Raw genomic sequence first — 144,179 nt, forward strand, 5'->3', positions numbered from 1 at the left:
TGATAGTACCATCCATTTTTATGAAGTTGTATCTGTAATGTTAGGAGAGTTGACATGGTGTCAACTGTGACTCTGACCTGTGTGATTGATCAGTCATTCTTCTGGCTCTGTGTGATTTGAAATCTACCAGCCTTGGGATGTATTATCTAGAGCTGTCATAAACTCTAGTATCTTGATATGTCCTGCCAACTCAGAGTTATATCTGTATGCTCTTTCCTTGGAGTGAGGTGTAGGAGGAGGAGAGACAAAGATTTGGCATGAGGGTGCTTCCTCAGGGAGGGATAGAGGGGCAGATGGCCTTGCTAGTAGGGGAGAGGAAATGTAAGCCCAGGCAGAAATGATGACTGACAATGGATTATGGATTTCCTTCAGAAAACATTTATAAAGCAAGAGCAGATGGGAGGTTATATAGCTACGTTGATGAAAAGGAAGACAAAGTTGAACTTACACAAAACTTCATAAACCCTCCCTACCCCCTTTTTTTGCCCTTCTTTCTCTGTTTCCCTTCTCTCTCTTTAAAAAAGTATATCCATTTCTTAAGGTCATATTTCCAGGCCAATGGGAAGCTGGAATTTGGCAATTTAGCTTTTTTGTTTCTTGCAGTTTCTTTATATTTTAACAGCTCCCACAATTGCTACAACCTAGCAGCCAAGAGTAGAATGCTGCATAGAAACAGAACAAATAACACAATAAAAATAATACTGATGGATTTTTTGAGAGGAAAACTATATGGAAGGCATAATGGCTAGAATGCCTTTCTTTCCCCCATAACAATGTAAATATTGTAAGCAACCCAGAAGCCAGAATGGGTGACTCTGTGTGGCCTGTGGCACAGGCCCTTTATTTCCTTCCCTTTCTCAATCATATTTATCTCTCTTTGTCTTGTTTTCTCAGTTTCTACTCTGTTGAATGTCAGTTAACTTGATGGACGATTCTTTACTAATAGTTTGAATGTTAATTCGTTAACTAAAGCATTCAACGAATGCTTCCTGATGTCAGAAAGTATGTTAAAAGTGGTCACATACATGATCTCCAACCAAGTTAACATTTCCATTTCTAAGAAATCTCATAATTGATTCTGAGAGAGGAGATGGTCAAGATGGTAGACCTTTGGATTCCTGGCAGGAGAGGGAATGTATGTCTATGGTCTGCCAAATGTGATTGAACTCCATAAATCACAGTGATGATGGTGAGCCATCTATTCAACTGTGGCAGCCTGTTAGAAAATAAAATTCAGGTTACAAGCCTCAGGTTAGACAACAGCATCTTTTATATCCGACGATTGTCTGCCACCATTTGAAGTCCTTGAGTCTAAGTTTCCTGTCGATAACAAAAGAAATACAGTCAGTAAGTCTTTCACGGATAGCTGCAGAAATTAGGCATTATTGGCCTATTTGTAATTTGAAATGATCCATGAGCAGTTTCATTGCCCCAGTGCTTGTTACTAATGAGGCTTAAGTTAGTTTTCTTTTTCTCTTTTAGTGGTGGTGTATTGACATCAGGGTTTGCAATACTAGGAAGATGTCTCTGGAGCTGTAGGGCCATCCCTTGATCAGGCTCTCAGAAACAAAATCTCCAAGGCCAGTTTTGTCACTTCCATGGACATTTATTTGGGATGATGTCTTGAAACTCTTTAATCTAGCAAAAACTCTACCCTGATGCAATATAGCTATACTAACATATGCTAGGCTTGTTATGGATTCTGATTTAGTTGGGGGAATAGAACATATGAGCTAAAAAAATACATGAGGAAAGCCATTTTCAATGAATTCTAATTATCTTTAGGGACTGGCATTAAAATTTTATGTTTGGTTAATATGTTGATCACATATATTAATGAATTTCAGGAGATAATCCATCCCAGACATATGGCTATGTTAATAAATAATAAATTTTAGGCTCCCTGCCAAACCCTTCTCAACATTCTGGAATCTCTATTCTGTATTCTGTTTTTTTTTTCAATAGTTTCCACATATAAGAGAGAATATGTTTTTCTGAGTTTGGCTTATTTAACATAATGTATTCTGGTTCTATCAATTTTCCTGAATATGGTAAGATTCTTTTCTTCGTGGTGAGCAATATTCCAAATATGTATTTGGAATCTGATTTTTTTTCTTTATCCATTAACCCATTGGAATCATAAGAGGATTCTGTATCCTTGGTATTGTCAATGATGACATAAGAACAACGAGCGTGCAGGGATCCATTTGGATGTTAATACTATATCTTTTGGATACATTCCTAGGAGTGGGGCTTTCTTATCATACATAGATCAATTATAAGTCTTTCTGAAGAAGTTTTATGGCATTAATTGTAATGATTGTAGTGGTTTAGAATCGCATTAATAGTGCTTGAAATATCTATTGTCCCCACATTCCTTTCAGAAATTTTTATAATCACACACTAAATGGGGGAGATGATATCACACTGTAATTACACATTATATTTCTCTAAAACTTGTGTTTCTGTTTGAGATGTGTCTATTCACTGCACTTGTTCATTTTTAAATCACATGAAATTATTTTTGTTCTTTGTTGAGTTTCTTACATATTCTGCTTATCGCTTCTTAGGGTGGGCATCATTATTTTTTCTAGTCTGCAGATTGTTTCTTTATTGTTTACTTCACAATCATATCTTTGTACTTTCAGTTTCACTTCCTGTGGCTTTTCTTTTCTTTTGACTTCTGTGCTTCTGACCCATATTTAAACATCATTGCATTTACTTTTTAATGTCTTGAGCTATTTCTGTTATATTTTCTTGTAGTAGTTTGTAATGTCAGACCTTATGTTTTCTTTGATTTATTTTTCATTGAATTTTGTGCTTCATGAGAGAAAACAGAATTGAGGGAAAAAGTCTTAATCGCTTGACTGTTTACCAGCATGTGTTATACTTGGCTAAAAATCATTAAACTACAGGGATGGCTAAAAACATCAGCAATTAAAGTCAATTTGCTACCAAACCTGGTTACCTATGTTTGATGCTTGGGCCCCTATATGGTAGAAGGAGAGAACTGACAACTCCTGCAATTTGTCTTCTGATCTCTACATGGACAGTGGCACCCCCCACATGCATACAATCAACTGGTTATATTCAATATCTATTATCATGTGCCTTCCTTATGTGCATCTGTCTATTACCATGTATTTTTCTTAGTATATCTCCACAGAGTGTCTTGAAATCAATTATATGTATATGTAGCATTATCTTTTCTGTTTAACAATTTTTAGGTATTTGGTAGTTCATTGTACTTCTAGGAGAATTTCAAGGATGTTTCTTCTACTTCTGTGAAGAATGCATTTGGAATTTTGATGGAACTTACATGGAATCTATGAATCGATTTTCATAGTGTGGACATTTAAAATAATCCTTCCAATTAAAAAATGGAATTTTCTTCAGTGAAGGAGAGAGGGAGGGAGGAAAGAAGGTAGAGAGAGAGAAAGAGAGTTCTAAAGATTCTGTCATTGGTTCTTTGTAATTTTTATTCTAGGGGTTCTTTTACTCTTGGTTAAATTGGTTTCTGAGGACTTAATTTTCATGACCATTGTAAACAGGATAGGATAAGCTTCATGGTTCATTTGTTTGTTTGTTTCATTTTCTCAGTTAGGTCATTGTTGAGGATTGAAAATGCCCTGGTTTTTGTGTGCTGATTTTAGATTCTCAAACAATTCATGTGAAACTTATAGATTTTCCAAGATACAGAATCATATCTCTAAATAGGGATACTTAATTTTTATTCTTACTGTTTGTGGATTCTGTACCTCTTTTGGTTGCCTGATTGCCTTGGCTAAAATTTGCAGTATTATAGTGGATATGAGGTCAGTAGAAATCCTTATCTTATTTTAGATCTAAAGGGATAGGCTTATTACTAAAGTTGGAAGTAGCTAATAAACTCAAAATTATTTGAAAACTTAAATAGTAGTATACAATGAACTCTTGTATTCTTGGGCAGTACAATGAGTTTGTAGGCATGCTTTTGGATACATATTGGTTTTTCAAGACAAGGTTTCTCTGTGTAGCTTTGGAGACTGTCCTGGAACTTTCTCTGTAGACCAGTCTGGACTTGAACTCACAGAGATCCACCTGCCTCTGCCTCTGCATGCTGTTATTAAAGGCGTGTGCCTCCACTTAAAGTTTGATGAGAAGTATTTGACATCTGTCATCTAAATGAACTATGAACAGAAAGTGATTCACACTCTCAATAGTAGACCTCTCTGTATTCTTTCCCTAGATGCCATATTTTCTGAAGATGCTTCTTTGAGAACTATATACTTGTGTTAGAGTAAAATGGTATTAAAAAAATGAAGGTACATGTCCAGATTGATCCAAGTGTTTGAGAATCTAAGCAATGCCCCACAGATATATACACCTCATTAGTCAATAACAATATAAAAATGTCACTTTTTTCAATTTTTATGTATGAAATTTTCCAAGTGGTTATGTTATGATGTAAGTATTTAATAAACTGGTTGGATCTCCCTAGTTAATAAATGAGTCTGTTTGGTGTTTCTCTTCACAAAGCGAGGGTACAGAAATAGAAACTGTAAGGAACTGCTGAGGATACCGTGGACCTTTGGTATGCTGGGTGATGCAGGTAACTTGCAGTAAGCCCAGTCTCCCTTATTATATTCAATAGATGCTTTCTTCCTTGAAATACCTATGCCCAAAGTCCTGGTAATGAGTTTATATTAGCATGATTTTATTTCCCTTGAATTCCTAAAGTACATAGCAGATCATTAAAAGGGGAAATCACAAGCAGGAGACACCGAGATTCGCATGGGGGTGGGTGATGTGAGATGCTTCATTCGTAGGTGTAGTGAAAACTTTTCCCCTTGGTTTGAAAGCTATAGGTCATTCATAAATTATATTTTCCAGTCACTCTCCTTAGAAAGATTTTTCTATGTCTCTGGAATCTTCTGTGTCTGAGGCAAAAGAAAAGAAAAGGTATTTGACATCTTGTCAGACGTCTGGACTAGCGAAAACATTGTCAATGAAGGTGCCTGGCAGCGTTAGGTTGAACGCCAGCAGTTTATAAGGGTTATAATAGTGAGACTGCTCACAGGTTCGGATTTTTAGAAGTCACCTTATCCATGACCCCTTACCATCAGATGCCGGTATACACACACACACACACACACACACACACACACACACACACACACACACACACACACACACACACACGTACGCACGCACGCACGCACGCACGCACGCGCGCGCGCACACACACACACACACACACACACACACTTCCTCTACATTCTATAATTATTTTAGACAAGTCAGCACTGAACAGTTTCTTATATTTTGCAGAAGACATTTCAGGAGATTTTTATTCCCACAGATGGAAATGTTCCCATATATGAAACATTTTCTTAAAAGGGCAGATCAGAGTGGAGCACCATGGGAAGGTAAAGCACAAAGCCTGAATCAGTGAGTGTTGGCAAGGACAGATGGATAGAAGAAAGTAGAGAGGACCGAGGGAGAGCACTGCAGAGCAGAGAATTCATGCTTGGAAGATTTTATAGTTTTGCCTCAGGCCAGCCCTGGAGCGACCAGGCAGTCTGTCACCAAAAACCTGGATCTGTGGCTTATTTAAGCAGATATGAGCCTTACAACTACACTTCATCGTTACTTGCAACATCAGTGGGCACATGATACTAGTTTTCCTGCACATAACTTTGAGGGCCATCTAGCACCAACGATAGTGAAGAAGTTCAGTAATGTCTGTTAATGTTTCAAAGAACTTGTTACACAGACCATTTTGTTTATAGTCAAATTTGAAATTATGACCAGGAAATAAAAGCAAAGTGAAAAGAGGGATTGTGGCAATCCTTAAAAAATGGTTTGAGCATTAAATACGATGTTTGCAATATAAAAGTATATCAATTCATTTCTAATGTGGGAATAGTGATGTGTACAGTTAATATTTTCTAAAAATATTAAGATGCTAGTTACCTAATATATTTATGTGCCATAGGCAGTTGGGAAGGGAATTACTCTAATTAGGAAAAGAAAAGAAACCTGAAGCACAGGAATAGTTTTTATTTTGTTTTTTAAAAAAGATTGTACCATGTCCTTATACTGTCAAACTAAAGTGTCTTTTACCTGACTATGAAACCTAAATACCCAGAACACACTTAGAGAGTAACCATGGTAAATCTTTTCTAAGGAATTATTTTTCTTTATTTAAAAATGAGAATTTCTGATATGTTTTTTCATGTTCTATTCCCTCATCCTTACTTTTTCCAGACCCACAACCCCCTTTCTCTCCTGCACAATAGCTGTACCCCCTTTCCCCCATAAGGCCAATTTGTGCTGTCCAAATACTCGTGGCTATGTGGGCTTCCACTGGCGTATGGTTGATTCATTAGGAGGTACATGTCTAGAGAAAGCTGACTCTTCCCTTTCTCAGCAGGTTAGAATTGCAAATAGCTTCTGACTAGGAATCACCTTCTTACCTGACTCTCCTAGAACACACTTTTGTTGATTTTTGCCTTTTCTATTTAAAGCCCAGCTATAAGAAGTTACATATTAACCAGTAGATGTCTCTTTAATGAAACACACAAAAATACATAAATAATAAAAGGTTAATTGTGTCACTGCTCGATGTGACCATTGATTTTGCAGTTCCTGTCATATTAATTTTGGCATCCTTTTGATTAAATATATTTAGACATATCATTTTCCCTATGATGTCTTAAAGTGCATCCATTTTCTTAATTAAACATTTGAATAAAGCATTAAATATATGGGTAGCCTTTATATAGGAACCATACTTTTAGTTTTGAAAATAATATTGAGATAAGAATCAGACAGACAATCATTGCAACATTCCTTAACCTACTTCTTGAAAACCCACCAGATTACTCCATTAATTGCTTAGAACTCCAGACAGGCATGCAGCATAATTTAGATGAGGAAGAAGTACTCATTAGGAAACTGCTTGTATAATTCAAGTTATTTCTTGAGGCCTATATGTTATCTGGCCAGAAATTATGCTATAGAGCTGGTGTATACATTGTATCCCTTAAGCGGCAATCATATCGTCTTGGCAACTAAATGAAGGATGCCTGAGAGATGGAAGTGGCAGGCCATGAAAACGATAATTGTCGAATGCCTTCCATATGTGAAGCAGCTGTTAATTATGTTTTAGTTGAGCTTTTATGATGACCCTGTGTAGGAAGATTATCCTCATCTTAAAGGTGAGAAATCAAAATTCAAATAGACAAACTCCACACCCCAAATCCCATCTTTCTTATCTGCTGTACTGGCTGGGCATCATTAGTATTTCCAAGCCAGATGCTGTTAGATTAATGAGAACACTCACTGATTCACCAGAATTATCACGTCTGTCCTTTTACAGACATCAGAAATTGTGTTCAAGAATTCTTAATGAGATTCCTGTCGTGGTGATTCTATTAACTCGGAGTTTAGAATGCATCAAGTGAGGATGGAGGGAGGGAGGGAGCGCATGACAAGACATTCAGAGAACAACTTAAAAGCAAGAACTCTGTAATGATGTCTTTTAGAGCAGACATCAGATTCCCTATAGAAACTCTTTCCTCCGGACTCCCAATTTGATCATTGTCTGCTAGGTAGGTGCTGATGCTGGTCCTCATGATGGAATTGGCAGATGCGATGACCCTTTCTTCTTGCACCAGTGAGTGTGTGGGTGGGCACTCTTCGAGAGACACTCTTTTCTGTGATTCTGAAACTTCAGTGGACTCCATAGACCTCTAAGGACAGGAACAAGGATTTTGCTGGATTTACCTTCTTAGGTACCCTTTTGGGGTTCTCTTGATATAGCTGAGACAGCTGGTATTTTCAGAATTCCCATTTTTTATGTCCTTACTCATTTCTGTGAATACATATCAAGACAAATGTTGATGATTTCCATGAAGCATGATTTCCATGAAGATTATCATTCTTCCCTGCACTAAAGTTCAGGCAGATAACTATATTTTGGACATTAGTAAATAAGCAGACCTTATGAAGAACTCCACTGCCTTTTCCTTGTCATACTGAACTTTTATTTCTCCTTTCATACATCATCTTTTTAAAAGTTTATTTATTTATTTATTTATTCATTTTTGATAGATTTTAGCATTGTAGCCCAGACTGGCCATAAACATTCAGGCTTCTTCTCACTTCCAGATTGCTGAGATTAAAAGTGTACATGAAAATATCTCATGTAAGTTACTATCATGATGAAATAAAAACCAAGGGGCCAATTTTCAGTAGATATTCTTTTAATTTACTTTTCATTTTGGAGATTAGAATTTCCATATACCCTTCCCATCTCTCCTTCCAATTCATGGCCTCTTTTTTTCTTTAATTCTTATTGCATTCATATATGTGTTTGTATACACACATATATTTCTAAATATAACTTGTTAAGTCCATAGATATCATACAGTTTTGAATGAGATCTTTATAACAAGGAAGCTTTACTTGGGACAAAGGCAATTTTAGTGGATGAAAGAACAGGAGGGAAGAGAACAGAGCCTCCTGGATAGGACTCACTACATCTCTAGACTGGTATTGACTCTCTGTGTTCAAAATCTTCAATAATGTGGCCTCCTTATTTACTACAGTGGCTTTGTTGTAGTCTAATTCATGATGTAGCTTTTCCCATTTGTTTATGCTTCACCCTGCAGACTTTGCCAACTCTGTATATTGCTGGAGTTACCCCAGTAAAATACTTTATAAAAGCATTATTTATTATTATTGTTGTTGTTGTTGTTGTTTGTGTTTGTGTGAATGCCTGATGCAGCTCACTGCACAAGCTCGTGTGTGTGTGTGTGTGTGTGTGTGTGTGTGTGTGTGTGTGTGTATAGTTAAGAGAACAATTTTGTGGAGTCAGTTCTCTTCCTTCACATTTATGTGGTTTTGGGGGTACTAAACTGAGGTCACCAGGCTTGAGTAGTAAGTGATATCACTTTACAGAGGTCATCTTGGTGGCTCCTAATTCTTTTTTTTTTTTTTGATTAACAATCTAATGTGGTTTCTTTTGCTTGCTACCAGAAATCTGCTAAGATTCCTATTACAGTGTGACTTAGACTAGCTTTGGCTTCTCCCAAGAAGTCTACATCAACAGTTTGGTCTGCTTTTTGCTGATTATTTCCCATATATCATTGGCAGATACTAACTTTTGTCTCAAAGGGCCTGGAATGAACAATGGATGAGTTTAGTAAACATGTGGACAGCTGCCACCATCATGCTTCATCTCTTTGGTTGAAAGCTATGGAAGGGATGGTATAAACCACTAAGGACATCTTGAATGAAAATGCTGGCAAAGATTTAAACAAAAAGCAAAACAAAACAAAACAAAAACAACTGTACCTAATCTAGCTGTTCCCCAGTAATCAGTTCTGCAATAAGAATCCAGTCACAAGGCTGCACATTTAACTTGAGACACTGTGTATGTCTGAGGGCTCTTCCTTTCATTGTTCACTGGCTTAGTCATTGCACACTCAGCCACTGGAGGAAACAGTTTTTACTAATCTAGGCTGCTTGAAACCCACACTTACATCTAGAAGAGGCAAAGAATGTAGAACTTAGTGCTGTTTTCACTGTACCTGCATTTTCCTCATTTAGTTATCAGAGTTGACCTTTCAGTGAAGCTTCCATGTGTTCATTCCATGTCTGTCTTCTGGCTACTTCTGCCCATGGAAGCTGTAGGATACATGTGCTGGCTAGTTTTGGGTCATCCTGACATAGTTCAATCATTTGGAGAGAACAAAAACAATGAGAAAATAGTCTCACCAGAGTGGCTTGTGGACATGACTGGGGGACATTTGTGTGATTAGTGATTTATGTGAGAGGGCCCAGCCCATTTTCCATGGACAAAAGGTCCTGGGTGATTTAAGAAAGCAAGCTGAGCAAGCCACAAGGAGCAAGCCAGTAAGCAGCACTCTTCCGTGGCCACCTGCCTCCAGCAGCCATCAGCTTCTGCTTCCAAGTTCCTTCCCTATTTTATTTCCTACCCTGACATTGCTCAGTGATGGAGTATGCTCCGGTAGTGTAAGCAAAATAAGCCCTTTTCTCCCTAAATAGCTTTTGGTAATTTTCCGTCACAACAGTAGAAACTTTAAGAAAATATATTAGTAGTTTGCTGCAGTGTTCGGCTTCCTATTGATTTCCTAGGGAAGAGTCCTAGGGACAGAGAGAACTGACAGCAGGTCAGATGTTGCTTTCCATTGTGAGGTGTCTGGTACGGGGACATCTTACCTGAAGAACACCATTTCTTTTACGGATTCTGACTCTTTAATTCATTTGTCCCTCAAGTGTGAATAAGTGCTACCTGAACTCAGTTCTGGGCACAGAATGCCAATAATTCAGAAACTGTCAGTCTGGAGGCACTGTCCTTTTTTCTTGTATCTACTGTAGTTTTATCGGTTTAGCCATCAGTGTATAAACAGCCTTCCCTGATCTACTCTACTTTGTATATATTTCATTTGTCTCCTGATTATCCTTAACTGATGCTATTTCCATGTATAGTTTGGAGTTTCGTGTTGTAAGATGACTGATAAACTAACAGGGAGATCCAATCTAAAGCAAATTAAAAAGAGCTAGGATTTATCTTCCCTTCACATGGCCATCAGAAGACTGAGCAGTACAGAGTCAATAAGCAGCTATGCCCTCTTTACCCAGACAGAGAAGTCAAGTTGGCTGTTGCTGCTGTCAACATCTCCCATCATCCAATACTAAGGAAAACAAAACAAACAGTGGAGTTCATGTTCAATGCCTTCAAGTCCAAGACCCCAGAATAGCAATCGTCCCATATACTCACAGGGCAAGGGCATTGACTCAGTCTCAAGCCTGCAGTTATGTGGAAAAAAGGCTGGGAAATTCAATCTGTCTTAGGGCAGCAATGTCTTCTACTGACATTTTATTACTATGAAGGGAAGGGAAAATTGTTATTGGGGGCAAATAATAGAAGGCTAGAGGCTGATTTTAAAGTTCCAGAGGAGCCTGGCAGGCACTGAACATATCCCGAGGATATTGAATTTAATATGATATTCCCACCTTTCGATGTACTGATGGCTTCTAGGAGAGATATGCTTCTGGACAGATATTTTCAATACTGTGCCTGGGACCTGTCAGAAGTTTGATAGCAGTGCTTGAGAAACTCGAGGGAGGGACAATATCTGGCTCTACCTCCATTAAGTCATAATACAAGGAAGGTTAAGTTGTAGTCTGAGATGGTGATCGAAGATGATGGTCACCAGAATAATCACCATAAAGAACTTGTCCCTACATGAAGAGCTGTCCATAGCAAGCTAAGAGGAGGCTACCCCACTCCTGTCTGATGAATACTGACCCAAGTATATCTTCCCATTTGAGGGTGCTGCAGCATTTGACACAGCACTAGTAAAACTGCTTGCTTTGCCCAGAGTCTTTGACCAAGTTATGATAAATCAAAAATGCCTTGGGGAGAAAAAGAAGTATCTTACATTTGTCCTAGTCACTGTGTGATGGGTATATAAGATGAGAACATCTTAATCCGTTGCTTCCCTTGAACAAAGTTAGGAGCTCTTGGGCCCAACCTGAATACCAAGGCCAGCCATATGTTCTAATGTGACAATATCTGAAGTCCGGAACATACCTTAGAAATGATAGTGCCAAAAAGAGTAATGGCATCGTAGAGGATGGCTACAGACATGATCCAATTCCTAGACTCTCAGAAGCCCAGTGAGATGACCCAGCCTCTGGAATATGCTCAGTAATTCAGCCTTGCTTCTGTTTTCCCTCCACTCTATAGCTGCAGCCATTTAATATTATCTGTTTAGAATAATTATAGTGGTTTCAGTTTTCCTATTTGGATCCTAACAGATCCAGACAAGGTTTGGACTAGTGTGAGCTGTTTAAACAACTGCAAACAAAGAATAAAATGAAAACAACCTCTATAACATAGTATTTTTAGTCAGGTTTGTATTTTTATCTTTGAACTCTGCTGAATTTTAATATATTAGAAGAAATGTTTAATGTAAATTGAAGATATTTTCTTCTTATGAAAGCTCAAATTCTGGCAGTAGTTTTTTCTTTGATGGCTCGTTATCCCTTTGTGGGACCCATGTATTAAAACCCACATGCCTGTAATTTTAAGAATTTTCCCAGACAAGAAATGGTCATTTTTTTGAACAACTTCTATTTATCATTGAGATACAATGAAAGTAGGTATGGAAATGGGTTTCCTGAGTGACCAGTGTATTTTTTTTTTTTGCAATAGGAAGACAGTATGGACTTATACAATATGTGCCTGGGGAAGTTTTATGTTTGTTCCTTTTTTTAAAGTCATAGACATACCACACCATACCCACAATGACTTATGATTTGCCTGACCTACTTGCAGATACCATACATGGCAAAATCTGATGATTGTCTTCTGTTCCAGAATGTTCAGGATGCTATGAGCATATCCACCCAAATTAAAGCAACTCTCAGAAATAAAATTGAACCCAATTAGGATCAGGTGTAATAACCACAAACTCAGTCAAAAGCAGACTGTGTATAAAAGTGAAGAGATGTGGGGTGTGACCATTTTAAAGCCTGCTTTAAAAGCTGAGGTAATTGAAGTGCAATTGATCACAAAATAATGGAGTTTATCAACCTAAGAATGGAAAAGGGAAGAGCCAGAAATAAAAGGATAAAATAACCATGAATAGCAGAGTTAGACCAACACGAGGGATCAGTGAATAAGCTCTAATGGACTCAGAAATGAGGGCTAACAGGAGTTCAGCTTCCCTGAAGCCTTCTGAAGGGTGTATTAATTCAAAACCAAGATGAAAGAGCAACCCATAATCCTGAAGTGTGGAGAAAATAACAAAATATCAATATGTGTGTGGCAGGTGGATTTAAGAGCATGATAATGGAAAGGCCATCGAGCTACAATGGGGAAAATTATAGGGGAACAAATGGCATCTGAGGAGCAGGAGGGAAGTGAGGGGGGTGTGCTTGAGACTTTCATCAAGGAGAACAAAGTAAGTCATACCAGAAAGGAGGCAAGATCCAGAAAAGAATGCTTTCTTTTTCTTTCTCACCTTATGGTGTCACAAACGATAGTTAGCAAGGAAGGTACTACATCCTGGAGCTCTCATAGGGACAGAGCTCTCATGGCTAATGGGAGCAGTGAACACAGGACGTCTTCCTCACACAAGGATGCTCTGAAGAGGGAAAGTGCTGCTTATAATGTCATGCAAAAATATGGATGGTAATTTTTAATACATGGCCATTTCACCCATGGGAAGGGGTATACACCACAGTGTTATCCTGGAATGTAGACAGGACCACACAAATGTGAATCAAAGCAATTAGGAAGGAGGAAGAAGATGGTTTGGCTTGATAACATCTGCGTCTGTTGTGCTAGAAGCAAAAGCAGATGTTATCAAGCTAAAATCTCATTCTCTCAGATGGTGAAAAGGGATCTGACTCCTTCTTTAATGCCCAAATGACACATTAGCCCAGGAAATGCCAATGTTGCAGTGACTCGAAACAGTGCAGGAGGAGGTGAAAGAAAGATATGTAGCCAAACGCGATACTTAATGAAAATAATTACGGGTTGATAGCTCAGTTGATAAAATCAATTGCCTAGGAAAAGAACCTGAGTCTGCTCACCCAGAACTCACATAAAAAATACCTGGAAGTTGTGGCACAAACATGTTTTCATAGCACCGGGAGGCAGAGGCAGGCAGCTTCCTGGGTCTCAGTGGCCATGCAACCTAGGCTATGTTGCCAGCTTCCAGACCAAGGGGAGACTTATTTCAATAACTCCATGTAAATGATACTTTCTGAAGCATTACTCATGAGGCACAACTCTAGCTCCCACATGTCCACATATGTATGTCCCTGCACAAATAACATGCACACTTGTTAGTATTAATGACAGTATTAAATAATAATGATAAGAATAATAAAGAACTAATGAGGAAACAAAGCTGGCATAAGCCTCTTTGAACTGCTAATTGATATAAAGCCAACCCAGGAAGTTGAACAGTTAGTGGGAAGCTGTAGCCACACTGTGCCTGACCACGCCCTCAGGGATGGAAGGCTAAAAATAGGAATCCAGATACCCCTTATACTCAGTTGTGCCTGAGTAGCTGATGGGTTTATATTCCTAGAGGAGGCAAAGTGTATGGCTAGAGAAATAAATGCAGATGCTTATAAGGGTCTGGTATATAGCAAGACAAGTGGAAATCTCACTGCTCTGAGGAATAAGAATTTGGGGGAATGTGACACATTGGTCAATTAGGTCAAAGTAAATCAAAACAAAATTATTGCTAAATACACATCTATAAATCTTCAAGTCCCTGTCTGCTACCCTTAGTTTTTATTTGAATTCTCACAAGTTATCTCCTTATAACAAAGTAAAGGGACACTTGTAACTTCTTGACCTACAGAGCAAGGAAGGCCAACACAGTGTGATTTTTTTGAGAGGACTCCTTGTTATGTTTAGTTCAAGCTGTTTATAAAAAATGATTTCATAATAGACACTTATTTCTCAAAGTTCTGGAGGCTGAGAAATCCACAGTTAAGATATTCCCAGATCCCTATCTGGTGAGGGAGGGCCTGCTTCTCAGTTTTCAGATAGGCATCTTCTCACTTCATCCTCACACAGTGGGGACCAGAGACACAGGAATAAACTTTCCCCATCTCTTGATCCAAACACAATTCCATCACCACGGTTTCATCCTCCCAATGTAATTGCCTCTATACATCTATTGTATTGAAGATTGGAAATTCAACAATGAACAGGGAGGAGGCGAAAGTGACAGCCGTTGTGGCTTCTAACAGCACAGGTTCATTCTTGACAGTTTAGTTGTTGCAGACAACCTTTTATAGTTTTAGCTGTCCTTGGTATGGAAGACAGAAGGTGATTCAAGGAATTCAAGTAAAAACTGAGTCATCCTGTTGGAGATTTTCTGTGCGACTTTTGCTTCAGAAACACATTCATTTAAGCAAATATTTGCTGAGTGTTGACTATACGGGAGACTACAAACTATGAATACAAGAGCAAATGAGAAAGATAAATATCAAACACTCCTTACGTAAGTGGAGAAGGTGCATAGCTAACCACTACGGAAGTGTCACAATAGTGAATGTGTAAAGTATTATGGAACACAAAGACGCCTTCCCTACCGTCCAGGAGAAGTGGATGGAGATTTAGGGAAAAATATCCTCTTCCTCTCCTTGTGATCCATGCTGCCTCCCTCTCTCTGTCTTAATATTTGACTACTGATTATTTGCTCTTTTATAATTAACTTACACTAGAATATTGACTGAACACTAATCAATTTCCATTATAATCTACATCCTTCAGAAAAACCTCATAGAACAGTTGTAAGGGCTGTGCTAGGGACAACATTGTATGGCTGAATTTCTTCACAACATTCTTTTGCTTTTCTTTGGTCTCATCTAAACTATATTTTTACAATTTTAAAAATTAAAAATATAATTGCATCATCCCCATCTTCTTCCTCAACCTCTTCCTGTATCTCCTACAACTCTCTCTCCAATTCATAGGCTCTTTTTCTCTAATATTGTTACATGTATACATAGGCTTAAATTTATAAACACAACCTTCTAAGTTCATTTAGTGTTACTTGTATTTGCATGATATCAGGGCCAACTGCTTGGCATTAGATAACCAATTTGGAAGTACCTCTCTGGGAAGATTAATTCTTTCTCTCCTAGAAGTCCTTAGCTGCCCAGTTGGTTCTTTGTCTAGGGGTGAGGTCATGTACTATTCCACCCTTCCACATTAGCTTGTCAGTTGGTGTTGTATTGTGCAGGTCATTTTAAGCAGCCATATTGCTGATATATCATGAGTGTAGCTTCCTTTAATTTTTAGAAGACACAATCTCACAGTAGGCTTCCTGGTCCTCTGGCTTTTCCAGTCTGCCATCTCTATTTCCAAGATGGTCCCTCAGACTTAGGTGTGGGAGTTGTATTGTAGAGGTATCAATTGGTCATGGAATATCCATGACCAATTGCTCTCTGCATTTTTACCGGTTGTGGATTTCTGTAGTGGGTTCTATCTGCTGCTGAGAGAAGCTTTTTTGATGAGGAGTGGGAGCTATACTTACCTGTGGGTACAAGGATAAGTATTTAGAATGAAGTTATGAATTACACTAGGTTAGATAGTAGCAATAGTAGGCTCTCCTTTAAGATCCATGGTCCCACTAGTCATGGGTAGTTGGCTAGGTTTCCATTGCCAGGCATGATTTCCTCACTTTTGAACCATACCTTTCTTTTGGTCCTTAAGTCCAATTAGATAGCTGTTGATCACCACCAAGATAAAAGTGCTACTATGTTTGATATCAATTTGATGAAAATACCCTGCTTATGTCTGATGTCTGGGTGGGAAGGACTCATTCAATTCACTGCTATCTTTAAACTCTGCTTCAGAAGTGCCTATATCTTCTCAGCTCCCAGATTCTACTCATCGATCTGACACTTCCCATTTCCTTAGGGCATCTCTCATCCTTCCTCCTCATTTAATTAATATCAGTTTTGTCCTATCTTATTTACCAGACTGCCATATGTGTACCCACATAAACTCTCCTGGATTTATTCTGCAGAATATTTGTTTTATGCTGACATCAGGCAGCAGTATCAGAGGAGCTAATATATACTGACAGTTTTCAAAGCAAGAGTGTGGTAGGCAGAATTTAAAATGTGTCCTTTAAAAATGCCCACATCTTCACTGTACAGTGGAACATCCATTGAAGGCATTTTCTAGATAGAATTATGGGTGGTAATCAAAACAGGGTTATCCTGGATTATCTAGGCCAGTCCAGTGTAACTACCCATTGATAGAGAAGACAGGAGGACAGGGAGGGGAGGAAAGATGAAGCATATGGTAGAGGCTCCTGCTAAGATGGTATAGGCTCACTGTCATTGGTTTTGAAGATGAATGGAGGGGTCTATGAGACATGGAAAGTGGTAGGCATATATAGTAGCTCTGCAAACCTCTGACCATCGAGGAAATGGGGATCTTAACCTTCACCCAAGGAACTGAATCCTATCAGCAGTTTGAAGTGCTTGGAATCATATTCTTCCCAGAGTCTTTTGATAAGAAGCCAGTCTTAGGCTATTCAGACAGAGTTGGAGCTTAACATCAGTCCATACAACTGGACTCCTCATCTGTAAAACTGTAGAGCAACACACCCGTGTTGCTTTCAGCTTCACACTGTAAAAATTTATACAGAATCAGTAGAAAATGAATTCAGAGTCAAGACAGTAGATCCAATAGACCCGAGAGAGAAAGTTCAGTACTTTGTGATTTCTGAGCATCTACACCCAGCATGCTTCCATGGATCTGTGTCGAAATGAACAGTTATCGCCACAGAAACTCCAAAGCTTAATTATGTAAGTCAAATCCAATTTTTGCCACTTACTAGCTGTGTGACTCTATAAAATTTGCTTAACCTCCCTCCTTCAGAATATTAATATGTAAAATGAGGATAATAATAGCATTGAGATTGTGAAGTTCCTGCATAGGTTAAATTACCTATGCATGAGTATTAGCATGTATATAATGGGTCTTTAAAATGTAGTAAATAAAGTATGCATTAGCTATTGTTTCAATAGTTATTGAGAAAATTCTCGTAGATTTTGTTTGTGCCATGACTTCTGGTCCACCAGACATCTGTTGTTTTTTCATTACTGTCTTTCCCAAGCTCCTAATTTACATAATTGCTTTCCGTAAGTTTCTTTTTTCATGGTTAAATGAATATATAAGTAAATATACAATTTCTAACTCCACAGACAGGAAAAACCAGTATAGGCTGTGAGGTATTGAAGGAAGAGAAATTGGCCTGAATGAATTTTCCTGGAGATATGTCTTTATGTGTGAAAAACCATGTGATAGGAGCATTTTAATTCATTTTCTCTGTTCTGATAACTATTCATTATAGTAAACAAATTGACACCAAGTTAAGTTGGCGAAGTAAGTATCCTAGTTTGATGACGACTATCCCATTCAGAGAGCCAGTAGGGAGCTACTAGAGGCATGTGAGGAATCTTGAAAAACGTTTTCTTGGGGACAGATACAGAGCTGAATATAAAGTGGCTAGAGGCACGGGCAAGCTGCTTTCTGTACTGGTGACAGGTAATGGTGACAGAGGACCAGTTGCTGTCAATTGAAGGGAATTTAAAATATCTGCTCTTGACTTGAAGGCAAAATCAAGTTTGCCACTCCATCACAAAGATGGTAGGTGGCATGCTCCCTCTGCCCATAAAGTTATTGAACAAAGGAGGTGCTGGAGCCATTGTTTGGGCTACAGTGCTACAGGAAGCTGCACAATACAGTTACTGAACAAAGGAGGTACACCAGCCATTTCTTGGGTTACAGCTTTATAGGAAGCTTCAATCTGAGATGTGGAGAAGAAAAAGGCATTGTCATGGTGGGTGGGCTCATGGTGTGACTACAGCACCTTAAATGCTCCCAGTATTTGTGAGGGTCAGGGCTCTGTGAACCATATCTTCTGAAAGCTAGGTCTAGAACAGGGGATATTATAAGAAGAGAAGATAAATAAAATGAATAGTAAAAAGCCAATAAAACACAAGAACCCAGCAATGGTTAGAGCAGAATGAATAGCAAATCAATAAGAGAACAAGAGAATTTGATCATTGCTGATGAGATTAAATTCATACCGGAACCCAACCGATCCTTATTTAGGATCATCAGGAAGACAAATACAAAAATGATAACTTTTAAGGCATGAAATTAGGCATCTAATTCATGTATATGTATGAGTAGAGAAACGGTTGTGATGAACCAATATGAATATTGGAAAATCTATTGTTATTTGAATTAAAGAGAATTAATACTGTATAAATGCCCACCTTCATAGTGTTGGTGACATAAAGAATTGGGATGTATTTAGAAATAATTCACCCACCGTATAAACAGGAGGCTGTGAAAATCTATCTGGAGAGACACAGGGATGGAGGTGGCAGACTGAGCAACTTCGAGTCACACCTTCCTGTGGCTTGGAAGAATGACAGACTTGGTGGGAGAGAAGCAGAAATTGACAATGTGACTCAGCTCCTGGGTGTCTAATGTCCGACTTCACACTCTGAACTCTCTTTGATAATCATTTTACCCCATTCTCACCTGACTCTGTAATTTCAGAGCCCTTTCCTCACATGCAGCTAATTAACTTGCTTCATTTCACTGAGAACATATAATTCATTAGCAGAGACTTCACACACACATCATCATCAATTCTCTCACCATATCCGGATCAGGACCCATGGCTTCTCCTCCCCTCCTCCCTTCACAGAAAGCACAAACTCCAGTTGGTGTTTGCTTCTGCTTTTAACTCCACTCCCATCTTTCCTCATCTCTCTCTTGAAGTGGCCATCTGCATCACTGAACCCTTCTATCTGGCTTCAGCATGCAATGTTCCTACTCTTCCTAAAAATGCCACCACTGCAAATCAAATTAAAAGGACAATTGAGTTTAACTACACATTCAAGAAACAGTTAAAAGACCTAAGGCCTCAGATGAAACTTCTGCCTCAGGACCTTGATGCTTGATATTTCTTCTGACTAGAACACTCTCCTTAGACCTCAGCATGGTTTTCTCTTCGGCTTCCTTGAGCCTCCATCAACCCTTCTGTTTTAGACATTCCTTAATTACAAATATGAAAAACTTTGTTCCTCACCCCCCTCCCCTTGTAGATGCTTTTCTTAACATGGCACTACTTAAAATTTTAATTACCTTTTTATTTGCTTATGCTTATCTTTCTATGCAAGCATCCAAGCTTTGTATGAACAGACTTTTAATATGTTCTGCTCACTGCTACAACCTCACAGTCTAGACACTGGAAATTAATTCAAGTTCACAGCAAACATTTACTAATATATACACACATATATGGATGTATAGTCAAACTGCATAACTCTCAAAATAAGAGATGACTTTGAACTCTAATGTGTACTTCATCTGCAAAAGAATTATAAAGCAGAATCAGATTTCTCATCAATCGTTATAGACATATGAAGACAATGGGAGCAATATCTTCAAGACACTAACAACCTAGAAAGAAATCTGTGTGTGGTGAATTCCCAATGTAAGCATTGGCAATAATGCAAACACATGCAATGGCTTGTTTAGCTGCATGAATAAATGAAGTCATGTCAGGTTTTGGAGATGGAATAACTAAAGTATTAGACTGAGAAAAAAAAAACTACATGCAGAATGATATGCAACACATTTTTCTTCATGTTTGTGGAGATGAATAAAAATAACTTGAAAGAATAGGATGAGAGGGTCTCTTAGGGACTGGGAATTAGGCCAGGAGGAACAAATAAGGAAAGGGCAAGAGAGGGCAGAAAGGAAAGTGGACATCAACAAGGCCCCAAATAAGCATGTGTTAAACTGCCTTAGTTAAATCTGTTTATTCTTACAATTGCTGTTACTAAATTAAGGCAGAATCAACCCTCCTCCAGAGTATCATGTCCGTATCACACCCTGGTGACTCCCAGCCTTAGCTGTTCCAGAGATGACTGGGAGGGTCACCTCCACTGAAATCTATCCCTTGCCAAAATGACAGAGCCTCTGTTGACATCTCCTTGAATGGCATCCATCAAAGAATGTCACCCACATCTATAAGCAGCCTCAAGACTGTATGGTTCTCCTTTTGGGTAACTGAAATTATCACTAAGATGATTATAGTCAAACAGTATGAGTTTCCATTTTAAAATCCTCTAAGAAAATGTCAAGTCATGTTACACAAATCTGCATTTGCTTCCTTTTCCATTATACTGAAAATTTGTAATGTGTGAAGGTTAGCTTAAGGAGTCATCATGTACAACAGACTCCAAAGAATGAGAACTCACCTTTCTTCTAGAATTAGTTTTGAACCAAGACTTGGCAAATTTTAGAATGCATTTCTGAGAAACACCTGCTCTTTATTGACAAGAAAATGTGGCTTATATAGTATATAGTTTAGAAAATAAATTGACATGGTTTTAAAGTAATTTTATAAAATTCACTTTAATACAACATTTAAAAGGTCATCTTTTATAAAATACTTCCTTGTTTTCTTCATTTGAGTCTAGCATAATTGAATAATCTTAAATCTGCAAAAGAAAGCGTTATTTTAACACATGTGTTTTTTAAAATTCATTTTAAATTAAGTTTAGGATTTTAGCCAAAATTATTTAAATATCCAAGTTGTAAGGTGACTTCTTATTATAGCACTAGTTAATGATAAGTATAACCAATATGTTTTATATACATGTTTGAAACTATTATAATGAAATCCTTTAGTTTGCATAATTAATGCATGCCAATTTATAAGAATAAAATCTGATTGTGTTATTCTTTAAACTTGGAAAATTAGAGAGAAGGGCCTCTGTTTTACAGGAATATTATCTAGTTTATTTCAGACCTAGCTAGTCTTTCAAAATGCTAAATGTTCACTACTTTCCTTTCCAAACAAAAATGAGAAACACCCTGTTCCACTAGATAAGAGCACCAGTCCTCAGATTGAAGATTCTATGAAGGTCATCTTACAGAACATTTCTAAAAACATTTTCCTTTAATAGTTTTTAATAACTTTCTGTTTCCCCATTGCTGTTTCTCATACTTCTTTGACTGTAATCTATAATTGAAACACACAAGATGACTTTGAACTATAACATTTATGGTAACACAGTTCTGGGAGTCACCTTTGTGACTGGTAGTTAAGGTTAATCACAGGCACAGGAGTGGGACTTAGATGGCTTTGAGGCATGTGCTCTGTGATGTGTGCATCTCAAAGCATGAGACCTGGGGCAGGGATTTTGTTTGCTGCATAGGTGGCATTTGTGATATGGGTGCTAATCAAGGAAACTTACTTTGAAGTAGAACATTATAATTTAATTTAGCATAATGTTAGCAAATTGATAAATGTATTCAATAAATATCAATGACTATTACATGCCTAGGAGTGTAGCAATTCTTTTTAAGGATTAAGCATAAGTCTCTTGGCTTAGTTGGTGTTTCTATTGCTGTGAAGAGACACTATGACCATGGCAACTCTTATAAAGAACAACATTTAATTGGGGCTGGCTTATCATTTCAGAAGTTTAATCCATTGTCATCATGGCAGGACATTATGGTATACAGACAGACATAATTCTGGAGAAGTTCTACATCTTGATCTACAGACAGTAGAAGAAAAGTGTGTAGCTTGAGCATATACTCAGATCCCACCCACACAGTGACACACTTCCTCCAAGAAGGCCACACCCCCTAATAGTGTCACTGTCTATGGGCCAAGCATTCAAACACATGAGTTCATGCAGGTGATTCCTATTCAAACCACCACATCTCTCCTTTAGGCCTCTATCTCCCATTCTCTCTATAGCAGTTATCTCTAGAATGACATGGGAGTAAATGCACCATGTAAATTATCATTGAGACCAAAGAATCTATAATGAGTTGAGCCCACCATCTAGCTAAACCTGACCTATCACATTCTCAATTTCCTCATGTGAAAACCAAACGTTATAACCCAGCAAAGTTTTCCAAATAATATTATGCTTATGGCATTTATGGTAATTGTCTAATATACAAAAGATGGTCTCAAATTAAAATTCCATATTGCTTTGTTGCTACTGTAGCATCTGCAGTAGCTGGTTCACTTCCCCTTAATCCAAAATCTACTTATATTAACTGATCCTAGAGTGAAACAAATAATACAACCAGTGTGAAACTATTTATACTAATTATTAGTCTGATCTAAAGAGCATATGTAAGCATAAGACTACAGAAAAAATAATGCCCTGTTTCATGGGGTTTTGCTTCATCCTTTTGTATTATGCAATATGCTATATAGGCAATATATCTTTAAAAAATTCTATAATGACAAAAACCAAGTGTGCAGACACTAACAACACAAAATGGCTATAATTAGTGTTTGTTTGTTTGTTTGTTTTTTAAATACTACTGACCCCAAACATTCTCCCCTATGCCATATACTGTGTGAAGGCAGGTATATACACACTCTGGCATTGTATGCTTCAGCAAAGGTGGGTTAATTTAGATGTTTTGTTCCTTGGCAAATGAGTGATTTCTTATCAACACATACTCTGAGTTGCTTAAACTATGGGCAGCAATTACCTTTTCCAGAATCTAATTCCTTAGTAAAAGTGTGGTCTCTATAGGTTACATTTACAATTTTCTGAGTTGTAATTGCCAAATAAAAAATTAAAAAGGGAATCTTAGCAAGTTGTTATCTTCTGTTAATGTTTTGTTTACTGGGACACCATTTCCCATGTTCTAACGTGTGTGGTAGATTAAATAGTCCCTTTCTTTTTAGTCATTACTCCAGTGATGGCAGAAATCAGAATCAAGCAAATAAAGGTAGAGAAAAAATTCAAAGACCCAATGCTACTGAAACTCACATTTTGTCCGAATCAGAAAAAAGAGCAGTTGTTCCAGTTCTTCAGATTGAGGCTATCTCTTTGCCTCTGAGTTAAAAAGAGATGCATAGACTCATTCACACCAGCCTACTTCATCATGATACTTTAGTGTTCTAGAAATGGCTGCAACTATCATGAGCTGTAGGTCAAGGCCATAAATAGAAAATAGAAACCAGGGCTCCTGCTCCTAGGCAGCCAGAGCTATGTTTCCTTCTTTGCTATCTATGCCTGAGTCTCTTATTCTGTGTCAGAAGCAGCAGCAGAATCAATACGCAGATATTTTGACTCCCTAAAAGAATTGGAGTGCATTCTGCTGCTTGGTATAACTTTATGTCTAGAATCTCAAGGGAGAGATAGGATATTTGTGATAAAGTATACCTAGGGCTTCATATGAAGTTCCTAACATAGGCTCAGGTGCTGAGGCTAAGTTCTCAAGTTGGTATAAGTGGTTCATCACACAAGTCAGGCAGAATTGGACAATGGCAGTCATGGAAACATGTCGTAAAAAAGCTTGACACAGTATCAGGATAGGAATCCTAGAGCAAAACCCCACATAAAAACATGAAAGACTTCATAAGATTAGATAATATTTTACACTAGGTACTCCGTCGACATTGGACCTCTTCTCATGAAAATTAGCATGCCAAGAGGTGATGTCTTAGGAGACATATCCTTATTTTGTAGCATTCTCATCACATCAAGGAGAAGACAATTAATCTTAGGAATTTAACTTTTCTCCTTCATGAGAAATTGTACTCAAGTAAACCTAGATGATTGCTCAACACCTGCTGAGGGTTCATTTGTTTTTAAACAACATGTTTTTTTTCTAATTACATCCCACATTGAATTTTTTTAAAAACAGATGTGTGAAACTCATACATTAGTTTCAAGTGACATCTAATTAATTAAATGTTTGCAAGCTGATTCCACATAGAACTTTACCCAATGTATTAACAATACAAGTTGACTTTCTCTTGAATCTTCTGCTTAAAACTCAAATGCTTCCAAAGCACTGTATATTGAGAACAGATTTCTGGGTAATCTTCAGGTAATTTGAGAAACAGTTTGTAATGAAAGACCTTTCTAAATCACTCTTTTAAAAATACAGCAATAGAATTATTTTCCTTTTGAAATTGATGTCTAATCTGTCTATGGGATGATATTAGATATTATCCACCTGAGGCTAAACATTTTTTGGAATAGAAAATGTCATTCCTTTAAATGTTTGTCTCTGATCTAGCCATGTATGTGTGGGGGGGGCATGGGGGTTGGTCAATAGCTTCTCAAAAAGGTTGAGTAGTGAAACCATTGAAGCCCCATTTCCCTTTCTTTATGACTGGCACTGTGAGGTCATTCTTAAACATCTTAGAAAGAAAACTGCTATACACCAAGTGTAATTTAACAATAAACTCCTAGAATAGCATCAGTGTATTCCCCTCCAAACTTAGATCCTCTGTAGTTACTTCAGTGCCTTTCAGTCATAACAGGACTGATGTACACAAAAACTCTCAGAGACTATAGCAGCATGCACAGGGCCAGAACAGGTCTAAGCCAGATAGGATCCCAGTGCTGAGAGGGGAATTGGGTACAAAACCTAATCCCTATCCTGGAAGTTGTCTCCAATTGACCACTCCTTGCAAAGGAAAAATTACTTTTGTTCACTGGAGTCTCATGGATATAGAAAAGGGTGGCACCATGTCCTGCAGTAGCAGTAGATGGCCAACACAAAATGAACTCAGTGATAGTTTTGAAAATGTCTCGTCTCATAATGCTTTGCTTGGGCATTTTTTTAACCCTTACTTGTTTTGGGGTTATCTATTATGGTTTGTGATTTTGTGTTTCTATGGGTTTCGTGTGTGTGTGTGTGTGTGTGTGTGTGTGTGTGTGTGTGTGTGTGTGTGTTTCTCATGATTTTTTGTTTTTTCTTTATTTGCCTGTTTGTTTTATTTTATTTTTCTGTTTTCTAAAGAGAGAGTAAGAAGGTCTGGATTGAGTGGGTGGGGAGGTGGGGAGCATCAGGAAGGAGACAAGGATGGGAAACCATATTCAAAATCTACCTTGAAAAAAATTACCTGTAAAAACTATTTTCAATTCCACCAGAGAGCTACAAAGCATTCTAAAATGAGGCAAGGTAGGTTTAGAACAAGGGCAAAAAGAACTGGCATCTGTGATGAAGATGTTTTCAAATATTTTCTTCTGTGATATTTTGGGCTTTGGAGTATTGAATAGTTTCTTCTTGTATTATAAAAACTTAGTTTAATATTATTTGTTGTCTAGCACAAAAGCAAATCAATCATGTTACCCATTCAAAATCTTCATCTTTATGATATGGGATTGTGCTGTCTATTTTTATGTCAGCTATTGTGATCAGAGAGGAGGGAATATCAACAGAGAAAATGTTTCCATAAGAATGGGCTGTAGGCAGGTCAGTAGGACATTTTCTTAATTTGTGATAGATGGAGGAGGGCCCAGCCTATTGTGGTTAGAGACACTCTGGGCTGGTGGTTCTGGGTATATGAAAGCAGATGGAGCCAGATGGAGCAAACCATTTAAAGCAAGCTAGTAAGCAACGCTCCTCCATGGCTTCTGCACCAGCTCCTGCCTCCCGGTTCCTGTCATGCTTGAGTTCCTGCCCTCAATGGTTTTTATTTATTTGTTTTTTGATTTTGATTTTGTTGTTGTTTTTATAATGAACTGATATATGGAACCATGAGTGAAATAAACCCTTTCCTCCCAAAGGTGCATTTGGTCATGATGTTTCATCACAGTAGTAACTAACTAGAACAGAAATTAATACCAAGATTGTGGGGGAATTCTTGTGAAATACCCAACCATGTGTTTTGGCGAAGATTGTAGGGATTTTGTACTTTGCTCTGGAAAAGCCATTGATTTCTCAGCCCTTAGTGAGCTGTTCTGTGGAAGAGAGGACTATAAGAATATTTACAGGAATGCAAAAGATGGAGATCTGGCTCTCAAAGTTCCAGAGGGATGTTTGAGAGTCACTTAAGGACCCTACCAGGGCCATTGCCTATTTTGAATTAAGAGCCTGTGATTCTGATCAGCTAGGGATGAATAGTCAGCTGTGATTAATAGAAGACCAGCATCATTGAAGTGAAGCCTTTCCATTACTAGTTATTGGAACAACTGATTCTGGTTAGCCTGAACTGAGAAATTGGCATCGACTAAGAAGAGAAGAGCATCACAGAGGCACAATCTTATGGAAAGAGTTTCCTCAGAGTCACAACAAACATAGGCTGTGTTCTGGAGGTGGCCAACATTGTACCTCATGCTAGCAATTGAACTTGATAGTATAAGAGTCATCCAGATGGTACTGGGTTTGGACACATGAAAGGTTCATGAAGACTAGCTGAGCCTTGGCACTGTGAGAGACCAGGAGAGGCCATTGGTGAAAATTCAGTCTCAGTGGCAGCTGACGTCCCAGGATTGAAGGGGTCATATAGAGAAGTTTCATTTATTTGTTGATTTTATAGGAGCCTACAGTTGAGAGACATTAGACTTTAAAAGACTTTGAATATTTTAAAGACTGAATTTTCAGTGTTGAAATTTTAAAGGCTGTGGGACTTTTAGGTTTGGTAAAATGTTGTCTATTGTGATGTCTTTATTAGTGTGTAATCTTGGGAATGAACAATAAAGGAAAGGTTATGGCTTAATGGTGATGTGTTTGTGTGCCAGTTGATAAGGGATAAATTGTATTGGATAGTTTTATATCAATTTGACCCAAGTTAGAGTCATTGGAGAGGAGGAAGTTTCAGTTGAGAAATTACCTCTGTCACACTGGTCTCTAGGCAAGCCTGTAGAAAATTAAGCCATTTTTTGAATTATGATTGATAGGGGAAGATCCAGCACATTGTCACTCCTGAGCTGGTGGTCCTGGGTTCTATAAGAAAATAGTCTGAGCAATCCAAATATAACAAGCCAGTAAATAGCATCTCCGTTTGGCCTTTGCATTGGCTACTGCCTCCATGTTCCTGCCCTGTTTGAGTTTCTGTCCTGACTTCCTTCAGTAATGAGCAGTGATGTGAAAGTGTAAGTCAAATAAACCCTTTCCTCTCTCAGTTGTTTTTTGTCAAGATGTTTTATCTCATCAATAGAAACTGTAGGACAGGTATTTATGCAGCATTAAGCACCACAAAATGAGCAACTATTGTTATAAAATAAAATATTATTGAACACTCTGTCTTTAAAACATAGGTTCAATCCCTCATCTATAGCTCTGGCCACTACTCCTCAGGCAACCCATTTTGACCTAGTATTCTTCCTTCTTATCTCCCCAGGAGAATGAATTGATTTTTGTTCCTTTTTCTGCCTAGTAAAGTTGAAAGGGGCTCTACACAGAGAAATGAGCCGATGACATTTCTTGACAGTTGGTGACATCAGGTTCAGTCTGGCTTTTGTTAGAAAACAGTACTCTCAAGACGAGATTGAAGAATATTTGATCAAAGAATGATTTATAATGCTCTGAACAGGGCAATGGAACCAACTAGGGATGGTAAAGCACCCAGAATCTACCCTATCCCAAGAAGTCTTCACTTATTAGAAAGGAAGAGTGAGGCCTGGTGGATACCAGCTGGGATTCCCAGGTTCATGTGCCCTGGAACATGATATTGGACAGAGATATGTGGATAGTGCTAGAAGTGGGGCCAGTTTATTAGGAAACAAAACATTGACTAGAACTGGGAGAAAGGTTGGCAGCTCAACCCTGCCTATGCCATAGGGACTGGGATCTTTGTTATAGATCATTTGCATAAGGGTATTTTACTGAGCATGCTCTGCCTGGGACATGGTGGCCATGCTGAGCAAGCTTTCCAGTCTTTTTCTCTGCAAAACATTTTCATATGCTAATTTTGCCCTCACTCTCTGTTCTACCCACCAGCTAGCTATAGCCCAGTTGGAATTGGACCTCTTATGAGTTTTAAAAGTCTCAAGAAGTTGTGACTCACTTCAGGTCCAGCAGAATGGAAGGTTGAGGAGTTACTGCTCCAGCTGACCTTTGCTTTTAGCATTCTGTGGACCTGCTGATGCCTCCCATCATTTAAACCCCAGGGGGAACTAGGATAAGAACTTAGCTTTCTGATAATACAGCGTATAGAATTCAGATTCAGCTGCACACACTGAATGGGTGGGAAATGGAAAACAAAATGCCCTATTCTGAAAGTTAGTACAACACAGGAGAATGAAGCCTCAGTTGATGGACTGTCCAGACAAATAAATACAGGTTTGAATTTAGGGTTTGACAAAAACAATAGGGTGATACTAGGCAAGGAATTTAGCCCCTAAAACTTACTTTTGTTTCCCCTGAGCATTGTGAAAATGTTGTCACCTATTATAACTACACCTCACCCCCAAATTCAACCATCCCCCATGACCTCAGTGACTCCCTGAGACACAGACATCTACTGCACCTGAGAGTGACCACTTTCCCATCTGGGCCAAACAGCCTGTAGGCCCTAGGTCCCTAGGCAAAACCCTAGGCACCACCCCCACCCATTGTAACCTCACTAGCAGGTCAGTAGGAAAGACTCCTGCAGGCGGGCTATATCAACACACCCCACTGGACCCTGTAACCTACAAGTCCCACTACACCTCCAAATCTACCTATCTGCCATGACCTCAGTGGCTTCCTGAGACACAGACATCTACTGCACAAAAGGGACTGAAAGGATCTGATCAAGAGGCAAAGACACTGCCTGCCCTGGCAGGAGGAAGAGATGGGTAGATGCCAATGAAAGAATATATTTAACAATCTAAAGAGCAGTATGGAAACACCAGAACCTAGTGGTCCTACAACAGGAAAACCTGAATATCTGAATGCAGAATAACCAGAAGAAAACAACCTTACCAATTACTTTATGAAGATGATAAGGGCCCTTATAGAAGAAATGGAAAATTCTTTTAGAGAAATGAAGGAAAAGACAAACAAAAAATTGGAAGAAATCAATAAATCCTTTAAATAAAGCCAAAAAAACATGAAAAAACAATTATGCGCAAGACTATTATAGTGTTTTAAGAAGGTAGGAACTTATCATCAAGTTTCATTAACCCTAAGATATGTCATACTGTTTTATAGAGTGAGTTTTTCACCAAAAGTTTGTTTTCAGCTACAAGATCAGATTCTTTCTGTGAATTGAGTTCTCAAAACATTTCTTTTGTAAAGATGGGATCATTCCTAATGAGCTTAGGCCTTCCATCTAATGACTAGTGTTTCCATAAGGAGGACTGCAGAAAAAAATATTATGAGACATGGGAGGAGAATTCTGTGTGATGATGGGGTCAGAGATGGTTGCAATGGGTCCGTAAGCAGTAAGTGACTAAAGCTGCAAGCAGCCATCAGAACACAGCAGAAAACAAGTCTGTGTTCTTTCCCAGAGTCTTCAGGGGAGCATGTCAGCCTCCAGAACCATGTTAATCAAGTTCTCCAGTCTTGGTACTTTATCAGGTCAGAACTAGGAATGCAACATAAGCTACATCCCACACCCCACCTTTGACATATCAGAGATCAATACATGTCTGGAAAGAGACAACATTTGAGATTGGCTGTCAACCAGGCAAATCAACCTGGCTGAGTAAATGTCAACAATGTAAGACACTTCTGAGTTGGGGTCACAGAGGTCCTTGTACTCACAGAGAAGCCCTAAGCGAATGCTAATTGTACAGGGGTATCTCCTCAATAAAGGAGATAAATAGCAAATACCCAGATTCCATACAGAAAGCTGAGAGTGGATTTCACTAGTGACCTGGTGACCTTTTTGCTATCTGTGGAGGCAGACCTCACCCAAATCCCCCAGAGTGGTTTTTCTAGACTCTTCCCTCCCTAGACCATAAGCCATCCTTTCTGAACATGTCGAACGTAGTTTACACCCTGCTGACCTCTATGCTGTCAGTCAGGGACTTCACTAGATCCTAGGCCTTTTAGCTACAGAACCCACCCTCATGGTCATATGCACTCTGTAAAAGAGTCTCAGTGTAGTCACATCTTCAACTTAATTGTACACCTAGAATTGGACTAATTGTTGCCTGGAAATCTTTTACCAAATTGTACTATGTTGTAAATATGCTGAAAATGGACCTCCTGGCATTAGACTCCTTAGACTCCTGGAATTAGACTCCCTGAAATTTGATCCAGGTTGACAAAGTCAGTGTGCACCAGGCTTTCCTTCTTATCTCTTTGCTATGTTTGATGCCCTGTGTGACATCTGCAGAGACCTCCTCACTTGCGAGATAGTGTTCCTGCTTTGTTTTGTTTTGTTTTGTTTTTTAATCTTGGGAAGCAAACTTTGGGAGAAGGTGTGACAAATTCAGGACATGCCTAAAACAAGAGTCAAGATGAATGCAAATTCTATACAACTCCATACTAGCTTGAACTCAGCACTACGGATTTAGCTATTTTTTAATGGTTCCTTGAAGAAAACTATTAACAATGTTCCTGATGGCACTGTCAGTAACATTTTGTAGCAAAACCTAGGCTGATTTGAAGATGGGAATGTTAAATGTGAAGAAATTTGTAGAAATTTATCTTATTTCATTTTAAGTATTCAGGCTGCATGATTGGAATTCACTTCTCCCATTTCTAAATAAGTTTGAAATATGTATGAAACAAATATTTTAAATAATAAATATTTATGACACAGTTTAACTAAAAGTTTTTTATAGTACCTCAGAGGATTTATTTATTTTTTTAATTCATAGACTCGGGTGAATGCGTCACTACTAATTATTACTATTTTAGCTCAAATGACTCAAATATAATTTACTTTCTATGTTCAAGTTTTTCCTTAGAAATTAACTCCTATAGTTCAACTTTTAGAAAGTGGCATTTGAAAAGGCTTAAGAATAAAAGTTGTTGGCCCCCAGTCTGCTGTCTGGGAGGCCATCATGGGACTGATCCAGACCCCTGAAACTGGATGTCAAGGAGGAGGCCTCGGCACCCTATGGGGCCTCTGGTAATGGATCAGTATTTTTCCTTGGTATAAGAAGGGACTTTGGGAGCCCATCCCACATGAAGGGATGCTCTCTCTCTGGCAGTGGGCCTAGGCACTGCACAGCATGATGTTGTGGAATTTGGGAAGCCCCTGTGGAGGGCCCTACCCTCTGTGGGGAGCGGAGGGGGGAGGGGGCTAATTTGGGGCTGGGAGGAGAGGGAGAAGGGATTGACATGTGAAATTATAATTTTGTAAAAATAAAAAATAATAATATTAAATTTTTTTTCAAATTGAAAAAAAAAAAAGAATAAAAGTTGCTTCACCATAGCAGCCATGTGAAAGTTCTTTGAAAAGATAGTTATTAAGCAGGGTACAGTGGCCCTTACCTGCGATCCAGCACTCAGAAGGGTGGGGCCAGGAAGGTCAGGAGTTCAACTGAGTTTGAGCACAATCTGGGCTATATTAGACCCTGTCTCAAACATAAACAAATAAAGAGATGGTATTGGTTAGTGATGTCTTTAAAAGATAAGGTGATGTACACAGAAAACAGAAAATCTGTTGCTAGGATGAGATTTACTACACTGTTGTAGGGGAAGCTGTAGCCCCTAAGTAGGTGTGGCTACAGCTTCCCCTACACACTGTCATTTCCATACAGGAAACATCCTGCTCTCTGTATGTACCCCATTGGACCCCAACACCACTTTCTTTCTAGCAGCATCTAAAACTACCATTTGACAATTCCATGACATCACCCTTTCTTTAGTGTCTCCTCTCCTGGACACAAGAGAGTGGTCGAAAGAAACTTTCCACTTATAACTAAAATTGAGATGCACACATTAGTCAAATTTATCATGTTAAAGCAAAAATAAAGCAGACCAAAAATATTGTGCATATTCTTTGCATTTCAGACCCATAAATTTGTCTCATGATGTTGGCAAGGCAATATAAATGCTTTATGATGTTGTAAAAGGAAGATGGTATGTATTTAAGATCACATTTTAATAATTCTTAAAAACCTACTCCATTAAATTTCCTTTTCACATATAAAATTGTAGAAATTTAAAGCTAGAAAAAGCCTGAGGTAATCAAGTCCACATTGTATTTTTCTGTGTAACCTATTACCTTGAATTTTGAACTGTCTTTATTTCTGTCATTGTATAAAATCTTTAAAGAAATGTGGCTCTTGTCTCTGCCACTTAAATTCCTGTCATAATGCATGATGATTTCAGAATCTGGGGTCTCAGTCTCAGGCATCAAGAACCAGCATTCAGGTAAGAGTATGACTAACTCCAGCCAAGAAACAAGAATGTAAACCTTCCTAAGCAAGGAGTAGCCGGGAGACAGTGAGGATAGGAACTCCATCCTGAATGCACTTCCTCCTCCAAGGAGGACAGAAATCCAAGTGCTTAGCATGCAGTATTCAGATTGAAGTGTGTGTGTGTGTGTGTGTGTGTGTGTGTGTGTGTGTGTTGTTTCTCTATGTGTCAATATCTGTGGGCATAGTGATGCATTTCTGTGATCCCAAGACTCAGAAAGCTAAGTCAAGAGGATTGCTAGTTTCAGTTCATCCAGCCTTGGTTGCACAGTGAGACACTCTTTCAAGACAGGTTGTTTCAGATCATCTCTTAAAGGTTTCAGGTCAGTGATGAGTTGAGTTAATTGCTTGCTGATGTTTATGATAAAAATGACAATATACATTGTTTCAAATACACTGTCATGAGCATCTTATTGTTGCTAACATTTGGTGCACAAATTTGAGAGTAACAAACTATTGTCTAATTGTCATACCTATTATTTATATTTCACAGGTGAAGAAGCTGTGATGTAGGGGGCACAGCTGCCTCCACAAAGACCCCAGTTTGTAGTAGGATAGCTGATTCCATTGTTAATGTGATTTTATTTCCTCCATTTTTATTTAAATTAGACACAAGATTGTTTTACATGTCAATCCTAGTTCCCTCTCCCTCCCATCCTCCTCTGCCCCCCACTAACAACCTACCTATTCCATACCAAATCTGCTCCCCAGGAAGAGTAGGGTCTTCCATGGGGGGGTCTTCAATGTCATATCCTTTGGAATAGGGTCTAGGCCCTACCCCGTGTGTCTAGGCTGAGGGAGTATCCCTCTAAGTGAAATGGGATCCCAAAATCCATTCCTTTGCTAGGGATAAGTACTGATCTACTACATAGATTTCCGAGGCCTATCTGCTGACACCCACATTCATGGGATGTGGATCAGTTCCATGCTGGTTTCCCAGTGATCAGTCTGGGGGCCAAGAGCTCCCACTTGTTCAGGTCAACTGCTTCTGTGTGTTTCACCAGCCTGGTCTTGTTCACTTTGCTCATCACTCCTTCTCTGCAACTGGATTCCAGTTCAGTTCAGTTCACTGTGGATATCTGCTTCTACTTCCATCAGCTGCTGGATGAAGGCTCTAGTATGGCATATAAGTTAGTCACTAATCCCATTATCAGGACAGGGCTTTTAAGGTAGCCTCTCCACTGTTGCTTATATGGTTAGTTGGTGTCATCTTTGTAGATCTCTGGACATTACCCTGCTACATGATTTCTCTTTAAAGCTAATGTGATATTTTTAACCAACATGCACACTACGGATAGGGAATGGCTGCTGTGTTGGCCTGGATGTTAGAACCTTTCTTTCCTGGACTTAGCAGAGCAGGTTGATTAACCCCAGGCACCTCACATCAAAACTAATATGGAAACAGTTCAGATGTTTCTTGTTTTCTACAAGAAAACTGTTTAGGTTTTTGTGTTTTAAAAAAAAACCCACTTACCTAGTTACTTAACAAAAATATTGTTGGTAATATTACAAGATGTTCAAGGAAATATGCATATTTTATGGACCTCAATACTGTTAAGAAAGAAATAAAATATAATTGATATTAATGAAAATACAGAAAGTCTAGAAATTCCCCATCTTAACATGACTTCTACCTCCTTCACTTCACCAGAGTGAGCATTTGCTGTTAATATATGGGCAAAGCATCAGCTCCCTTTATAGACATGTTTTAAAACATCATTTTGTTTGTTGTTAAGGGTTTTTATCATATGGGTGAGCAGACGACTCATCACACTGGTGGATTCTATTTCGGTAACTGTGGTCATTATACAGACCTCTAAATCAGATGTGTGAACAATTTCTGTTCCTCGGCCATCCGTTTGCAATGCATCAGATGATCTGCCAGTCATGTCATGTAACATATTCTCAAGGCACCCAATTGCTTTCCATGATATTGGAAAGTGATTGTTTTCTGTAATCATTTTTGTTGTTTTCATGCACACCGTCAGGACTGCGCTGAGCTATTGCAATGAACTCCTAAATTGTGTTCTATAATCAAATGCACTCCTCCTACATCTAAAGTGGCTTCTGCATTATAATAAAACAGACTCTTCAGAATGCAAGTATAGAAGAATTGGCCTTGGGAAATGGCTCAGTGGTTAAAGTACCTGCTTGCCATATGTGTAAGGACTAAAATTAAGAGCTCTAGATCCTGTAATAGGTGGATGTGGTGACCTGTCTGTTATTCCAGTGCTTGGATCCAACAGGATCCCTAAAACAAGCTGTCTAGCACATGAGCTGTATCTTCAAGACACAGGTTCAATGAAGAGACCCTGGCTTAGTGAAGAAGGTGGGGAGAGATCCAGGATTCTAACATCAACTTTGGACTTGCACAATCACAAGTGCATACACACCACATGCATGCACACATGCAGGCATGATGTCATACAACTGCACATGCATATGCCCCCCCCCAAGTGTACAAACACATACATACAGAAGAAAGAAAAAAAGATTCAAATCTAGACAATTTACATTTTAAAGCACCCTTGGGTTGTGCTGGAAGCAACAACTTGCTCTACAATGAGTGAGTCTTCAGTGTAGACACAGGATGTGATGCATCAGCTTTGACCCTTCTCTAGCCACATAGCCTTTGTAAGTAAGTGTTGGTCTTTTTAATTGCATTGTTCACTTCTTTGTACCTACTCTCCTTCTATCTATGTGTCCATCTGGCCTGGCTCACCTTGAAAGCCCCTCCTGGGGATCCCACAATGAAAGAATCCCTCCTTATTATGCCAGACCACATCTTAGCTTTTGAAATCCTTATCCTACTTATAATTGTACATATACCTGTATGAATCTTTATTGATACATCTCTATTTGTATACTGCAAGGTTCATCAGGTTGTATGCTATTTACATTTAATAATATCAAATAATAATTATGAATAAATATGAGCCAATGTGCATGCTGGTTTATTAGCTCCTGTAATTAATGAAATATATCCTGGTAATGTGAACATAGAAGTTACTCATCAGAATGTGTTCTCTTCATTCTGATGGTGTCTATTTTTGTAGATCATAGGTTTGATTCTGAAAAAAGTTAGAGTCTTTGGATTAGCAGAGTTTTACATTTAGGGCCATAAGGACAAATAGAGTTCATTATGAATCAGTCTGAGGTCAGACTAACTTTTTGTAGTACCTGCTATTTGAGTCTGTCTAATCCCTATTAGAGAGTAGACTAGTATTGTTCCATTCAGAAAGGAGTGGATGGAGACTTATGTATCCCTAGACAAAAGAATGCATTATTCATGTGCTCACAAGTTCATGCAAAGCAAACTTAATGAAGATTTATATCAGGATCTACTTCCTGGCTTTAAAATACATTATTTCTTGGGCTTATCATGCTATGGAAGTGGTAGAAACCCCATCCTCCAAGCTATTAAGATTCCATGAACACTGGATTAGAAAACACTCCAGGGACTTGTCTTTCATGAATCTGGGCGGGTGGTGGTTGTGGATTTTATGACACAATCAGTCATTTGTACCCTCCACCATTCTTTGGAAGAAGACATTGAGAAGAACTTTAATCATCATTGAATGGTGCTATTAAGTACACAGTTTTGTGGGATGGAAGAGGGATTAGTGTTTTACTTTAATCAAGATGTTTTATGTGAACTGACATAACATTCCAGACTTGCAGAAGCACATGCCTCTCAACCATGAGTTCATAAGCCTGGTGCATTCTCCCAGTCTGGGACACATGTCTCCTATGCTCTCACCCAGCCCTAAAGCCATTCTTAGTTGTCCTGTATTTCCACATATTAAACATACTGCCTGTGACAAAGACAACATTGGTCATTTGTTGGTGTCATGCATCAGTGGGGAGATGGATGGATGAGGGATAAGCCAAATTATTCATTACTATTCCTGGAATTACACCAACTAACTTTGAACTTTGAATAATGAATCCTGAACTTTGCTACCAGGGTCAGTTCTTTTTAACTTTGTTTATGACTCTTTTTCACTCAGTTGGATCTTTTTTCCCATGTTTTTTGTTTCTTTCTCTCCTCAAGAAGTTTCCAGTGCTGCCGAATCAAAGGCAAATATCAGTGCTCCTTAACGGTGACATTGGAACCCTACTCTGACTGACAAAATCCAGCTGGCTTTTGTATTCTACTTCTTAAAACCTTTGACATGGGTTGTGTTAGCAAGTTTTGCTACACAAGTTTTCCAATTTGAAAATCGGTAGAAAAGAGATAACTTTTAATTACCTTTGAATTGGGCAGCTTAATAGTTAAACCTAGTTCTCAGAGGCTGGCATATAGAAAATCCATTTGGGGCTCGTGTTTGAAAAGCCAGCCAGCCATTCTTTGAGCCAGTATAAAACCTTTTTCATCTGTATTCTCCTTTCAACTTCAGTAGTGTATAAAGAAAAGCACCTTCAGAGACAGACCACAAGCTGAAGTTTAAGACATCTAAGACATTTGTTTGAATGTTTGTGGTAATATATTGCAATAGTTACTTGAAACCCCAACATAATTTATCCCTTTTGGGTACAATAGTAATTATTACATCCACTGTATTTAAAAGCAGTCATTGAAGATTATTTCCATGCTATAACATGTAGAAATATTTAAAATGTGCCCAGCATAATAGATAACACAGTTGGTCATCAGAGCTAATGCTATGAGCCTATAATGTATGTGTTATTGTCCCCCTCTGTAGACTACAAAATTAAGGATCTGTGAAGGCATGAAATTTGCTCACTGTCACATATCAGGACTCAGATCTTTATAACTCCACACCATGTTTTATACTGATCCATAAGCTGCCCATGAGATGTAATTTTATAGTGTCAGATATTCTCAGGGGAAGCAGTGTCTGCCTAGACCCTGACTCCAGTTTCATCTACTTGATAGTAGCTAAAGTTACATAATAAATAACTTAAAATTTTCATTACATAGTTGATAATGAATTATAATGGAAGTATAGAAAGAGAGAGAGAGAGAAAGAAAGAAAGAAAGAAAGAAAGAAAGAAAGAAAGAAAGAAAGGAAGGAAGGAAGGAAGGACACTGATGTTCATGTCTATCAGGAATGCCAAGCTCCCATGAAATTCCTGGATGAAGGCTCCCCTAGGTTTTAGAAAGAAAAAGTGTTTGTGGTGGTTTGAAAGAAAATGGCCCCCAAAGGGACTGGCACTTTTAGGAGCTGTGGCTTTGTTGGAATAGATTCGGCTTTGCTGGAGTAAGTGTATCACTGTGGACGAAGACTTTGAGGTCTCATATCTACACAAGTTATACCCAGTGTTTGAGACCACTTCCTTGCTGGTGAGTCAAGATACAAGAACTCTTAGCTCCTTCTCTAGAACCATGTCTGCCTGCATGCTGTCTTTCTTCCTGCCATGACAAGAATGGACTAAACCTCTAAACTATACGCCACCCCAATTAAATGTTTTCCTTTGTAAGAGTTGCTGTGATCCTGGTGTCTAATTACAGCAATAGAAACCCCAAGACAGTGGTGGTGGTACTTGCTTTATGGTACCCTTGAAGCAAACTTGGTGCTATCTTTCCTGTGGCAGGGAGGTTATGAGAAGTCACTAATTGTGTCCACCTATATACAAGGTACAGAACAGACTTTAATAATAGCCTTTTCTTATTGTGACTCTTATTTTCCTTTATTAGGCTAAAAAGGTGTGAACAAATGGTTAGGGCCTTAATCATTCTTTTTTTTTTAATCTGGTAAAATATATAATGTACTGTGCTTCATTCAACAGTTTCCCAATATGTTTTTTAGTGCAAGTAGATATTTATATTGAAATAAATATTTTAGCTTTTCTGGATGTGGCAAAAAATTCTAAAGAACATTGTATCATTGCGTATGGATTTTGTACTAGTTTTGAATTCTGACTCAACAATATGTCACAAGTGGCACCTTAACTAAGTGAATACTCTTAACTTAAACTATACGGAAAAGGTAGACTGCTTGGCCCAACAAAGAGCATTTCCTTTTTTGTCATCAGGGAAGAAATATTGGCAAAAGGAAGTTGATAGATATTTTCTCACATTTCCAAGCAGTCATGTTAAAATTCACATAGAATCAGCTTAAGATTTCCAATGTGTTCTGTCTGAAACATACTTTATAAAATGTAAAATACATTTAACAGTGGATGTGGTTGTGGAGGGCTTTGGACTTATGTAAAGAATACACCCTGGGGAAATCTTTAAACTTTGTCAATTTCGTAATTTCCTGTAAATTTCATGATAAAATGTGGGAATGCCAGCAGCTGGTTTATTTAAGGGCACTGAGGCAGGGCTGTTATCTTGTTTTCTGAAGTCCTTCCTTGGCCAAGTGAACCATCCACACTTCAGCTTAGAAGTCGGACCCCATCAATGCTACCTTACCATATCACATCTCAGATTTTTTTCTCTCTATATATATATATTAGATCAAATTAGGGACAAACTTGTTTCACATGCCAATCCCTTTTCCCTCTCCCTCCCCCCCAATCCTCCACTAGCCTCCCACTCCCTCCCCCCTCTGCTCTCCATGGAGGGTAGGGCCTCCACAATGGCTCCCCAAAATGCACAACACCATGCTGGGCCACGCCTAGGCCCTCCCCCATGTGTCCAGGCTGAGAGAACATCCCTTCAAGTGGGATGAGCTCTCAAAGTCCCTTCTTACACCAGGGAAAAATACTGATCCACTTCCAGGGGCCCCATAGAGTGTCAGAAGTCTCAGATTTTTATATATAGTTGGTAGATAGCTTAAATGACATTTTTAAATAGGTGAAGGCCAAAAAGTTTATTATTTTATCCTATACTAGATGCAGGGTATTGTGCAATGGAGTTATAGGAGATGCGGAGATTTGTAATACACTCATTTCCCAGGACTCCAATAGCATAAAATACCATGTGAGTAGGGTATTCTGAGGAAGGAAAATAGACCTGATCTGACAGGATAAAAAAATTCATCATAAAAAAGAATGAGCTCAGTTTGGTCACCAAAGTTGAACAGAGTTTTTAAAAGGGATGACTGAAAGATGGAGAGAAAACTGGTGTGGGTCCTTCAGATTCTTCTAGTAGCTTGTGTGCTGAATCTTCTTTCATTCCATTCACTGTAACATCCTCCTCTTTTCTCTGACTACACACCATCTCCAGAAGTCCCTCAACATGTCTTTGGATTGCTTTTGTAAATCTATGTATCCTTGCAGTTTTGAGGTGTTGGGGTTTCAAAACATCAAACTCCAAGATGTATATAATCCCATTGGAAATCACATCAATCTTTAATTTCTTTAATTTCATTCTTTTGTGTGTAGGTGTGTATGGTGTGCAGTTTTTGTGTATGTACACTTTTATGTGTGTGGGTGCATCTGTATTGTGTTACAGTTTTCCCTGAGATTAAAATATCATTCAGGAAACTCCTTAAGCAAGAAGTGGGTGAGGCAACTGGTCAGGTGGCATTCACACAGAGAGAAGAGCATTGCTATTCTCTGTGCTTTCTCTATTTGATTCAGTCCAAGACTTCTACTTATAGCAGGGTGCCATTTTTAGGCTGGGTCTACTTATTCTAGTTAATCGAATCCCCATCAGAGACTTGCCCAGAGATTGGTCTCCAAGGTGATACTAGAACTGTCAAGTTGACAGTCATTATAAACCATACCTCCTTGGTGTATTTGGACTAACTTAGGACTCATCTATACATTGTAGAGAATCATACATCCACATATATTTATAGTTACTTTCAAATACTGGTGATTTATTTTGAAACTATGTAGTAAGTTATCATAAACTAATACAAATTCAAATGGCAATTGACCCATTACACTGATATATGTATATCAAATTACTTTGGACATTTTTAGCATCAAGGTTAAATTTTATAAAGTCTGAAATTCTATATGAACATTTCTATGTTTCAGTTAGGAAAATACATTTCAGTTAGCCAAATAAATCTCTTTCTCTCCTCCTCTCTCATTACAGGGAGATAAAAATAAGCAAAAAGTTAATTAAAACTTGACAATATGATTTTATTTTAAAAGGAAAATGTAATGAACTCTTTTAATAGGTAACTTTGCAATTTTGAAAAATTAGAAATGTAATTTCAATACAATATCATAATAGCACATTTGGTTAAAGTATAAGATACCTTTTAAATGAATATTGAAAATTATAATTTTAGTAATAGGTGTTTTTTCAGATCTTTTACTTTTTTTTTACTTTCTTAGAGAATGTTTACTTAGCAGAAAATGAGAAGGAAGAAAGAGTTTGACACCATGAGAATATTCTAAAGGTGGAGTTGAGTCTCTTTCTCAAACATGAAACACAATCTCCAGGCACTTGTAGGCATGTGGCATTTACTGTGCTTACCCAAACAGACTCAGGGAAATCTGCACAGGCAAGGGCTTAGACAGTGAGATGATTTCAAGTGCTCTGAGGGGAGGGCTTCCATAGAACGAAAAAGAGCAGAACAATAATTTCATGTTTTTAATAAGGAGGGGGGCCTTCTTCCTTTCCTATTTGTTTCTCACTGATTGGCCAAGCTAAGCAGGGTAGTTTCTCTTCACTGTAATTCACAAATCTGGCCTCAGTTCAGATTGCTGTTGGCTCCAGAAGGAGGCATATTTATTGTGTCAGCAAGAATTGAGTAGGCTCTGAAGTGTGACCTGCTAGCTGAGAAGTGTAGCTTAGCCTTTCCTCACAGAGCTGGGACCAGCATGGGTCAAAGCTGTGCTCAGCATGACCATCCATTTATAGAGAATTATCGGGTATTTGTGGCTTGTCTATTTAAGTTCCAGCTCAAAACATTTTCTCCTTAAGCATTGGCCCTGTAATTAGAAAGCAAAATTCAACTTGATTTTTTTTTCTACGTTGACATACCTGCTCCTTCTTGTGTTTAAAATTTTTTAATCTACTTGTCTTTATCAGCTGATAAAGGAGATCATTATTTTATGTACATTAAAAGATGCATTGGACACATTTCTTTCTTAAACAATGAAAATTGCTTGAGAGCTTACAAAATGGTGCACCCACATTTTAAATGGTTGCATTTTGGGAGGTAATAGCAACATGTAACATATGCTGTCTCTTGAGTCTAAGGGAAAATTTCAGTAAAAATTGTTTTTGCCTAAATTCCTTTCCTTGTTTATTTATGACAGAAGTAAAAAATCTCATATAAAAACCATATTGACATTTTGAAGTTTCTTCACCCATATTATTTACACTTTTCAGTTTATTGAGTTTTATCAAACCTAATCTTTCGATCTTTTGTTTAGCATCTTAAAGTTATTGGGCTGAAAACATGTAACCTTCACAATCCCAAATTAACTGTTACATGATTTTGTTAACTAGAGGAGCAGTATGTGCTGTGGAAAAGAGATTTATTAAAGTTTAATAAATGATTCATGGCTGCATTTCCTATTGAGAAATGGAAGTTTTATGACCCCTGAGGTGAAGCATACCATTTTTCTCTTGGACCTAAGGTGTGACGACATTTGTAAGGAAACAGAGAAATTATAATAAAAATACTGAGGTTGGGGACATGTCACATCTACAAATTCTGAAATTATTTACGATCCCAGTTACAATTTCTTTTGGGTCTTTGTCAATGTCTAGGCATACCAACATCTGCCAACCAAAGAAATCAGATAGGATTAAGCTGCTTATTTTCTGAATTAATAGAGGGAAAAATTATATGAATAATATAAAAATGCACAGTAATTTAAAACTCACTTATAATTTGCCCTTGAATTCACTCTGCTTTTGTAGACAAAGCAATATATTTACTGTAGTGAGGCAATTGCAGTGTGGGCGTACCTGAGACTAATCTGTTGCCAACTGTGCAGACAGATTTTATTATCCATGTGGCTAGCAGTATTGCAAGATTTAACACATAAAAATACAGGTTGCCAAGCTAAGTTATATTTCAGAAAAAAAAACAACCTCCCCTTTAATGTAGTGTATTTCCAATAAGACAAAATTCTGCTCAAAATTCAATCTTGTTTATCTAACATCCACACTTAGTGACCCATCCTGTATTTAATGTTATAACCTTAGAAAGTAACATTTTACTTGCCTTCATTTGCTTGGTATCCACACAAATTCTGAAATTTGTTTGGAGATGCAGAGTAGAGAAAATGATAAAATGGGTTCCATTGAAAAGCTGGGGAAGGGTGGACACGGTGGTGCATGCCTGTTAACACACCATAAGAAGCAGAGGCAGGAGAGTTGACATAAGTTTGAAGCGATTATAGTGTAAGCGCAAGCCCTAGGCCAGCTGGAGCTATCTAGCAAGATGCTGGCTCAAAATAGAAAACAAGTATTAATTCAAGTAAATGTTACCGTGAGATCACCTTGGGTTGGAAAGGACTCCTTCGAACTTTTCAGAATGAAGCTAAGGACAGTTTTATACAAAGGTCAGAAATAGTGTCTATTTATTAATTTATATATCTGTGGTATGCATGTGTGTATGCATGGCACATACGGTATATGCACGTGATGATTGCAATTGCAGAGTCCAGAACATGATGTTGAACAACTTCTTCTGTTGCTTGCTCCCCACCATGTTTCATGAAGACCATTCTCTCACTGAATAGGAAGCTTTACATTCTAGCTATGCCTGCTGGACAGCAAGCTCTTAGGCTCTTTCTGTCCATTAATGTTGGAGTTATAGGCATGCACAGTCAGTTAGGCCTGTCTTTTTATATGGGTGCTAGGAATTTGAACTCATGTCCATAGGTTGCAGAGTGAGCTCTCTTACCCACTGAGGCTTCTCATTAGCTCCATGCTCCATGTTTGCCCTGTTAGGAAATCAATCAAAACAGGTAGAAGGCAGCACGAAAATAAAATGCAAGAACAAAACTATGCATTGAGAATTTCTTCTCCTTCCCTTGATGGTGAAATCGTCGGAGAAGTAAATAAAATTCTACCATAAAATTTGCTGTAACATTGCAAATGACTGAGTCAACAAGGACCAGTCTGTTCAAGCAACAGTTCCATATCTGGTCCTAATATTAAAAGTCAAGTTTTTTACTGTAGATGGGGTAAGTTACATTATTAGGAGTTAAATGATTTCATCCTAATTTTACTTTCAACTGCTGGTTACAGACTCCTTACAAGATTTAGGTACCACAGCTCATCGCCGAGCTGATGTATTATATTCTCTCCCCATGTATTATAAATGTTGCATTAATCAGAGGAACCAAAAAAGGGAAGAATAGATGTCAGTTTTGGAAAGGAACAAGGTAATATGGGTCACTGTTAAATTTAATGATTTAATTTATTGGTGACTATTTTTAGAGTCCTTTCTTTACTCTTTGAATTAATTTTTACAATACAGACATGTTTGACACCCACTCTTCACAGGTGTACTGTGCTCTTCCCTACCCATCCTTGCTTGATAGTATTCTTTATTTAGTTGTGTTAATGGATAAGTGCTTTAATTACAATAGTTTACTTTTTTCTAGCCCTTCTGTTAAATAAATGCATGAAAGGTAAAAATTATTTCAAAATTGTTTCAATTTTCTATGAAAGATAGTTTATATTTCTACATTCAGGTAAGTCTTTTTCTAGTGTTATACCAACAATTCTGGTCATAGACATCCCATGAGATTTGTAACCTTATTTATTTCTTTGACTATGTGTTAGAAGATTTCCATAGATCAAACATATTATCAGCAAATCTAAAAGTGATGCTATTTGTCACTGTTATTTCTAGTATTAATGTGTAAGTACTATGATTAGTAAGGACGATTGTATACAGTAACTAATATTGTTAGCATTTGGGTCATTGGCTCTGCATTCATATAAAGGGCTTTAAGGATAGTTGTGAAAATATTATCAATAAAGTGATTGAGTGCTTTGATTCACTTGCTACACACTTGTGTCTTCTCTCAGAAGGATTTGCTGAGGAAAGATATAGAGAACCCTTTAGAAACCTAGAACCTCATTCAAAAGAAGAGTGTTCTTTATAAATACAACAAGAGACAATAACACCACCAACCAGCCACACATGTGTTAGGACATAGAGAGTGAAAGAAAGGTAAAAAGCCCCAAGGCAAAACATAGATGAAGAGAAATAGGCTAAAATAATTAGGAAACCTAGTGGGGCAAGTATAAAATAAGGCAGAGCATTCATAACTAATAATAGTTATCTGCCCATGATTTTGGAGTTGGTTGGTGTCCCAAGAGAAAGCCTGCTACACTCCATGATTGACTGCCTTTATGTGTCACTGAGATCAAAGTCTGGATATCATTCCTTACATTTTTTCTTTGTATGTAATCCATTTCTTAGTAATACAGTTTTATAACAGTAAAATGTTGTATCTAACTTTTATATTTATTCCTGAGCTTAGGACTACAAATCAGTCTTATTTAGAACAAATATGAATTTTTCATACCTTATAAGGATATTGCTAATTAATAATTTAACTTCTGAGTTCACTCAACTGATATATTCTTCATCCAGTTATCACTACATCTCAAGTCAAACTCTGTTTTGTCAGATAAACCTCTCCACCTCACTCCATACCACCTGATCTCAGCTCATCAGGCTAATTTGGACCCTTCCTATCTAACCTCAGGAAGTCAGGGCCAGACTGACATTTTTGTTTTCTTAGAACTTAACATAAGGCCTGGCACAAAGCATATATCAAAACATAAAACAACACCCCCCCCCAAAAAAAAACAAAGAAGGGATCTGTATTAAATATGTAGTTTTAATGTGATGTTTCAAATATAAAGATTGCTCTGTGCTATGGGGGAGTCCACACAAGGGAAAGACGAACATCTAAACACATCAGTGGGATACAACAGCATAGGAAACAGAATGGATTCAGGGGGAGCAGAGAAAGGGGAGCTTCTGTATGCAGGGTTCAGGACCAACCACAGAGGAACGGTAAAGTATGTGCAGGAAAAAGATCACATTCCAGGCACTTGAGACAATACTGGATTTCACCAGGTCTGGGACACATTGTAAACTACATAATAAAAATAAAATACACACCTAGGGAAATATGTATGAAGGAAAAAATTCTATACCTATGGTATTTTAAATATTTGGAGACAATTTAGCCTGATGTAATATAGCTGATTAAATCTTGGAATGGGATACTCAATTTAGACTTGTTTTGAAACCAGGCATTACTTTGAAAGGCTATTATAATATCTTTGTTTTACATTTATTTATTTATTTATTTATTTATTTATTGTGTATATGAGTGTGGTTGTTTATTCAATGACAAGTGTGTTTCTATCAAGGGGTAGAGGTTTAAAGGACAACTTGCAGAAGTTTGTTCTCTGCTTTTACCACTACATCTTACAGAAATCAAGCCCATGTCATTAGACCTGTTGACAAGTAGCCTTATCAGCTGAACCATCTTTCAGGCTCTCTTCATGTGTCTTAGAGCAGCATTACACATTAATTTTGTGCTCCTTTGTTCTATGTCTTTCTAAATATCAAACAGTATCTTATTTGTAATATTGATAAAATTAAAGAATATACATAACAAAAGCTACTAATTGAACCAATAAAGTATTAGCAGCAAAATAATAGCTAGTGCTATTATTTAGTGCTAGATATTATTTTATTTGACATTTTATATATTTTCCAGTTCTTAAAGATTTTTTTTTCAGATGTGTGTGAGTGTTTGCCGGCATGTATGTAGGTGAACCACTTGTGTTCCTGATACTCTTGGAGTTCAGAAAGGGTATGAGATTCCCTGGAGTCACAGGTGGTTTTGAGTTGTCTGATGTATGTGCTAGGAGCAGATCCCAGGACCTCTGCAAGTGCAGTAAGTGCTCTTAATCACTGACCCATTTTTCCAGTGTGCCCATCCGCATTATATTGCTGATAAGCGCAATAACACTACACTTGATAGCTAATCTGATATGACCACTTTTACAAATACAACATTCTTTTTTTGGTGGGGCAGTTTTGAGACAGGGTTCCTCTGTGGCTTTGGAAGTTGTCCTGGAACTAGCTGTATAGACCAGGCTGGTCTTGAACTCATAGAGATCCACCTGCCTCTGCCTCCCAAGTTCTGGGATTAAAGGCATGCACCACCACCAGTTGGCTACAAATACAACATTCTTAAACTCTGTATGTAATTTCCTTTATTGAATCATTTAACAATTCTAGCAAAAATGCTCTATTATTATTGATATTTTAGAAGTGAGAAAGCTATACTATAGAGTCATGGTTTACCTAAGATATAAAGTTTACAAGACCATAATGGGAATTCAAGTCCAAGTGGCCTAGTATGGCAATAAAAGGGTCAGGTTAGATCTCTCGGGAATACGAATAGATTTCCAGGCTAATTTTTAAATGAAATTTTTGGAGACAATGGAGTATCCTTGTAGTCCAACCTTCTTTCTGTTTACACCTGCTACTATAGACTACACTGTGTTGCTAGGTATGATGGGTCACACTTGTAATCATCCCACTTCTGAGGTGGAAGCAGGGGTGTCTGTCAGTTTATGGTTAACGTAGTTTACAGAGTGACTCTCTCTCTCTCTCTCGAAACAAGGACAAAAATATCACATTGCATGCACCAATTGGGTGTTAATTTTCCTTATTAGCCAGTGTGACTAATGTCACATTTGGAAATATTAGAAGTGATAAACTTAAAGACTATATTAGAAATAATGTATGAATAGAATCTAGACTTGTGAATTCCCTTCATTGCAAATTTCACACCTAAGCTACTTTTCAACTTAGAGCTCATTACAGGAAGGAGAAGCCATGGTCCGTTCTCCCACAAAATAGCAGGTCTACATGTGGATAATATCCAAGGTTCTCATCAGGGACAACTGTGACAACTTATATCAGTGTACTCAGACAAAGGGAAAAAACAAGTCATTTTGAAATTGTTATTTTTTATCTTTTTATTTTTATATACCAATAAGTGGTTTCATATATCTTTCCATACTCTCAGTTACCGACTATACTGTAGTAGTAAAATATCTCTTTAAATCTCTTACATATTTTCTGTTTGGATCATTTTCTTAGTATCTTGTGGATGCAAGTCCTTTTTTGGCTATACACTTTTCAGTATTCATTTTGTTGTACTTTTTGAGAGAGGGTCTTTCTTTAAAGCCCTGGCTGTCCTGGAGCTCACTATATAGGCCAGACTAGCTTTGAAGTTTGGAGTTGATGGATATTCACCTACCTCTGCCTCCAATCTGCTAATACTAAAGGTGTGTGCCATGCCTGTTTTGATTTTCAGTTTTTAAATTTTACTTTGTGAGTTTGTTTTCACCCCAGTAACAGAATCCCACAAAAGTTTTCATGGCTAAGTATTTGTTTTCCCTTCTTGTGTCATAATGTTGGTAAAAATTTCCAGAACTCAGCATAGCAATAGATCACAAGGATTGTATCTACTTTATCCTTGAAAAGCTTCATTTTCAGAACACTTCTGTTTGTCATATAACAGCTTTATTGAGATGCAGTTCAGTTGCTGCCAACACTATGATGTGGCTACTCTTGCAGAGGACCAGGGTTTGATTCCCAGCACCTATATGGTGACTCACAATGGGTTTCCCTTGATGGAGATAGACAGAGACCCAAAGCATCTTCAAGACATGGTGTGAGAGTGAAGATGTGTATGACTACAGAGAAGAACATTGTTTTGTTCCAGTACTGACTCAGAGTACATGTACTGTAGTGGTAGAGGTTAGCCCATTGACTGTGGAGAAGGCCAAGGAACATTGTTGAAAGTCCTGATGAAAAGATCATAGTTGTGTCAAACCACCTATTTATCACTGAGAAGAGTCTATAGAAAAAAAGAGTGACCAGAAATGTGGGTGGAAAGTTAAAAGAGAACTAATATCTAAAGGCCTTATGCTTTATGTGTTGATGCAGGCAGCTGGAGTCATGGAAGGATTTCTAAAGAGAGGATGAGAGTGGGCATGAATGACCACTCTGGCAGGATTAGGAGGGAAAGATCATGAGAGCCACTGTTGGAAAGTGTACAAAATAAGGAGCCTGTGAAGCAAGGGTTCTAGACAGAAGTAAAGTTATTGAGGAGATAATATTAAAACAGATTGGTGACTAGACATATAAAAGAGGAAGAAGTAAGAGATAATTCTTGGATTTATGGTTTGAGAAACTTCTCTGTCCTCCCCCATATAGATAGATAGATACATATATATATATATATATTATATATATATATATATATATATGTTATACATATATTTCATATATATACTAGCAGGAAACATATAATATATATATATATATATATATATATAGTGTGTGTGTGTGTGTGTGTGTGTGTGTGTGTGTGTATGTCTGATGTAGAAACTGGAGATGCCATCAATTTGAACTGAAGTAGAAAGTCTAGCAAAGGATGATATAAGCCAGGTTTGGACATAATTGAGGTACATATATTAAATATGTCCCTATTCCCTGGGGAGCTTATATTCAATGCAGAAATCAAACTGCCTGTACACAATGTGTGTGTTACCAGGAAGATATAGTGATGGTGAAGTAGTGATAGAATTATGTGTCATGATATACAAACACTAAGGAAAAAAGGGGAAAGTCAACTCATACAGGGTAGGGAGCAGGTGTGGTTCCAAGCCAACCTCACACCTGGAAAGAGCACTAACAAGATTAGTGAGGACACAGCGTGAGTGGTCCATGGAACTATGTATTGCAAAAAAAAAAAAAAGTGAGGAGATATTCAAGGTGACCCACACAGAGAGACAGGTCCTTGGACCATAGGGTCCCATGTGAAGTTTTTCTCACATTCCCCCCATCCAATGTTTTGTTTAATATGAACTGACTGAAGAGTGCAAAGGTCCTTCCTAAGACCTTCTGGTGTGCAAGTCTTCCTTCTGCCTCCAGGACCTTTGCACAAATTTCCACTTATACAGATGGCTTTCACCCCAACTTTCTCTTTATCACTCCTGGGTTCTCGGATTAGTTTTGAGAGTTGTGATCTCATGCTTGCTCAAATGAGTTGTCCTGTGACATACTGTAACAATGCATTGCATTGCTTCACATTACCTGATTCACAAGAGTCGGGGAGTAACATCTGAAATATCACTTTAAGCAACTGTAGCTCTAAGGCTTTGTCTTACACGTTTCGTCTCTTTTGCTCAGTTCTGCATTTCCAATACCTTACAAAGTGTCTACAATTCAATCAACATCTAAAATACATAAAACATATTTATTTATTGGTAAAATGTAGATGCCCTGTAACTTCTTTAAGGAACATTTAAGGAACACAAGTGGTTCACCTACATACATGCCGGCAAACACTCACACACATCTGAAAAAAAAACTTTAAGAACTGGAAAAATATATAAAATGTCAAATAAAATAATATCTAGCACTAAACAATAGCACTAGCTATTATTTTGCTGCTAATATTTTATTGGTTCAATTAGTAGATTTTGTTATGTATATTCCTTTAATTTTATCAATATTACAAATAAGATACTGTTTGATATTTAGAAAGACATAGAACAAAAATAAGGGGATGGTTGGAAAATCGTGGGCCAATGTTATAGAGAGATGAGGACAAATAGGGCTTAGGAGAGACCTGACCACAAGGAATGGTGACAGAATGCATGCGGTGAAATGTCACCTCTGTCTGGCACTGATGTGTGTTTAGAGTGATCACATAACTGTTCTGATTACCTAACCATGTCTGTAATTTATCTATGTCACAGGGATGACACCAGATTTGTCAATACGGATGTTCTGTGATTTAGTACACACACACACACACACACACACACACACACACACACACACACACACACAAACACTCAGGACAGTGTCTGGTGTGGTATTGACCTGTACATATTTAACTTCCACCTTTTATAATCTGTCACTTCTCTGTCCATCCCTTCCTCAAGGTTTTCTTCTATTAAATATATGACTAACTTAGAAATGGGCCATTTCTTGGCCATAACACATAGTCTAAAATAAACTTTACCTCTAAGCGTGTCTCTAATTACAGGTCTCAGTTAATCTTCCAATGACCTGGGTGGGTTACAGACCTCTAGGTTTCCATCAGTTCATTTTGGGATATTCTGGTTGCAATCACCCAGCCACTGCCTATATGTCGGGTACAATTATTTCAGCTGGCATTTGCACATGGCTATACAATTCCCTAGTTAAAACTGCATGACCCTTTCAACAGTTACATGAACATTTCTTTTTTAAAAAGCAACCATAAAGAGCATATTGGACTTGGAGCACAATAGTAAATGCTGGCATCTTTGTGACCCCTTTCATAGCATAGAATCTACCATTTATGTTAATGGGATGTGTTCCAGGATCTTGAAGCAAATTCTGTATCATGACATGGAAGCCCAGAATACTGGCTTTTAAATGAAAGTAAATTAATTGCTTATTTTAATAGAGCATCCACAAGCTATAAATGGCTGTATAAGGATTTATATAGAGAAGATCTTTATAGACTGAATACAATGGTGAAGTACTGAGTGGAATATATATATATTGAGAAACTTCTCTGTCCTTCCCCATATAGATACATACCCCCCTTACGCCACTAGACAGGACCACCAGACAGAAACTTAATAAAGAAACAAAGGACCTGAAAGAAGTTATGACCCAACTGGGGTTAACGGATATCTATAGAGCATTCCATCCAAACTCAAAAGAATATACCTTCTTCTCAGCACCACATGACACATTCTCTAAAATTGACCACATAGTAGGCAACAAAGCAAACCTCCATAGTTACAAAAGAATTGAAATAACCCCCTGTATCTTATCAGACCACAATGCATTAAAGCTAGAATTCAGCAACAATACAAATGGCAGAAAACCTGCAAACTTTTGGAAAATAAATAATACCCAATTGCACCATTCCTGGGTTGAGGAAGAAATAAAAAAACAAATTAAAGACTTCCTAGAATCTAATGAGAATGCAGACACAACATACCCAAACTTATGGGACACTCTGAAAGCAGTGCTAAGAGGGAAGTTCATAGCACTAAGTGCCCACATGAAGAAACTAGAGAAAAGTCACATTAGAGAACTGACAGAACAACTGAAAGCACTAGAGCAAAAAGAAGCAAACTCACCAAGGAGGAGTAGACGCCAGGAAATAATCAACCTGAGAGCTGAAATCAATAAAGTAGAAACTAGGAAAACATTACAAAGAATCAATGAAACAAAGAGTTGGTTCTTTGAGAAGATCAACAAGATAGACAAACCTCTAGCCAAACTAACCAAAAGGCAGAGAGAGAGAGCACACTAATTAACAAAATCAGAAACGAAAAAGGGGATATAACAACGGACACTGTGGAAATCCAGAGAATCTTTAGGTCTTACTTTGAAAATCTGAACTCCACAAAATTTGAAAATCAAATGGAAATGGACAGTTTCCTGGATAAATATCACTTACCAAAATTAAATCAAGATCAGATAAATCGACCCATAACCCCTAATGAAATAGAAGCAGTCATCAAAAGCCTCCCAACCAAAAAAAGCCCAGGACCAGATGGCTTCACTGCAGAATTCTACCAGAAATTCAAACAAGAGCTGATACCAATACTCCTCAAACTGTTCCGCACAATAGAAGCAGATGGGATATTGCCAAACTCTTTCTACGAGGCTATAATCACTTTGATACCCAAGCCACACAAAGATAAGACTAAGAAAGAGAACTACAGACCAATATCCCTCATGAACATTGATGCTAAAATACTCAATAAAATATTGGCTAATCGAATCCAAGAACATATCAGAAAAATCATCCACCACGATAAAGTAGGCTTCATCCCAGGGATGCAAGGATGGTTCAACATACGAAAAACCATTAATGTAATTCACCATATAAACAAACTGAAAAAGAAAAACCACATGATCATCTCACTAGATGCTGAAAAAGCCTTTGACAAAATCCAATATCCCTTCATGATAAAGATCTTGGAGAGAACAGGAATAACAGGAACATATCTAAACATGATAAACGCGATATACACCAAACCAATAGCCAACATCAAACTAAATGGAGAGAAACTCGAAGCTTTTCCTCTAAAATCAGGAACAAGACAAGGATGTCCACTCTCTCCATACCTCTTCAATATTGTACTTGAAGTTCTAGCTAGAGCAATAAGACAAGAACAGGGATCAAAGGGATACAAATTGGAAAGGACAAAGTCAAACTTTCACTATTTGCAGATGACATGATAGTCTACATAAGTGACCCGAAAAACTCTACCAGGAAACTCCTACAGCTGATAAACACCTTCAGCAAGGTAGCAGGATACAAAATTAACTCAAAAAAATCTGTAGCCCTACTGTATACAGATGATAAACTCAATGAGAAAGAAATCATGGAAACATCACCTTTCACAATATCCACAAGCAACATAAAATATCTGGGGATAACACTAACCAAAAAAGTGAAAGACCTGTACAATAAGAACTTTGAGACTTTAAAGAAAGAAATTAAAGAAGATACCAGAAAATGGAACGATCTCCCATGCTCTTGGATAGGTAGAATTAAATAGTAAAAATGGCAATCCTACCAAAAGCAATCTACAGATTCAACCCAATCCCCATCAAAATCCCAACATAGTTTTTCACAGACATTGAAAGAATAATACTCAACTTTATATGGAAAAATAAAAAACCCAGGATAGCCAAAACAACTCTTTACAATAAAAGATCTTCTGGAGGCATCACCATCCCTGACTTCAAGCTCTACTATAGAGCCATAGTTCTGAAAACAGCTTGGTATTGGCACAAAAATAGACAGATAGACCAATGGAATCGAATTGAAGACCCAGATATTAACCCACGCACCTACGAACACCTTATTTTTGACAAAGGTGCTAAATCCATACAATGGAAAAAAGATAGCATCTTCAACAAATGGTGATGGCACATTGGATTCGGACATGCAGAAAATTGCAGATTGATCCATACCTGTCACCATGCACGAAACTTAAGTGCAAATGGATCAAAGATCTCTCTATAAATCCAGCCACACTGAATCTTCTAGAAGAGAAAGTGGGAATAACCCTTGAACAAATTGGCACAGGAGAACGATTCCTGAACATCACACCAGAAGCACAGAGACTGAGGTCTGCAATCAATAAATGGGACTTCCTGAAACTGAGAAGCTTCTGTAAGGCAAACGACACAGTCAGTAAGACAAAACGACCACCCACAGAATGGGAAAAGATCTTCACCAGCCCCACATCTGACAGAGGACTGATTTCCAAAATATACAAGGATCTCAAGAAGCTAGCCAACAAAACACCATACAATCAAATTAAAAAGTGGGGTGCAGAACTAAACAGAGATTTTTCAACAGAGGAATCTGAAATGGCTGAAAGAAACTTAAGAAAGTGCTCAAAATCCTTGGCCATCAGAGAAATGCAACTCTGAGATACCATCTCACACCTGTCAGAATGGCTAAAATCAAAAATACCAATGACAACCTATTCTGGAGAGGTTGCGGAGAAGAAGGAACACTCTTCCATTGCTGGTGGGAGTGTGAACTTGTAAGACCACTTTGGAAATCAGTATGGTGGTTGCTCAGAAAAATGGGAATCAATCTACCTCAAGATCCAGCCATTCCTCTTTTGGGTATATACCCAAATACTGCATGTCCATACAACAAGGACATATGTTCAACCATGTTCATAGCAGCATTGTTTGTAATAGCCAGAACCTGGAAGCAACCTAGATGCCCCTCAACTGAAGAATGGAAAGAGAAAATGTGGTACATTTATACAATGAGTACTACTCAGCAGAAAAATGCAATGGAATCTTGAAATTCGCAGGCAAATGGATGGAACTAGAAGAACCATCCTGAGTGAGGTAACCCAATCACAAAAAGACAAACATGGTATGTACTCACTCATATATTATTTTTAGACATAGAGCAAAGGTTTACCAGCCTATAATCCTCTTCCCCAAAGAAACTAGAAATCATGAATGACTCTAAGGGATAAATGGACCCCAGGAATGGGAAGTGGCATGAACTCCCGAGCTAATTGAGAGCATGAGGGTAGGGGAGTGGGTGCTGCCACAATAAGAGCACAAGAAGAAGAGTAGAGGAGAAGAAATGGAGGAGCAGATATATTGAGTTGGGGGAAGAATAGAGGAGAGAGAGCAGGATGAGAGATACCATATCAGAGGGAGCCACTATAGGTCTGAGAAGAGATCTGGAACTAGGAAGATCTCCAGAGACCTACAAGGATGACACGATCTGACAGTCCGGGCAGTGGAGGAGAGGATGGCCTAGAAGCCCTTCCCCTAGAATGAGAGTGATGACTACTCTCTATGCTATCCTAGAGTCCTCATCCAGTGGCTGATGGAAGCAGAGACAGACATTCACAGAAATACACTGAGCTGAAATCTGGAACCTAGTTGTGGAGAGGGAGGAATAAAGAACGAAGGAGTCTGTACCAGGTTGGAGAAACCCACAGAAACAGTTGGCCTGAAAAAGGGAAAGCATATCGACCCCAGATGCTCTTTGGGAGGCCAGTACGGGACTAATACTGATCATGGATGCCAATGGGGAGGCCCCTGCACTCCTGGGAGCCTCTGGAGGTGGACTGGCATTTTGCCCTGGTGTGTGTGGGGGACTTCGAGAGCCCATCCCACTTGAAGGGATGCACTCTGTCTCTGAACACATGGGGAGGGGCCTAGGCCCAGCACAGGAAGATTTGGTGGACTTGGTGGAGCCCCGGTTGGGGGCCCTACCCTGCCTGGGGAGTGGTGGGTGGATGGGGTGGGGGGTAGGTTGGAGGTGGGGGAGAAGGAATGGGGGTGAGGGGAGGGAGAGGGAGAGGGGAATTACATGTGAAACAAGCCTGTTCCCTAACTTGAAATAATAATAATAATAATAATAATAATAATAATAATAATAATAATAATAATAGAAAAAAATCTTATTAAAATAAAAGATACAGCTAATAACTAATTTTTTTAAAAAAAAGTTATATATGGTAGCACATCCCTAATACATCTGAACTAAGAAGGTTGACTGGGAGGATCGGTTGTTTGAAGCCAGACCTGGCAACATAGCAAGAAAAAATCTGTATGTACCAGTAATAAGGATTTAGTATCTACACAACAGAAGTCATATGCCTAACACTCTTGAACACAGTCTATTGCCAACTTATTTGTTGCTTTTTGAATATAATTTTAAAGTGGTTTTAAAGATTTCTTTTCTACGTTTTATGAGTATAAGTGTCTTGTTTGCTCAAATGTATGTGTGCTGTGTGTGTGGCTGGTATCTGCCAAGTAGAGGGCATTGGAACCCTTGGAGCTGGAGTCACAGGTTGTTATAAGCTGTCATGTGGGTCCTGGGAATAGGTCCTTTGCAAGGACAGCCAGATTAATTGCTGAGGAACCTCACGAGCCCCTATTATTCTTTTAAGAATATTTTAAAAATAATCTACCACACACTTAAAATTCTCATGATAAAGAAATGTCTAAATTATGCACATGTATATAAATCATTTGTAGTTTAAAATATGATGTATTATTAAAAATCACTTAAGAAGATTTGCTGATGTAGAAGGAAAACATATTGAGAACAGATCAGATGAAAAAAATAATTCTTCCTTTATTATAACAAAAACACAGACACACAACATACATGTTGGTATTGGTATATTATTATATATGCATATATTAATATACAGACATATTTCCATAGAAAATTATTGGATAAATAAATCCTTAAGAAATTTTTGACAGTGAGTGGAGTTTGAATATCAAATGAGTAGGAGGTTCACCAATTTATGTTTTCTATTAGACAGAATTAACATGTTGCTTATTTATACAGAAATAATTTTAAGGAAATAAATTTTGTTTTGCACATAAAAAACGTTCAAAGTCTCCCGCTACACACTAAGTCAATGGTTCTCAATCTGTGGCGTGTGACCCTTTCACAGTTGTATATCAGATATCCTGCCTACCAGATATCTACAATTCATAATATGACAAAGATTACAGATATGATACAGCAACAAAAGTATTTTTATGGTTGGGGTTCACCACAACAGGAGAAACTGTATTAAAGGGACGCAGCATTAGGAAGGTTGAGAACCACTTAGTGACTAAGTAATTACATTGGGTGATTTGATTCTATATACCAAAACCTTGAAGTATTAAGTCAACACAACATCTTCAGGATATTTTGTTTTGATAAGATCTCAGTTTTGTACTCTAAGGAACTGAGGTATGAGGGTCACAGGTCAAGGTCAGCCTGAGCAACTCAGCAAGACCTTGTATCAAAAAGTAAAATGTAACAGCAATTGGAGACAGAGCTCAGCAGAAGAGTTCTTCCCTAGCATGCAGGAGGACCTCCAAAAAGGCAAGGCTTCCTTTTTTCTATTCCTAGATTCTTACATTGAAAAGTTAGAATGGGAAGGCTGTATGTGATGACTCCATCCTGTAAACTCAGTGCTTGGAAAATTAAGGCAGAAGGATTGCTGTGGGTTTGAGACAAATTTGGACTATATCGTGAGGCCAGTGTAGGTTACCATGAGGACATGTATCAAAATAACCAACCTTCTAAACAAAGAAACAATAAAACAAGAAGCAAAAATGTTACAAAAACATGTATTTTAACAAAAGTTTATTTATCATATCTTTTAGCTAGGTTAGGAAGCATGGACCTTGTTTTTTTCTTTTTATCTTTATCTTTTTTTTTAAGACAGGGTTTCTCTGTGTAGCCCTTAGGGTCCTGAAACTTAGTCTGTAGTACAAGGCTGGCCTTGTACTGAGAGATCTGCCTACCTCTGCCTATTGAGTGCTGGGATTAAAGGAGTGTGCCACCATTGCTCGAAGCACTACAGTTTCAACAGTTTGTTCAATCAGATATTATCAAAGTAAATATTATGCTCAGTGTGTTAGAATTTTAATTATGTTAACATGTATCTGCTTTAAAATACAAAGACAGTCTAATTTTAAAGAACAGGCTACATTTTATCATTAAAATAATATTTTATTATACAACAAAATGTAATTTTTAAAATGCCTAAAAGTATACCAGGAAAAAAATTCAGTGACTTTTAGATGCTAAGTATTAAAATACTACTACCCCAAAATATCTATAGCTGAGTCTCTCTCAAAAAATTAGTTATAAAGTGAAAATTCCCTGAGTAGGGTTGATATTTTAAAGAATGTGTGGAAATAGAATTTTGTTTCATATTGACACAAAGAGTCTAAAGGTTTATAGAAATTTACAAATGCACACATTAGTTTTTTGTCTTTATCAAGCATGTTATTCATAATACAGAGAACAAAAAATAATTGTATTTTCTTAGTGTTTAACCAGAGATCAATTCTAAGAGAGTTCTTCTTCCATGCCAGTGCTAGCTATTTCATTAATACTTACATGTTAAATGGATGTAATATGGAGTTTCACAGATGAATACAATATCACCATCTCTTCTCAAAAAGACCATACTCTTCTATGGATACAGAGAAACAAAAACACCCCATTTAATGGTATATAATGGCATGGAATAATATACTCCCCTAGAATCTGATTGATTGCTATTTAAGTAAATAGAATTTTCATCTTGACCCCTTGTTTACCAAAAGAACCATAGAATAAACCAACAGATACATGGACTGCGACTTCACATACTAAAAACATTATTATATTAATGTACTTTTAATACATGCTTTATGTGATAAGAGCCACATAGAAAAGTAAGAGCGAAGCAGGGAAGATGATTTAGTGGGTACAGTGCTTGCTGTGCAAGCATGAGACTGAGTTTGATCCACAGAACAAAAGTAAACAAAGTTGGGTAAAATTAAATTACTTACAATCATAGCACAAGGGAGGGAGAGAGACATAGATCCTGGGTTTGGTTGTCCAACCCACCTGGACAGTTCTAGGCTAGTGAGAGATGCAAAGTAAACAAAATAAACAAACAAAAGTATTTGGAGTCTGAGCTAAAGGCATGTGCCACCATACCCAGCATGCCTACATTATTTGTATACTGTGGTCTTGAAAATTATTATTCATTATTGTATAGTTCCCACTACCAAAGAATGAAGTTTACAGAGATAAATGGAATAGGGCCCTGTCCCTCCTGGAACCACCTCATGGCCCAGTGAATGAGGCAAAGGTGGAACACTCACATGATCTCAATATAGTTAATGCTGTGATATATCAGATGATCAACACATGCTAATGTATTTTTTTATTGATTTAGTCATTATCCATGCAACATATGTTTATTGAGTTCTTGCTAGGTACTGGGATCAATGTTAATGTAATGTTGAATAAAAATATCCATACTGTCATGGATAAAATGGTGATAATATCAAAGGATATCATTTTAGCAGCTTCATTATTTATTTTTAATAATACCATTTTGAAGGTATTCTTATAAATTTAACAAATACATATATCTATGGTGGTTTGAAAGAAACCCCCCCCCCAAAGGAGTGGCACTACTAGGAAGTGAGGCCTTATTGAGGGAAGCATGTCACTGTGGGGGAGGGCTTTGAGGTCTTTTTTAGCTCAGGCTTCCTTCAGTGTGACAGTTAGTCGACTTTTGCTGCTTTCTGGTCAAGATGCAGTCAGCATCACATCTGCCTGCATGCAGCCATACTCCCTGTCATGATTATAATGGACTGGACCTCTGAAACTGCAAGCTGCCACCTCAATTAAATATTTTTTTTAAGAGTTGCTGTGGTCATGTTGTCTCTTCACAGCAATAAAAAATCATTTAAGACAATATCTTAATATATTTGTCTGTAAGTAAGGGCGCTTGATACCTGCTATGCAGAGAGGCCATTTCAAATAGTAGCATGAAAGATACTTATTAATAAATGAATCTGTAAATGGTATTTTAAGTGAAATGACAGAAATAGAATCAGCAGGATCATTTTTACTTTTGCTTAGTCTGGTGATATAAAGCAAAGCTTCAACTCCCCGCCCCCCAGTGTAAGATTGTAAAGGAAGCTAATATCTTTAAAATTACATAGATTCTCTCTCTCTCTCTCTCTCTCTCTCTCTCTCTCTCTCTCTCTCTCTCTGTGTGTGTGTGTGTGTGTGTGTGTGTGTGTATTTTCCTTTATATGTATGGATGTTTTGCCTGCAGGTATGTTTGTGTACCATGTGAATATAGTGCCCATGGAGTCAGAGAAATGGGAGATCAGAGAAAGCTAATACCTTTAAAATTACATAGATCTCTCTCTCTCTCTCTCTCTCTCTCTCTCTCTCTCTCTCTCTCTCTCTCTCTCTCTCTCTCTCTCTCTCTCTCTCTCTCTCTCTCTCTCTCTCTCTCTCTCTCTCTCTCTCTCTCTCTCTCTCTCTCTCTCTCTCTCTCTCTCTCTCTCTGTGTGTGTGTGTGTGTGTTTATTTTTCTTTATATGTATGGATGTTTTGTCTGCAGGTATGTTTGTGTATCATGTGAATACAGTGCCCATGGAGGCCAGAATGGGAGATCAGAGTCCCTGAAATTGGAGTTGTAGGTGGTTGTGAGTGGTCATGTGGGAGCTAGGAATTAAATCTTGGTCTCCTGAAAAAATAGACAGTGCTCTTAACTGATCTGCCATTTTTCAGCCCCATGTATATGTATTCTTAAAAGCATCTAGCATAACTTATGCTAGACGTTACTTTTTAATTGCATAATTTTGGAGCTTTCATCATTATAAGAAAACATCTGAAGCTGGGTTACATTATAAGGAACAGAGACTTAATTCAGTCTATAATGTTAGAAGTTGAAATGGTCGTGTCAACCAGTCATATTCGTTCTGATACTAGGGTGAGGAGGGGCTCATAGGCATAGCTTTGTTATGGGAATATATATAAGAAGAGCCTAGGGCAGGGCACAAAGCCAAAAAGCAATGCAGAGTTTGGGATTAATCTTATATCAGGCCATATCACAAGAACTCAGGGTCCCAGAATAGCCACAACAACCCCTTCATAGGGCCAAGTTCCAAATGATCTAATGACCTCCCTCTAGGCCCACCTCTTAAATGTCTGGGACACTTCTGTTTTTCATCACACTGGCTACCAATTTTCTATTATACGAACACTGGGGGAACAAACCATATCCTAATTACAAAATGAGGAGAGAAAGACAGGCAGGCAGACAGACAGAAGACAATGAGATAGGGTGTGGGAAGATCTTAAAAGAATGTGACATTATCTCATTAAAAGGATAATCATTCCACATATCTCTTTAGCATGTCTTGAAATGAGCATGCCTGAAGGTGTGGTCCCTTGGTCAGGTGATTGACTGGCACAGCTGGATTACCTTGCTGGTTTATATTTTGAGTATTTTGGAATGTTAGGTTTCTAATTAAGACCCACTATCAAGGATTGTGCCCTTAAAAACAGCTAAGTCTAAACTATTTTCAACAGAAGCCACCGCTGTTTGTCACATGTTATAAAGATGTCTATTATGGAAACAGCTAATGGGATGTTAATCCATGGATAGGTCAAAGACGATTCTGTGAGTCGAAAATCTCTGACTGTTAACTCCAGCATGATATTTTGAGTAGATCCCCATTAGTTGATTTCTAATGGATGTTGTGAACATCAGTTTTCTGATGTGTTACCGTATAAAGCAATTTAAAAATATATAACATTGAGAAAAGTCATCATGTGTCTTTTTTGTAGCTTATTGAATTTTAATTAATTAAAAATTCTGTATAGCATATATATTCCTTATATAGTGTGCCTATATTTTATTAATATAGAAATTAAGTAGATTCACAATGTTTCTGCTTGTAAAAAGTTAACTAGAATTAACGGAGTTTTGTATGTGTGTATGTGTGTGTGAAAGTTACATGAATTAATTGGTGTTAGGAATGAAATCAGAAAATTGACCAATAATTAAATCAAAGAGAAAAATACCTCTGATAATCAATTGATCAACAGCATTAATGAAATTGTCCATATAAATATCTGAAATTCTGCAAAGCATTTAGTTTGGATTTTCAGTTTGTTATTTTTAATACACTGCATTTTGGCAATGGTACTGCAGAATAATACTCTAAACATAATTTATTTTATGTTTCATTTGTGGGAGAGTTAATGATGTTGCTAAGTAAGTAGTGTTAAGAAATTATAAAAGATAGATTTCCTTCTTTAATGGAGTCATTAAAGATCATTTTGCTTTTGATGCTTATCTTAGAAAAATTAGTTTCTGGGATCAAGGAATTTGAGCATTGTTTATAAGCCATTATATCCCATCCATAATAATTATAACCTCATAAGAAGAAGTGAAAGAGGTGGAGGGGAAGGAGAAAAAATACGACTTCTGTTGATGAGCTGACTGAAAACTTTTAAAACATTTTAGGAGTGCTAGGAATAATATCAGTCTTCTAATCTGCCTCTGCCATTCATGTCACTAGCTGCAAACTTGGGCAAAAAGTATCAAACAAGCTCATTTGGACCATGTTACCCAGCACTGTTGGAGAAAGACAAGTCATTTATCTTGGGAGAGGCAGATAGGACCTAAGCTAAGAAGGCCAAAGGTTTTGAAAGTGTTACCTTTCTACTTAGGCAACCCAATACTGATTGCAACCCAATACTAATTAGAATCAAAGTGAAGTACTGAGGAGTACACAGGACATATAGGACAGGGGACAGAAGGACAGGTGAAGTACACACAGTGCTTTACTCCTGGGTTTCCAACAACAAAACCATCTCCAGGTACTAGCACAGCAGAGTTGGCAACCTTCTTGGGATGAAGTGACGGTTCTGGTACTGAGTGCATGAAGAAATGAAGATTGAAAATGAAACATTTCAAATACTTGTTTTGAGTGATTATTTTAATGTGATGCGTGTCTGTGTGTGTATTTGTAAGTGTGTATGCATGTAGATGTGTGTGCATGTGTATATTTATAATTGCAATGGGCACAGAAAAATGAAGTTTTGTTCAAATCTGCTATTTCAATAAACACTTTCTAATGCTTAGTGTCATCCCCTGATAAAGTTTTAATTCTTTCCTATATGCTGAGGGTCTGTGAGTTGGTTATCACCTCCTTCCACATGTCCCATTTATTCTTAGATTCAAGTTGAATACTATCTATCAGAACGTTGATGATCAAGGGCAAAAACCCACTGAAGTGACGACATGGTATCATAGATTTGGTAGCTCAGCACAAACTCTGAGGGTTGCAAGTATAGGCTTGACTTAAGTTTTGAGTTCCAGGAGACTAAAACCAAGGTGTTTGCTGTCAACTCTACCTGAGAGAGGGTTCTTAGGAGAACCTACTTCTCAGTTCATTCAAGTTCACAGTAGAGTACAGTTCCTTGAAAGTAGGATTTGGGTCTCCTTTTCTTTCCTGTCTCTTTGTGGAGGGATATTCTAGTCCCTAGTGTCTCACTGAAGTCTGGTTACATATACTCCCTAGATCTTAAGACAAACAATGGGGGACACTGTTCTTTTTCATGTTTAGTAAATCTCTAAAGTTCTTTCTGCTATATAGCATGCTTCTTGCTTTCTCTTCAACCACTTCTTCATAGCTGAATCTTAATTCTTAATCTTCTGCTTTTTAGAACTGGTGTGAACACATTGGACCTGAGGTTGGCTGTGTAAGGAGTTAGATGTGGGGTATCCAAGGAAACAACAGTTGACCCTCATATCAGTTATAATTGCTCCCTTTGTGGTTAAACATACTTGAAGATTCTGATAAGTTCTTCCTGCTGAAGCAGTGGGCATGGGGTGGGAGGTCTCCTTATCCATGACACATACATATAAGGGTACCAGCTTCATTATAATATCATTTGCATTGCTCTTTTTAGCTTCCTTATGGACTTTTTGGTAAGATCTCAGGAAAGAAAAATATAAAAGGAAGATCTGGTCCATCATGCTGTGGGAGATAGAAACAGTCACTTTAACACAAGAAATATGCAACCCATCTCAGAAATATTCATAAGCTACCATAGGAATAACAAACCCAGAATCTGTAAGCACCTATCTACTTCTCTGGTTAGCTCACACCTGTGTCTTTGCAGTATGTGTTTGCTTTCTGTCACTGCAATAAATCTTATCTAGAGTGTGAGTTTGCTATCTCTCATTTCAATAAATCTGATTCTTTGTTGTCCACTCTTGAATTCCATCCTCAGCAGGCCACATCTTTCCCAGACTCCCAGTTCTGATGGTAGATTCACCAGATATTACAAGGACAATGTCCTATTTTTAAAGTTAGTGATTAATGACCTTAATTATATCCACAATTCCCTTCACTGTAGCTCTTAGAATAGTGTTTGGCTGAATAAGTGGGAGACAAGAGTCTCTGGGGACATCTTTAAAGTTTGGTCTTTAGAACTTTAAGACTGTGATAAATCTCCTAATACCCACATGTATTGAAGGGACCATTGAAAAGCAAGATCAATAGAAATAAAAAAATTACCTCTTGAGTTGGTAAGAGATACACTTGAGGAGAATGGTGTCCTGGGCTTAAAGGAATTGTGTATCCATCTTATAAAACTGCTTCATAAAAGAAACAAAGGCATTTGTTGCTGGGGCACAGAGTCCCCTCTACAGGAACTTGGACTCATAGTAAAGGCATTTGAACTGTACACAGGAGGGGATTCAGCTCTAGGATAGTATATTGGGGTCAGAAAGAATCAAGGTAGGCAAGCTTACAACCTCGGTAGTAGCCAGGTGGAAGATGGAGAGGGTAGAGTGGAAAGTTAGTTTCTGAGTAGGAGCTGAAAAGCAGGAAAGCCCAGCAGATAGTCTGCAGATGTTGAGGGGCAGACTTCCAAGGTACACAAACACTTATCTTTTGAGGACAGTGTTCCTCCCATGCCCATATCTTGCCCTTGATAGTGTCATTTTTCTTTATACTAGTTGGTTTAGGTTGATTCATTTTAGACTCTTAAACACTATTTCATCTGCAGCATGAAGGGACACATCACAAAGGTCTCCTCACCTAGTCTACACATGGGAGACATTGCCTGTGTACCTCCAAGTGTATGTTGCTGCAATGATTAATATTGACTGTAAATTTAATGTGAGTTGGGATCAACTAAGAGACATGCTTCTAGGAATGTCTCAGAGGGAATTTCTGTAATGAAATAACTGGAGGAAATAGACCCACTTCCTTAGTGACCAATATTCTCCTGTGACAGCCCAGATATAAAGAGGTCCAAAGGAAACAAAACAAAACAAAAACAAGAAAACAAAAAGCCACTTATCCATGTGTAATATCAAATTTATCTTTAGTTCTCATAGTGGAATTTCAAAGAAAGTGTTTTCTTTTGAAGCTCAGTTCTACAATTTTCCTCAACTTCTATACTTTGAAATTTTTACTCTCTCTCTCTCTCTCTCTCTCTCTCTCTATATATATAATATATATATATATATATATATATATATGCGTGTGTGTGTGTGTGTGTGTGTGTGTGTGTGTGTGTGTGTGTGTGTCTATGTATGTCTGTGAGTGTATGTCACATGTGTGTGGGTACCTGTGGAGGCCAGAAGATGGTGTCAGATTCCTTGGAGCTGGGGTTAGTTGCTAAGCCATCTCTCCAGGCTCTCTGTACTTTTAAAAATAGGCAGCTAAAATGGTCAGACAAAAATGGTCCTTCAAAACTTCAAGGGGGCAAAGAGAATGAATCCAAAGTTACAGGAATTAGCTCTTGTGCCTCTGCAAGAAGGAAGTGGGTGCCATCTGGGAGGAGATTTCATTTGCTGCCTAATTAATTCTCCATGTTCCCTGATATGCTAGTGCATAGCTCTTAGATACAACTGGAAAAGGGAACAGATGGTGTTGTGCAGTTACCTATTGCCTACTGTGATCTTCTCCCTAATTAATCTAAATACAGCGCCCATTATTTTATCTTAATCAAAACTTCAACTAGCTATGTTTTTTCTGGGTATCGTTATGAAGTTATTTGCCTTTGTTCCCATTTGCTTAATGCATCCTGATGTTTGCCTTGAGTTGTAAGGCCTTAAAAAGGTTGCAGAAGTATCCACATCAGGCATGATCATTCCTTCTATATCTGTTCAATAAGCATGTCCTCCAGTTGTTAATGTCAGATCTAATCCAGGGACAATGGGCATGGACTATCTGAATTATTTTAAGTTAATGAGTCACATAAGCAAAATAAAGCTCATATTTTTTGAAGATTTCATTTTGTTTTAATATGTCTCCCTGTGTGTATGCCATGTGAATGCAGCTACTAGAATAGGACAGAAGAGGTGTCAGATCCTGGGAGCTGGTTTTGCAGAAAGTTGTGAAACACCTGACAGGGAGGGACACTGGGAACCAAATTCAGCTCTTGTGAAAGAGCAACATATGCTCTTAACATCTGAGCCATCATTCCAGTCCTTCATGCTCTTTATTAAAAATAATAATAATAAAAAGATTCTATAGCTATGCCTAAGATTATATGTATAGGACTAAGGACTGTGAGACATGAACTATCTAATTTTCTTTGTTGACATTAATAAATATTAAATTTCCACTTTAATAGTACTGAATCTGTGGCTTTCAAAGGTATATTAACAAAATTCAGCATTACATTTATTTCTTTTCTCATATTGATTGATAATGTCATCTAGTCATCTTCTTCCTTGTCCCTCCTTATAACTTTCTGGAGAAAGCTGAAAATTAGAGAACCTGTGATTTCCCATTGAAAATGATTTCATAGTATTTTTAGCAAGCTAATGGAAGAAATATATCCAAAGTAGACTAGCTATGAATCACATGACAGTTACTTTCATTTCTTTATCTTTTTTTTTAAATTCCCTTTTGTTGAAAACATATTCTTGTCTCATACAATATATCCTGGTTATAAGTCCCCTACCTCCACTCTGCACAGTCCCTCCCAAATCCCCTTAGCTCTGGATCCACTCCCTTTCTCTGTCTCTCTCATTAGGAAACAACAGGCTTCCAAGAGACAACAACCAAAATATAATAGGAAGAAGTAAAAACTATGATATTGTTGTTGGACATTAGCAACATAACAGGATGAAAAGAGACCCAGGAGCAGGCACAAGAGTCAGACAGAGACCCACTTGTTCTCACAGTCAGGAGTCCCATAAGAATACTAAACTAATAGCTATCATTTATGCAAAGGTTCTGTTGCAGACCCATGCAGGCCCTCAGCTGTCTGTGAGCTCATATGCCAATAGCATAGTTGATTCTGGGGTTGTTATTCTCCTGGTTTCCTACACCCACTCTGGCTGTTGCAATCTTTTTGCCTCCTCTTCCATGGGCTCCCTGAGCTCTTAGGGGAGGAGAGAGACCTGCCATTTAGACTCTTTCCTGCCTGTGGGTCTCTGCTTCTGTTCCTATAGACTTCCAGGGCAAGCCTCTCTGATGATGACTGGATCTATTAGTACAGCAGAAAATCATTAGGAGTATCATTTTATTGATACATTTTTGTGTGTTCAGACTAGTAGTGTTTGGTTTTAACCTAGGTCTCTGGGATATATAGTTTTTGGTTCTGGGTAAGCCAAATAGTGTCAGATATATGTTCCTTCTAGGGGAGTGGGCCTCATGTCAACTCAGGCATTATTTGGCTACTCCCACAAGTTCTGTGCCTGGTTGCACCATTGCTGTATCAGGCTTTTTTTTCAGGGGTAGGGAGCACCAACCAGCTCCAAAATCATGACATGGAGACATATTAGTTATGAATTCTTAACCTTATCTCTTATTTTAATCTGTTTCTCTTTATTTATGCTTTGCCTCAGAGCTTCTTACATTTCTCTACATCTTACTCTCCTGCTGTCTCTTTGTGACTAGCTTCTAGCCCCAGACATGGTCTGCTTTTTCTTCTCTTCTCTTCTCTTCTCTTCTCTTCTCTTCTCTTCTCTTCTCTTCTCTTCTCTTCTCTTCTCTTCCCTTCCCTTCCCTTCCCTTCCCTTCTCTTCTCTTCTCTTCTTCCTTTCTTGAGCCTAGATTTCTCCTCCTATTTATTCTCTCAGCCCACCAGTTGTTCCTATCCTCCTCTCTGCCTAGCTATTGGTTGTTCAGCTTTTTATTAGACCAACCAGGTGCCTTAGAAGGCAAGGTGGAAAAGGAACAAATCTTTTGGTAATTAAACAAATGCATCATAAACAAATGTAACACATCTTTACAGAGTTAAAGTAATGTCCCATAGCATAAACAACCATAATACATCTTTGCCCAATTAAAATAACGCATCAAGCCGGGCATTGGTGGCGCATGCCTTTAATCCCAGCACTTAAGGCAGAGACAGGCAGATCTCTGTGAATTCGAGGCCAGCCTGGTCTACAGAGTGAGTGCCAGGATAGGCTCCAAAGCTACACAGAGAAACCCTGTGTTGAAAAACAAAAATAAAAAAATAAAAATAAAATAACATACCAAAACACATTGGTCTAGCATTTGTTTTCTGGCAGGACATATTGTAGGTCAAAGGTTTGTGGCTGAGTTGGATTCCATGTTTCTCTTTTGATAGCCTGCAGAGTACCTTCTCTCTGCAAAGAGACTGGATGTGTGGGTGAAAGTCCCATGTAGTCATCAGCTCAACTTCTCCTTATTCAATGAGCTGTGTGGGTATTGTCCTCAAAAATAGGGTCCAGCTATCAGATTATGAAGAGCAACTGTTTGTCTTAACAACAGACAAGATTGTTTCAGATTTCCATGTGGCCTCCTTGGCCAACAACTCAATTGAATGCAACCCAGTACTGCCACTGAAGTTCTTACCTAGTGACAACAGATGGCCTGTTGAGACTCTATATCCTCCATTACTAGGAGTCTTCATTGCCATTGCAATCACCTTTACATATTTTAGAAAGTTTCTACTGAACCAGGAGAAGATCTACGTGCCCTTTTGGAAATAGGGTCAGAGAAGGAAGGAAGACCACAGGACATTTCCTGAGACAGTGCTAATGATGAGACTTGGGGCAGCATGCTGGATTTCAGGAGCTGTAGGAGAGACATGAGTCAGCTTTCAGCCCACTTGTTACCTTGGGAAAAGTGGCCCTTGGGTAATCAAGAGGTGCTTGCTTTGATTGAGTGAGGACAGTTGGAAAGGGAAGATGTTTAAGATCCACAGGAGATGGGGGTGCCAGGAAGATTGCCAGTCCTGTTCTGCAAAGCTGGGGATGAGACTGGGGAATTGGATCTGGGGGAACAAAGAGCTACTTGCATTTATTAGAACTAGAAAAATAATAACTAATTATGAATTAGTTCATAAAACAACCTCAATTAAGTAAACATCCATTTTATTTTAATAAAGTAATTAGCCTAATGGTACAGTGATAATATATAGCATATGTTTATTTATATATATTATATGAATTTTTACAGTAAATGGAGTGTGTTACATCAGTCAAGGTAGTATAATTTGTATTTCCTGACCCTAGGACTTCTTTACAAATTGGGGCAATTTAAGTATCTGTTCAGAGTAACATTTTTCTTTGGAAAGTAGCTAGTTGGAGAATTGATTCATTATGCATTCCATTTTTTTGTTACTGTTCACATACACACTTATCATTCTGCATTGCTATTCAACTTTGGCTTTTTTACATGACTCTTTCACAAATCTGAGAGGTTGGTTCCAGGAATCAGAGCTCATATCTAATTTACTTTTTATCCCCAGAATCTAGAAATGTGCTTGGCACTTTGTTTGGGATCAATAGATATTACAAAATGAATGAGTGCCCAGATTTATCTGAAAAGGTGATGATAGAATACAAGACAAACTCAACATGCATTTCACTCAGGTGAAGAATAATGAACCTGATTATTGAGTGGATATGAAAGAACTCACATAATTCTCCCTAAAAAAAATCTGTCTATTCATTCCATGCCCAAATGTTTCACTCCTTTTGTTTCATCCTCTTTTATGCTTCAGGGAAGCAAAGGCAAGTCTAAGCACAGATCTCTGTAAATGCCTCAGCCTGCCCTGCCTAGTGGTTGCTGACTGTTGTACAGGTAGAGTAGAATGAGTTTACTGCTTCTCTATCTTAAGGCATTCTGACTGTGCCCTGGAGTTTCCACTGCCTTCATCTGTAACTTTCAGCTCTGCTCAATCAATAAACAATGTCAATCTCCTTGTATTCTACCTAAGGTATTTTCTTCTCCTTGTCCATAAATCATGTCTAAAGAATATATTCAGTTCTTTTATGTGGCCTTTCTATAACTTACATGAGAGAAATAATCAAAATAAGAAGGTACTTTTGCTAAAATGTAACTCATCTCACTTCTCCTGATGGATAATATTCTAGATTCTAGTGAAATCTACTCATCAGAAGGGAATTTGGTACCTCAAACACAAACAAAAACATCGTAGTGTAATTTAGCATTTTATGACATTTTCTCCAATACGTGCCAACATACATTACCTTTTAATTCTTTTGGTAGATTTTCTCAGAAATCATATTAAAAATCCAAAGATAAGTCATCTATATCTGAATGGGACTTCCTAATAACTTAGTTCACTGATGTCTAGAGCTCTTCAGAAGCTTCTTTTGTGTGTTTGCTATATAGTTAACATTTGAGGTTTTGCCACTTCCTGGGATTCACTTGCTTCTACAGTTGTTTCTCCATTGATTATTTTAATATGGTACTCAGTTTTAAACTGTAATTTAATAAACCAATACTTATGTTTCTCCATTAATTATTTTAATATGGTACTCAGTTTTATACTGTAATTTAATAAACCATTATTTGTTGTGACTTTTTGTGTCATGTATTTTTGTGTGTTTCTGTGTGGGTGTGCCTGTACATGTATGGGTGTGATGGCCAGATGTCAATGTCCAGTGTCTTCCTCAACTACTCTCTACCTTATTTTTTGAGGTGAAGTTTGTCGTTGAAGCCAGAGTTTACAGGGATCCTCTTGTCTTTGTCTCACCAGGACTTGGATTTCAGGCACAGGTTGCCATGTTCTGGGTTTTTACATGGTTGCTGGAAATCTACACTCAGGTCTTAATGTCTAAGTAAAAGCATTTTACCAACTGAGCCCATCTTCCAAACCTCTTTCATATAGTTTAGGGAACCAGAATCATGTTAATCATTACAAATTGAATGTTTTTTGTTTGCCTGCTTGCTTGCTGTCTTGTGGCTTGTTTTCTCCTCTGACAGGGTCTTCTTCCTCTGTCACCCAGGCATTGTAGAAATCATTATGTATTCCAGGCTGGCCTTGAACTTGTGACTTAAACCTCCCAAGTACTGAGATTATATGCATTAAGCCACCATATTGAACTCCAAATAGAACTTTTAATTTAGGTTCTATCTCTTAATCTGTTTAGCCATTTTTGGTTTTGGTTTTTGTTTTTTGTTTTTTGAGACAGGGTTTCTCTGTGTAGCTTTGGAGCCTGTCCTGGAACTCACTCTGGAGTCCAGGCTGGCCTCGAACTCACAGAGATCTGCCTGCCTCTGTGCTGTGATTAAAGGCGTGAGCCACCAACGCCCGGCTCTATTTAGCCATTTTTATGGCATCTTAATCCTTATACTCATCCAAGAGAAATAAATGATTCTCCTTTTTACTAAATAGTTTAATATTAGAAGAAAGATACAGAAGGGCTGAATGGTTTGCAAGATCCTATCAAGTTGTATAAGTGGGAACCCATCCACAGTAGCCTAATTTTGGAGGTGTAAGTGAGAAATGAATGGCATGGTAGATTTACACATTAAGTATGCAATCAGGTCAATCCCTTTAGGTATATTCATTGGTGATTGCCTCATGACACTTGAATACAAGTGTCATAAGGCAAAGATAATAGAGACAACTAAAAGACAGGGGAGGTAAATGCTCCCATCTTTACATAGATATAAATAGGTATTTCATATTGACCAGTGTAAGTGTCATAAAGCTACAAGTTTTTATCTGACGAAGCACAGATCGAAAGCCTGCACCCACATGGGTGAGCAGTCCTGCTGGTCCATAAGGCAACAACTCATTCCCTTCTCTTGTCCATCTTTGGGAAGCATTGACCTTGTTTAGTGTTCTAAATCCCACTCAGACCATAGCAGCCTCAGTTATTCTCTTCTCTTGAAGAGCTCCAAGACAGTCAGACCCACAACCAAACATTGGGCAGAGCTCCAGGAATCCTACCAAAGAAGGGGAGGATTGTAGGAACCAGAGGGGTGGGGGTCAAAGACACTACAAGAACATGGCCCACAGAATTAACTAGCCATGGGTGATAGGGGCTCACAGAAACTAAAGTGACAATCAGGGAGCATGTATGGGCCTGACCTAGGTCCTCTGCATATATCTTATGTTTGTGTAGCTTGGTGTTCTTGTGGGACTCCTAACAGTGGGAGTGGGGGCTGTCTCTGACTCTTTTGCCTGCTTTTAGGACCCCTTTCCTCCTATTGATTTGCCCCATCCAGCCTTGATATGAGGGTATTAATATTGTCACTTGTTTATGACATGTTTGGTTGATATATTTGGGAGGCATGCTATTTTCTAAAGGGAAAAAAGGAGGATAGGATTAGGGGGAGAGGGGAGGTTGGGGGAGGAACTGGGAGGAGAGGAGGGAGGGGAAGAAACTGCACTTAGGATGTAATATATGAGAGAAAAATAAAAAAAATGACAAATCATAAAGCATTGGGAAAAAAGAAAGTAAGAAAGAAAGTCAGGTCCTGCAGTGTTGGTGCACGCTTTTAATCCCAGTTCTTGGGAGGCAGAAGCAGGAGGATCTCTGTGACTTCAAGGCAAGTGTAGTCTACAGAGTGAGTTCCAGGACAGGCTCCAAAGAGAAAGCTACACAGAGAAACCCTGTCCCTGTCTTGAAAAACCAACTAGCCACATCAACAACCAAGCCAAACCAACCAAACAAACAAAAAGAAAGAAAATCAAACCTCGTGTTGTGTCCTGGGTCCTACCCAGGTTATTGCAGACTCAATGAAAGCATTCTCTTATAGATTCATGCAAGTTTTCAAAGTCCTTCAAAATTGTGTCATCAGGGCATTCACAGAGACAGTCATAGGTCAATATTCAAGACAGCTTCACAGTGAATGGCTTGGTAACTGATAATTCTATGCAATATTCTTTCAGAGAAAAGAAATAAATAAAATGGAAAAACCCATGAGAAGTGATTTTCACTTTTCTTACACAAAAATTAAGCTAATGAACAGCAATAAAACCCTAAGAATTCTAACTAAACTTTTAAAGATTCCACTCAAGAATGAATTTGGCACAGTGTCCAGTGGATAAGAAGGACTTGGTAAGTAGCACTCATATGGGCAAATAAAGATGAAAATACTATCTCACATTGTTCTTGAAATTGTACAGTAATAACAGAAGGATCTTTTACACTTCCAGATTTTTCTAAACTTAAACTAATTCTGAATCAAATAAATAAATGATTAATTAGTGTATCTTGGGAGCAAATATACTAATTAAGTATAAGTCACTTAGTTTTTAAAGCTTAAAAACTTGTTTTTAAATTTAACTAAGTGTAGATATCATTTTGTTAAGAATCCAATTACCTTTCCAAAATTTAAGTTAGGGTGTCATAGTTGGGCAAGTGAAGGGTGAAAAAATAAATAAGAGATGCTTCAGGCCCTTCCTATTCTGAATGCTTGAGTAAATGAAAAGCATCCATGCAAGTAGGGTGATAGTTTCACCTGGTTCATAAAAAAATTGATTTGTAAAGAGAATTTGTGTCCATCTCCATCCCATTTAAAATGGCAGGTCTGTAGTTTCAGTTGCAAAGGAAGTATATAGGGAATATATAAACATATCATTATTCCAAAATTGTAAAATCCTGTCTCCCATTTAGACACACAGCTTATTAAACTTTTGGATGATTAAGCCAAGAAAGAATTAGAAGCAGCAGTTTTCTTTTGTTTCTACAGCAAATTCCTAATAACATTTTTATAGCCTGTCTAAAGCAATGGCTTAAATCCTAGTTTATCTCAACATTTAAGCTTCTCCATCTTTCCATTTATATACTGTAGTAAATATCCATCTTCATCACTGTGGAAGATAAACTATTTGTATTCTCATCTTATTCTTCATAAGCAATCCCAAATATTGCCACAAATAAAAGGGAAAATAAGCTAGGAGTTGAATAAGATAATGGTGAGTTAGATACTGTACAGTATATTTCTAAACCATTAACAAGCAAATGGGATATAAACAAATCAATATCAGAACCTATAAAAGCATGAAAAGGCAAGACATCAGCATTTAAAGAATGCTCTTGTCAGTATATTACTGGAATCTGCTACAGACATATGCCCTGGGGAGTAGTCAATTTACTTTTATTGCTCTGGTTATGAGTTGACTATTCTGGGTGAAATAGTCAGAAGATGGTGAGAGAAAACCATTTGTTGTCTCTAGTCATTTGGGGTGCATTCTTACAAGGTGAGATGCAAAATCTCACAGCAAGATGCCATGACATTCCAGGAAACTCAGGGGACTATACAGAGGAGTGTGACTGCGCGTTCAAGTTTTTGCTTGCCTGAAGCCTCCTAAGCATCTTGTGAGGACTTATGACAAACGTCTTGACTCCTCAGACACTGGAAGTTGAATCATACTTTAAAAACATTAGCCAATAAGAAACACTAAGATAGGGTGAGTTTTAAGAAAACTTACTTCATCTGCTCCCGATAGAAGAGAGTACCCCATATTCTTCAGCTGATTATGGCCTCCTTTATCATCAATTATTATTTTCCCCTTTTTTTGTGATGGGTAACAAGTCTGGATGGGAATCTTACTTAATAACAAAACCCTAGGTTTCCTTTTAAATGTTTCAGAATGGCCATTTTCATTAGTCTTTAAGTGTCGATTTTAACTGAGTTCTCCCTGGGTTCCATTCTTACTGCTGCCTGTGTATTTCACAGTGGTATTGTTATCTGACTGGGTACTTCAGGGTCCCTAATCTGTTCAGCTTTCCACTCCATAATATATAACAGAATGAATGGCTTAAGCAACACATATTTATGTTTGGGAAATCAGAAGTCCAGGAACAATGTGCCCTCACAGGCTGGTTTCTGATGAGTCTTCTCCCTGGCATATAGAAAGCATTTTTTCTATGTACAAATATTTGATATATTTGATTATTTGTTTTTTGGGACAGGGTCTCATGTAGCCCAGGCTGGTCTTAAATGCCTGATGCTTCTGCCACAATCTTTCAAGTACCAGGATTACTGGTAGGCATGACCACACACTGCTCAGTTTTTCTTAGATTTGGGTTTGAGGATTTGACTTAAAATGTTGGTAGGGAGATCTAATAAAGCCCTATGTAAATTGCTCTATTTTCTTTTGGAAAGTTCTTGCAAACAAAATAGTTAAGCCATGTGATCTCACAGCTGTTTTATTAGGTCATGATTTGCTTCTCATGAGTCATCTCAGTTGGGTGGTTCAAGCTGGAATACTGTGAATTTTAGTACTGTGTGAGGGTAAGAATGAAGTTGTCCTCAAAACCTTAACTGTGTCTACAGGTTCAAAACTATCAAGACATGCTTTCTGCCTATGTTTTACCAATTTTCTTTGAGTTGTCTTGAAGCTGAAGTCTCAGGTCCTATGAGATGGCTTGGCAGGTAAAGGTGCTTGCTGTCAAGCTCGAATTTAAGCTTGAATTCAATCCTTGGGATCCATATGGTGAAAGAAGAGAAGCAATTCTGGCTTACTGTGGCATGTGTGTACTCCAATACACATGTACTCACATGCTTATGCATGTGTAGGGATGTGCATACTCACATTCAGACACACACATATAAATAAGTAAATGAAGGTTAGTAAAAATTTTAAAATCTTTTGAGTTCAACCATCCAATGGTATATACCCATTTTCCTTGAGTTCTTCCTTCTGTGTCTCCATAAAATTTAAATTGTCATAGACTATCAGTCTAGCTTATGCTGATGGTGTTAGACTTTGGTCCTGAAAGTTTAAACTTTGGTGTTTATTGGATAGTGTCATGGGGAGTTTCCCCTCAACATTTTCTCATGGTTAATGGAACATCCAGGATAGCCAGCTTCCAGTTTAAGTTGAAATCTCCATTCCACCACATAGGTAAAAGCCTTTCTCCTCTGTGTACTCATACTTCCAAGTGAGCAGAAGCAATGTCAATGTGAAAAATAAACTTTATAAGGCCACGTGTCAGAGATAACTAGGAAGATTCTTTTGTTTTCATGCCTTGGTTCCTACGCCTTCAGCAGCATATTATAACTATAAGCAAAGCAACAGACCAGTTCTGTTAACTTTTACTGTGTCTAACAAGAACGACTGCATGGACTTATTCTCCCCTCATTGTAATTGAGTGAATTCTAAAATTTCAGGCAATATGTAGAAAATAGAGGGCAACTTGCAGAAGTCAGTTCTCTTTTCCCACCATGTGAATCAAGCTCAGGTCCTTAAACCTGACAGTGAGCACCTATAGCCACTGAGCAAACTCACAGATTCCAAGGTAGTTCTGATACACAGAATTCAGATGTGGCTGAAACAATTACCTAATATTTGAATGTAGCTTTGTAAAAATCCAATGTGTATGTGTTGGGCAAAGTTCAGGTTCATGCTGGAAATCTGTTAGGGGAATCTAGTAACTACCCGAATAAAAGACAGACAAACAAATAAACAAAAATCAAAAGCAAACAACAGGAGGGTAAATAGAAAAATAAACATTCTACTTAATGAATATGCAAATAATCTTGAGTAGTACATTAGTAGAAACATGGTTGTCAGAGGCCATCTGGGCAATGCTTCATACAAAACTTAGAACAGATAATGCTGCTAAGAACATAGTTAAACAGATGTTCTTGTTGTATGAATACACATCTTTTGGGTATATGACGAAGAGTGGAATTGCTAGATATTGTGGTAGAGTGATTCCCATTTTAGGATATTGGATACTCTTGGAAGTACCATTCTTGCCTGAAAATCAAAATTAATGTGCTTAGTCATGTTTTAGTGGCTTGTGGAAAGTAGAACACAAATAATGAAACTGAATATATAAATTATGGGATTTGTAAAGGAACTGCAGAAGGAACATCTCACTTCCTCTTCCTGTCTACATTTAACAGAACATGAAAAGAGAAACTGAGTTGAAGAAAGGATGATATAGTAACATTTAATGTGAACCTTGCCTGATTCCATTCCCAATGCTAATCCTAACTGTATATTAAGTTACATAAACTTTGGGTATGGTTAATTTTTGTGTGTGAAGTTTATATTTATTTGCAAGAGTTTTTGTTGGTTTGTTTTTGTTGTTGTTGGCTTGGTTTTTTGAGACAGGTTTCTCTGTGTAGCCCTAGCTGTCCTGGTCCTAGCTCTGCAGTCCAGGCATCAAAAAGAAATAACTAAGTAGAAAGGAACAGCACTTTCACAGACTTTGAAGAGTCTTATCATTGCAGCATCACAAAAATAAAATGCTAACATTTATCTCTTCATAGGGAAGTTAATTTAGGTGTGAATCATGATCCCAACCCATCATGCCAACCAAAGTAATTCCAGTTTAAATTGAAGGTCACAACAAACAGGAAAAATGAAGGAAGGTTGTTGGAATTTTCAGATCCTATAGCATTCAGTCATGGTCTGTAGAGCTATTTGGTTGTTGTGGGAATTTGGCCATTTGGTTTAATGACCAATGAAATGGAGTGGGTTGGTCCAATGGGTATGGTTTTCTCTCAAAATATCTCCCTCAAGAAATGAGGGAGGAGGGTTGCCTGCTCCTCTTGAATGTAGAAGGCTTCCTAACTCCATGGCTTGGTGACCTGGTCCAGACATTTCCCCACCCTTCCAGGATGGTCAAAGAAGCAGCACTGCTTCATTCTGTATTTGTGTGTTAGTTTTATTTCATACATTAATATATAAGTCCTGATCCCAAACTTCCATGGATTGTCCCATTATTTGACTCTAAGGTTCATTCATTATGTGAGATAGGAAAAAAACTATATTAAAAAGCAATTCAAATATGCTCATCATCATGCTGAACCTTTGAGCTATAACCTAGACTATCCTAGGTTATGGGACCTGAATCTCAATGGGTCCAGAGACTATGACTTCTCACCAAATAGGTAGAGAAGGCATGGCACCAAACTAAAGATATCAAGGAACTCTTCACTAGATCTTAAAGGTACTTTGAACCTGTCTATTCTTTTTTCTTTCCTGTCTCTCTCTTTGTTGAATTGGGATGTCTATCCTAAATTTAAACCAAGACTGTATTTACTGTCATCCAACTTGCCTGGATTTCCTAGGTTCATAACAGAAGTGGAATCTTGTTATAGGTTAAACTGTTCCTCATTTCTCAGCATGAAATAATGCCTAACCAACTATACATGCACCCTCTGGCTCATCCACGTTGATGTATAAAAATAGTCCTCATAACAGGACAAATAGACTATGCACCCTAGGGAGCAAATATTTCTATGTTTCTGTGTTTGTAGAGCATTAAAATTGTAACAGTGGCTCCATATCTAGACATAATGTCTTTTCCTCCACTATTTTTTCTTGTTTGCCATCTAAGGTGAGAAGTACCCACAACTGCTGATGCCAAACTTTTGTCCATGAAAAATTTCCAGTAAGTCAGTCTCTGAAGCCATGGTAATTAAAATCACTTCTGTTATTTGTACCATGGTTATTTTAACCCAGTGCTTTAACACCGTCACAGCTGAGACAATATGGCCAGCAGATGAAAGTCTATCAGCATTGCTTCTGCATGTTGACGGCTCCCCCGATACAGAATGTGATCCTCATTTTTGGTCCCTGTGAGGAGGCAAGCAATCTGGCAAATCTGGAAGGGAGTGCAGAGAACTATGGGAGGAATTTGGCTAGAAGCTGCCTCTTTCTCAGAGCTGCTGAGTCGGAGGCTCTGGATTCCTCAGAGCTATCTTGTCTTTTCTGTCTATCCCCTTGAAATTTGACAGCCTTCTGTTGGTATGGCACAATATTTATCTTGCAAGATTGCTTCTGCTTATGTCAAAATAAATAAACAACATGAGAAAAAATCCAGCAGAGAAGAAAATGACAGGCAGGGAGCCTGTTCACAGTAAGCACATGACATTGCATGTCTGATTATATTTTTTGAGCTGGTACACAGGCACTTTGAGAAATAGGTAACATTTATGCAGTGGAGTGTGCCCTCCTTTAGTTCTGATCTCCTTCTTTTGCAGTGTGTGTGTGTGTGTGTGTGTGTGTGTGTGTGTGTGTGTGTGTGTGATTTGTTTAAATAAATATGTGTGTACAAGTATGCATGCATATGGAAGCCAGAGGTGGACAAGCTCAGCTGTCATTCCTCAGGTGCCATTACCTTTTTTTTAAAAAAAAATGAGAATAGGCCTCTCATTTGTCAGGAAGCCTCTAAGCAGGCTAAACTGGATGGCCATAAAGCCTCAGGGATCCTCCCTTCTCTGTATCAGCCTCCTCAATACTGAGAATACAACTATCAGCATGTCCAACTATTTGTTTCAGTGTGGACAAGTTTAAATTCCAGCCCTCAGACTTACTTTGCACATAATTATTTCTATCATTAAGATATAATGCCTAAAAACTACAACACTTTGTAACTTAGGTACCTTTTATATAATGTTCAGATTGCTTTTTTTTTTCTTTTGGTTCTAGACACTTTAACGTGTGAGGGACAATAGTATATCACATAAACACAACTTTAACATGTTGGAATCGATTGGGCATATGGCATATAATGGTTCCTCTGTTTAGTATTTTAAATGTATTTTCTGATATAAACTTCTTTTTAAAATATTCATTTTAGTTTATATGTATATGTGTGTGCCTGAGTGAATGTATTTGCACCAACTGTGTGCAGTGCCAAAAGAAGTCAGAAGAGGGTATCAGATCTGCTGAAACAGCAGTTAAGGGTGGTTGTGAACCACCATGCAGGTGCTGGAAACTGAACCTGGATCCTTGGAAGACCTGCAAGCACTCTTAAACACTGAGCCAACATATATGAAATGTAAGGTCAAATAATAATTGTGTTTCCCTTCAGAAAATTGAGCCTGGCTTCAATGACACAGGAATTGATCATCCAAGTAGGAGGGCAAGACTAAAATCAATGTAATATAAATCTGTTAAAGTTATTCAGATGATTGAATTGAAAGACATAGAGTCAATATCCTGCCAATAATACACCTCTATGAAATCTTGGGGCATAGGGGAATTTGCTTTCAAAGTCATTTTATATCTGTTTGTTGTTGTTGTTGTTGTACTAAGCTGCTTATGTGGGGGAATTTGATCACTGCAACAGCTTCTTTTACTATTCTATTCTGTTTTCTTACCTTCTTCCATTCCTGCCTTCTTTTCTCTGACTTTCCACATTTCTTGTATTTTTTCTTTTTTCCCATAGAAATATGTAAAATAAAAGTGTTTCACAGCAAAAAAAAAATTAACAAGTAGTTCTTAAGGAATAAATCATTAACAAAAGTTAAATTATCATCTTGATTTTGTCTTTTTATATTAAAGAAAAGACATTATAAGCAAAAAGTAGTAGGTTTAAATATTTGATTTTAGACTTAAGATAGAATGAGATAAAAGTGATGGCTCACCCCTCTGAAAAGAGAAAGTGACTTTGTTATCTCATATTTCTTTCTCATAAAACTGTGAAGACAGGCACATCCTGTACTACATTTTGAGATCCAGTCATCTTCTAGGGACTGATGCAAGTTGTGTGGCTCTATGCTGATTTGTGTCAAGTAAGAAGGAAGCAACTTGGAAGTCTGTGAAGAACAGGATCATCTCTTGAAGCAGGTAGAGTAGGGAAGAAAAAGGTAAATGGAATTAAGAGATACTTAGAATAATATTAGACAAAAACAAGTGGCCAGACCGTGGTGTCCAAACTTTTGACAGCTTGGCATAATATTGCTAATATGCAAATGTTGGCAACATTCAGAACTGTGTTGGGATGCATGCAACCCATGGGATACAGATTAGACATGTCTGCAATCTCTGTTATTTGTCCAATAACTATTGTTCCTGAATAATATGGCTGAAAGAAGTCATAAAGTTAGTGATCAAGACTAACAGGTAACATATCAGTATCTTCTGTCAAGATTGTTCTCATGCTATGCCAACCAACTCATAGTCATCAGGTAAAGAGTTGTATTCAAGTCCATGAGCATAAAAAATCCCTATCTCAGATGCCCCATAATTACAACCTTCCATTCTAAGACATAACTGAGACTCTTGCAGAATGGTATTGCTAACTACAGTAAATTCCACTGAGTTAACTTAGTTTTATCAACATACATCATTGTAGTTTTGGTGGCAGTTGATGGCTGTGGTAGCAAACTTCTGACTTGCAGCCTACATCTAGAACTTCTGGGGGCATTTTCTGAATTGAGATTACCTCCACCAGCATTACTTTAGCTTGTGTAGAGTTGACATGAAGCTAGCCAAAACAACACTCATACACATAATTTTGTATTGTTTACTACTAGATGTTTCTATTATGTTTATTATTATTATTATTAAAGAGCAACGCATTAAGGGAGCTCTCTCAGCAATATACGTACTTAGAATCTGCTGTTTGTGATTTAGATTTTCTTTCATTATTTTTATCTCTGGAGAAATTTAAGATGCTATGTGTAAAGTAGGTTCAAAGGTTTAATAACAAATTGGGGGATAGTCAAGAAAAAAGAAATGTAGCAAAAAGATGTGTCTAACCAAAGAACTTTGTTATTTTAAAATTGCTTCTGAATCTTTAACAACACAAATCATATCATTATGATCATTTTACATCCAGGATCTTTACTGGTGTTTCATAGAACTATTTGTTCTTATCCCACTCAAGAAAAAAAAAAAAAAAACACCACACATGCAAAGAAAAGACTCCCTCCCCCCAATCGTCACTGCCTATTCACTATGGCAACTCAGTCACAACCCATGTTGTAATGTGGGGCTCATACACATATATTATTAAATATATAAATATGCCATGCTCAGTCTGCATAATGTTACTTATATGTATGTTTTCAGGGTGGAAAATATGGTATTCCATAACCACCTGGGGAAAACTATTTCTCCTTGTGCTCAGTATTTTTTAGTTGCCTATAGTTTTTTTGTCTACATTTGAGCTCTCTTGTGATGGGGGAAGTACTTCTGTGTATGTTTATCTTAATGATTGTTAAATAAAATACTGTTTGGCCAACGAGACAGCAAGTTAGACGGGACTAGGAGTCAAAGAGGATTCTGGGAAATGTAGTAGAAAAGTGGTGATCCAGGAAGGAAGTGACATAGCAGGGAGACTCATATTTAAGTGAAGGAGAAACAGGAAGGGTCCTTTTTCCCCTTCCTCCTCCAGCAACAGGATGTGAGCCACTGGCAAGAGAGGGTGCCAGCAAAAGGCATCCTCTATAAAAGATATGTCTTATAAAATATATAGATATATGATAATTAAGACTGAGCTAACAGATGAGAATCCTAGTCATTAGCCAAGCAGCTTTGAACCTAATACAAGTTTCTGTGTATTCATTTGGGCCTAACTCTGGCGGGCAGCTGGCGTAAAGCTCACACGTGTAGGTGGGGCTCAGGTGGCTTTTGGCAGAAAGATTTATTGTAACACTCTTGGTCTTTCCACCATTCATTTTATCATGCCTATTCTTGTTGCCCTTATTCAGCTAATATTAAGGTGGTCACAATGGTGAGACTTTATGGGTGTAGCTTCTGACATTCTTAGGAGACACAATCTCATTGCAAGCTCCCTGCTCATCTGGCTTTTAGTATCTTCTCTCCACTTCTGCAATGATCCCTGAGCCTTAAGTAAGTCATTGTTTTATATTTGTATACATATAACAAGAATGTTGGTGCAGAAATATCTGTGTTGAGTACCAGTACCTTCATTTTGACCTTTTCAGTCTCTGTAACTTAAGTAATACATTTTTGCTTTTGATAATATCATTCAGTCCTAGATGTTCTGATATAGTAGCACAAAATGTATGAAGACAGAAAATACAGTAAAATTCATTTTTTTCCTTTTTCCCAAGCAAAAATATACATAGAAGAATAAGTAAATGGGGTCTTTATTTTGTTATTGTTTCCTTCATGGGCTCTTACCAAGGTGTTTTTCCTTAATGACCAAGATGGTCAAGAGTAAAATCTGCTATTTTATTAATTTACTGAGGAAATGTTTACTAATAAATGATAACAGGAATTTTCTAGTTGTCATTTATCACAAAGCAGGCATTGGCACTTCTCTGTGAAGTTTAAAATGCAGCCTTATAGACAGAGAATGTAATTCCTATCAGAAGTGAGGAAGGTGTTAAATGGGAGAAGGGGCCAACCACGTGAAATTGTAAGGGTGGTATTTCCCCAGTATACCAGAGGTAACAGCAATTACACTGTTGAATGCAGTTGCCTCCAAGTAGAAATAGTCAGTCCACCCAGGAGAGATGGGGACTCTTGTGACATTAGGTAAAGAATAAAGCATCTTATGTCTTGACCATGAGAAACTTGCAGAATTCTCAAAGGCTCCTCTAGCTAACAGTATAAACAACCATTTGGGAAGAGGAGATTCTGAACAGTGGAGCTTGAAGAGAAATTTCTTGGGCCATTGAATTGCCTGCAAGCTGCACTGAGAGCTCCAGGGTAGCAGCTTTCATGAGTCATACCTGTGTTGGGGGGAGCTTTTGGGTAATGCTGGAGCTTATATTTGAGGTATCTCTGCTCCTGTAAATAATTGCTCACCCATACTCCTGTTACTAACCCCAACTAAAAACTCATTGTTTTACCAAGTTGGACTTTGGTGTAATCATTGATTTTATCATAGTGGATACTTTTCTGGTAGCTTCTTCACAAAGGTTTATTAGTTTTTTACTTACATGTGTGCATGCATAGCCTACATTTTTGGGGTACCCAAGTCAAGTAGGGGTACCCCAAACTTGGAACCTCTGTTCTGGGACTTACAGAACCAAAGTCAAAGACAGATCAGCTGGGTCTTCAAAGGAGTCTCTTGAGAATGATCTAGATCAAAGTTATTCAGGCTACTTTGTTCCTTTTACTTGTAAGGCAGAGCTTACCCATTTTTTGTTGAATGTGATTCAGGTGAAGCCCTTTGTGTTCCGAAGCCTCTCTCTAGTCATTGCATTTAGTCATTGTTGTCTCAGAACCATAAATGACTTACCAAGTCCTTCTCAAACTTAGATAAGCTCTCTGATGTCTTCAGCGGCATCCCTCTGCTTCCAATGGGAGAAGGATTTCTGTTTTAACTCTTGTGATTAGGTGGGATCAACTCAGATAATGCAGAATAACCTTTCTATTTTAAAATCTATAATTTTAATTTCACTTGTGAAATCCCTTGTAAGGCAACTGTAGGTCCCTGGGATTTGGTTGCACTGAAGAGCTATTATTTTGCTTCCTGTAAACTTCATTCAAGGTGAAACAGATCAACACTTAAAAACGGAGGTGATACAATCTCATTCATATCTAAACATACCAGATCCTTTCTCTTTTACTGTCAATTAAAATAACCTGATGCATGATTGTGCCTAGCTCTGTAATTACTATACTGGGAGCTCTGTAACTACTATACTGGAAGTCTGCTAGTAAAGATTCTACAAAGGAGGTCGGAGTAGGGGACACTGGGTGGTCATCCCATCTTTTTGGCCATTAAGGATATTTCCTGACCTACAGAATGATGGACATGTCAGATGTCATGGAATCCTCTGTCTAAGGAATGTCTAATGAGACCTGATGGTAAATAATGATGAATCTACCCTTTAGTGACATCTAATACCTCTTTTTTAAAAATTAAAAATCCTTGTGCATCCTCCCATAATGTTAAAATTGACCTTCACAATTTATCATTTTTAGCTGAAGGTCTGGAACTATGAATCAGTGGAAGAGTATTTGCTTAACCTCTTCAAGTTCCTTAATTGGATCCCATAGCACTGTAAACATATATGTTTATTTATTAAGAGAATGTAGGTTTCTGTCAAAGTATTAGTATTTTGAAATATTTATTTTAATTTATGTGTATGAGTATATATATATATATATATATATATATATATATATGTGTGTGTGTGTGTGTGTGTGTGTGTTCTACATGGGATCTTTAGAGCTGAGAGAGGGTGCTAGTTGCCCTGGAGCTAGAGGGATAAAAAGTTGTTATCTGCTTGAGGTGGGGGCTGGAACTAAACTCAGGTACTCTGAAAACGCAATAAGTGCTCTGGACTGCTGAGCCACTTCTCCATCCTTGTATTATAAAATAAAATTATTATATTATTTCTTAAAATATACACAATGAAACCAAAACAAATTACCATACACTTTCATTGTTTCAAATAAAGGACTTCTTTATAAATATGTTACCTTTAAATTCTAGTAATTTAGTAAAATTTAGTAATTTTCCCTTAAATCATATTTTTACTATATCTCAATTGAAAATTTTCTTTAAGTATTATTTTTATTCATTAAAGTTTTATTAATCTGGAAAACATGTAAAATTAAAGAATTTAAGGTAGCTTGAAAATTCTGTAATTAAAAAGCTTTAAATCTTTTTTGAGATCATTCTATAATTCCAACATCTCTTCCTTCCATTTGTTCCTTCCAACTCATCAAATGCATCCTCTATGCTCTGTCTCCAACTCATGACCTCTTTTTAATTGTTGTTGCATACATATACATATATGCACATGTGTACATACATACATACACAGAGAGAAATGCAACCTGCTCGGTTTGTATAATGTTACTTGATGTACATGTTTTCAGGGATGACCATTTGGTATTAGAAAAACAATTGATGTGCTTTTCAGTGGGAAAGGCTATTTTCTGCCTCTCAACTTTCCTTAGTTGCCTGTAGGTTTTTATCTAGGCTTGAGGTCTCATGAGCTAAGAGTGTTTGATCTTATGTCTCATTGCAATTGTTAATAAACATTTGATAAAACACTATGCTTATCATACATATTTAAAACTTTAACATTTAGCAGTTTCAAAAAGTCTGTTGATTATGCAATATCTTAATAAAAAATGAGTACTTAATAAACCATGATTTCATTTTCATATCCATTAGTGTGTATTAAAGAATATTAAAATATCATATCCTTTAAAATATATTTTATACCTTTGTAGATGAAATCACTCAATAATTCCAGACTCACAAATCTTAGAAAAGATATAAAAGATTTTGGTAGAGTAATGCCATTTAAATCTTGTTGCTCAAAGTAAACTTGAAACCCTGTAGTATATATTCCTCTAGATATCATTCTATACCAGCTTGTCACTCAATTTGGTTTTCCATCATTGAAAGCAAGAGGTGAAAATGGAAGTCATTTCACTCACGAAAGCATTTGTTACTTTATATTAAAAGGACTTCCGGAAGTCTGGTCAGTTAACAATTGTATCTGTGACTCTTTCCCTATCAGACCTTGCTTAACTAAGCAGGCATGTTATAAACTGGTAACGTGGGATTTCATCGTCCATATTTTTGAGAACATCTTCGCTAATGTATTTCACCCTCATTTGATATAAAAGCATTTTGTTGGATGCTGTTGTGAGAGACACAGAGTTTTGCAACCCCTTGAAGGAAATTCAGTTAGCACATCACCTGTATCAGCAGCCTTGATTGGCTCTGTCTAAGTTATGGAGGTCTGACTTTCTCAATGACCTACCCTTCCCAGGGTACCTACCACATCTGGTCACAGAGCTGTTAGTATTTCTAGATATAGGTCCAGTTGCTTGCCACACAACAGGCCAGTTTAACAAACAAACAAACAAACAAAAAACAAAAACAAAACATGATGCTGAAGCAAAAACAAGTAACCTCAATTTAAAAACCAGCTAGACAAGAGAGTGCAAGACACTTAAATGAAGCCCATCCTTCTAGTAAGTTGGTTAAGGAGTAGAATATACAGAATACACACACTCTCTTTCTCTCTCTCTCTCCATCTCTCTCTCCATTTCTCTTTCTCTCTGTGTAGTATAATCCATTTTGTATAATATTTATATATAGTGAATATATTGTTATTCATATTTTATATGGGCTATTAATGGATCCTCACAGATTGATAGTTGTCTTCTAGTGGGCAAGCCTGGTAATACACATCTAATTCTAATTGCCTAGCCAGAAAATGCTTTTTAGTACTTCAAATCTCAGGAATAAAGATTGTTATTTCCTGGAACTATTCTTTTTAAAAAAATCTTATTTTAAATACCAATCTCAGTTCCCTCTCCCTCCTGTTCTCCTGCTCCCCCCACCTTCTCCACACCCTACCTTTCATCCACTCCTCAGAGAGGGTGAGGCCTCCCATGGGGAATCAACCAAGTCTGTCACATCATTTGATGTAGGACCAAGGCTCTCCATCTTCTATCTAGGCTGAGCAAGGTATCCCTCCATAGGAAATGGGCTGCACAAAGCCAGTCCTGGAACTGTTCTTTACACTGATTAATTTGTACATGGTGTACTTGCTAACACATTACACAATGGGCAGGCAAGAATGGGTAGTAACTGCAAAGACTTTTTGGTGACTGACAAACTTAAGATAAAGAAAGAAAACATCTAAGGATGTTTCATCATTAGTGGTAATTGTTACTCTGGTTCCCTGTACAGATGGGTGCAGTTAATTGTATTAGTTGGGGCATTCCAGAGAATAAATCCATACAACAGACATAGGTATAGATGTCAGAGTTATAGTTACACAGATAATGAAGAAGATATTTTTCTCATTTGGTTGTGGAAGATGAAAGATGCCATGACAGAGCATATGCAAGATGGAGACACTGATATTACCAGTGTGGTGCAATCCAACTGCAGCCCCCACATAAACATGGAAGTCAACTGTGTAATTCTTAAGCTGAACCCCAATCTAAGATCTTAGTGTAATTCCCAGAGTACAAAGGCCAGGAGCCTGGAGTTTTCATGGTCAGGAATGGAGTTTGTGCCTTTCCTCCCAAAGAAAGCAGTTGGTTAGTCTCTCTTATGCACTTGTTCTGTCCAGGTACACTGCTGTTTGGACAGTGCCTTTCCACATGGAAGCCAAAATTCCTTACCTAGCTCACCTTGCAGGGTCCCAGCTGTGGCAGCTTTGAACATAACTTAAACCTAAACTCTGGGGCTTCAAGTTTAGCACTATTCGTGGAAATTATCCATTATTTAACCAAACAGGTTAGTTAAAGCATTTAAAATTCACTTACTTTCTGTTTAAATTTAAGAACTTTTTCATTTTATATTGAAAAGTAAGAATATTTTAAAGACCTTTTATAAAAGAAAAGATTAATTTTAAGACTAATACAATAAAACGAACTATTAAATGTAATTAGGACAGGTGCCAGGTGAATATAATTTATTCATTTATAGCCTAAAAGAGATAAACTAGTATGCCACTTATTAAAAAATCAACAACAATGTTACATATGTATAACAGAAGATTATTTAAGAAGTGACAAGTTTGAAAAGAGCATTGTTTCGATAATCTTTCTGCCAAAAGCCACCTGAGCCCTTCCACCACGTGTGAACACCAGCCGCCTGCCTGAGTTAGGGCCCAAATAAATACACAGAGAGACTTGTATTAGGTACAAAGCTGCTTGGCCAATGACTAGGATTCTTCATCTGTTAGCTCAGTCTTAATTATCATACATCTATATATTTTATAAGACATTTCTTATCGGACACCTTGCTGGCATCCTCCCTTGCCGGTGAATCACATCCTGCTTTGGAGGAGGTGAAGGGAAAAATGGGGGCCCTTCCTGTTTCTCCTTCACTTAAATATGAGTCTCCTTGCTATGTCACTTCCTGCCTGGATCACCACTTCTCTACCACATTTCCCAGAATCCTCTTTGATTCCTAGTCCTGTCTAACTTCCTGTCTCATTGGCCAAACAGTATTTTATTTAACAATCAATAAGATAAACATACACAGTACATTCCCCATCAGAGCATCATAATTTCAGTTAATGTAAATGCTTATTTGTTTGGCATATGTGTTAACTTCTGGAAATGAACAAATATAATGGAAGTATAAAGCTAAAGCTGAAAATATTTTAAGCATACTTCGAGCAAACTTTTGTTACAAATTTAGGAAACATTATTTGTTGTTGGAGATTATCTGACCTGGAAGTTTCTATATAGTTTTGCTTTTTGATACTAATTGGTAAAATTTATATTGGATATTTTATAAGATAAACTAAGTTGTGTTATTTGGAATAGTTATGATATACTTTCATCAAATGGGTTTTCTTTATATAATACAATTGATATGTAGCAAAAATGAATACAATTACAGTAATATTTTATCAGTTTTTCTTATATATAGGATATACAGAGTGTTTTGAGATATTTTGCAGTCATCTAAAACATCTTAATTATCATGAAAAGATTCAGCCCTTTTAACACCCACTTCTCTGGCTTTTGGAAGGCCCATTTTTCTTTTCAGTTAATGATAAGTTCTTGTGTTAAGTATTGAGGGGGCTGAAAAGAATCACTCTGTTTAGGGTAGATCTAGTTTTTATGGGTCCTGAGGTTTCTACAAACTTTGACAGGTAGCTTTTCAAAGAGAAATCATGTAAGAATTATTTTAAAAATAGGTGTGAAAGTCAGTGTTTAAAATGAGAAAAAAAAACTCATAACAAATTGTAAATTTTGAAAAGCTGACAAAAGCACAAACACCCCAAAATTACTGATAATACACGATATTCTTCTCAATTAAATGACTGCATTTCACACTTCTGTACTGTTTTCGTAATTGTTGTTCTTAATGTCTTCTTCACACAGTAAAATTCTGAAGTATACATTTTTTTGGTATAGAGATAACAGATGTGGTTTTTACAGATCAATGTTCAGGTATTGTTCTTCTGTAGTTTTTTATTTTTTTTTTTATTTTTTTATTTTTTTTGGTTTTTTGAGACAGGGTTTCTCTGTGGCTTTGGAGGCTGTCCTGGAACTTGCTCTGTAGACCAGGCTAGCCTAGAACTCACAGAGATCCCCCTGCCTCTGCCTCCTGAGTGCTGGGATTAAAGGTGCATGCCACTAATGCCCAGCTGCCCTTCTGTAGTTTTATCAAAGCATATAAGTGATCTTGGCAGATGGTTCACTGGTTGTAGAGTTTTCTACACCAGTATAAGGACCTGATTTCAGGTCTCCATAACCTATTTAAAGCTGGTTCTGATACTACATGTATCATAATTAGCTTCAACTGTCACCTTATCAGAAACCTAGAGTCACCTAGGAAATGGGAACATCAAATGAATAATTGATCAGTTCATATTGGTATATGGCCATGTCTGTGAAGCAGTTTTTTAATTGCTAACTGATGGAGAAGGATCTAGACTACTGTGTGTGTTCTCATGCTTGGGTAAGTAGTAATGAGCTGTATAAGAAGGGTAGCCTAGTAAACCAGAGGGAACAAGTCAGTATGCAGTGCCCTTCTGTGATTTCTGTTTTAGTCTCTTTATTTTAGCTCTTGGATTTGCCTCCTAAGCATGAACTGCAACCTGTAGTACAAATGAACTGTTTCCTCCCCAAGTTGCTTTTGAACATGTGACTTGAACCAACAGGAATAAGGGTCCAGAATGGTAAAGTGCCATGTGGGAGGACCAGAGATGAATAATAAAGAAGATAAGAGATAAAAAGACAAAAGCAATGTCTGTGACTAAGAGATCTTGCATAAGTTGATGACTTATGCCAAGCAAATTTATTAAGAAGTACATCATCTTATATACCATTTTCAGGAATGGGGGAGACAACCAAGGTCAGTAGAGAGTTAAGTCAGACAATGTTGGCAAAGAGTACACAGGATACTTCAAACAAAACTGCCTTAGGACTAAAAACAGCAGGAAATAACCAGATCCCAGGACACTGCAACTATGACTCTATGGAGACACAGGCTCCAGCCCTAGACTGACCTTGCCAAGTCAATTCCTGGATCGGAGCACAGAAGTAAAGTTCTCTTTGTCCTTTCTGAGGGTCTCTGAGAAAATCTTGGGTTGGTCTGGATCCTCATGGTCATAGTATTTAATCACAGCAACAAAAATAAAACAAGCAAGAACAATGTGTTTGTAATCCCAGGGTTCCTGTGGTGAAAGGGGAGATGGAGAGAGGAGAATCATATGAAGATCAAAGCTGGCTAGCTTGTGTGACACACATAGCACCAAGTAACAAAGGGACCCTGTCCTAAACAAGATGGGAGGCAAGGACTAACACCCCAATTTGTTCACTGATAGCCACATGTGTACCATGATAAATGTTCAACCTGCTTTAACACACATAAATGAATATACATGAACACTACACACATACACACAAAATCACATAACTTTGTGATTCATTGCTAGGGCCCTTTCCATTGCTTGAGAGGATTCCATGCCAATGGAGAATTCTTAATGTTTAAGTGAAAACCAGACATACCAGAAAGTGCACAGATGGATCCAGAAGAAAACAGAAACATAGGAAACACATGACTGTAAATTTGGCCATGGAATGCTGTCCCTTCTTCCTTTCCATTTCCCTCTTTTCTTCCTTCCTTTTTCCTTCCTTCCTTCTTTCCTTCCTTCCTCCCTCCCTTTCTTCCTTTCCTTCCCTTCTTCCTGTTTTTCTCTCTGCCTGCCTTGCATCCTTCCTGACTTCCTTCTTCCCCTCTTTCTCTCCTACCTTCTGTTGTCTTAAACTTAATTTTGATGTAAGATTTCTTAATACAGCCATCAGAAACCTCAATGAAAATATAGAGGCTGGACACATTGGACTATCACAGCCAAAGATTAATAATTAGTTATGTAATAGTTCTCTTTAGAGAAAACTTCCCTGGAAGCTTTCTTCTCCCATCAAGAATTGGAGAAGTTGTGAGGAACACTAAAATTAGAGTGAAAGGAATGGAAATTATATAAACACAGTATTCTTAAAAATCATAAAACTATTACTGTTGTTGTTTTACTCTTTGGGGGGCCTGCCACTCAGCTCCCAAATAAATACACTGAGGCTTATTATTTTCTTATGAATGTCCATTCTTATTTTGGCTTGTTTCTTGCCAGTTTTAACTTTAATTATCTCTTCTATCTTTTGCCTCTGTGCTTTTATCTTTCTATATTCTGTATACATTACTTTTTACTCTGTGGATGGCTGGGTAGCTGGTGGCTGGCCCCTAGCATCCTCTTTCCTTCTCTTGCTCTTTGATCTCCTCTTCCCATATTTCTCCTTCTATTTATTCTCTCTGCCTGGTAACCCCACCTACCCTTTTTCCTACCTTGCTATTGGCCATTCAGCTCTTTATTATATCAATCAGGTGTTTTAGACAGGCAAAAATAACACAGTTTCAGAGAGTTAAACAAATGGCACATAAAGGAATGTAATAATATTTGCATCATTAAACAAATATTCCATAGCATAAACAAATGTACCACATCTTAAAATAATATTCTATAACAAAAAAGTATAGGCACAATATGTAATACTATTTAATCTTAAAAATAAAAATCCCATTATAGAAGACAACCTAAGAATAAATTATTTATGTAACAGATTATCTAATAAATGGTTTCAAATCTTTTGCAACTCTCCAAAGCAACTACTCAACCAGCCAATTTTGTGAAAGTGGCTACAGACAATGAATAAGTGAATAGGGATGGCTGTAATCATAAAAATTTACTTAAAAGAAAGTTGGTCAGGAGATCTTGTCCCTTTTCCTTTCTTTGGGGGACCATGTATGTCTCTATTAGGGTCCTCTTTGTTTCCTAGCTTTTCTGTAGATATGGATTGTAGACTGATGATCCTTTGCTCTATCCATATATGAGTGAGTACATACCATGTTTGTCTTTTTGTGACTGGGTTACCTCACTCTGCATGGTTTCTTCTAGTTCCATACATTTGACTGAATTTCAGGATTCCATTGTTTTTGTTTTTGTTTTTGTTTTCCACTGAGTAGTACTCCATTGTGTAAATGCACCACATTTTCTTTATCCATTCTTAGGTTAAAAGGCATCTAGGTTGCTTCCAGGTTGTGGCTATTACAATAATGCTGCTATGAACATAGGTGAACAGATGTCCTTGTAGTATGAATGTGCATCCTTTGGATATATGCCTAAGAGTAGAATTGCTGGTTCTTGAGGTAGACTGATTCACTTTTTTTTTTTTTTCTGAGAAACCACCATACTGATTTCCAAAGTGGCTGTACAAGTTTTCACTCCCACCAGATACCTTAATAGAGGGAGCCATTATAGGTTTAAAGAGAAATCTGGCACCAGGGAAATGTCCAGAGATCTACTAGGATGATCCCAACTAAGAATCTAAGAAATAGGGGAAAAGCTATCTTAAATGCCATTCCCCTATAATGAGATGGATGGCTACCTTATATGCTATCATAGAGCCTTCATCCAGTAGCTGATGGAAACAGAAGCAGAGACCCACAGCTAAGCACTAAGCTGAATTCCTGGAGTCCAGTTGTAGAGAGGGAGGAGTGATGAGTAAAGGGGTCAAGACCATGCTGGAGAAACCTACAGAAACAGATGACCTGAACAAGGAGGAGATCATGTATCCCAGAATAACAGTTTAGAAAACAGCATAGGACAAAACCAGGGCCCCTGCTTGTGGGTGTCACATAAGAGGCCTGGGCAGTCTATGGGGCCCCTGGTAAAGGAACAGCATTTATACCTAGTGTACAAATGGATATTGGAAGCCCATTCTCCATAGAGGGATAATCTCTCAGCCTACATGGGGGAGGGCCTAGGCCCTTGCCTCAAATGATGTGACAGAGTTTGATGATTCCCCTATAGAAGGCTTCACCCTTTCTATGGAGCAGAAGAGAGATGGGATGGGGTCGGTGAGGAGTATGGGGGAATGGTAGGGACAGGGAACTGGGATTGATATATAAAATAAGATTGTTTCTAATTTAAATTTAACAAAGGAAAAAAAAGTTGGATTTGACCCCTGACACTAACGGCATAGATTTCTAACAGGTTATTGACTAGTGGTGTCACAGACCATCATTTCTGGAGGTCTCCTGAGAGAGTAACGGAAGAGCATATTAGATGGAAATCACTGGGTACTCACTTTCAACAGGCTTTGCACTAGGATCTACATTGAATTAGTAGAAATTAGTCTAGGCAGAACATGACAAACTTCATAAATGTTGCATAAAGTTTCATGTCAGACAGAATGTGCTACTACAAGTTGGTAGCAATCATTCAGCACCTGTGTTGAAATCAAACCCAGACATTGTAATGTACATCAGCTTTTTCATGATTCACACTGCTGCCACTCAGGGTTCAGACTTGATATCAAGTCTGAACTGGCCTAGGTCATTTATGTGGAAATCTTGGAGGATTCCTTATCCACCCACTGGAGTTATGTTTATTGCAACAACAACAAAAAATACTGAGGAGAATAGGATAATGAGTCCGGTGGTGGGGGGACTGCTGTGTGTTGGAAGCTGACATGGCATAGCTGCAGGAAGAAGAGAGAGGAGACTCTGGTAGCAATAACTAGCAGAACCATGATGAAAAGGATTGGAATCCAACAGGATTTTTCAACCCTGATTGAAATTGTGCCAGATGTCCCAGCATGACTGAGTTTGGAAAAAGCCATCTGTGTTCCAAGGATCCAGCTGGCAGACTATTCAAATCAGAGTTTAATCCAACTTCAAACCAAAGAAGGAGTGGAAAATAGCCTCACGTACTTGAAATGGTGGCTAGAAGTGCTCTCTGCTCTCGGCACAGGGCAGATGTCAATCTAGCCTCGGTGTTGTCCTTAGCCACAAATGTGAATCGGTTAGTCATAGTCACACATTAAAATGTTTCCTGTCCTGTTTTGAAGACGTTTAGACCTCAAAGATGTGTGACTTCCTTTTCCCAAGATGCTTGTGTTTATGAGTATTTTAATAAAGTTTTGGGACCTGAAAAGATATACACATGTGTTTGGATTAATAAGAAAGAAAATGAAAAAAATTTCATATTCATACCAAACAAAATGTAATTGGTTCTTAAAAACCAAATAAGCATTATTAAATTCTTCTCCTTACAAAAAGGAATGTATACAAATATGCCTGTCTTTATTTTTACATTTTATTTTTTTCTTGTTCTATTTTCACCTGTGTGTGGGTACCCATGTTTGTGTCCATATTAGCATGTGTGGCATAGGCATATATTTTGGTGCCTGTGCATATGGAGGCTGAAAATTGAGATCAAGAATAATTTTCTGTTTTTCTATTGCTATTCCACCTTGTTCATTGAGTCAGGGTCTCTCAATCAAACCCAAAGCTCACTGATACGGCTAGTCCAGCTGGCAGCTTGCTTTGGTGAACACATTTCTTTGTCTTTCAAGGCTGGCTACCACAGGCAGGCTACCACCCCCACCTTCTATTTACATAGGTTTTTATGTGGGTATTATGTGGGGACACATACTACGATCCTCAGACTTGCATATCAAACACTTGAAACACTGAGCTCTCTCACTCCCTCCTATGCCTGGGTTTTAGGGACTAAACCTTGGGCTGGTGATATTGTTTAGTGGTCAGATAGTGCCCTATCTTCCAGCGGACCTGGGTTCAATTCTCAGAAAACATGTGGTGGATCACAACAAACTGTATTTCCAGGACCTGGGGATCCAACATCCTCTTCTGAGCTCCATGGGCACTCCAAGCATATGCAATAGAGACATAATTGCTGGCACACACCAATAAAATAAAATAAATAAAATTCAATTATGGAAAAACTGAATCTGTTTAGTCATGTGGCATCCATATTCTCTAGTTCCAAAATATTCATCATTGTAGAAGCAAATCTTGAGGCTCTGTCCAGATCTGGCAATGTGCCAACATGCATTGAACAATTGTTTCAAGTTTGTTATTAGTTGTCTTGGTCATCTTCCCATTACTAACAAATATCTGAGAAAACCAATATGCAAGGAGAAAAGCCTTATTTTACATTGTGGTTTGTAGCCTGGTTAGTGTTCATTGTCAATTTGACATATCCTAAATTCATCTGAGGGGAAAATCACATCAATGGAATTGCCTAGATCACTTTGGCATATTGGTGGGGAATAGAGAATTCATGTAGGAGGGCCCAGTCCACTGTGGTTAGCACTATTGCCATGGAAGAGCCAATAAGCAAGCTAGCAAGTGTACTTCTGCCTCAAGTTCCTGCCTTGTATTCCCTCAGTGGTCAATTGGGTCCTGGAGGTACAAGTTAAACAAATCTTATCTTTCCTTAAGTTGCTTCTGGTCATTGATTTACCATTAGTTATAAGAGACTAGAACAATCTGGAAGTCCTGTTGTATAAGGCTCTGTGGAGAGGTGGGGTGCTTACTTTATGACTAGAGAACAAAACAAAGGCAAAAACCTGGCTGTGGTCTATTGTGCAGTCTAGAGCATGCCCCCAAAGAACTGAAGATCTCCCTATGGATTCTACCACCTCCCAATAACATTGGGAAGCAACTTTACTATAAGAACTTTGGGGGACATTGGCTGTCCCAAGTATAACACAGTGGTAACTTTCTTAATGCTTGAGCCGTCTTTATACATGCCTACTTTACCATAATGATATTAAAGAGAAAGTGGAGAGTTATATAATACATCAATGTTCACAGAGCTGGACATTTAAGAACTAAGATTTAAATCCAGGAAGTTTATCTACATGATCTTCTGTTTCAAATAACAGTTCACACCTTGTTGAACATTTTATTTTAGAACAGATGCCATCTTGTCTCAGCATCTCTGGCTTTAGAACCTTGCTAAAAACTCCTGCTGGGTCCACAGAACTTTTCTATTTCTAGTGAAAATTCATCAGAGACAACCTTAAGTTGGCTTCTTTAACAGTATTAGAAATGACAACCTATTGAACCTGTTTGTTGGGGAAGTAATTACAAGCAAGATGAAGGAAGGAGAAGGACAATACAGCTGAAGGGAATAGGGAGCCATAGAGTGATAGAAAAAAAAGGGCAGAGCATTTGGAGGGAGTAAGTAAGAGGAAGAAGTATAGAAATAAAAGACTAGGGGAGAGAGAAAAGAGGAGAAGGTGGGGTGGGACTTAAAAATTAATCTGTGTATATATGTTAAGTATGAGTCTTTCCAGTCTGGTGCTTGTCTATTTCTAATTAGAAATAGATTCCAGGGTTTCAGCATCAACCCTGTTCATCCCAGCTCCAAGGATATTTTTGTTATTTTTTGATATTATAGAGTTCCTAGGCTCTAATTACACATTTGGGACCAATTTCAGAACTGCTTCCTAAAACAGTTGCTTCCTCTTTCAAAGGCTCAAATTACATAACATAAGTTGCATCCACCATGTGTTACAAATGTGTTTTACTTGACAAGGTTCTGAAGCAGAGTCATGAACCTATTCACAATAGATATCCAGAAAGACCATCCCTGGGGAGCAATGAAAAGCCCTATGCACCTCCTGCCATAAATTGCTTGATGTCTGCTGCAGCCTCTGGCTCCTCCCTGCACTTCACAAGATAAGGTTTTTGTACTTGAATTTGTTATCCACATATAGGAGCTTTCAAATGACCTGTGCTGGTTAGTTTTTTTGTTAGCTTGACACAAGCTACAGTCATCTGGGAAAAAGGAACCAAATTGAGAAAAATGTTTCCATCCGATTGGCCTATAGGCAAGTCTATAGATGCATTTTCTTGATTAATGATTCTGTGGGTGGGCCCAGCCCACTGTGTATGATGTCACACCTGACTAGGTAGCCCTGGGTTGTTTAAAAGATCAAGCTGAGTTAAGGTATGGTGAGCACTCCAGTAAGCATTTGTATTGGCTGGTTTTGTATATCAACTGACACCAGCTAGAGTCATCAGAGAGGAAGGAGCCTCAGTTGAGGAAATGCTTCCATGAGATCCAGCTGTAAGGTATTTTCTCAATTAGTGATCAACAGGGGAGGGCCCAGACCACAGGTGGTGCCATCCTGGGCTGGTAGTCCTAGGTTCTATAAGGAAGCAGGCTGAACAAGACAGGAGAAGCAAGCCAGTAAGCAGTGCTCCTCCATGGTCTCTGCATCTCTCCTGCCTCAAGGATCCTGCCCTGTTTGAGTTCCTGTCCTGACTTCCTTTGGTGGTGAACAGCAATATGGAACTGTAAGTTGAATAAACCCTTTCCCCTCCAACTTGCTTTATAGACATGGCGTTTCATCTCAGAAATAGGAACACTAAGATAGCACTGCCCCATGGCCTTTGCTGGAGTTCCTGCCTTGAGGTTTCTGCCTTGAGTTTCCTTTATGATGTACTGTAAACTGTAAACTGTAAACTGTAAACTAGAGTTCCTTCTTGAGTTACCTTTGGTCATGGTCTTTATCATAGCAATAGAAAGCTTAGACATAGCCACATACATTTTTTTATGATCTGATTTGCTTTCCTTCCTCCTTTACTGAAATATGGAATAGAGACCATCATAGTTTAGAATAAAAAAGCTGAATGCAACCTTCATTAATAAATAATAAAGTAGAGTTGGGGAATTTGGTAGTTATACAAAGGAAGAGTGAGACAATAGGTGTGTGTGTGTGTACATGTTCATGTGTTTATGTGAGTGCATGTATGTATAACAGAGAGAGGGAGAGAGAGAGAGGAATTTGAATGTTTTACAGATAAGATATTAGCTTCCCCTGACTACTGAAAGTAATTAATTGAGAATCTATGCTTTCAAACAGCTCATCCGTTATTCACTCCCTCAAGTTTTAGATGAAGCTGACACGAGTTCTAAAAATCCTAAATGAAAGGGTCATTAGCATGCCACTATTCCCCACCCAAAGGAAAAAAATCTTTTCTGCCCATTTCAGCTTCTATTTGTTCCATGCAGACATTTTTGGCTTGTGTCAGAATCACTACAATCCTGATTGTCTTCATACTATCATCCTTTTGTCTTTCCTTTTATAATTTATTTTTATAGAGATACTACTATAGAATTTATACCTCCTGTTAATTTAGCATAATCTCATTCCAAGTTCCCACTGCCCGGATATCTGCTAATACCCTTATTCCAAATAAGCTCTCATGCTGGAAACTTCTTGAGACACAATTGAAGCCACTGCAAAAAAAAAAAAAAAAATTCTTTTGTTCTTTGCTTACATTTACCTCAAAGGGCCATCATTCCTTACAGTTATAGGTGAAAGTGCTGCTTCTTTACTAAGGTGATGTTAGACATGTTTGTATGTACATGCATGACTCTGCATGGGTTATATGTTTATCTTTAGAATTTGGATCTGAAGTTGTCTCTAAATGTTCACAGCCTAAAGCCTTTTTTCATATCCATGGCACTATTGAGAAGTGGTAGAATCTTTAAGGGGCGGGACTTATTGGCAGGAGGCTACTGGAGGTGTGTTCTAGAAGAGTCTATTATGACCTCAGCACCTTCCTTTCTGTCTTTGCGACCTAGATACTGGTAGCTGTGCAGCTTTGGTCCCCACACAGTGCCCATCATCATGGTCCTGTGGGTCTCAAAACAACAGGTGAACTGAATGTGGACTGAAGCCCCCAAAACTGTGAGTTGAAATAAACATTTTTTTTAATTCTGTGACTCATATAGGATACTTTCTCAGTGATTGAGACTTGACTAGTACAGTGTCGTTGCATTTTTGTAGTAACATTAAAAGTTGATAATCTAAACAGTCATGGAGGTTTGTACTATAGTTACATCTTTCAAGAAACAGAATGATTGCCATGAGTTCAAGGACATCCTGGGCTCTGGGCCTAAATAATAAATTCAGCCTAAACATAGTATGAGATCCTTTCTGGGATCTCATAAAGAAAGAAAGAAAGAAAGAAAGAAAGAAAGAAAGAAAGAAAGAAAGAAAGAAAGACAGAAGGAAAGAAAGGAAGGAAGGAAGGAAGGAAGGAAGGAAAAATTGGCCATCCAATATTGGTTCTCATATTATTTTTAATTATTTTTTATTTTTTGTGTATATGTGAATATCTACACACACATACATGTATCACCAGGCCAGAACTGGAGGTGCAGGTGGCTATGAAACACTGTGTTGCTACTGGGAACTTAACTCTGGTCCTCTACCAGAGTAGCAAGTAAGTATCCTTAACCCCTGAGCAAAATTCACCAGGGCCCTCACATTATGTTTTAAAGCTGTCAAGAAACCTCAACCTGGAAATGATCAGGGAACTGATCCAACTGTTACATGATGTCATCTTTGGCTTATAGATATTTGGCACTCAAAAAATTTCCACTTTTAGACATAATACACAGGAACTCCTTAAGACATTTTCTAAAGCTCAGGTTAGAGTTTATTATAGCAGAAGTCCAATATTTAGTCAGTCCACAATGATGCTGTCTGCTATACAAGCTTTTAACTGTAGCATTTTATCTTATTTGCTTCAGCAAGTGCTGTAGACTGAATGTGTCTTGTAATCCCAATTTCTATGTTGAAGCCTTAATTAGAAACTTGCTGGCATTTGGGTGCCAGTCCTTGGGGAAAAGATCAGGTATGAATGTGGGTTCCTTCTGATGGAATTAGTGCCTGATAGAGACAATCTCAGGTGAGCCAGACATGGTGGCTCATGCTTGTAACTCCAGCACTAGGGATGCAGAGGCAGGAGGTTCACCATAAGCTAAAGAGTAACTCCAGCTACACAGTGAGTTGCAAGACAATTTGGGATACAGGATGAGGCACTATCTCAAAAACCCAAAACCAAATAACCCTCAAACAAAATAAACAAATGTGATATAAAATGGAAGGTTTTCTTTGGCTTTGTCTATGTCTTTGTGTCTCTATCTCTCTTTATCCCTCCCTGACACACACAAACACCACATTTGTAAGAACAGTAAAAGGTTAAAAAGCAAGCAAAAAAAGCCATGATAGGCTGAGTCAGGGGGATTATCATGACTCTGAAGCTATATTGGGCTACATGGTGAGTTCCAGGTAAGCCAGAGCTACAGTGTGATGGTTTTAAAGAAGCAACAAAACTCTGCTAGTACTTGGGTTTTCCAAGGTTATGGCAACATGAGAATAAGAAATCTTCTCAAAAATAAAACAACTGAGAAACAAGGAAAACTACTGAGTGGGCTCAGATAAGATTCTTTTATCCTCAATTGAACATTTACTTGATTTAAGGTATGCAGATTTGAGAACAATGTGAGAAAATGGCAAATTTTAAGACTTAGTATAAGGGTAGATAAACAGCATCAATGATTATATATAGAGTGTACACCAGGATTGCAAATTCCTATGTGCTCTGTGTTAACTCATTTCCTTCTTACAGATGCCATTTCCATTTTCTGATCTGTGTCAGCATTCTAACACAATATGAAAAGAGGGGCATTTCTACAATCACAATCACCATCATTTTAATAAGATTAGTAACAGTATTGGTGGTCCTAGAATTAGGAAGAGTAAAAAGTAATGCAATGGCAGAAAAGGTAATCCTATCATTTAATATTAATGTGATTATATACACAAGGTGTTCCGTAATCTGTTTACATCTTAGACAATGGTAATTATTTTCTGCACTGAGTGTAGTCTTCATTTTATGAGAACTTTTCAATCTTGTATTGTGCAAAGGATGAGGTCTTATTGATTCTGCTTAGTAAGTCCAGATAGCTAATGATTGTTTCATGTTTGAAATTTGCTTCTAGCATCCTTGATATACAGTGACTTTTACTGCTATCCTCTTATGTCTTGTTACTTGGTGCTGATGGCACATGGTCCTTGAAGCAATCTGTGTTTGAAGCTCTGGGTGATTGGTTAGGAAAAGCTGAATGGCATGAATGAGTGGTATCAAGTTGTAGTCCTTTAATTCAAGAATTGCCTTCTGGTGATGGATAATAGCATCTCTCTATTCAAGATTGTACAGTGATGAGATAAATAACAGGCAGCTAACAGGTATAACTTTACTAAATCAGGAGAGCCTGGCGTTTGCCTGTGGGTGTTCTTTCCTTCTCACCATGCCTCCCCTGCACCCCTGAAACCCCCCTTCCCAGTCTATTACTTTCATGCTTCTCAAATGAATAAAGTTTTCCTATGGGAATTAGGTGGACCAAAAGATGAATGTGATTCATACACATTACCAACTTATCACTGAAACTACAGAATGCCCAGTCTAAATCAAACTTTTCTTTTACTTATGTTTACATGTGAATGTGTAAAAGACCATATATTCTGTAGCCAGTACAGTTTACCATGTGGATGCCTCCTGCTGGTTTTGCTAAATGGCAGTGGGATGGAATAAATGTGAGCATGTTTTCTTTATTTGCTTCTTAGATTATGCTTTATTTCAAACCCCACAGAATCACCACATCCTCCTGGTACATTTCAACCTGAGTTCCTTAATGTAAAAGTAGAAATACATTAAGGGGGAGGTACCTTTATGTTGGTAAATGTTATAAAAATGTAACCTAAAGAAGAAAATTGGGACATTTAAACTATCATTGTCCCTTCTAAGGTTAGAGGCCTTGACATTTCATTTCTAGAATAATCTTGAGCTGAGTAATAAGCTTTATTGAGAAACTCCTAAGCTCATTGATAGCTTACATAGCAACCTCATTTATACTGATGTGATATCTGAGATAATGATCTGTCTCTCCACTTGTTAGCTTTCTAGTCCATCATTACAGAGAGCAAACAAACATATGTACAGTTTAGTGTATTGAAGGGTGTTAGTCTTAAAGATATATTTCTATTTTGGTTTAAAAATATCTTTCCAATTGTTAGTTGTTTTGAGATACAGATCTGGAGCTTTCTTTATAACCCAGGATGGTCTTGAACTTGTCAGCTACTTGCTTCGACTTCCTGAGTGCTGGGCCTACAAGTGTGTGTATCATCAAACTTTGATAAAAATTATCATTTGGAGGGGTGATATTTTTTAAAAATTCAGCAAGAACCAAAAGCTTTCTGAGTAACTACAAGAAATGAGAAATGCTGTTGACTTTCACCAAGAAATGTTGATTGCCTGAGTTCTTTCAATTGCTCTTGTGATAAAGAGAGGTAAATGGGAGGGTATAATTTCCAGAAAGCGAGAGAGCATGGCTCACATAAGCACAGAGTAGGTTTTGTATAGACTTGTCATCATAAATTTCATATATAATTCATGTATGTGAAATTTTAACTATTAATGAGGGAACCAGCAGCCTGAAAAGCTTCTAGGAAGCACTCTGGGGTGGAAGGCTTATGGGTTCTCATGCAAATGATGCAGAGCCTAGGCTATGTCAAAGGTACAAGCAAATAGTTTGCCTCTGTCTATTCTCAAGTCTCTTAGAGGGCCAAGTAAATATTAAGGACAGAGAATGCAATTATGACAGGGAAATTCATTAAAAATTAAGATTATATCTGCAGTGAGTCTTGGATGGTTTTTAAAAGTCTTCTAGATCATCTAGTCCAAGACTAATAACCCAAGGCAAAGCCTGAGACACTCATCTACAGGCTGCTCCATGTTGTGTGAGAATTGTTTCCTCTTGCTAGACTAACAGAGCTTGGAAGGTTTAGCATGCTTGTTCAAGCTGAGACCCTGTATGACACAGTGTACTCTAATTGTCCCTATTTCGTTGGTGATTTGTGAGCATCAGCCCCACATATGAAATATGATGCAAATTCCTTAATGATGTGTTTGTCATCTCTAATTACAATGAGATTAATTTTCCAATATGTTAGTGCAGGTATAGTCTTGATTGCAATTTATTCAATTATATCATGGTAAAGGAAGAGAAAATAATGGCAAGAAGAAAGTACGTTTTCAATGAAAGGAACGCACACATATACACCTATACACATCATATACTTCAACATACTTTGCTTTAAGTTTATGCACAAATACAAAGATGATTCACCAGTAGCACTGTTTTCTATTACATAAAAGTTTGAAGGTTCAAGTTTACTAAATATGTTGGATATAATATTTAGTGGGATGTAGTTTTGTGTGTATTGTGTGGAAGGTATGTTTGTACATGTTTATGTATGTGTGTGTGGGTGTGCATTTGGGAGTGTGTCTGCGGAGGCCATAGGTAGACATTATGTGTCTTTTGCAGTTGATCTCCACCTGAGCTTTTGGGACAAAGTCTGTCACTAAACCTAAAGCTTACTGATTCCACTAGACTGGCTGGCCATCCAGCTCCAGAGATCTGTCTGAGTTATCTATGAACTATGAACCCAAAGGTTTCAGATACACAGTACTGCATCTGGCTTTATATGCAAATGTTGGAGCTCTGAACATAGGCCTTGCTGCTTTGTATGTGCATGACAGGCATCTTACCAAATAAGCTCTCTCTCCAATCTCCAGTCTTTTGTTTTTGGGGTGGGTTTGTTTGTGCTCTGTTATTCCCACATGTCTTTTTTATTCCCTTTTATTGAAAATAGTTTTTTTTTCTCACAAAATATATCCTGATTATGGTTCCCCTCCCTCTAGTACTCCTGGCTCCTCCCCACCGCTCCACTCCTTTTCTGTCTCTCATTGGAAAACAACAGGCCTCTGAGAGATAAAAATAGAACATAAGAAAATAAAATGTAACAAAACAAAAACCAAAGCTGTAACACTGACGTTGGGCAAGACAAACCAACAGAAAGAAAAGAGCTAAAGAAAAGGCAAAAGAATTGCAGACACACTCATCTACTCACTCAGGAATCCCACAAAAACACTAAACTGGAAACCATAGGCTATATGCAAAAGATCGAAGTGCTGAGCCATGCAGAATCTGAATCTCAGAGGTCTTAAGATCGTGGTACATATTATAATGTAAATATTATGAATTTGAAGTGGTCAGCAGCAGCGTATCTTAGTTGAACATATAATTCACTGTTTCATTAATAAAAATAGTTTATGAAAATCCTAATAATTGTGTGAGCAATGAGAAAAATATAAAAATTTTAAAGCTTTCATGTTTATAATCTCTTCATAGAAAAAATAAATGGAATCTTACAGTGTTCTAAAACTCTCCAAAAATGTATAAAACATGCAATGTATGCTTGCATTATATACCAAATATCTAGCTATTTTTAACCAAATATTACAAAACTCACCCAAAGATACATCTTGATTATGCAGACTTAGCATTCTTATGAAAAATATTTCTGACCTTTTATTTTTTGGCAAAAAATAGATCTTTTTTCTTAAATACCTGGCATACTTAGGATATTATAAATTCAGTTTTCTTATTTTTCTGAGACTCTGGGATTATTACATTCAGCAAACACTTAATCAGAACAGTCTCCCTTTGTTTTGAGAGAGAGTTTGTAATTTATCAATGCTTTTCGGAGTTAAAGAAATATTTCACCTCTACACAGGAGAGTTAGGGAGTTTTCTCCACTACAGATACAAAAAGATTGTGCAATTGCAACACTAGTGCAGTTATGGATCCCCAATGCAAGTCCTGCTCTACAGGGGTTGTGGAATGCTTTTTAAATTTCTGTCAATTCATGTTTAGATGGACAAGAAGATAAACAATGAAAATGACTGAGAAATTCACCTTAGATGCAGTCATATTAGTAGACCTGGCAAAGACCCACTGCAGAACAAAGATCAAAATGAGGAAAAAAGGAGGCAACAGAAAATACAATCAATAGATGTATGATCTTAATGTCACTTGAGGTTAATTCTTAGAATCACACATTGGTACAGACTACCTATGTCAGCTGAATTCTCCTTTGAACAATGTTAAGGGAACTTAACTCCAAAATTGTCTGTGATTTAAACATATTAATCCTATATGTTTTAAATACGTATATCCCAACATTAATAACTTTTTGCCGAGAAGCAGGAGAATGGAAATCTAGAGATACCAAAGACTGTGAACAAACTAGGGTCTAGATAATATACCAGGAATCACATATTAAAAATGCTGACAAATTTGAAGGCAAAACTGATTAGTGTCCATCCCTTTTACTATTTCTAAGTTTGGGACAGATAGAAGAAAATTTAGGAAGAGACAAAATTCCCTAAAGAATAGTAATAGCCTTTGATTGTTGAAAAATACGAACTTGGAGCTACTAAGAACTTAACATTCTGCTCATTCTAAGCAATCTACATCCTTAAGAAGCAGGCAGCTATGCACATGCTACTAAAATTGGATGAAGGCATTGGAATGGGAATGGTTTTATCTTTAAAATATCTTATCTTTTTATAGTGAAAACCTTGGAGAGTGACTGGATGGTGTCCAGGGCAAATAGCCTTGGCTGCAAGCTCCCTTTGCCATTGTAGCTGTTTCTAATTAACCCCCATGGAATTTTTTTGCCAACTTAAATTCCATATTAAAATGGGTATTAAATCTGTACAATAAATCAGCTTTTAGTACATCTAATTGTAGAAAAAAATGAAGTTATTGCCATAAACACAGATGCTTTTTTAATACAGATCATAATGGGATGTCTTTACTTCAAAACAACAATCCCAATGGGTCTGATTAGAAACATTGAACAACCCCACACATCTCCCAAACATGAACATATTCACAGACAAAACAACCCCAAATCTTTCAGACTTCTGCTTCTTATTTTTGTTTTATTTTGTGCTATCCAGTGCTATGGCTTCTGATGAACATCTGGTACTTGTTTAATTGGATATAGTATTAGCCAAGTGCTAGGAGTACACCCTATGTTTTATTCTGATCTCCTTCAACTCCTGTCCTTGTTTGACACGCTATATAGAAATGTCAAAAATTCCTCAGTCAAGTCCTCCAAACACCTGCAAATGCTCTGAGTTTGATTGCAGGCAGCTGATGCTGATTGCAATGAGTGTTGGCTGTTTTTTTTTTTTTTCTTTCCTCAGACTTCTTAACTGGTAGAAATTAGAATTGAGGAGGACCAGTTGGGTCGCTTCCATTTTTTTCATTATATAGTTCCAGTGAATACATGTACAAGTATATTCCAGCATTCTGGAGTAGGGGATGAGAGGGGAAAAGCTACTTTTGTATTTAAAGGCAACTGTGGAAGTACTCCTTTTGTTAGCATGATCTTTCTGTTATTATGCTTATTCCAATCTCCCCTCTTTAGATTCTTCCTCCTATCAAGTAGTTTTTCCCTGAATGGTGTTCTTTGTCCTTTTGCTCTTTGTAAGCATAAGCTAAGGCTTCCTTATTCTAAAGGCCCAAAATATGAAATGCTTCCAAATCTGAAACTTTCTATGTATTGACAAGGTAGTTCAAATGGAAAAGTCCACAGCATTCACAAAATGGTTTAAAATACAGCATAAAATTACCTTCTGGCTATGAATAAAAGGTATATAGAAAACAAAAATGTCGTGGTGCTTAGACCTAAGTCTCATCCCAAGGAAACCTCTTTGTATACCTATAAATATTTTAACATTTTGAACAAACTCAAGTCAAAAAAATTGTGGTCCTAATAATTTCAGTTAAAGGATTCTTGAGCTGTATCATTTTCCCTTCAGCATACTCAGGGAAAGACTCTGAGTTCATCTATAGTGACATGGGCAGATGGGTTTTACAAACACAGGTAGTTCCCGTTCGATTACTTTTTTGCCTCGGGAAAGAAAAAAAAAGGGGGGGCCTAGCCTGTGGGGTGAATTTGTAACTCACCAGACTTCATAGTAAGTGTGAAATGGGATAGTCAAGGCCATTCTGAACCTCTTAAAGTTTAGAGTCTTCTTGGGGGATAGTTGTAGGCCCCAGTGACTTTAATTTTGCATGGCTTTTCATAGTAAAGTCACTTTTTCCTGTGGTTTGGTGGCATGACCAATGCAGGGTTCTATGGCTCTCCTGAGGTGCCTGTCTTCCACAGCATTAGTCATTTCTCTGTTCATTTTACCCTGATACTTTTCTCATTAAGGAAACCCCTGTTCTGTACAGTGAAGTTTTTCTAAGAATAGCTTCTTGTGTCTGTGAATCACACCAATGACTTAGTTTTTGTTTTCTCTGTAGTGGTCAGGGACATTTTTGCTTCTCCACATCCTCTCAGCATGGAAACCTTTCAGAGAGCTCTGGGTAAACTGTTTAGCTGTCCTGAAATAGACTTCTTAAGAGAGAGAAACAGAACAGAATGTTCACATAAAAGTGCTAGGGGGGATCATCCTTGTATTTAGCACTAAGATGGTAGATTTTGTTCCCCACATACTTTACAAACAACATCTAAATAAACCTTTCACCATTTCATTAAATAGATAAATAAGCATGATTATCTTAGCATTCTGTTCCATGGAGAGAGAAAAAAAATCTTTACTGGTTTATTACTGCAGTAAGTAGGAGATTATTTCAGAATAATGACCCACACTCCCATGCCTGTCTGTAAGCCTGACTCCAAATACCTGTTCCAATTTTCTTTTCAAGGCAACAGATTAATTGGTACCACTGTTGGCCATTGTGAAAGTGCAGTCAGAACCATTCAAAGAGTCACTGAGAGATGGGAGCCTGGGAAGTTTCCTTCATAGGATTGGCAAGATAAAGAAAAATAAATACATATGTGAACTCTATGAAGAAGGGAAAGAAAGAGCTTGTCTCAGAGAGCAAGGTGTCCCTCAGTCATCATTCCTATGCTTTGCAGGCAGGCAATGGAGCTGTCCCCAAGGCCTGGTGGAAGGTGGCTTACTGTTCACATTTGGTAAGCTTCAGAGATTGCAACCTTTTCAACAGTAAGAAGCATATATATTTCATCTCTTATAATTTCCTTAGGGTGTTCACCAGCATTGGGGAAGGTTATTAGCATGAGTCTGTTACTTGATTCCTTTTCTATTGTATTTCTTCTCTTTGTGAGCAAATATTTCATCTTGTTCTGTTCAAAAAAGACACGTAGACCTGCTTCTCTGCTATCAAGCACAGTTTGTTTCTAAATGATGGTGTGATACAAATTAGACATTCTATTTTTTATTGTACAATGTCCTTGTTTGTTAAAATGTCAAAAAAGAAATCAGTTATCATATATACTTCCATATAAACTGGAAGTCTACATGAACAGAATCAATGTGGGCAGTATGGTTAAAAATTGTTTTACTAGCCTATTAAACTTGTTGTCTTCAGTCCTGGGGAGTATGGTGTGAGTCTTGGTAACACCTACCTGAATGACTTTTGACGAGATTACCAAAATAATATGTTTCAAGTTGGAGTATAGAGGTAGGACCCTGGAAGGTATTAGGAATCATTTGTACTACCACCAATATCTGCTATTTTCATCAGCACTTGCATTTCCCCCACAATTTGGCAATGTTATAACAACATGGTGGGATGCATTGCTCATCCTTGAAGGGGGGGCTTGGTCCTACCTCAGCTGAATGTGCTTGGCTTTGTTGACTCTCCATGGGAGGCCTTATTCTTTCTGAGGAGTAGATGCAATACCTGTGGGTTTGGGGAACTGGGAGGGGTGTGAGGAGGAGGGAGGAGGAACTGTGGTTGGTATGTAAAATGAATAAAAAATAAAACATAAAAATAATAAAATTATTTAAAAACCTAGGATGAAATGAGACCTTCAGTATTCACTTTACTTTTGTTTGGTCTCTAAAGAATTAGTCCAACCATAGTCACAGTAGAATAATAGGTTCTAGAGTTTGGAAAAATATGATGCTAAGTCAGCATTTAACGTGAAAACTTGAAAGTCGGGATGATTTTTCCAAAACAAAAGTCTGGGGCCAGGGAAGGATGAATTCCTTAGAGTCTAAAATGCTTTTGATTTCAGAAGTAGAAAGAAACTTCGGGTAGAGACACTTGAGTAAATGGAGGCTTCCTAACCTCATGAACTTCAAGTCCAATAAATCCGAGAAACATAGAGGAGGGTGACAGAGTTTAGGACAAGGTCAGTCTGTGGATAAGATCAAGGTTGACTGTTTAGGCTGTCTGTTTCTCCTATGGCATCCTAGGAGTAGCAAAACTACTGTAGAGAAGTCAAGATATGCTTGTACTTCAGAGCACAGTGAATACCATAGCTTGCTGTACTCATTGAAATGGGTGATTCCTATACCCACTGTATCTCCCACAGAACCACAGATAGGGAAGTAAAATACTGAATTGCTGAAAACTTTCCAAAGATGCAGAATATCCTTCTTAGAGTGTACAAGATATTTGGAGACCTGAGAGGGTATATATAAACTTTGTGAGATATTGGAATTTTGAGTAAGTTGGTGGGATAGATAATACTTGTGAGTCATTCATTCATTCATTTTTTCATTTCTTTGGATGTTCTGTTTTCAAACTTATTTTTAAAAATTTGTGTCAGAAAGTGAGGGAGGAGTTTTGAGTTTATGTGTACCACAGGCATACAGATACCTACAGAGGCCAGAAGAGGGTGTCACTACTCCTGGAACTGACTGGCATTACAGTCACTGTGAACTGCCTGAAATGGGTACAAGAAACTGAACTTGGGTCCCCTGAAAGAGCAGTGAGTACTTGCAAGTGCTGAGCCATCTTTCCTTGTTCAATAAAACAGCCCTATACTTGTTCAATAAAACAAGTATAATTAGATCCTAAACAATAAACAATCTATAATTCTACTTGTAATGTTTGAGACCAGAAATACAGTAGGTCAAGGTTACTTTTAACAACTTTTCATCATAGTTTTCAAAGCCAGTTTAGGATTTTCATCACATTGATCAAAACATTCCTTGAGGATCAATGTTCTGATGTCTCATTTAGCAACTGATTATCTCTTGCATTTTGCTGTTTTATAAACATCACAGTTGTAAAATATTTTTTAGTTTTATTTTGTGTCACATTTTAAAAGGAGAAATCCAAGATCTAGAGGTAGGAGTTGAAAAGTATCTAAGTTTTTATGGAAGTCGGGTAAATTCAACAAATTGTACCAAGGGTCTAGCAACACAGAGCTATGTTAAGAATTTAATGAGTATGAACTTAATTTTTACAGCTGGAAAATTCTATGTCATTCAGTTCAAAGACAAGGCAACAGTCAGTGGCTAAAAGAAATTCTGAGATATGCTGAAGACCATTGAAACTTAACAAATATAAAAGCTTAAAAGTAGTGCAATAATTAAATAACTAGCTTCAAGGTAAAAGATTCCTCCCTATTTCATCTAACAGGCACCCCATATACATATGACTCATGTATATGACTTTAAATCTGGAATGGAATGACAATGGCTTGGTGTCATCTCATCAGTACTCAGGCAGATGGGACAATTATCTTGCTAGTTCCAAAATAGTATGAAGGTTGATATATACCAATAGAATGGATCACTTGTAAAATCCATAGTACAGAAAAAAAATGTAACTAACCATGACCATCTAAGAACTACTAACTAGCCAGGCGGTGGTGGCATATGCCTTTAATCCCAGTACTTGGAAGGCAGAGGCAGGTGGATCTCTGTGAGTTCGAGACTAACCTGTTCTACAAGAGCTAGTTCCAGGACAGCCTCCAAAGCTACAGAGAAACCCTGTCTTGAAAAAAACAAAAAACAAACAAACAAACAAAAACACCTACTAACTATACCATAACGGTTCTGTAACTTGAGCTGTGTTAATCAGCCTTAGTCATATCCACATGAATTTAGAACTTTTAATTGCATACCCATGCTCTCTCCAATATTATTAAGCTTACTTTATATACTAAAGCATGGCTTTGAATCAATCAGTCTGTTTAAATATACCCAAACCCCATAGCATGACCCTATTATTTCTTGTGGAATAGAACAGAATAGAATATGGGTCATCTTTGCACCTCATGTCAAGAGGTCTAGTTATTGAAGTTCAAAGAGGACCTGGATCCTAAAGAGTGTGCCTTGAAGATCATCTAACAGCACAGGTCACAGGGGAGTTGGCCTCTGAGGAAGGAGTACAGGACAGAAAGTGCTCTACATAGATAAAAACTCATACTTCAGCTAGCTTGTACTGCCACATTTACTAAATTGTGTATATGTTACCCCTGAGGCATGCTAGGATATTTGTTTTCTTTGACAGACTGGCTGGTTTGGGGACTTAATTTCATCTAGCCTGAGATGATCAAGATTTTCTTACCAGGGGTTTAGAAATTAATACTGTGTGAAACCTGACCACTTGTTTTGTGCCTTCTGAAATGGATGACTCTCGTGTATCATCTTAGTGGAAAAGGCAAGTAGACTTTTGCCTTGTAAGAGAATAAGAAAACATTTCTGCAGAACCAACTTGATTGAGGGAAAATGATAATTTAGGGACCAATATTTCATTTCTTAATAAGTCATCTTATTAAGTGCTTCTGATAGTCATTAAAATGAGAATCATGTATACCATATGCTTACAGCCATCTTTAATGTCTTCATCTTTGATGTCTCAATATTCTTTTTAACATGGAGTGCCTGTACGTTTGTATAGATGCTATTGACGCACTGAAATGATCATGCTGGAGTTGTATAAAATGTCCCTCCCTTTAAATTTTGTCTAACCATTACTTCATTGTGTCCCTTGCAATTTCCCCATGGATTTCCTGAATACTAGATGTCAGTTTCTGTTTTCTGTTTTCGTTCATGTTGGCCACTTTACACAACAGTACATCAGAAGTGCTATTGTATATAAATTATGATTCTTCCCAACAGGCATCTTTATGTTATTGTAGAGGGATCTTTCTGCTATTGTAGAGGGTTTATTTTATTTATTTTTTGATCTTTTGGTTATAAAGATGTTGCTCAGATCAAGCATTGTAAAGTTGCATTTGCACTATCTTGAATAGGAAGCTATACTTGCATTTAAAACAGTGAGTTTATGGTGAATTAGTTGATGATAGCTTGCAGCATGGTATTCTATCATTTCCTTCTATAAAATTATCTCTTCAGAGAAAGACAGTTAAATCATGCCATTCTTCTGCTCAATCCTTACCATCAATGCCTTCCCTCCATCATATCATAAGTCTCTAAAAACTCCTTCCCCAGGAACCAATATCCTATAACCTCACCCTTCTCCTAACTATAGAAGCCTTCTTGATAGAAGAGAGCTAAGGAACCCCAATGTCTTACTGTTCCTTGCTCAGAATGTTTTCCTTCCCTTTCTTTACCATTTACATGGTGTTGCTCTTCAAATATAACCTTATCTATGAGACCTTCTCTCAATGCCAGTTTTAGGAACATCAACCCTTCCAACATATTCTTGCCCTATTTCCAATTATTGTTTCCTGTAACACTTATCATCAACTGGCATGTTACATCTTCATTTGCTTCCTTCTTTGTTGCCTTAACAAGGGATGATAGAAGTAAATAGTGGTGGACAAAGGATAAATAACAGGACTACAATACCAGCATCATTCATCAAATTAGTAAGAGAAAGGAAAACAGTCTTTATAGCTATCAGGTTGGAACAAGCTGCAAGGTCTTTGTTTTTCTACTGTTGAATGTGAAGTGTTTAATAAGATGTAACACTACACAAGGTAATTCTGACACTCAGGGTAAAGCAAAAAGCAGATCTTTTACTAGTCATGTCTGAGTAGAGTCAGAATGTAAGCACTATGGAAAGCAGAGTCCATATGTCCTCTCTTCTAAGTGTTGTAACCACTGTTTCTTCCCAATGACAGTTTTAGTTTTGCTCTACTTCTCCCTCCTAGACATAAACCCTTTAGACAGCAAACATCCTGTATTTAGAATTACTTCCTTTTTCTTGCAGGTTCTCCTGACTGCTGGTACTCCTTTCTGATGGCTCAATGTCTCTCCTTATGTATTCATGTGACATTGTGTGTTTTATGTCTGCACTCAAATTTTCCACTTCCTCTTTTTTATCTATTATGTTCACTTGTGTATGCATAAATCTCTCTCTCTCTCTCTCTCTCTCTCTCTCTCTCTCTCTCTCTCTCTCTCTCTCTCTCTCTCTCTCTTATAAATATGGAGGTCCCAGGACAACCTTGTGTGTCAGTCGTCAACTTTTTCCTTTGTTCGAGGCAGGATGTTCCTCCTGGATGTTCTTTGATTACAAATAGTTGCTACTGTATCTGGCCTTATGTAGGTTCTGGTGATATAAACTCAGGGCATCACACTCATGTAGTTGGTACTTTACTTACTGAACCATCTCTCCAGGTTGTTATAGTCTTTTTTTTTTCAGTCACTATAAGCCTGTCTAAATAATCCAAAGTCATCCTATATTTCAAAGTCCTTGACTTGATCACATCTTCAGAGGTCTCCTTTTTCACATAAAATAACATTCATGGTTTCTAGGGGTATTTTCTTGGAGCAAGGATGTTTAGCCTATCACACATTTTACTACCCTCCTTAATTGTGATTCAATAAGAAAGCACTTCTTCCTTGAACTACCATGAACCCAATCCAAAACTTTAAATCTCACATCAGATCTTTATAACCGTTTAATGATGTGACTCAGAGTTCCTTTCCCAATGTGTTCTCCACTGATGGAAGTAATAAAAATGAAATCTTTGTGTGACACAGGTAGGTTCTTGGTACTTGTACAGGTTGGTTTTTGTCCACGTAACACTACTTTAGACCCAACTGAGAAGAATGAAATCTTGATTAAAACAAAACAAAACAAAACAAAACAAAAAACCCTCAGAAAATGCCTTAATTAGGCATTTTCTTAAAAAGGCCTGTAGGCATTTCCTTGATTAATGATTGATGCAGAAGGACCCTGTCTACTATAGTTGGCACCATCCCTGGGCAAGTGGCCCTGGGTAATATAAGAAAGCAAGATGAGGAGTAAGCCAGTAAGCAAGACTCTTCCATGGCCTCTGCTTCAGTTCTTTCTTCCAGGTCACTTCCCTGAGTTCCTGCCCTGGCTTCCCTCAGTCACTTTTAGTCATGGTCACTTATAACAACAATAGAAATTCTAACTTAAGATAACAGTTTCTGGTAGGTGAGTGTGGGTGTATTGTGCCTTTTATCTGTCCTATATGAGATACTGGGGTTTCATTTCCTCTTAATTTTCTATTTCCTTAAAACAACATATAATCAGTGGAAAAACCTATGATGCAGTGATGACTTACATGAGCATTGAACTCTTTCAGTAAAAGAATAATTTGTAGTTTATGTATAAATATCAAACACTGCTGTGTGTTCTTTTAAGGGATTGCAAGGGATCATTTTGGTTTTTTGCTTTAGAATTAATTTCAGTGTTCTTACATGTCTTGATCAGAACACCAAAAATATTAAGCAATTTTGGAAACTTACTGTAGAAATTAAAGCTTATCTTGTCAATGTATTGCCTTAGATAAAGGTCAGAAGACATTTTTCTAAATGACATTTCATATGAAGTAACACATCATTTCTGATACCTGTGGTTTTGGCTTAGAACTTTTGTCACCTGAAATGACCTCTCAGTAAAGGCTTTTGAAAACTATAAATCTCTGATCTGTGTTAGATTCAGCTATAGAATTATATTTTAAGATCCACATCAGCACCAGTGTTTTAAAACATTGCATTACTATTAAAGTGGAGAAAAAATAAACTTAAAAATTAACAGCTTTGACAAAAATTATTTTCAACTGACTTTGTGTTTCCACAGTTTATAAAAGTTAAATGAAGCAATAGATTTTGATCAGAACGTCCTGTCACCTGTGACACCTGAGAAGAACAAACAATAGGAGTGCTGTCTTCACCACCACCTTTGCTTTCATCCAGCATAGAGGTGGCAGTCTCTTTATCTTTTTGTTTGTTTGGTTGGTTTTTTGAGACAGGGTTTCTCTATGTTGCCCTGGCTGTCCTGGAACTCACTCTGTAGACTAGCATTGAACCCACAGAGATCTACCTGTCTCTGCCTCCCAGGTGTTGGGATTAAAGGTGTCTACCACCACTACCCAGCTCAATTTTTTAAAAAATAGTATTTTATAATCCCTCCTCCCTGTCTTCCACTGGACTCCAGGAGTTTGCCCCATGCTTGGCTGTGGATATCTGCATCTGCTTTCATCAGTTACTGGATGAAGGTTCTGTGATGACAATTAGGGTTAGTGACCAGTTTGATTACAAGAGAAGGCCAGGTCAGGCACTCTGTTCACTATTGCTAGGAGTCTTAACTGGGGTCATCCTGGGTGTTTCCCTAGTCCCAGGTTTCTCTACAACCCCATAATGCCACCTTTCATCATTGCTTCATTGCTTTCTGTCTCTATCCTTCCCCCAACTCAACCATCCCTTTCCCTCATGTTCTTATCCCCCTTCCCCAACCTTCCCCTATCCCAGTTTACCCATGAGATCTTATCTATTTCCCCTTTCTAGGGTGATCAGGCTTTGTTGACTCTCCATGGGAGGCCTTACCTTCTCTGAGCAGTGGATATGGAATGGGAGGAGAGGTAGAAAGGAGGGGGAGGAAGGGAGGGGAACTGTGGTTGGTGTTAAAATGAATAAAATTTAAATTAATATTTCATTAATTCTTTGAAAGTTTCATACAGTATTTTGATCTCATTCAACTCCATCTCCCTACTCCTCTCAAACATTCCCCTTGTCCCCACACACCAAACTTTGTGTTCTCTCTCTCTATTTAAAATTATTTCTTATATTTATAATTACAGCATTTCTCCCTTCCATTTCTTCCCTCCAAGAACTCCCATATATCCCCCTTGCTCTTTTTCAGATTCATAGCTTATTTTTTCATTAATTGTTGTCATGCATATATGCAACTTTAAAAATACTTGATGATTAATATACTTGATGGTTAATATGCATGTGTATACACTTTGATGTATACTTGAAGGCCATTAATATTTGGAGAGCCCTGAACATATTTCAAAGTACAAAGGTTGATTAAGATCACTAAATACTATTACCATACACAGGAGAGTCCGTTTATCAGCTTAGGAGTTGTTAAAGGGAATGTGAGTCTTTGACCCACCCTGTGCTTGGCAGAGGGCAACCAGGCCACAGCCTCACTCAGGTACTTGGGAACATGGGGAGGGCGGTTGCTACTATGAGGAATGGAAGAGCAGCATGTTGTATGGAGATAGTTGGAACTGGTGATATGATGATGGCAGATGTAAAAGAGGTTTGAGGTGGACAGTAGAACATTTTGTTGTTCAGTGAGGTTAATGAGGTGATATACAGCAGCCTGGAACTTAAGTAGACTCAAACTCAGCCCCCAAACACGCTGCTCTGCCATGGATTGTCCTGGGCAATGATGAAGGCCCAAGATGAGGAAAAGTTTTACTTCCTGGATTGAACAACCTCAATGGACCACTGTGGTCCATGATGCCACTGAGGGGCATGTATGGGTCAGTGGTCCTGATGCAGATGGGTTGATATCTGATACCAATGTTAGCACCTGACCCCATGTGGATGTCCATGGTCTATTCCAGGGCCTAAAGCCATGTTGGTGTTGAAAACCATGTCGATTTGAGTGGCCTGCACTGCCAACTGACGCAATGTTAATGTATATGGTCCAGGCTGCCTCCACAATGATGGCTTCTGGTGGGAGAGCAGGAGGGGAATAATTCAGTGCCATTTAAGAGGCAGGCCACTGAGAGTTTGACTATGCTGCAGTGAGTATATACATAACACAAATTGGACTTGCTTTTTTTGTTGGTGGGGGTAGGTCACAAGGGATGGGAGCATGGGCTTGAAAGGACTGGGAAGTGTTGTCAGGGTGTGTGATATGAAATTCCCAAGGAATGAGTAAAATATTATGTTTTTCAAAAAGTAAGGAATGTTTGTGTTGGCATTTAGCAAAAAAAAAAAAACAAAAACCCTGGGGTGTTTATGTTAAAGATATGCCTTCATCAACATGGAATGTGTCATCTACTAGGTGAACTGTTACTGGTCTTTCATACAGACTTGTTTTAGAATTATCAGTGGGGCTTTCAAATCATATTTTTGACTAGGAATCACATTGCCTTTGTACTGCTGTGACCCAGTCATAAGGACAGAAACAACCTATGGTAGGGAAGGTTTATTTTGTTTTGTAGTATCAGTGGGTATCAGTCCATCATGGTGGAGAGGCAAGATGGAAATTTTAGTTATAGGACTATATGGCAGAGTCTGTCCAGATTATGGTGGAGCAGGAAGCCAAGTGAGTAGAGCACCGACCAGGGATTGGTATAACCTTCAAAGACTTTACTGAGTAACCTACTTATTACCTTTAAGGCCCCAGCTATTAATGGCTCCATTACTTTCAACATAGCACCACAAACCAAGTAGCAAGGGCCAAAGCATAAAAATGAGGGGGATCTTGATTCAAGCTGTGATAAAAATTCTCTGGGCCGGTTAACACTTCAGGCTGTATGAAGGATTGGGCTTTGAGTTAGCATCCTGTCTTAGGGTTTCTACTGCTGTGCAGAGACACCCATCTACAGCAACTCTTATAAAGAAAAACATTTAACTCTGGCTGGCTTACAGTTTCAGAGGTTTAGTCCATTATCATCATTGTGGAAAATACAATGGGGCATACATGGTGCTAGAGAAGGAGCTGAGATTTCTACATCTTGATCCAAAGGCAGCAGCAGGAGACTGTGCCATCTAGAGTGGGTATAGCTTGAGCATATGAGGTCTCAAAGCCTGCCTCCACAGTGACACACTTCCTCCAACAAGGCCATACTTATTGCTACTAGGCCATATCCCCATGGGACAACCATTCAAACACATGAGTCTCTGGGGGCCATTCCTATTCAAAACACTTTTTCCCTGTGGGCTTGTCACCGTGTCACTGCTTAAATTGGTATATCTTAAAAGAGAAACCTGTATTGTTTAAAACCAGTTCTATATTTCATGGTAGACACGTTTAAAGAAGTGTGGTAAGAAGTAAGCTGGTTTGACATTGAGAGAATAATGATCACCTTGAAGGCTGAAGGTACTTCTTTGTTTAAAATAGAAGGACAAGAGATAGAAAAAGGAGTGATAAATGCTCAAATATAGAAAGGGAAAAGGGAAGAGGAGAAAAATAATAACTCTTTTAAAACCTAGGTCATAAGCAGCTAGAAGGTTGATATCCTTTAAACCCCCAAAGAGCTGATCCATTGTACAGGGATTTTTTTTTTGTTTGTTTGTTTGTTGTTTTTCAAGACAGGGTTTCTCTGTGTAGCTTTGGAGCCTATCCTGGCACTCTCTCTGGAGACCAGGCTGGCCTTGAACTCATAGAGATCTGCCTGCCTCTCCCTCCCGAGTGCTGGGATTAAAGGTACACACCAGGAACACCCACATTGTACAGAGATTTTAACAATGCCAACCCTCCAGAAGAATGCTATAAAGAATGGTTACATAAATTAGTCACAGAAGGGAAACTGTACAGTAAGGAAGAAAAATTAGTCCCAAACCAGGCCAGACAATTAGGAAAAAAAATAAGAACAGAAACAAAAATACTTCCTATTTCAAAATATACACAAAAAGATGTGAATGACATAGAATATTTGTTTCCTCAAGTATGAGATATGTACCAATTTAGAGAGCTCACTGAAGAAGGAACAAATTCGTATTGACTAGTCAAAGGGTTGACTCACAAATAAAACCAATAATAGCAAGCAGGAGGATCACAAAGTATAAGTGAAGTCAACTGGTAAAGAAGTCATGGCTTGAGAGGCTCATCAAAAGGCAGAAAACTTCAGCTGTGGGACAGTTTCTGGGAAAAGAACTTCTAGGGAAAGGCATTGACGTCCCATGGCTCCTGGAAACATCTTACACAGAAATAGTGATGAACATTTGGGTTACTGATAAAACACAGACGATTATATGAGTCCTGAGATTAGTTATTGAGATTAGCTCAGTCCCAGCTGCTCAACTAAAGTAATGGGGTAATACATTGAGGCAGCCCCAAATGAGATCTATAACACATCTTTAAATACAAAGCTCAAAGTCTCAGAATAGGATAGGTATGGGGGAAGAGTTTCAGAGCCAGAGGACCAGGAGCACTGTTGCAAGGTAGTGTCTTTGGGACATGACAGGACCATTACTCACATTAACTTTTCACTTGAACAAAATTCGCACAAGTTAAAACCAGGCAACACTACATCACAGATGAGTGAAGACCTCACAAGGCCCCACCAACAGTTGAGGAGCAATAGGACAATCGGTGGCTTCTGAGGGAGGAAATGTTACTTTTTGGTTTTGGTTTTGTTTTGCAAAGATCAACTTCTGACAGTTTCTCTATGCCAGAATGTCAGTCCTATGCATAGGCAAAACTAACTTGTCTCAATTGGTATATATCCTAATAATAATTACTGGAGAAAATATGACTTTTGAGGAGGATATGGGGATACACAAGAGGTATTAGAGAAGGGATGGAGGAATACACATGATCAAAGTGCATTGGGTTCACGTATGAAATTATCAAAGAATTAAAGAATTACTAGAAAATGGAGTCCTGGAAAATAATTCAAAGGGCTGAAGGTAATTATAGATTCAGGGAGGGAATTCTGGGACAAGATTTTTTTTTCAGAAAGCTATATTGTTATATGGGAAACAGTTAATATTGTACCCCAAGTCCTAGTGACAACTCCTAGAACCTAGTGACTTGATGTGTTTTTTGGAGAATAGAAGTCCTCTACATTCATTATGACAGTATGCCCAAAGTTTACTTTACAAAATCCTAAATATCCACTGACTTTTCTGGAAAATGTAGAATGTTTTTAAAGTTGCATGAAGTTGGTAGTCAAGTAGAAATTAGTGTGATGAAATAATAGATACATAAATTAAGATTAAATGAGAAAAAAATAGGTACCCAAAGATAATTCAAAGTTGTATGTCAAAACCTTGAATGCTTAGTGAAGGGATATTTTGAGGAAAAGTCATTTGCTTCTGAATTTTGTATTAAAGTCAACACAAAAAAGTATTTTTCATTGTAACTTTTTCACTTTTTCACCCATAGATATCAATTATACACATTCTGTTATGACATTTTCATATGTGTATACATAATATGTTTTAAATTTATTTACCGTGGATTAAGCTATCTTGTTCTCCCATCCCCACTGATGTCCTTCTTAGTCTCTGATGGTCCTCTTTATTTCTTTAAAGTTTTGTCGTTTGTTTTTGCTGGTGCTTCCCATCAGTACTGGTCAGAGAAGTTCCATTTTACAATGGTCAGTTGGAGCTGCAAGACTCCTGACTGTTATTAGTGATAAGAATAAAGGACTGCCTGGCAGTGGTGGCACATGCCTTTAATCCCAGCATTCAGGAGGCAGAGGCAGGGGGATCCTTGTAAGTTCAAGGCCAGCCTGATCTACAAAGCTACACAGAGAAACCCTGTCTCAAAAAGGCAAAAATAAATAAATAAATAAATTAATTAATTAATAAAAAAGAAAGAAAGAAAAGAAATAAGGAACTGCTGAATATTTAGCTCTTAGTGAGACTTCTATGTCACTCTCTCCAAGCCTCAGGGTACATGGAGGGAAAGAGGTAGAAAGAGAGAAGAAAGGAACTTGAGGGTACCCCCCTTTGTAAAGATTTAAAAGCAGATAATGGTAGCTAGAGGAGAAATATTCAACTAGGTCCCACATTTCTCTGAGTACATATAGGCAGCTAATCGTTGCTAGAGAAGGGAAAGACATTTTCTTCATGGTGTATCCAATTGTAGTATTGCAGTGTTCTTGTAAATAATTCCTCATGCCAGGACCCCATAAGAAACTATGATAAAATTAAATGAGTCTTTCTAACATCTTTTGCTTTAGTTAATTGCCACATCTAGCCATCCCCAGACTCTACTCTTCTACCTCTAGTTGTCTTTCTGAGTCTGAATTATATCACTTAATAAGTTAATTTACAAGACCATCCACTTTTCCAATGCTTCTATAATTTCAATTTTTACCCCTAAATAAAATTCTATTAGGTATATGTGGCACATTTTCATTGCTATTTAATTTGTTGACAAGCATCTAGGCTCATTCCTTCTTTGATATTGTGTATAGGGCAACAGTAAATGCAAATTTACAAGTATCTCTTCCTGTTGAGCTCATTAGCCTATTTGTTGTCTGGTAGTTTTGTTGTTTAAGGGTTTAGTGTTTAGAGTTCTTTAAATATTCTAGATCTCAGTCTTCTGTCTGAAGTGCAGGTAAGAAAGCATTCTCCATCCTGCAAGGCTTCTGTTCACTTGATTTTGCTTGTATAAAAGCTTTTTACAAAATTATTTTGAGATATTTATATGATTATAATTTTCTCCTATTTCCTCCATACACTCCCACATATTTCTCTGCACTCTCTAAATTTCATGGTCTCTTTTTTCACTAAATGTTGTTATGTACAGACATACATATATTCCTAAATACATACATGTAATACACTTGACCTATACAATGTGACTTGCATTTTTTTCTGACTGTCCATTTGATATTGGATAAACAATTGGTGAGCACTTCCCTAAGGAATACTGTTTCTCTCTAGTGGTCCTTAATTGACTACAGTACTTTGTATAGGATTGAGGCACAATAATGACCAGCATGGCATGATAACCCTAAGGGTTCAGTAACTTGGTGGTAACCAACATCTTTCTAATTGAACTTAACACCTGCTCAACAAGATGGAAATAATGCCTGGTGCCAGAGACCTAGCCAGGTACTCAAGGCTAGTAAAGTCATGGACCTTGAAGGGGTATCTGCAACTTGCCCCTGTGGTCTCTGCTTCAATTCTTGCCTCTAGGTTTCTGGCTTGATTTCCTGCCCTGACTTCTTTAGATGATAAAATGTCATATGGAAATGAAATAAATCCCTTCCTCCCCAACTTGCTATTGCTTGTGGTATTTTATCACAAGTAATAGAAACCATAACAGAGATAGCTGTTGAACTAGTTTCATTCAAATTTGTAGCCTATCTCCTGAAATTCCTAAGTAGAGATGGAAAGAGAGAAACACATAATGGAAAATTTAACAAAATATGTGAAAATCTTGTACAGTAAAAAATAGAAAACTTTGTTGTGAGAAACTAAAGTTTAAAGAAATAGAGATAAATGTTGTATAGTGTGGAAGACTTAACATACTTAAGGGTCATTTATTAAAAATGTAATCTGTATGTTAATTAAAATCCTAATGGCCTTTTCCTTTTAGTAGAAGTGAAGAAACTTAATATAAATTTATGTGGTGATCCTCTGAGGAAAACTAGCTGCCATGCTAGGAGGACACCTAATAGAACACTGGGGAGAGACTCACTTGGAGTGGAACTAATTTGGCCATATCAATTTTCTACTCATGTAAGTGAGCAACTTCCAGTCTCAGTCAAATGTTCAAATGGGTGCAGCCAGCATTTGATTGCAATCCCATGAGAGATATGGAGGCAGAGCTGCCCAACTGAACCATGCCTGAATTTATGATACAAGACAAGTGAGAGAGATAATAAATGGCTTTTGATGCCTTAAGGAAAAGATTTGGATTGAGAAGTAGGAGGAGAAAGAGGAGAAAAACAAAAATGAAATAAATACCAAGGTTACAGATGCATATTCCATGAATATTTTACCTATGCCAATTTACTATGGACCATACAAATGAAGAAATAGACCCATATATACAGATAATAGAAAATGGGTAGATAGATAAGCAAAAATACACAATTTAAGAACCAAAATAGTTTGAAAAAATAAAGATAGCAAAACAGCATTACATGACTGTCATACCAGTTTCAGTAGTCACAGAATGATCTTTAGAACAACTAGCCTTTTGGACATGGCATTTGAGATTATAAGTGGTTACTGCATAATGAGGTAGGAAATTGCTTCCCACCTCTGTGTGTGTCTGTGTGTGTGTGTGTGTGTGTGTGTGTGTGTGTGTGTGTTATGTCAGGTGAAACAAGTCAGTTAGATATTTGCGTTGGTGAGGGTTCCTACTTCTATGATTCCTATGATTAAACACCATGGCAAAAGCAACCTGTGGAGGAAAGGGTTTATTTGGTTTGCACTTTTCATACTGCTGTTCATCACTGAAGAAGTCAGGACAAGAACTCAGAGCCAGAACCGTGGGGCAGGAGCTTATACAAAGGCTTACTGGACTGGTGCTGCTTACTGCCTTGCTCATCATGGCTTGCTCAGACCACTTTCTTATCAAATCCAAGACCACAATTATCTTACTTGATAATAGATCATAAGAATTTATTTCACCATGTTTCATATTCTGGTGGAAGGACTGTAATTCAGAGAGATTGACAAGAATCTGGATAGGCAAGTGTTTTTGTGTGTGAGAGATATGCATAAATGTGTATTACTCATATACTATATAATGTAAGTAATATTGCCTAAAAGGTCCATTGTGATGGGGGAAGTACTTCTGTGTATATTTATCTTATTGATTGTTTAATAAAGTTCTGTTTGGCCAATGAAACAGCAAGTTAGACAGGACTAGGAGTCAAAGAGGATTCTGCGAAATGTAGTAGAGAAGTGGTGATCCAGGCAGGAAGTGACATAGCAAGGAGACTCATATGTAAGCAAAAGAAACAGGAAGTGTCCCCCTTTCCCCTTTCCCCTTTGCCTCCTCCAGTGGCAGGATGTGAGCCACCAGCAAGAAGGGACACCAATAAGGTGTCCGATAAGTCTTATAAAATATATAGATTTATGATAATTAAGACTGAGCTAGCAGATGAGGAATCCTAGTCATTGGCCAAGCAACTTTGTACCTAATATGTCTCTGTATTATTTTGTCCATCCACGAGGCAGACAGAACTTGGGCGGCTGGCGGAGACAGCCCACATGGTGGTGGGGCTCAGGTGGCTTTAGGAGGAAAGATTTAACATAACACATGTGCTTGGTAGGAGTTGTGGATCTTGACGGGATGGCACATTATTAGAAGTGGTGTATCTTCAAAATGGCTTATAGAGCCCAGGTTGTTCAGTCTTTTCACTTTCAAATTATGATGTCAATAGGTTTAATCTTCCATCCCTTGGCAGTGCTTAAGTATTGAGCTCAGATGGAAAGGACAGAGCAATAGGGATACCAAATGCTGAACTGAAATCTTTGGAACCAGAGGTGCATAGCTTCCTCATAATATGTCATCTCAAGTATTTCATTTTCAAAACATGGAACTGGATTCTATAGGAGATTTCTTTCTTCAGTCTATAATTAAAGTCAATTCCTTCTCTTTTGGGCCAGTCATCATAGTTCCACAGTTGTCCGTGGTTCTTTGTGAACCTGGGTACAAAAATCTACAGTTTACCCAAGTCTTTGGGTCTTTGGGGGAATCTCTTGTGTGATACAACAGAATGAAGTTAGTTGTTAACATCTCTGTAGGAGTGGTGCTACATGGCCTTTTGAATGAACAGAACAGGGTGAACACCATCCCCATGTTTCTATTTGCAATAGCAATGACATTAATTTTGAGGCCCAACACTGGACAAAGCTAGGCTGATTAGCCATCAATATCCTGAATTTCAGGCAGTGTCCATGGCAATATCATGCAGAGGTATGAGATTTCATCCAAATTCAAACTTTCCATATTTTTGATGACAGTTAATGAACTTTCCATATGGTCAGGTAATTGGTAATAGTTTATGATCAAGAGAAAAACAGTTCTGAAGAGAGAAGTAAAGGAAAAACTGAGTGATTTACCAATGCAAGTTTGGATCTAAGTCTATGAAATAAGTGGTAATTGGAGGGACTTCCATGTCAATGAATGTACAATGTAAATTCACTACAAGCTAATTCCCACAGACTTCCAGGGAACACTGGGAGTATTGCCAACACAGGCTCAGCTTCACAGACTTATAGGGCAGAAGACAAGGAGAGAGCTGGCCTTTTGAGTGCCATTCTGTGTGCATAGGTATACACATATGTGTGTTAATGCATGTGTACATATGTGAGTATGTATGTGAAGGCAATAAGAGGATGCAAAGGTTGCTCTAGGCTGGCTGGTCAGCAAGCTCCACAAATCATCTTGTCTATGTCTCCCAATTGCTGAGATGATAGGGCATGCCACCATACACAGTTTTTACATGTGTGGGTTCTGGGGATCAAACTCAGGCTCTCATATTTGTTCAACAAACACTTTATTGACTACTATTGTTCACCCCTCAAGCACCCTTTTTATTCCAGTGAGGAGAGGCTTAGATAAGGGATTTCCCCTGTGAATGTGATAAAAGAAAAAGAAAAACTCAGTTGTGAAAATCCAGTTTGATCGTTGACTCACACTTGAAGCAAAGTTACTAAATGATTGATGCCCAGGAAACAGTGTTGGAGGAATTACAGTAAACCTTGGTTAAAAGCAATAATGACAGATGGTTTCCAACTGTCATTGGCTCATATGTTCTTCAATGTGAGTGACCAGACTCTGGTAAAAATAGTTGAAAAAGCTGTGTGAGACATAGAACCTTGGGCTTCAGAATTCCGAATCAACAGGGAAGTTCAGTGTAGGATAAAAAGTTATGGTGAAATGGGTCAATCTTGTGCTTAGTCAGTGGGCTTTTCAAATGCTACAGGAAGTATCTCAGTTGGTTGAAATCTCTGTCAAAAGAGTTGGGTCTTGATTTACCAGGAAACAGGCAAATTGTTTCAACCCTATTTTAGGAATTTAAATGTTAATTCACCAAAAATGGTACCAGTATCATGCTAAAAGTAGTTATATCCATAGACATGGCCAAAAGAACTCCAACTGGGTTTGTTTAGAAAGCTGCTTCGGTAACCACAAAGCCTATGAAGTTGTCAACATTTGTGAAAGGGGAGTTCCTTCTTTTTTAATTTAAAAAATATTATTTTGCATACCAACCTCAGTTGCCCCTCCCTCCCCTTCTCCCACCACCCACAACTTCACCCTTTCCCACCTTCTCCATCCACTCCTCAGAGTGGGTAAGGCCTTCCTTGGGGAGTCAACAGAGACTGAAATACCATGTTGAGGCAGGACCAAGCCCCCCCCCCCCAATCAAGGCTGAGCAAGGTATCCCACCATAGGGAATGGGCTCCAAAAAGCCAGTTCATGCCCCTGGAATAGATCCTGGTGCCACTGCTAGCCCTCTTCCAACAGATCAAGCCACATAACTGTCGCCCACATTCAGAGGGCCTAGTTCAGTCCCATGCAGGTTCCCCAGCTGTCAGTCCATAGTTCATGAGCTCCCACTAGCTCAAGTCAGCTGTCTACAGTTTTCCCCATCATGATCTTGACCGTCTGCCTTGTTCATATGATCCCTCTTCCATCTCTTCAGGTGAACTCCAGGACCTCTGCCCAGTGCTTGGCTGTGGGTCATTGTATCTACTCCATCAGTTAATGGATGTAGGTTCTATGATGACAATTAGGGTAGTCACTAATCTGATTAAAGGGGAAGACTGTTTCAGACACCTGATGTTGACATGTAGAAGAATGCGAATCCCCATGCACAAAACTCAAGTCCTAGTGAACCAAAGACCTCAACATAAATCCAGTTGGGTTTGTGTTTGTTTGTTTCTTTTATGAAACAGGGTCTCACAATGTAGCTCTGGTTGTCTGAATTTGTAGATCAGGTTGGCTTCAAACTCACATAGATCCACCTCTGCCTCTGCCTCCCATTGGGATTAAAGGCATGTGCCACCACTGCCCAGCCATGAATTCCTGTTGGAGCTAACATAACTAAGTGGGTTTTTTGGAGATTTAATCCTCTGATAAGAGAATATCATAGATACTTCCACATAGCAGAAGAATAACTAGAGGGATCCTGATGTGATACATGCTGGCAGGCTGGTATGTAAGCTCATAGAATGAATACAAGGAATTGGAAATGGTGACTCAGAGAAAAACAGAAATAATATGTTCATTTGAACCCAGGCAATTTCTATGATGTGGTGATATCAAGGATAGGATTAGGATTAGATGAATAAATTTGACATTGTCATTATGGATTAATTGCACCCTGACTTTGGAAATGGCTGTAGTATTCCAAACTCTTACTATAAATTTTGTGATAAACTAGAAAAGTTTTGATATTTTGAGATGAGATGAGATTTATACACACACACACACACACAGAGAGAGAGAGAGAGAGAGAGAGAGAGAGAGAGAGAGAGAGAGAGAAAGAGAGAGAGGAGAGACAAGACAGAGAGGTGGGGGCAGAGTATTATATACTCTACTGTTCATAGTTACTCAGGCTAGTTCCTTTGTACTGTGGCTTTAAAAATATTTCTGTGTTCATATCCATCTACATGTTCTGCAAATTTTAAATATTTATTTATTTATTGGGTGTGCATGAGAGAGAGAGATTGCATATGTAGGTGTATTTGTACCACAGTTTATGTGTGGAAGCCAGGACAACATTGTGGATATCTGTGTGAGGGGCTGGAGAGATGGCTCAGCGGTTAAGAGCACTGACTGTTCTTCTAGAACCGCAACCACATGGTGACTCACAACCACCTTGAATGAGATCTGGTGCCCTCTGCTGGCATGTAGGCAGAACACTGTATACATTATAAATAAATAAATAAGTAAACAAACAAATAAATAAATAAATAAATGGTGTGTTTGTGTGTATGTTGTACATGTTTGTGTATTCATATATGCATTCACACAGAGGTGAGGGGACACCTTGCAGGAGTCAGTTCTCTTCTTCTATCATGTGGAATGAGGAACCAAACTCAGAAGCTGGACAGCAAATACCTTTACTAGCTCAACCATCCCCAGGACCTTCTATGGCTTTTTACATGGGAATTGTTATGCGTAAACACGTAAACACTTTTGTTTGTTTTTAAAAGGTTTTGATTTTTTCAATTTTATTTCTACTTTTGTTTTTGGAGATTAAAATACATCATTTCTCCACCCCTTTCCTCCAGACACTCCCATATATCAGTTCTTGCTCTCCTTCAGACTCATGGCTTCTGTTTTTCATTGTTGTTACCTATGTACATGTATATAGAAAGACAGTTGTAACATGTGCACAGTAGTACTTATATCTGCCTGTTTTTAGAGATTGCCATTTAATACTTAACTCTAAAAATTACTGTCGAATGTTTGACTGCATGTAAGGACTATTTAGGACTTGGGCTATTTCATCTAGTTGCTCCTAGTTAGAAGTTCCATTCTGGGAATTTAATCTGGACTTGTGTGTAGAAATAAAACAGATTTTTTTTTTTTTGCCAGTAAAATATGATGTCTGGGATGGCAGTTTGGTTCACAAGCAATTAGCAACTAGGAAAACTGAAAGACAATAGTGTGTATTCTCTGCTTCCCACTTTGATAATGCTGCTTGCAATGAGAAAATAAAAGTTAATCTAAACATGTAAAACTACCATTTGTGTGGCATTCAACATGAATATGAAAGCCATTGTGCAAATCATACACTGGAGATGTCCCCACGAACGCATTTAACAAAGCTTTACTGCAGCATTTAAGGACTAGGTGACCTTTAGGATTGACTAGACTTAAAGGGCACATTTTACATTAAACTCCCTGAATGGATGGGGCCTGTATCACTAAGATTCACATACTTCTGTGACTTTAGAGCACATAGAAGACAGTAGAATACATAGGCACAATTATTTCATTTATAAGTCTTCTAATCTCCTAACAATCCAAAACTTATCAGATCTCAAACCTTTACGTTGAAACTAGCATTTAACAGTGCCTGTGACATATGGCTCAAATAGAATGAGGCCATGAGGTATTGTAACTCCCTGGAAATCTCAGCAACCTGTCATGTTCTGTCCTTGACAACCAAGGTATTTGTCTATAAAGAGCCATCAACACGGGGAGAATCTATAATAACTGTCTTACACTCAGAACCCCCCTGTCATATCATAATGCATTTCAAATATTATGTGCATCTAGAGTATGTGTATCAAGTATTATGTACATCATATTGAGGATTTGAGCAAATTGCCAGAAATCAAAAATGATTAAAAATGATTATTTTTTTTATAATAAGCTTAGATAGAGACAATTTTAGGGAAATTTTATAATAGGCCATCCTGAAGTTTTATTGTTATGGTTTCTTGGCATGGATGATATGGTCCCAGTTTTCATACTTTAATGAACATTGGCTGTCTATATTATTTTTGAGGCCATAGAGAAGAGTTTGTGGTGTTTTAGTACAGATATATGCACAGGAGTATTAGAGAAACTTGCAGTTTTATTTGGGGACTTGTGGATTATAAACTTGTAGGGATCAATTCAGTCCTAATAAATGTTGATGCTGTAATTGAGATGTTTATAACGGAGCTTGGGATTACATGGGCAGCAGTGTTAATGTACTGAGTGCCTTCTTGCACTGAAGGTATATGTGCTTGGTAAGAAAATTGACTGTGGAATACAGACATTAAGAGGAATCTGATTTACAAAATAAAATAAAGGGCTATGATAAACATAATTAAATTTTCCTAGATAGTAATCAAAAACAGATCCAGTGAGAATTTTAAATGGGATAGTGTTGATTGGAGATGTAAAACTTTGACTAGACTTCATTAAAGATCAGACTGAAAACTGAGTTTCAGGATAATTAAAGAGTGACTCTGACAGCTGCCCTGTGTTTCCAGTAGGTGTGTTTCAGGTGTGTTAACTGTTGAGGGAGAAAGGTTTGCTTTAGAGGAGACCAGAAATAAGCTATAATAACTCACACCTGTAATTCTGGGACCCAGCGAGCAGGGGCAAGAATATTACTTCAAGGAACCCTTGGCTATATATCCTATTTGAGGGTTTTTTGGCATGCATGAAACTCTGTCACAAAAGAATAGGAAAAGAAAAGAAAAAGAGTAGGAGGCAAGACAGTGGAATGAAGTAAATGAATAGTAAAATTAGAAAATACTACCAGTGTGATATAATGGTAAAAACATTATGCAATAGTAAATATATGTGATACTAAAATAATACCGAACAATTAAATTCTGAATGAAAGAGAAATGCAGTTTTTATCATAGAGGAATCATTGTTCTATGACCAGTACTAGATTTCAACAGTGGGATGGCTATATATTTAATCATGGTGGCGTTCAATGTAAAGTGAAAAACATCACTTGCATTTGCTTCTATTAAAATATTTACTAATGTAAATTATGTTTCTGTCTTTAAAGTTCATCTTATAAGTGTTGTAGATGCAAAAATATCATACAGAAAAAAAATTGCCCAATGTTCTTATAGTGTGTGTATATGAGGATGTGTTTGAGACACACACACACACACACACACACACACACACACACACACACACACACACACACACACACACGGGCATACACAGAGAGAAATTGACATGTATATATGTATGCATGTGTGCTTCTATGAGTGAGCTTGCAAATGTGCTAGTGTGCTGTGGAGTCATTCTTTTCTTTCCCCATTGTTTCAGACAAGGCCTCTTTTTTCTTCTCCACTGTGTAAAGGAGATAAGGTGAGCTACAAGCCTCCAGCAATCCTCTTGTCTCTGATTCCAATCTTGCCAGAGAGTCATTAGCGTTATGGATATGTGCTGCCATGACTGGCATTATGTGGGTTCTGAGTATTTGAACTCATGTCCTTATGCTTACACAGCAAGGTCTTTGACTACTAAGTGATCACATAGCCCCAAAGTTTTCAGCTTTCAATACTCATACTTCCACTTCATGCCCTCCTGGTACAGGACTTGGTGACTTGATAACTTGGTGACTCATTTAAGTAAAATTCTGCAAAAATCATCTACTGCAAATTTGAGACTTGATTTAAAAAATACTCTATTTCACATCTTTCCTGCCCTTTGTTGTTTGCTCTGTCACTTCATGCCACTAATGGAAGCCACCTGCTATGTCGTGAATTGCCCTGTGCAGAATCATACACAGCAAAATAACACTGCAGATTTCCCTGTAAATGGCTATTAAAGACTGAGAACATTGGCTAAAGACTCCATGAAGAACTAAATTCCGCCAACACTCATGGGATTACTTGGAAAGAGAACCTTACCTAGCTAGCTTTTGTCCAGATTCCTGTTGCAAAGAATCTGAGTAAACCAATGTTATTTTAAGATGAAATATGTTGGGAGAATCTGTCACACAGCAGTAGCTAGCATAAGCCAAGTAGTACCACAGGGAACTATTCAGGAAAATGTAGAAGGCAGAACATCCTACAAAGCAACTGCTTTGCATTCTTCATCAAAGCAGAAGATCAAAACCAAAGAACTGACAAGCCTTGGGAAAATACAAGAAACAACCTAGAGATTTGTTTGCATAGAATGAAGACAAAAGACATCAAACGATTAGAGATGGATTTGCTATTGAAGTATAATAAACGATTATTAATATTACTTACAATATTGTTATTTTGACCTCATGAGAAAATATTTTATTTCAAGTATTTGTAAATATTTTAAGTGGATATACTCTGTTTTCTATAAAGTACTCTGAACTCCACTAATGTAAAAGAGCAAGAGGATGTATTTGTTAACTTGACTCTATTCCGTGAAAGCTGTCAGCATTGGATAAACCTTAACAATACTCTTCATTCTTGTAATATTCACAAAAGATACATCATTATTCTCTAAGAGATGGCTTGTTTTCAGCTAAGTGGATTATTAGAAATAATTTATACTGGGAAGAATAAGTTCCATGAAAGATGTATACTTAACTAGAATGAGTTATTATGGCTTACTGTCATTGCATGAAAATGAAAGTTAAATATTCAGGTGGACAGTGACAAATGATTTCAAAGAAACTCTGGTGTATATTCTGTGGTTCCATGGCCTGGTAATAGCCTAAACTAACAAACAGAGTTAACCCCACTTGTAGAAGATGTGTCATTGTCTGTTTAAGTTGGAAGTTTCATTCCAGGGATATAAGGATGAGATTTTTTAAAGTTTATGAGGAAAAGTCCAGTTTGTGAACCTTCTGGATAATAAGGTATGCTGAAGAATTTGGTTAAAAGGATGCTTTTGTTGCAACAAACCACTTGCTAGCCACATAGTAGGGGAGAAGATACATGATTGTTGTCCCTTCTTTTCTTTCCTATTCTGTACTTTATACCTGTGTCTTCCTGACCATGTATGCATGTGTGTGGAGACCAGTGGTTGCTTTCTGATGTAGGTCTCCATTGCTCTCCACCTTGTTTATTGAGATAGGGTATCACACTGAATGCTGAGTTCATCGAGTGACAGCACTGGTTGATCAGTGAGGTCTGGGGATCTGTCTTTGTCCTCACAGTGTTAAAGGTATATGTATCATTAGGCTCAGCTCTTATGGGAGGTCTTTCCGTATGCTATGAATGTATGTTTCTCTTATTGGTTGATGAATGAATGCTGATTGGCCAGTATCCAGGCAGGAAATATAGGCGGGACTATAACACTAGAATTCTGAGAAGAGGAATGGAGTCACCAGAGAGACTCCATGTGGCCACCAAAGGAGTAACATGCCAGAGCATTACAGGTGAGCCACAGCTTCATGGAAATACATAGTTTAATAGAAATGGGTTAATAATTAAGAGAGAGCTAGCCAATAAGAAGCCTGAGGCATTGACAAAACAATATATTATCAATATAAGCCTGTGTGTGTATTTATTTGTTACTAAAGGGCTTCAGGACCTGGCATAACAGAAACTCCATCTACACTCAGCTTTTACCTGGTTGCTGAATTTCTTCATTCAAATGCTTTGAACACTATCATTCCTCTGGCTTCCCTAGCAGTTAAATAAGAAAAATTTGAAATAAAACAAGGAACACTAATATCCACTAGACATTGACCTGCCTTCTTTAGCATATGTAATATTGCCACCGATCTGGCCATCAGAGTGAATAAGACATGTACTTTTTTGAGTTCCATCTTTATTTGTGCTCTAAGCCCTATTTCTTTGGCTTCATCAAGAACAGCTGTTCTTCTGTCGCTTTCCCCTGACATTGGTTGTTGAGCCTGCCATTTAATACTAATCAAAATGTCACATGATTTTGAAGCCATGCCCTGATCCTCATGTCAGTAGTTAGTCCTTTACAAATTTTGGGGCTACCTAGGCTTACCATGCACTGTTATAGCACCATACTTTGTGTGCAGTTTGTCTTCTACTTAAAATGTTCATGCCTACCTTCCCAATAACATGAATGCAGTTTATTTCATATGTTGCTCATCCATAAACACCAGGTCAAAATTTCACCTCTGTGAAGATTTCTTTATTCAACCAGAACTGATTAATTTCCTTTGTTTTTTTTTAAGTCATATTTCTTCCATTTAGCCATTCATCATATACTACACCCTAACTAGTAAACATGTTGTTAAGCAAAATTAGCAAGATTCAGTGAAATAGACACAGGCACAAAAACACAAAGTAATTATCCTAATTATATTATTAGGCTATATATACTACTTATGTTTTGGATCAAGTGCCAATGAAACCTATGATCAAACAAGAAGGAGTAAAATTTGAACTATTTACATATTTAATTGAATTAGTTTTGGTATTATTTAACTATAACCTGTCAGTTAATGTTGTATAATTGTCTTCTTTGGTCAATGTTTATTGATGGAATATTGGACAAAGACCATGAAGCACATATTATAACGGATGTGACTTTAATTTCTATTTTTTCTAATTATATCTATCCATTTACCTCATTAAATATTGGTTGTAAAGGACTGTAATAGTCTTAAGAACCAAATGTATAATTCATGTAACACTTTTAACACACTGCCTTGCACAAAATAAGTCATGCTTAAGTATTGAGTGTGATGTTGCTAATATCGATTTATTGTTATCATTATCTTTATTTCCCAGCAACAATGCAGTGACAGGCATGTAATAATTGATCAATAAACACCATAGGATAAATGGAGAAATGAATGTATGGTCTTACATGATATTATTTTCACAGAAGTAAGTTTTTTGTTGGCAATTGTATTGAAAAAAATATTTAAAACATAAAAGCCAATATGATGTATTCTAGGAATTAAAACACATTGCTCATGGAGACTTAATGGTCAGTTCTAACATTTTCTAGAAAGAACAAATGAGGGAAAATTGCAGTCCCACATGATTTGGAGTGGTTATAAATGATAAGAAAAGTCAACAGTTTCTCCTATAGATACAGGAAGAGCTAATTTCAGTGGTAATTTTGGCATTTCTGCTCATGGCCTGCTCATTATTTTATAGATCAGTCATTGTGACTTAGCCATTTTGTGTATTTTTTGAAAACTGCAAAAACATTTTTTTTATTTTTAAAATTTCTTTAAATTAAAAACAACTTTGTTTTACATGTCAATCCCAGTTCCTGCTCCCTTCCCTCCTCCTCTGCCTCCCACCTAACCCCTATCCCATCCCTTTTCTGCTCCCCAGGGAGGGTGAAACCTTCCAATGGGGATCTTCCAAGTCTGTCATATTATTTGGCCTAGACCCTCCCCCATGTATCTAGGCTGAGAGAGCATCCTTCTATCTGGAATGGGCTCCCAAAGTCCATTCATATACTAGGGATAAATACTTATTCACTACCAGAGGCCCCATAAATTGCCCAGGCCTCCTAACTGGTACCCACATTCACGGTGTCTGGGTTGGTCCTATGCTTGTTTCCCATCTATCAGTCTGGGGTTCATGAGCTTGTTCAGGTCAGCTTTTTCTGTGGCTTTCTCCAGCATGGTCTTAACCCCTTCACTCATCACTCCTCCCTCTCTGTAATGGGATTCCAGGAGTTCAGCTCTGTGTTTAGCTGTGGGTGTCTGCTTCTATTTCTATTAGCTACTAGATGAAGGCTCTAGGATGGCATATAAGTTATTCATCAATCTCTTTACCGGGGAAGGGCATTTAAGGTAGACTCTCCACTATTGCTTAGATTGTTAGTTAGGGTCATCCTTGTAGATCTATGGACATTTCCCCAGTGTCATATTTCTCATTAAACCTATAATGGCTCCCTCTATTAAGGTATCTCTTTTCTTGCTCTCTTCTATTCTTCCCCCAACTCAATCTATCTGCTCCCTCATGTCCTCCTCTCCTCTCCTCTTCTCCCCTTCTCTTTCTCCTAACAACCTCTCTCCTCCCCCATGCTCCCAATTTGCTCAGGAGATCTTGTCCCTTTATCCTCCTCTGGGGACCATGTATTTCTCTCTTAGGGACCTCCTTTTTTTCCTAGTTTCTCTGGAGGTGTGGATTGTAGGCTGGTAATCCTTTGCTGTATGTCTAATATCCACATATGAGTGAGTAAATACCGTGTTTGTCTTTTTTTTTTCCACTGGGTTACCTCACTCCACATGGTTTCTTCTAGTTCTATCCATTTGCCTGAGAATTTCAATATTCAATTATTTTTTTCACTGAGTAATTATTTTTTTCCACTGTGTAAATGTACCACATTTTCTTTATCCATTCTTCATATGAGGGGCATCTAGGCTGCTTCCAGGTTCTGGCTATTACAAATAATGCTGCTATGAACATAGTTAAACAGATGTCCTTTTTGTATGAATGTGCATCTTTTGGGTATATGCCTAAGAGTGGAAATGCTGGATCTTGTGCTAGAATGATTCCCATTTTCCTGAAGAACCACCATAATGATTTCCAAAGTGGCTGTACAAGTTTGCACTCCCACCAGCGGTGGAGGAGTGTTCCCCTTTCTTTACCTACTCTTCAACATAAACTGTCATTGGTGTTTTTAATTTTAGGATTTTAGTCATTCTGACAGGAGCAAGATGGTATCTCAGAGTTGTTTTGATTTGCATTTCCCTGATGGCTAAGATGTTGAACATTTTCTAAAGTGTCTTTAAGCCATTTTACATTCCTTTTTTGAGAATTCTCCATTTAATTCTGTACCCCACTTTTTAATTGGACTATTTGGTGTTTTGGTGACTAGCATCTTGAATGGATGCTGATATGTAGAATACTGCAGATAGATCCATATCTATCTCCATGCACAAAACTTAAGTCCAAATGGATCAAAGACCTCAACATAAAACTAGCCACACTGAACCTCTTAGAAGAGAAAGTGGGAGATACTCTTGAATGAATTGGTATAGGAGACATCTTCCTGAACATAACACCAATAGCACAGGCACTGAGATTGACAATAAATGGGACCTCCTGAAACTGAGAAGCTTCTGTAAGGCAAAGGACACAGTCACCAAGACAAAATAGCAGCCACAGAATGGGAAAATATCTTCTAAACCCCACATCTGACAGAGGGATGATTTCCAAAACATGCAAAACCATTTTTCTGAATTTACCTTGTAAGTTCTGACAATGTCATATTGTCTTCCTTAAAGCTAGAGGTAAACAAGTTCAACCAACTGCATGATCCATTGCATCTCCTTTTCTCCCATATATTCCAGAATCATTAGTAGCCTGTAGCAGAAAAGCTAAGTGTTTAGTAAAGTGTGATGCTTTCTAGGATACACTTGTTTCTCAAATTGATGCTGTGTTTTCCAGGCTTTTTAGTCAATGTGGAACTATAGTAATGTCTGATGCCAGTGGGATGAAAATAACTGATGTATTCTGTGATTAAAAAAAACGGGATAGCATCAACTGATGGAGTTTGTGTAGACACATGAATGGCCAGGGGATCCCTGTGCTTAATATAATAGTGTAAATGGAGTCTTCTCTGCCTCCAAGAATCGCAGGAGTTACAGTTGTCAGACAGGAGAAATAAACAGTAAGGTCTAACTGATTGGGATTGGGACTTTGTTTGGGGAACTATTAGCTAAACTTTAATGTGCCAACACTACTGTTTCTATGCTAGCCTAAAATAGCCTCAAGGAGTCTCTTATATTAGGATTACCCCACAAAATCATTCACTTATAAAGCCATTTTAGATTTGTCTGTGGATGATAGAATTCATGTAGATAATTTTGAACAAATGTTTCACTATGACTTCTACTGATTCTTTTAAACTCCATAAACCAGGACAGAAACACTAATGCGGGGAACAGAATTTTCTAAGAAGTGACTTGTTTTAGTCTGAAACCAACTATACTTGCCCCATCTCTAAAAACTAGTAAAATTGAGTAATAACACTGTTAACATTGCATTATTATCTAATCTAAACAATAGCCTTGATAAGCCTGTCCCTTGAGGTTCTCCAGTTAGCCTTTTGGTGAAGGCAAATTTACAATATATATTTTTTTTATCCTGTTCATCTTAGAAAGGGTGTTTTGAACTCTCTGCCCAACCCTAATTGAATAAAAGCAATAAAGATGGAAGTAGATTTTTTTAACCCTAAAGTTCTGAAAGACTGTTTATTTTCACATTTGAGACAGAGATAATAGTAGACAGAAACTAAACATGGGCAGAACCTCAACTGATACCACCAGCACAGACAAATATGAAAACAGACATCTGCAGTTCTTTCAGCATTTTATTGACACTGGTTCTTATGCAGGGGATATCATGAAAATGGCCAGTGTAAATTTTTTTCTCTATTTTGTATGATTTCCTTATTAATCTTTTTGCAACTACCTTCTATGATTTAAATATTCCAAAGTTGATTAAGAAGGAAACAGTTTGCATTGTTTTTCCTCCCTTTCCTTTTGCGTTCTGCAGCCCCTCCCTGCCCCCAGGCTATTCAAGATCATATCACAAAGGAGTAATATTGGCCAACTTTATCTCCTGTATTTTCCTCCAGAGCCTGCTCATTCATTACTACTACTGATGAAAATTAGCTTATCTGGTAATGAAAAGATTAGGACCCTGAATTAGCAATTGCATCTTTCAGCTTCTTGCAGGCCATAGCCCCATTCTTTGTGTCAAGCCTTAGTTAAACCAAGATTAGGAAGGTACCAAGGTCTGAAACTTTTTTTTTTCCACCAGTTAAATTATGAAATAGGTTAATTACTGTTTAATGCTGCCAGCTCTGCCTTATAAAGGAAGAACAGAAATATGAGTCAGTGTGATCCTACTTATGAAGATTTGTATTATCATTCTAGGCTAGCATAAAGACACAACCGGTTTACAGTAATGAAGGCTTTTTTTTTTTTTTTTTTTTTTTTTTTTTGCTAGCATGAACCTGGAACATCTTCCTACCTCTATGCTGTCACTCAGTTGCAAAGTTTATCAAAAAAAAAAAAAAACCAAAAAACTAAAAAACAAAAACAACAACAACAACAACAAAAACATTGTTACAGCAGGACCTCAATTTACTGTTACAAATTTTCTGCCTCAACCCACATGGGCTACTATAATGGGGTAGTTTATAAATAGCAGGAATGTATTTCTTGTTCTAAAGGCAAAGAAGTTCATGATCAAGATGTGAACCAATGATATCAACTCACAGACTGAGTATGGACTTTGATGACAAAGACTCCATCAAAGCTAACAGAACAATAGTGAATTCATGGTTTTGAATACCAAAGGTCAAACAAAGTGTGACCCAGTGTTCCAGTTAAGATGGCTTACTGGTGTCCTCAGAAACATTTATTTGCCCAGTTGCTTCTTTATGAGTGTATTTGGAAACTCTCCCTATAATAGCCCAAATAACTTCTGGAAACTTAAGATTTAATGGCTTTTGGTGCCCAGAACCCTAATAAGAAAGATTCTCTTTACTTGTTGTTCAACCAGTAGACCTAGAGAAAAGATTATTGTTTGGATTTGCAATAAATTTACACTCATGAAAGCTGAAAGGAAAATTTATAGCTGATCTACAGGATTACTTATGACCAAGTGACCTAAAGCAAGAGACCATACCCAATGAAAGGCTTCCCAATCAGGACCTGTGATGGTCACTTCATTTAATATGGCTTAGTGTTTCACACATGGCTGGGATGTTACTGTTACCACTATTAGAATTACTTGACAATCATTAGCTTATTACTCATGCATTTAGGAAACCTGCTCAAGTGACTCATAAGTGACAGAATTGGAGAGTGGCTTTATGGTTTCTGTGTACTTGATTTCAGGTTGTGAGATGTTGGCCTATACAGAATAGATTCACAGTTCACATACTGTGAATTTTTTCTTTTGCTTCTACATGACAGCTTTTCTTGTACGCCTTCAATCTTTTCCTTGATATTTGTTCCTTTCCACCCTGCCCTGATTAGTCTTTGAAGAGAACCTGAAAGCAAGAATATATTTGCCTTTAATTAAGAGGAAGTCCCTTTGATTCTTTCTTGATTTGATATCTGGAATATTATAATATTGAAACCAATTTTATATTACTTTTTATTTTATTCCAGGCAAATAAAACTAATTGGCCACTATTAGTTTGTATTAACCTAAAGGTCTGTAGCAGGCCTGGCTAACTTCACCCATCAGGATTTTATCTAGTTTACTTAGAAAAATACATGCAAGATTGAAACCCACATATTTATCTTCTCTTCAAATTCAGTGAGAGTTTACAATTTAGTGGGCATTTTGGGGGCACTCGCAGTGTTGTGTAAACCATAACTCAAATTTTGCTATAAAGGATATAAAAAACATTTAAAAATTCATTGGAATGTAGTCCTTAGAACATAAAGTTATAATTACAAATAAATGGAATAAAATCATTAAAATATATTTCCATAAGAAAGACTATTTAAATGAGAGCTTTGCATATCAATAGGTTCTGTTAGAGAATTTGAATTGCTAGATTGACATTCAGCTCCCCCACTCCAAATGCAAAATGAAATGGATATACTGAAATTTCTCTATTACTCTGGCCATTGACCTGTTAAACATATTATAGGATGGTTTACCTCAGAAATTGTTATTAATAAAAATATGACAAAAATTTTGCTACCCAGAAGCTGTGATTTCCAGAATGGCAAAAATTACATAGGCGTTCATTTCAATTCCTCATTTAGAGCGGCAGGGAAGAGTGAACTGGAATCAAATGCCTTCTCTATTTTTTTAAATGGAAGTGCACTCATGCGCAGGGTTCTGGGGAAGATGTGTGAATGGGAACCGGCCCATTCTTAACCTCAACTTCTTTCCTTTCCCGATTCTTGCTTCCGATGTAGATCTGATTAGAGGTCTGCACTTAGAAAGGGGCTCTGGGGTGATTCTCACACCACCTTATGTCATCATCACTGTGAAGCTCGGTGTGGCCTAATTGCTGAACCATCTCAACTGTCTAGCCCTTTAGCAGCCAGTATGAATTAGGTGGGTGAAAAGCAAGCTTGCTTTCCCCAGATAAAACCAACTTGGTGCATTTTATGACGTTTCTTTCTTTCATCTGTCTCTTAAGGTCACGATGAGGTTGATATCTGTAGATGGAGCAGTCAGGATGCTGCGAACACTGGGTCCAAGCCTCCTGTCTTTGGGGATAAAGGGCTGCTTCTTTGTCACAAGTCATCTCTCTGGGCTGAAAGTATTCTTGTGGGTGCTGTTATAGTTGATCCTAACCAACTTGGTGATTTCCACATTTATACCTCTTCTCTGGAAATGATGGATTTGAGTTTTCCATTGCACAGTCACTGGAGTGTCAGTCTATACCACAGAATGTTCTGCATTATTGTCAAGTCATTCATCAACACACCCCTTTGCTCAGCCCATTCATCTCATTTTGTCAACCACATTTTTCAGTCTGTATGTTTGCTCACGTTTCTGTTTTTCTTACTTCTGTAGTCTTCCAGTATGCCAAGGAAAGGCTTATTGACACACTAGGTAGAAAACTACACATTTGGTGCCACATTGGAGTGGTACAATTTAATTTACTTGAAATATATTGACCGTGATCCAATAATATAATTTTAACATATTTTCAAAGAATGAAAGTTTAAAATTCCTTCTTACAGTGGCCAAGGTATTATCCATATTCTTACCACCAGTTGCTTCTTAGTATAATAACTATAAATATCCACTACAAGGAAATAAAAGTTAATAAAAACATCAACAACATATAGGTCTCAAAGGGAAAGATTATTGTACAATGTAAACATTTTGCTGCTAGTATGATTTAAAATAGAATAGATTTTATATTATTATTTTAAGTAACCAGAGTTGAATTTTACTGTATTTTTATAGGAATTTTGAACATCCCAGGTCATCATCTAGTTGACGCCTTTACCCACTTATTTACTCTCCTCACTCACACTCCAAACCATACTTCTAAAAACTTATTTAATTCATTATCTCCAAATTCCACATCGCACTACCTTTGTCATCAGTGCATGCCCGGATTATCACACAGATCTCCTTGGTTCTCTTCTTTCTGAAGGCATCTCTTCTATGCCTCTCTGTTGAATCTGAACTTATTCTTTATCAAATGAAGTCCATTTGGACTGGGTCCAAAATGAAAAACTCTCTAGCTTACAAAGAGAAATTGAATCCTCAGAGTGCTGGAGACTGCACACAAGATTTTTCAGGTTCCTTCCTGGCCCACAGCTATTTCATGGCACACCAAGATGCCAAGTGTGTATGTAACTTTATAAGCTACAGAAATGCAAGGTATAGAATGTCCATTCAAGGTCCATCTCTGGATTACTAAGCAGTGTAAAAGTCTCTCCAACTTAAAGTAGGCTGAGACACCGTGTGTGTGGACATGTGCAAACACATATATTTCATGGTATGTTTGTGTGTCTGTATATTTTAAAAGCATGCATACATTTACATTTATAGGATTAATATAAATGGTAGAAAAATACATTCCTGATCTATTGTAATTTTAAAAATATTAGAATGTTAATCAAACACCCTGAAGAGCACACAGATAAATGCTCTGATTCAGGAGCATAACAAGCATGTTATGTTAAATCATACCTGGGTTGTTGTTAATAAAATGTTTGTGTGCCAAAGATATTCTAAGTCAAGACTAAATAAAACAAATACTTGGATTAGGAAAACGTAACACAGCCATTTCTTACATGAATAAATCTAATACCTTTCAGAAGAAAAGAATAATTCATCTATTCTGGAATAAGGCATTCTGGTGCAGGCAGGGATAGGCATGAGAATCACAGAAGGTGACTACTCACATATCAGAAGGAAATGGTTGAGGTTATTTCTGAAATAAAGTAGGGAACAAAGCATGTTAGCTAATCTGTCTGCCTGGTGGTTTGTAATCTTCTCCAGTTAAGGAACTCATTTGGAGGAAACACTTTGAGATTGGAACATTCTCTTTGTCTAGTTCTTGTGCTCTACACTCTTCCTTTTCTCCAGTGCCTAATTCTGCCCTTAACTTTACTGACAAATTCCCACACAGGTAATTTAGTTTTTGATAACTCTAGCCATTCTCTACCACATTTTTGACTGATTTTTATAAGCATTTTGTAAAACAAAAAACTCTGAATGACTTAGTAGACAGAAGTATAAGACATGCCGCAGTTGACATTTTCAGTCAACAGTGAGTCCCCAAGTGAGCAAATCCATCAAACAAGCTATTGGTCACATGGTATCCTCAAGATGCTTATTCTTGTCTGTGGGTTGAGGGAAAGCAATGATTTCGATTTAGATAGATTTTCTTCCAGAAACATCCCTGGGTTGGTCTTTAGGGTAGTGGTAATGGTTAGAACATTTGGAAACTGTGTGTTTTGAGTGGTTGTTAGGTCACTTGAGGCATACCCTCAGAAAGCATTAAGATAGTTCTCTCGAGCCACCAAGTCAGCATTGAGACTAAACTGTTAACAAATGTGAATCTGATCTCTTATAACTTTATGGCCTATTCTTTAGCAAAATGATCTTTCTATTTTGTATGTACTCCAGTCATTGTCATTGTACCCACCATGAGGTTTTACTACAGCCAATCTGATGGTGGCCCCATGGCAATGACTCTCTAGAATTGTGAGCAAAGTAAACAACATTTTCTCTTTACAATTGTCACTTCCACTAGTATGTTGCTAAAGTCACTAGTTCCACTAGTATGTAAGCTAACATAGTAACAAAGACACGTTCATTCTATGCTTTTCTAAAGCTTTATTATCGGTCGGCTGAGTTTTTAAAGGATGCCTTATCATACAACTGTCCCATTCCTCAAAACCCAGACAGGAAAATTCTAGTCTTTATGCTCTTTCAAGAAATCTGTTGAGAATGGATGATGAAAATTATATACACATGCACAATGTAATTCTATTAACTTGTAAAGAAAAAAATGAAGATAAATCTATGGGACTGAAAATAATATACCGAGTGAGGCTACTTAGATCTAGTGTGACAAGTGCTACATGTTCTTATTTGTGGTTCCTATTCTCCAAATCTTTAGATTTTAGTAGATAACCTGGAGGAATCACACACATCAGAAAATTTAAAAAAAGGGACCAAGGAGGGGAGAAGCAGGAGAAGGAGCTCTTGAAAGGGGAGTAGCAGTATACAGGAACTACAAAGGGAATCTTTACCTGGGGAGTTGGGAGGTGCAAAGGATGAATTATACTAAATGTCTTTGAAAAAGCCACAGAGAATTACATTTTAAAGTTTACCTAAAATTACATGTGAAATAATCTACTAGGGCTGATAATGATTCCCCCATAGACTATTAAAAATTGCTGATCAAGGAACCTTTACTCACCTTGTTGGTTGGGAAAGTAGAAGAGACCCAGAAACAAAATAGGCTATTTCTATTTCCTTTGGTTGCCTCCAAGAATATTATGGTAATTCCCTACCACTGAAGACACCACACATTTTGGACACAGGATTTAAAGGAATCAAATTGTATATGACCTAAAAGCCTCCTCTCTGAAACCTTTCTCTCATATTATTGGAAGGTAGTATCCAAGCTGCCACAGGAGAAGGATATTAGTATGAAGCAGTAAGGCACATGAACCACAACATTGGTGGGAACAGCAAGCTATCCACAATGGCACAAAGGTAGCATGTATATCTTGGTAGTTACCAACCTCTGTCTCACTGAATTAAGGCTCATTCAAAAGGAGAGAGTTCCTGTCTAGTACTATAAATCTAGGCAGCTATCCATGTCTAGAGAAGTCACAGACCTTAGAGGAGAACCTACTACTGTAGTGACCCGGCTTGCCTCAGCTTTAACCCACGACAGCCATGAGGTTCGGCCTGAGTGGGGGTGTGTGGACCTGGAAGCTCCCAGCAACCCAATGGCGATAAAGATCAAACACAGGCATCTTGTCATCTTCAGAGAGCTCCCAGTTCCATGTTGTAGAACTAGAGTCATTTCTTTATTAGCCATCTTTTCTGGCGTTTCTTAACCATCCTGCCAACACCATGAGGGAATCATTTCTCTCTTTGTTCCCTCTCTGCTCTGGCCGCTGGCCTCTAACTCCTAACCTTCCATCCTCACAAGTTACTCACACACCTCTAGCACCTCCACCCAGGTGAGGGCCAATTCAGATGCTTAGGCACATACAGATGCAAATTAGGAGGCATATTACCCTGAAGTCATGGTAAACAATAGTAGCCCTACTGGCATTAACAATACAATAGTGGGCCGGAGCTTTCT

Source organism: Cricetulus griseus, chromosome 5 (assembly GCF_003668045.3).
Source record: "Cricetulus griseus strain 17A/GY chromosome 5, alternate assembly CriGri-PICRH-1.0, whole genome shotgun sequence".
Classification (NCBI taxonomy): domain Eukaryota; kingdom Metazoa; phylum Chordata; class Mammalia; order Rodentia; family Cricetidae; genus Cricetulus; species Cricetulus griseus.